General features: G+C 39.1%; 1 protein-coding gene across 1 annotated transcript; it reads left to right on the top strand.

Annotated features, from left to right (window-relative positions):
* Positions 1–25,356: 25,356 nt before the first annotated feature.
* Positions 25,357–115,228, top strand: LOC149149544 (arginyl-tRNA--protein transferase 2-like). The gene is made up of 6 exons (XM_089441087.1): positions 25,357–25,571; positions 29,245–29,283; positions 71,527–71,677; positions 71,883–73,091; positions 114,323–114,635; positions 114,783–115,228. The coding sequence occupies exons 1-6, from the start codon at positions 25,433–25,435 to the stop codon at positions 114,888–114,890; spliced, it is 1,959 nt and encodes a 652-aa protein (XP_089297213.1). The 5' UTR covers positions 25,357–25,432; the 3' UTR covers positions 114,891–115,228.
* The last annotated feature ends 28,951 nt before the right edge of the window (positions 115,229–144,179 follow it).

The following is a 144,179-nucleotide window of genomic DNA, read 5'->3' as shown; positions in this document are numbered from 1 at the left end:
TCTTTTGGAAATAAATTTCAAACGTGAAACATTGTTTACATTTTTCAAACATAAGTCATCAGGTCAAAAAAACTCATCCTATGAAATATAGGACCCTAGCATATTATAAAATGAAAGAAAAATTATTATTATTATTTTTTGGAGTATGGCTTTCATGCTCAAGGTCTTTTATTTTAGAGGTCAAGTGCCCATTGAGTGCTTCTCGGGTTTTTCCTAGGTCAAGAAGTCAAAAGAGTCATTGTCATAAGTTGAAGATCCCATCAGGCACATTGTAACTTGTAAATAGAATTATTTTTGTCATTAAAAGTGTCAAAATACCCTTCAAGACCAAGTTGGCTTGGCAGCTGGAAAGTCAACATAATTTGAGGAGCCATGTCCACCTTAAGAAGCCTATATAAAGGAGGGAACTCGACCTCCTTGGGACACATTCATCACTCACTCATTCAAGCGAGGGAGAAAGATGAAGATGATATCAAAGAAGAAAGAGGACGAAGAAGACTTGTTTCTGGGTTATTTCTCTCTCACATGTGTGAAGGAGGGCTAGGCTTTCTGCTGCTAGTCTAGGGTTTTTTTTGTTGTTGCAGGTTCAATCGTGAAGAAGGAAGAGAAATACGGTCAACAAAGATCCCTTTAGGTCATCCTCAATCACCAGAAGAAGGATGAAGTCAAGTGAAGTTCTGAAAAAGTCTTGGGAGGCCAAAATAAGCTCACACGTGTGGCAACAACCGCTGCTGGGAGGGCCGAAAATTTCAAACCTGTAGTGAAGGTTGAAATTCTAAAGCTAAGGGTTGAAGTTGTGTTGTTGGAAGAGATTTTACTGGGTTTGACTCGGACAAAGGAAGCACATCATCTGGAAAGGTTGGACTTGGTCTTGAAGGGTATTGGTCTTGGTCAAGAGGTCTTGAAATTCGGCAATTGAAGAATCTATAAGAAGAGAAGAAATTTGCAAGTTTTCCTCTCAAGTGGAGAGGTTTTGGCCCTGGCTTGAATTCTACATTATGTGTTCTTGTTTCTTCTTGTTTTATTAGTTGTTTAATGATATACCAACATAATAATAAGTAAGAAAAAGTAAAAAGAGATTAAAGGCAGTTATCAAGAAAAGAGAAATCACTCTAATCATTGCCCTATAGATTTCTCAACATGGTATCAAAGCTAAGAACAACATAAACTTTGAAACGGGAACTGACACTGTTACTCGTTTCGTACAGATAGCAAAAAATTGACCCGATTTTGAAAAGGGGCGATGCAGAACACACATATTTTTTTTAGAGCATAGTTTTTGGCACTTTAAATAACTGATATGATTAACCATTTCATAGGGGTAGTAAAAACGTGACCCGATTTTGAAAAGTGGTGATGCAGAATACACTTCTTTTTTTCGAAGCGTATTTTTTACACTTTAAATTTTCTTATGTATCAAATATAAATATTTGTTTTTAAATGTTATTGATTTTCATACTGATTTTTAAACGTATAGATGCAACGTGTTGATGTAGCATACCTTTTTTTAGAGGACTTATTTTTCACACTTTAAAATTTATTATGTCCATTTTTTTTTAAATTATGATTACTTAACAAATTTTCAAGTTGTTTTATTTTTCCTTTTTTTTTAATGTTGATTAATTAAAAAAACAAATATAAAAATATACATAAAAAAAGACAAATAAACAAAAATAAAATATGTTAAAAAAAATTATCTCATAAAGTATAAAAGAATTTGGAAAACAAAAAAACAAAAAACAAAACAAAATTAAAATATATATATAAGCAAGTAAAAATAGAAAGATTAAAAAATAAACATTAACAAAAACTAGGAAAAATAAAATAAAAACAAATTAGATTAAACAAAAATAGAAAATTATCCAAAAATAAAAAACTAGTGAACTTAATATTAAAAACATTTAGAAAAAACAAAAAAAACTCTTAAAAAAAAGAAAAAAGAAAGAAATTAAATTTTAAAAATATATAATTTTTCTAATTAAAAAAATTAAAAAACATTTTAAACTTATAAAAAGAAGTGTTTTTTATTTAAAATAAATAAATTTATTAAATTTTCATTATTTATTTAAAAACAAACCAATAAACAAATTATATATATATATATATATAAACAAAATTTTGTTTTTTTATTTAAAAATAAAAAATAAAAAATTATTAAACATATTTAATAAACAAAATATTTTTAATAAACATATTTAAATAAATTTTTAATAAACATATTTAAAAAATAAAAAATTATTAAACAATTTTTTTTTTTACCCAAAAGAAAAATAAAAATTAATGCCCACGGCCGCACCACCGCCGGGCGGCATGCAGGCCATTGGGCGATTCACGTAGCCCCTTCCCCCATGGCTGTGCCACCACCGGGCGGCGGGGAAGCCGCAGCGGGCCCACGGCCACGCCACCACCGGGCGGCGGGTAGGCCGTTGGGGCATTAAATTAAAAAAATAATAATAATAATAAATAAATAAATTGTTTAATATATATTTTTTTAAATTATTAGATATTCAATTATAAATATGTTTATTAAAAATGTGTTTGTTAAAAATCTATTTAAATATGTTTATTAAAAATATTTTGTTTATTAAATATGTTTAATAGTTTTTATTAAAATTGTTTAATAATTTAAAAAAAAAAAACACTTATTAATTGTTAAAAAAAAAATTATATTTAAAATTTGTTTATTGGTTTCTTTTTAAATAAATAATGAAAATTTAATAATAATAATAATATATATATAATCAAAACCACAATTCTTTTTATAAGTTTAAAATGTTTTTTAATTTATTTTTTTTTAATTGGAAAATACATATATTTTGAAAATTTTCATATATATATAGACCTTATTTTTGTGTTTTTAGTTTTTTTTTAAATGTTTTTAATATTAATTTTACTAGTTTTTAATTTTATTTTTCTTTGGTTAATTTTCTATTTTTGTTTAATCTAGTTTGTTTTTAATAAATATATATATATATATATATAAATATATATATATATATATATATATATATATTTTACTTAGTTTTTGTTAATGGTTTTTTTAATCTTTCTATTTTTACTTACTTAATTTTATATATATATATATTACAAGTAATCAACATTTTAATCTTAATTTCACTAGTTTTTAATTTCTTTTTGTTAATTTTCCATTTTTTTAAATCTAGTTTGTTTCTAATTTTCAAATTTCTTTTTAGTTTTTTTTAATGTTTTTATTTTTACCTACTTAATTTTATAATTTTTTTAATGTGTGTGTGTGTTTTTTTTTTTTCTTTTTTTTGTCCATTTTTTTTATGGTTAACAATTTTATTTATTTATTTAAAATATGTTTTTTTTACTGTTTATTTGTTTATAATTTGTAATTTTTTTCTAGTTTTTTAATTCTTATCTTTTATAGGTTAATTTTTTTTTTTTTTTTTTTTTTCCATTTTTATGATTGATTTTTTTTTTTATGTTTGATTTTTTTTTTTTTGTTTTTTATTTTTATTTTATGTTTTATTTTTAATATATATTTTTATTTGTGTTTTGTTATTTTTTTTACATTTTTTTGTTTTGTGTTTTTACATTGTTTTAATTTTTTTTATTTTTCATTTTTATTTTATGTTTTCATTATTTTTTTTGAAATTTTAATATTTTTACGCTATTATTTCGAAATGTTGAAATTTTATCCTTGAAAAAAAAAATTGTTATCCCAGCATCAACACTTTTCGTTTTGAGGGTGTTTTTTGCACAAAATTTACCATTTAAAAAAAAAAAAAAAAAAAAAAGTAAAAAAGTTATTCAAACATCAACACTTAGTTTTGAGGGTGTTTTTTGGACCATTTTTGCACAAAAAATTGATTTTCACCACCATTTTTAAAATATGTTGAAAATTTACCCTAGAAAAAAGAAGGTGTTATTCCAGCATCAACACTTTTCGTTTTTAGCGATGTTTTTGATGTTTTTTCGGGGTTTTTTGGCCAGAGTTCCCGTTTTGAGTTTATAATTCCCATTTCAAAGTTTACATTGTTTAAGGTTGGCTAAGGGAATTATGAAGATATATACCACACTAAAGAAGGTTCTAAAGAAGTGTTCAAAGGTAGCAAGCCATCTCCAGAAGAACTTCAAAGAAGTATGGAATCCTCTATTTACTCCAAAGAAGGAATTGATGAAGACCAAGGATGAAGGAATCTTCTCAGCACTCCCTGGCACATTCAAAGATGAGAGAATTTGGGTGATTGATAGTGGAGCATAAATACATATTACCAACCATCACAAACAACTAAAAACATTGTCAAAAGAAAAGTCCTCTTACTCCATAGAACTTGGTGATAATAAGAGCTATCCTCTAAGAGGAATTGGATCAACCTCACTAGAGTTGGTGATCCAGATTTAAACAGGAACGCAACAAATTACAGAGATAACCATAAACACAGAGATGCAGCGGAAATAATACTTCATTACATTAATGTAAAATACTGAAATATGCTTACAAACAGCAATGGAAATAAACCAGCTAGGGCGATGGTAGCTTATCTCTGAGAAGAGATGTGGCGGCTACATGCCTCTAAATTGTCTTACAATGAGGCTCAAGGGCCTTTTTATTATTGAACAATAATAGCAAACCCTAAACAACCAAAACCCTAACCTGAGGAGATGTAACACTAAGAGTTTATGGGCCCCGTTAGGGTGAGTTGGACAGCCAACTTCTTGGGGTCGCGACTTGGTCATATTATCTCCGTTTGATGCGCATGATAGCCCGTTGGAAAGATCTCTCCGAGGAATACAACAAAAAGAGAGATTTTAGACAAAAAATTGTTGATTGGTAGATTTCCAAAAAAACGTTGTTTAGGGCCTCAAAACGGCTCTGGAAGTTTAGGACCTGAAAAACTACTAAAAATAGTACATTGTGCTACAATTAAGGAAACTGAAAAATTGAAAGAATCAATGGTGGGGGTCCAAGTGGAATTGGCAAGTGGCCACCAATATCCACCTGGATCATTCCTCCCCCCTTAGGAAGCAATGGTCCCCATTGCGTTGAATTCCCCCATGAGATGAGGGAACTTCTGCTGAACTTGGTCCCTGGTGAGCCACTTGCCTTGGTGAAGGAGTTGGCCTGCTTTGACAACTCGATACAGTTGGATATTCTGTTGGCGAGTGTGCTTGATCTGTGTGTCCATGATCCGATCAGTTGTAGCTTGTTCCATGCAATCTGGATTTAGCTCTGTGGGTGTGAGCTGTTCTGTAATGTCGGATGTGTCTAGTAATGGTGGAAAGTATGGCCGAAGGCGGTCCACATTAAACATTGGGTGCAGGCCAAGGAATGGGGTAATGCTGAGCTCAAATGCATTGTCTCCCACAACCTTGGTAATGGTGTAAGGACCACATCGGAGTGGTCTGAGTTTCCAATAGGCTCCAGTAAGGCGTTCCTTTTGCAAATGCAACCAAACTTTGTCGCCCACCTAAAACTTGTGTGGCACCTGATGTTGATCATGTCGCTACTTGTACTTGGCATTTTATTTCTCCAGAATGTCATGAACCTAATGGTGAATATGTTGGATGTGCTCAATGAAGATGTTTGCCTTATATGTTTCAAACTGGACATCAGCCGAATCTGCGTGAGTAGCTACAAATGGCATGGCCACACCAATGGGACATAGTGGTTAGAATCCCAAGCCCACATGAAAAGGGTTGTGGCCAGTCGAGTTGTGTAGAGCCCGGTTAAAGTTGTGCTGAACATAGGGGAGGCTCTTGTCCCATGTGCGTGGATGCTTTGAGTTGTACATGCGCAGAATGCATACGATCATCCTGTTGACAACCTTTGTCTGGCCATCAGTTTGAGGATGGAAGGTTGTGGACTTAGTGAGTTTGGTGTCCAGCATCGACCAGAGACTGGACCAAAATGTACTGAGGAACCTATTGTCCCGATCTGAGATGATAGACAGTGGGATCCCAAAGTGTACCCACATTCGTTCAAAGAAGAGTTTAACAGTGGCTTCTACTGTGATATTCTTCTTCCAGGCCGCCATAATGGCCATATTCGAGAACCTGTCGACGACCACAAAAACACAGTCATTTCCATGCTTAGTGGAAGGAAGGCTTGACATGTAATCCATGGAGATGGATTCCCAAGGTCGACTAGGGGTAGGCAGCAGGGTATAGAGGCCTTGCTTCTTGATGGTCAGTTTGGCAATGGCGCAGGCAGTGCATGATCTGATGTACTTCTTGAAATCCTGTCGAAGATTCGGCCAACAGAAATACTTCTACAGTACTGCCACCATTTTCTTAACCCCGAAATGCCCAGCAGCCTGACTGTAGTGTGTTTCCAAATCATCTTGGCATGCTCACTTGAAGGAACACAAAGGTGACCTAGGTGGCATAAAAGGGCATCCTGGAGGTGAAAATCTGGAACATGTTGACCCTCCAAGAGTGTCTGGTATGTGTGGCCAAATTCCGGATCGCTTTTGTAGAGAAGTGGCCAATCAGAAGTCTCGTGCCCATAAGAGTTGAGCACGATGGTTAACGCCATGATCGGTGGTCGACTGAGGCAATCTGCAACATTATTGGTGTTGCCCTTCTTATACTTGATATTCAAATGGAATTGTTGTAGGTATGTGGACCACTTCTGATGGCGATCATTCTGCAATTTCCCTTGGATCTGTATGAACTGCAAGGGTCGGTGGTCTGTGTGGATGACCATTTCCTTCCCCAAAATGTAATGCTTCCATTGTCGGCAAGCTTGCACAATGGAATACATCTCTTTGTCATAAGTGGGATACTTCCATACTGTGTCTGAAAGTGTCTCACTGTGATATGCCATTGGATGCCCGTATTGAGTAAGGACTGCTCCAATAGCATAGTCAGAGGCATCTGTCTCGACCTCAAATGGTTGTTGCAAGTCTGGTAATGCAAGCACTGGTGCCGAGCAGAGGCGATCTTTCAACTCTGTGAATGCCTTCTGTTGAGATTCAAACCAAAAGAATTTTTCTTTCGCTCCTCCCTTGGTGACTTGACTCAAGGGCCAAGTGATATGAGAAAATCCCAACACAAACCTAGAATAGAAGTTAGCAAGACCTAGAAAGTTGCGAAGCTCTGTCAAAGTGGTTGGAGATGGCCAATCCCAAATGACTTGGATCTTGGCTGGATCCACATGCACCCCCTGTTCATCAATAATGTATCCCAGATACTGAACCTGGGTCATGCCAAAAGTGCATTTCTCCAAATTGGCACACAACTTGTGTTGCTGCAGTGTTTGGAGAACCTGTCGGATGTGGTGGAGGTGCTCTTCCCAACTCTGGTTGAAGATCAGGATGTCATCCAAGTATACCACTACAAATGAGTTGGTGAATGGCCGCAAGATGTCATCCATTAGCCTCATGAAGGTTGCATGAGCATTCGTCAATTCGAAAGGCATAACCAACCATTTGAAAAGGCCCTCCTTGGCTTTCAAGGTAGTCTTCCACACATCGAAGGGTTCGATTGGTACCTGGTGATATCCTGACTTCAAATCGATCTTGTTGAAATATTTTCCCCCCTTAAGTTAGTCCAGGAGGTCATCAATCCATGGGATCGGGTACATATTATGGACAGTGATCTTGTTCAGCACCCGATAGTCAATATAGAGTCTCCAAGTCCCATTCTCTTTTATACCAACACGAGCGGGCTCCCACAGGGCGATGAACTCAGACGGATGTGACCTTTTTGCTCAGCTCCTGAATCTGCCTCTTGATTTCATCATTCTCCAGAAGAGAGCGTCGATAGATTGGTCCATTGGGCAGCGGTGCACCTGGGGTCAGATCGATGGAGTGCTTGACCTGACAGTGCAGAGGAACCCCCGCGGAGGAGGTGAAGATGTCCTTGTACTCCTCCATGACCTTGTCCATCTGTAGTTGTCGTGCGGAGGGGCCTTGTCTGGAAGTCGTGGCCACAATCTTCTTCTTTCCTTGAGAGCGTATCATCAGGAAAACAAATTTCTCAGTTTTGGAAATGAGCTTACTGCATTGTTTTGCAGTAACAAAAGAGATGGTTGTATGTGGTGCTACCTCCGGTATCCTGTACAACTTATTTCCAAAAGTAACAATAACAACACAGGGCCTTGATTCATAAACAACATGTCGCTTCCACAAGTATGATTGTCCTAATAATACATCACAAACTTCAAGGGGAGAAATATCACACAATACCTCATCCGTGAAGGGCTTGATGTTGTATGGAAGGCGACACTGTTGGCTCACGTGAAGATCTCGTCCTTGGTGAAGCCACCCAATGATGTACAGTTGTGGATGTGCTGTGGTTGATAAGCCCAACCGCTTCACGACCTTTGCCGAAATGAGGTTCTTTTGGCTCCCGCTATCGACAATGAACTGTAGCGGGGAGCTTTTTACCCACATCTAGGAGTGGAAGAGACGCTCCTCATCCTCTGGATCTTCGGGTTCCTCCTTCTATATCTTCGTGGTGGCAACGATGGCATTGGGCTCCACATCGATAATCTGCTTCCCTTTGTCATTCCCCTTGTCGGGTTTTGACTTAGAGTCGGAACATGCATCTGATTCTGAAACCTTTAGCTCGACCACCAGTGACTGCTTGGCCCGACACTCACTTGTGTTGTGAGTGGAGCTCTTATGGAACTCACACCACTTTCCCGTGTCCTTTTTCGGCTTCACGACGTTGTTCTTTGCTTGTAGCTTTGGCGGGTTGTCTTGGGCCGCCCCGCCTTGGCTTTGTCCTTTGTTCTGCAATTTGGGAGCACCTTTCCCTTGCTTCAGATTCGCAGATCCAAAGTCTCGCTTCTTCTGTTTAAACTTTTGCTCGACCTTGATGGCATATCGGTATGCCGTGCCGAGCGAGGGGATGTTCAGGAATTCTATTTCTTCCTGGATGTACTTGTGTAGACAGCCACAATATTTGAGTACCAAATGCTGCTTCGAGTCCTTGATACCCAACTTTGTGCGAAGGGTATGAAAATATTGGTAAACTCCGGCACGTCTTGGTCCCTCCCCTGTCGCAGCATGGTCCACTTTATGTATTGATCCTCATAGCTTCCGACAGGGTAGTACTGCTCCTTGATGGCATCCCGGAATGAATCCCAAGTGGGTGTGGCTGAAAATAGTGAGCCTGTACTTTCATCCTTCTGTTCGCAGTAGGTTTCCCACCAATCCTTGACGTGGGGGGTTGCTTTGAGAAGAGCGAAAATAATCTTTTCCTGACTGCAAAAATCATGAACAGAAAAATAACCCTCTAACAGATTTAACCATTTATCGATGGCATCTGCGTCTATTTGACCCTCGAATATGGGGATTCCAAAATTAACTTGTACCTTAAACGGTGTGGTGTTTCTAGAGTAGATGTTGGAAGCCGATGCATCGCCCCTGGTTAGCTACTGAAGGATCTGGGAAAAGTTGTCCATCATCGCGTTCCTTTGTCACTCGAGGGCTTCTTGGAGCAAGATTTTGATAGGATCTCTTGCCCCCTCGTCTTTCTTTTCATCTGCCGTGGGAGGTCGTCAGGATTTGCGAGGCTGGCCTTGCAAAGGTTCGATCAGTTCAAGCCCTAACTCCTTATATCCCAACCTCGTTGGGGACATGCAAAGAAAAACAGAGAAAAAGTAGACCACTCTAATACCACTGATCCAGATTTAAACAGGAATGCAACAAATTATAGAGATAACCATAAACAAAGAGATGCAATGGAAATAATACTTCATTTCATTAATGTAAAATACGGAAATATGCTTACAAACAGCAATGGAAATAAACCAGCTAGGACGATAGTAGCTTATCTCTGAGAAGAGATGTGGCGGCTACATGCCTCTGAACTGTCTTACAATGAGGCTCAAATGCCTTTTTATTATTGAACAATAAGATCAAACCCTAAACAACCAAAACCCTAACCCGAGGAGATGTAACACCAAGAGTTTATGGGCCCCGTTAGGGTGAGTTGGACAACCAACTTCCCGGGGTCGCGACTTGGTCATATTATCTTCGTTTGATGCGCATGATAGCCCATTGGAAATATCTCTCCAAGGACTACGACGTAAAAGACAATTTTAGACAAAAAATTGCTGGTGGTAGATTTTCGAAAAAAACATCCTTTAGGGCCTCAAAACGGCTCCGGAAGTTTAAGACCCAAAAAACTGCTAAAAATAGTAAACTGTGCTACAATTAAGGAAACTGAATAGAAGCAATGGTGGGGGTCCAAGTGGAATTGGCGGGTTGCCACCAATATCCACCTGGATCAGTTGGAGAATGGAGGAAATATTCATCTCAACAACAACCTATTTGTTCCAGGTTTTCATAAAAAAATTACTTTCCATTTCAATTCTAGAAGATAAAGGTGATAGAGTGGCTTTCATTGATGGAAAAACATAGTATGGGGTAAAAACTCAAGCATAGAAAATGCAAGAATGATTGGGATTCGTGAAGGAAAACTTTACAGGGTGCTAACTCCCCCTGCTCAAGAATTAATTCACATTGAAATCATCCCATGTGAACTTTTGCATAGAATATTCAACCATCTCCACTTCAAAATCCTTCCAACCCTAAATTCAATAGTAGATGGAATCCCTGAACTGAAAGAAGATCACGAAGGAGTATGCAAAGGATCTGCATTGGGTAAGAACACCAAGAGGCCATTTGGAAGAAGTGCTTCGAGTTCAAAATAAATCTTGGATCTTATTCATTCTAATGTTTATGGTCTTATGACTCCAAAGTCACTTGGAGGTCATCTATACTATGTCATATTCATAGATGACCATTCAAGGAAAACTTGGGTTTACTTAATGAAATCTTTACCAAATTTCAAGAATTCAAAGTGGAAGTAGAGAACCTTACAGAAAGGAGAATCAAGATATTGAGATCTAATAATGGAGGAGAATATAATTCAAAAGAACTTATAGCCTTTTGTAAGGAGTTTTAGATTAAGAAGGAGTTGATTGTCCCATATAATCCCAAACAAAATGGAGTTGTAGAACGAAAGAATTGGTCCATTGAAGAAAGTGTAAAATTTATGCTACATGATCAAGATTTACATAAATTTCTGTGGGGTGAAGCTACGAAGACAGTTTTATACATACAATATCGAAGTCCCCACAAGTTACTAGATATGAGGACTCCCGAAGAAGTATTCACTGGAAAGAAACCAACCGTGGATCATCTCTAGAGTTTTGGTTGTCCTGTCTATATTCATATACGTAAGGGCAAAAGAAAGAAGTTGGATCCATTGGGCATGAAGGGAACACTTGTTTGCTATAGTAACTCTTCTAAGGCCTATAGAATCTACATAATGGAAGGGCACCGAATATAAGTTAGCCAAGATGTAATATTTGACGAAAGTATTGCATTCAAGAAATCAAAGAATCTCCCTATGGACTATGTTGATGAAGAACTTCCAATATTTGAAGAGGAAGTTACTAGGGAGGAAGAAGAAACAAATCATGAAGATGAAGGGTGAACCTATACAACTTGTGGTAATCCCCAAAACTAGAAAGAGACCTAACTGGTTGAAGTCTACACTACTTGATGTAGAAAGTCATGGATAAGTTCAAGGCACATTCAAGGAAAGCAAGAAGCCCAATCGATATTTTGGGTATGCAATATATATGACGAAACTGATAGAAGAAAATCTATCCACCTTTGAAGAAGTTTTCACACACCAAGAATGGAAGGATGTCGTGGATGAAGATTATCAATCAATAATGAAAAATGGAGTTTAGAAGATTATACCTAGGCCTGTTGATAAATTTGTGGTAACTTCCAAATGGATATACAAGATTAAACATGCAACAAATGGAAGTATTGATAAATATAAGGCAAGTTTTGTGGCTAGGGGCTTCTCTCAACACGAAGGCATCGATTATGAAGAGAAATTTGCCCCGACAACAAGGTATACAACTATACGTTCATTGGTCTCTTTGGCAACATCGATGGGATGGAACATCCACCAAATGGATGTCAAGACTGCATTCCTAAATTGCACAATTAATGAGGAATTCTATATAGAGAAACCCTTGGGATTTGAAGTTAAAGATAGAGAGGCATATGTTTGTAGATTGAAGAAGGAATTATATGGCCTCAAGCAAGCACCAAGGGCATGATATGCTAGAATGGATGCATACCTACAAAGATTAGGCTTCACAAAGGGTTTTTTTGATATGAACCTTTATATTAAGGTTGTGAAGGGAGAATTAGTAATCATTCTTCTATATGTGGATGATATTCTCTTGATAGGCGTGGAAGGTCAAATTGAAGAATGTAAGAAGCATCTAACAACAGAATTTGACATGAAGGATCTAGGGCCGATGCACTACTATTTGGGACTGGAAGTCTGGCAAGGATCGAATGAAATCTATCTAGGTCAAGGGAAGTATGTGATCAAGATGTTGAAGAGGTTTGAATTGATGGATTACAAACCAATGTCAACCCTAATGATCACAAACTTGAAAATACTAAGGATTTTTGTATCGATCCCCGTGGATCCTCCCAAATATAGACAATTGATTGGCTCACTGATGTACTTGGTGAAAACATGACCAGACATATGTTTTATCGTAAATGTTTGCAGTTAATTCCAAGTGGAGTTGAAGCATGATCATTGGATATCAACAAAACATATACTAGCATATCTGCAAGAAACCATCCACTATTGCCTAAAATATGATAGGAGGAATGATGTCCATTTGATTGGATATACGGATTCCGACTAGGGACTCAGTGAGCAGGATGGAAGGAGCACTACAGGAGGATGTTTTAGTTTTGGATCCTCCATGATCTCATGGATGAGCATAAATCAAGATACAATTGCTTTGAGTAGCGCTGAGGCTGAGTATATTGTAGCCTTTCAAGTAAGCAGAGAATTTGTTTGCTTGAGGAAGTTAATGTTTGACTTGTTTGAAGGTAAATGGACCCTATAGTGATACATTGTGATAACTCTAGTCATATAAGATTGTCTGAAGACCCAATCTTTCATGAAAAGACAAAGAATATAAACAACAAGTATCACTACATTCGGAAGCTAGTACAAGATGATGTATTGCAACTACAATATATCTCCATTGATGAATAGGTAGCTGATATTTTGAAAAAATATCTTCCTAACAAGAAGCATGTGTATTTGAGAGACAAGTTTAGTTTGGTTGATATATCCTCCCTGGTTGAGAGGGAGAGATAGGCACATCATTCTTGTCTTCACTTGGGAAGAAAGAATGGAGGATTTGGTAAGTATCTAACATCCAATACTCTTTGAGGATGAGGTAGGGCATGCAAGATAAGAGTAGTCATAGGGGATTGATATTCTTTGAGGATTGGCTATCCAAGATAAAAGTAGTCCTGATGGAACATACTCTGAGAGTACCCGGGTGGGGTATGTTCCGAGAGATACAATGATGATGGTGTCTATCAATCATTGGTCTCGCCAACATTGCACTATGATCTTGTGGAGAGATAGAGTTGCTAGTCAAAGCCTTGCTATATGGAAATGCTTGTTGGTATGATGATAAACAAATGGGTTACCAATCTAACTCCTCTCATAAGATCTCTTCAAATTGAGAATGTCCATGTACCATTTATGAATACCTCCCTATACCAGGGAAAGTTGAAAAACGTGTAACTAGGTTCGGTCTTCATAAACATGAAATGTACTTTTGATTATTGTATATTGTAAAATGAAAGAAAAAATATTATTATTATTATTTGGAGCACGGATTTCAAGCTCAAGGTCTTTTATTTTAAAGGTCAAGCACCCATTGAGTGCTTCTAGGGTTTGTCCTAAGTCAAGAAGTCAAAATACTCATTGTCATAAGTTGAAGACCCCATCGGGCATATTGTAACTTGTAAAGAAAAATATTTTTTCATTAAAAGTGTCAAAATACCCTTCAAGACCAAGTTTGTTTGGCAACTGGAAAGTCGGCTTAAATTTAGGAGCCACGTCCACCTTAATAAGCCTATATAAAGGAGGGAACTCGACCTCCTTGGGACACATTCATTACTAACTCATTCAAGAGAATGAGAAAGAGGAAGAAGGCAACAAAGAAGGAAGAGGATGAAGAAGACTAGTTTCTGGGCTATTTCTCTCTAACATGTGCGATGGAAGGCTAGGGTTTATGTTGCTGGTCTAGGGTTTTTCTTTTGTAGGTTCGATCTTGAAGAAGGAAGAGAAAGAAGGCCAACGAAGGTCACTTTAGGTCATCCTCAAGCACCAAAAAAGGAAAAATTCAAGTGAAGGTTTGAAGAAGTGTTGGGAGGCTAAAATAAGCACACGTGTGGCAATAGTTGTATCTAGGAGGGCTGAAAATTTCAGACCTGTAGTAGAGGCTGAAATTTTGAACCTAGGGGTCAACGTTGTACTGCTAGAAGAGATTTGATTGAGTTTGAATTGGATAAGGGAAGAATATCATCTAGAAAGGTTGGACTTGGTCTTGAAGGGTATGGGTCTTGGTTAAGAGGTCTTGGAATTCATCGATTGAAGAATATAAAAGAAGAGAAGAGATTTGTGGGTTTTCCTCTCAAGTGGAGAGGTTTTTGCCTTGGCTTGCAGCCTACATTTTGTGTTCTTGTTTCTTCTTGTTTTGGTAGTTTTTTGATGATATACAAACATAATAATAAGTAATAAAAAGTGAGAAGAGATCACAAGCAATTATCAAGGAAATAGAAATCACTCTAATCATTTCCCTATAGATTTCTCATCACTGCATTCATATTCTTCATGTTAATAAAATAAATAAATAGCATGCAATAATATAATATTGCATTTATATTAAAATATCCCCGCATCACAATATTTGTCCATGTCTTTGCCTTTGTCTTGCCTTTGTTGTCATGGAGTCTTGCCTTTGCCTTGCAACATAACAATTCAACTCATGCCTTTGCCTTTGTCTGGCATCACAACAATCTCTTTACACAATTGTGCATACACCAACTATTGTTGCTCCTTTGCCTTGCTGGTACTATTGCATACCTTGCTGCTCCTATTGCTCCTTTTCCATCAATGACAATAATGCCATCACATAATACAATTGAACATAAAAACAAAATTCTTATAGCTAAAACATTTTATTAGTATGTTGATAAAAACCAACATAGATGCATTTTAATCCCAAATTTACCAAGAGCCAAGAAGAATCAAATCTATCTAGGTGCAAAAATTTCCTCTAACGTTGCATTCAGAATCAGGTTTGCATCTTGAGAGATTTGATCTGTCTCGACACTTGGTAGATCCAGAGTTGAGATGGATCTCTGCAGGTGTATACAACATATAAACAAAAAGAATTATAAATCTTGTCATCAATGTAAACAACAAATAGATAAAAACATATCCAATTGGCAACAATTAAGGTTATTGTTTGATCAAAATCACCTTTGTCATTTGGTGCAAGTAGTTGCTTCGAGGACCAAAGTTGTATTAATAAGTTTGGTGGGGGGTTGACAAGCCAACTATAGCAATATCACGCTTGTATTTTTTTGTATTATTTAGTTTACTATGTGATGTGTTCATTTGTCATAGTTTGAAAATAGTGTAGGGTGAGAAAAAAGAATTAGGAAGTCAAGAGGTGGCTTTCTTGACGATGGTATGGATAGTGTTGCAATTGTGTAAATATGTTATGTTAAATAATAGAAAAGTTTTTTAGTATGTAGATTTTCACACTTGATAATATGATGACGAGAATTTATGGAACGTTGAATGATCTCGTTGAGGTGTCCAACGTTTCAGGTGAACGCTTCACCCATCTTTAGGGACAAAAATCTCTTATTGATGAAGGTGGATGAAGTGTTCACCCAAAACACTCGACAGATCAACGAAATCACACAGTGCTTAAGAAGTTCTCATTGTCATTTAAGAAAAGTTTTATATATTATATATATATATATATATATATATATATATAAGTTATTATTATTATTATTATTAATTATGCTAATAGACGTATCTATTTCAGAATAGGCATTACATAATTTTAATTTAATTATTAATAATTGTTAGGTGGTTGGTAGAGATTTAATATTCATAGAATATGTCTGAATATTCATAGTAGTGCTCACAGATTAAGGGTTAAGATTTATATTCAAGTTAGTTATGTCATTTTAATTAATTTATCCCAAATTAATTAATTAAAGAAAATGTCATGTCGACGCATGTCATATTGTACATGAGGTATTGATAAGCCATGGTATTGTAACAAAAGCTATTTACAAGTTAATAATTTTCATGGTAAAATAGGGGTGAATCTCCCTAGTTAAGAATATTGTTACATGTATTTTAAAATGTATATATGTTTAACTCATATACCGGTCTAGATCCATCTTAACTCTAGATCTATCAAGCGTCAAGATGGATCGGATCTCTCAAGGTGCAAACCTCTTTTCTGAGTGCAAAACTTAAGGAAAGGTTTGCACCTTGAGAGATTTGATCACTCTCTGCGCTTAATAGATATGGAGTTAATATGGATCTTTTATCCTAATTGTCTATATACTAATTAGATACATAGGAAAAGATCTACTGACTAAGACTTCATTATGCAATATGCTATGCCACAATACTAGTAAATTCCAAGTGAAGTAGAAAAACCATAAGTTAACTAAGCCATCAAGAGGAGTTGGAAATATCAATAGTTTTTGGAATGGTTGGATTGACTGGAGTGGAATATTTGGTTTGTAGCAAATATTCTCCATGTTTTCCATCCCCAGTAGGGTGTGAATATTTTCACACTTAGTTATCATATTGTTTGAGTTTACGGAAAAAACTATGTAAAAAGTTTAGAATTGCCCAATGTTTTTAAGTGGACACTCCACCTATCATCATAATAAATCGATACAACAATGTTTGAAAAGAGTCTCAGGTTCAAACTTCATGGGGAGAGATGGAGGATGGAAGTCACTTTAGGGAATTAAACTATCCCAAGGAGCATCCAGGCTTGACGGAGCCTCATACAATCCTGGTGATAACATCCCACTATGGGTCGAACATTTTTATTCCATGCAATAATGGAGCGGCCTTGGCCTAGGCTCAACCTAGCCACGACATAAAAGAAAAAAGAAGTGTATGGGGGTAGTGCATAAATAGGGGAAAATATTTTGGAAAACAAAAAAGATATTGTTGGTGGAGAAATATTACCATTAGAGAAAGGAAACAAAAGTCATATAATAAATGATTTAGTAGCTACAAAATTAGAAATATATATTAAATTAATAATTATAAAATTAGATTAGCAATTAAGTAAATGATTATGAATCCCTGTATTGGGTGTTAGGGAGGGGATAGGTGGGGCAGGGCATGGCCACTACCCCACCAAGTATAAAACATGGGAGATTTTTCATATCCCTCCCCCCATGCTAACCAATCAAGCATCATATTATATACCTGATGCATGTTTACACAATACTCCATGCAAAATGACAAATGATATGCACAGTCGGGTTTTAATGCCTGAGGATTTGACATTCATTTCAAAGTGTATAAATGCAAGTATAAACCTACAAATCCTGCTCCAGTTATCATTATCAATTTGGTGCACCATGAGAATTTGTAATTCTATGAGGTGGAGCACATTCGGTTTCTAAGCTCTGATCCAGGTTCAATTATAGTAGTAAATCAATGACATTTATGGACTCAGGTTCTCACGTAGGAATTTAATTATAGGGCGGCAAGGAATTCTAGTTTAAATTATCATCTTAGAGGTGTAATTTATCATTGGTCCATTGTTTCTATTTGGATCCAAGCTTCACTATGGATTTTCACTTAACTTTGAGTCCCTTCCCTTTGGTTTAGGAACATGTTGGCTCCTTATATGTTTCCTCTCAATGTTCAAGTCCCACCACCTTCTTCTCATTCCTTGCCTTCCTTTTGGGACATGCATATGGTTGGTTGTGAAGGCAAGTCTTGTTTCACCTCTATTTGATGTGCCCCTAGGTTGGATCTAACCTGGTCTAACCTCTCATGCCTCACTAGTCTAGCCTTGCATCCATTCCTCACCTCCCAGGGTTACATTTCAAGCCCCCCCTTCCCTTGCCTCCCTCATGGATTTGCCCCTCCACACTTGAATTTTGATCTGGTATCCACTTGTCGATAGTCATGCTTAGACAACAATCTAGGTCCAGAAGAGAAGTTGACTTATGACCGTGAGATGGGTTCTTGTGTGAAAAGCCCTCAACAACGCATTTTAGACACCACACTCCACCTCAAATTCAAGAGGAAATAACCAAGGTGGAAAGGGGAATAATAGTGGAATGTGAATGTTTGTTGGATGTGGAAATTGCAAGTGACTTTTTCGACTGGATCCTGGTTGTTGGGCATACAGGGGTAATACTTAATTAGTATATGTACATTATAGATATTTACTGGCACATGAAAATGTTGCTTGGGGGCATTCTTCTGGATAGAAACAAAGCTTGGGAAAAAATATTGTTGACATTAGATGAGTTATAACGCATAAATAGAAGACTAGATCAACATCTGCAACATATTAAATAACACCTGAGACTCCCTCTAGATATATATTACTTGCCAAGGAGTAGCAAAAAGCCCATTGTTGTCAAGGAATTAAACTCTCCCAAGATAGATTGATGAAATTTGTCCAGTCTCCCGTTGTTCATTTTTATTGTTTGTTTTCTAGTTTTACGGGTATGATAGCTCAAGAAGGCTATAGGCCTCAAAGTATCTATGTTGTAATTTTGAACTCTCAAACCAGTGTCAATTTTTTGATGCTCAAAAACCTCTAGTTCTGCCACTAGTCTAGTTTCCCTAGTGGTGAACCAGGGCAAACCAAACTATATGTCTTATTTTGTCTCTCATGAAATGAACTAGTTTTACATGCAAGAAAAAAAAAGGAAATTACTATGAAAATAAAGAGCGGGAACAAAAAAATGAGATAGGATGCAATAAAAAATAGATTAAGCCATGATAGTGAAAAGGGAATTAGAAAAGGAGGGAAAAAATAAGACAGAAAAATGTAAGAGTAAATCAATCGAAATTATTAAAATCTAGTGGAGGCCAAGGCTTAGGAAGAAGATAAATTGAAATGAATAAATTAAATATTAAAGAGGGTCAACGATTGAGGCAATGAATAATGAGTTTCAAAGACTGCCTTAGTTTATTGTCATCTTTTCCATTAAACTTATCAAGGTGGTTTTGAGTTTCAAGAGCCTCCCTTGTGATACATGAGGTGTAAAAGGGGTTGGATGCAAGGATTTGGCTTCGTCCAAGAAAATAAGGTGTTTAGATTTGAAGGAAAGCTTGGCAATCATTGATTTGGAGATGATGTTGTTATGTTCAGTAAGATAAGCGTTGAATGATTTGCGAGTTTGAACAATGTATGATTTTCCCTAAAGCTAGAAATTTCACAATTATTGATTTAATATATATTTATTATTTCCTAATCATTCTCTAACACTTAAATCATTAAGTATATTACTCTACCTACTTAACTTTTGTCTCATTTCTTTGAAATTAATCTTTCTCCCTTAATGGTAATCTTCAAATTTTCTTTTCCCTTATTTATGGAAATTTCCCTTACTTTTAATTTAATTATATCTTATGATAGATAAAATGTCAACTTGAAACATTAAACATTTTTGGACTTCTTACATAGTTTCTCTAAAAAAGCTTTAACAACAACAAATTATAAGTTATATATATTTATCTCATAATAATTAAAAAAGAAGTATTGTATTATTTTTGGTTTCACTCAAGCGTGGAAGTTGACATTTCATAGAATTTTTTTCCTTAGACTCGTTGTATTTAACAAATTCTTATGAATAATCTTTCATAATTTTTTATTGGAATTTAGTACAAATAATTCTTCGAGACTATAATGGATTTGATATTCATTTAATTTTTACCACTTAAATAGAAATCTAAAGTTTCAACTTAATTTCATTAATAAATTATTGATAAAATAAGTGTAACACATTGGTTAATTATATTATTAGAAAATTTAAAATTTGAAATATATAATTATATCATTTTTTCATTTTTATAGAGATGAGATTTGAAATTCCAACCCCACGTATACTTTTTAATCATATAATAACTATCCCCGTTCGAGGTGGAGAACGATGGGAGGCAAGTTATTGGGGGGCTAGCCTACCACCACACCACCTCATGCAACATTTAAGAGGGGGGTGGCATGGCCTACCCCTGGCATGTAGAAGCATGCAAATACCTCTATGCAATTATGAATATGGAAAGCTTCTCTTTCGAACCACATTCTTTTTTCAAACCACTGCTACAACGAGTTAAATGGTGTGAATCACTTCCCTCCCCAACATAGGTGGGATTTCGCCTGAAATCTTACAACTTCAAGGGACCTTTGAATGAAAACTCTCTTGTTTTATTAGATATTCTTCCTCAGATTTTTTTGGACCTTGACCAATTCACCCCATTCCATTGCATTGCAGGGTTATTGCTCTATGCACTCTTTGATTTTGGAATTGTCTATCCCATGGCCATGCAATTACGATGAGAGTGGAGTCGAGATTTCAGGAGTGCTAGTGGTTGTGTTGTTGGACCTTTGTGTGTGATGTCAAGGATTCCTATGGAGCTATCTTTTCCCCCAAATGTAGTAGTTACGTCGTCAACTGTTCACCACCTCTTGAACCTTGGGCCTTTGCGCGTTGCATTATTGGTGGTACTCCTTATGACTATTGGCTTTGTTCCTTTTTCATTTGATAGCATAATTGTTGACTTAAGTTTGGATGGGTGGTCTATAGATGTTGAATGGTGACTCCAAGATTTGTGGCATGTTGAATATGGTTTGAAGTCTTGCATTGTTAGTCTTCTCTTGCCTCCCCTCTTGACCTGTTGCCTTCACCTTATTCTACACCTCTCACTAGTTCTCCCCTTTGTAGTTTGCAAGATAAACTATGTCTCCACTTCCCCCCTTGGTATTCTAGTTCTTGACCTCTACTCCCTACATCATTTTATTCCGAGCTCCATGCCTTGGTAACACATGCGCAGCCGATGAAGAGGGGGGCGACCGTGGGCATCGGGGTAGATCTCGTGCCCAAGCACACACACGATAGGTCGTAAACATTTACGAATCTATTGTACCCTCTGATATATGTGCTAAGATCTGTCACCTTAAGTCTCTTTTTGTTGATGATCATAAACTTTTCTCTGATTTATACATCCGTGAAGACGTTTTCCATTAGGTTCCTAACCCTGACTATACTAGGGGAAGATGAAAACAATATCTTAGTTCAATTACCATTCACTGGAAGCTAAAAAACCTCCTTGTTGAGTTCTGAAGGAGAGGCAAGAGGATTATTATGACATCTTTTCTACCCTGAATGATATCAAGTGAGCCCAAATGTTCCAATGTTCGTGCTTGGAGAGTCTAAATGCCCAACTAGCTCATTTGGAGTGCCACCTCTAGTGCATGATTAAACCTACAACTCCTTTAAGTTATGATGCTAGAGATCCTGCTATAATTACTCCTTTAGATTCTTGATTTTCTACTATGTACCTTAGTGACACCTTTCTTTGTAGTTCTATAGCTGATAACCTGGTATACTTTTAACAATTGTTTTGATATTGGTATGTTTATCTCCTCAAAAGGTGGTCGATACATTTGGTTTCCCTTGTGACAGAGTGAGACCACCTATGGTGAATTAAAAAAAAAAACATGAATAGTTGGTGAATGTAATTTGATGTTTTGATATTATGAGGCAATGCAACCTTAAATTCGGACAAAAAAAATCATATAATAACTTAATTTCATTAATAAATTATGAATAAAATATACTCATGAGCCTATAAAATAATCTATTTATAATTTTATTGATAATTAGAATTAATTGCATACTTTTTTAATGATTTTATAGGCTCATGATTTTATTTATCCACTTTTTAGCCTATGTCAATTTTTTAACCTATAATGATTTTTTTTTTCATAGAGATATTCACTTAATTTTATTAGAAAGTGCACGAACTACATTCGTTATTTATAGTTAAGTTTATTTAATTTATGGATACTTTATTAATGAAATTAAGTTCATTTATTTTATTGATAATTTATGAATGAAATTATCAATAAAATAAATAATAATTATGTTATGGAAGAGAATATCACTTCATAAAATCATATATTGTGACCTATTTATTTTATTGATAATCTTATTATAGGCCACAATATATCATTTTATGAAAATGATATTCTTTTCCATAACCGTTATTGGTTTTTATTGATAATTTCTTTGATAAATTATCAATAAAATAAATGAACTTAATTTCATTAATAAACTATCTATAAAATAAACAAACTTAACTATAAATAATGAATGCAACGAAAACTTTGTTCACTTTTTAGCCTATCTCAATTTTTTAATATATACTATTTTTTTTCATAGAGATATTCACTTAATTTTATTAATAATAAGTAAAATGGAGTGTTTTACGTTTTAGTTTTGGTTGTTGGGAGTATGGTGATTTTTTAGTTTTTTTTTTTTTTTTGAAGTAGGTTGAGGCTAGGCCAGTGCCAACCTTAATGTTGCATGGAAGAATGATCTGCCCACCAATGGGATGTTATCACCAGGATTGTGTGAAGCTCAATCGAGCTTGGATGCTTCTTGGGATAGTTTAATTCCCTAGAGGTGGCTTCCATCCTCAACCCCACCCCATTTGCTATGAACCTATGACCTGGTGGGGACTAAACCCCACTCAAGTCAATTGGTCTACACTTCAATTCTCTTTTTCAGCTGGTTCAAATCTTGCAAAGGGACATGTTGACTTCTTGTGATAAGACTATAAGGGTAAGCACCCCCACTACGAAGGATGTTTGGGCCCTTACTAAGTTGTAAGTTACTTGTTAGGCATTGGCTCTTGTGGACTATTGGCACTAGCCTAGGGGTTAGCCACTGGCACTAATATAGGGATTATAGCGCCAATCGTTGAATTTGAACATAAGCCTCTCTTTTTTCAACAATAATGTGAATTTATATTAATAAAAAACCGCTCCCAAAACACACAACAAGTACATTGGAGTGACTATTAGAAATAAAATTTCTTCGATGAATCTAAAAAGAGAGGGGTTGAAAACCATCCTCCACCTAAAAAAAGAAGGGCGGTGGTAGAGATCCAATACTAGAATTTCTAAATCTTGCACCTATTGCTTCTTGATAAAATGAGTAGAGGATGATGCAAAAACTAAAGTTTCTAAGATTTGGGAGAAACCGACCCATCCCTAAACCCATGGGAGCTAAGAGAATTTTTGGTACTAGAATTCATGGTTTTCTTGCTTCGATATTTCCTACTTCTTGTTCAATGAGGGGAAGAGTGAAAATTCTTTTTAGAACATTTGCATATGAATGAGAAGAAGAGGGTGGTTTGATCTCCTCCTCCTCCTATGTTCTAACGTCTTCTTCTTACTTTTCTGTAAGAGGGATTTTGTTAGTATCCTTGGACAAAGACTTTTCCTCAATGGACGAATTAATATTCTTTGGAGACGTTGATCAGGGACTGATTGATCAACTTGGCCTCATCACCCATAACTTCTGCCTCTAGGGATTTCAAAACTTCATATCTATTACTAGAGGGAGGATGTTGATGAGATTCAGGCTTGCTAGCATGCAACCTCTTAGTCAAATGCTTCTTGTGTTTCTTTGTAATTCGTTTGAATTCTCCTTGCTTATCATTACTATGAGAAGATGATGGAGGATTAAAAGAAAGATGAGAAGTTGGAGCCTTAAGACAACATTTTGCAAAGTGCCCATACTCATGACAAAATATCATTTAAAGGGAACTTGTTCATAATCCAAGGCCTGAAGATGGGACCAACCATCCAAGTTAAGCTAAATCACCTCGAGAAGGCCTTTTGAAAAATCCATTTCAACGCAAATTCTGGCATAAGAAAAGTTATTCTCCTTATCCATATCATTATAAATAAATTGGCTCAATTTATCTCCTATGGCCTTGAAAATACCTTCAACAGAGATAAGAAGGGGAATATATGATAATTTGATCCACACTCGTGTAGAATAATTTTTTCATCATGGAATTGAAATCCAAAGACCAATGGGTGAGACACATTCCTTTAGTTACCATGAAATAAGGTCCAAATGTGTAGATTTGATCCCTACCCTCGTTTAAAAAAAAGAACATAATAACTGTTTCTATAATAAAAAATACCAACAAATTGATTATTTACCCAACAGAGCCCCATGCTAAAACATAATTATAGTTGAGCCAAAGGTCAATGAACTTGTCAATCAACCTTCTTTTCTTCAATGTAGTCACATTTTTCTTTGGAGAGGAGGAAAACTCCAAATCAAGAAAGGGATTTGACTCCACCTTTTTAACAAATTTGCATGAGAGTCCAGTGTAGTCACATTTTTCTTTGGAGAGGAGGAAAACTCCAAATCAAGAAAGGGATTTGACTCCACCTTTTTAACAACTCTGCATGAGAGATCCATTGAACAAGAAATAATCACAATTGGCTTTGAACATAAGCCTCGCTCTATAATCCCAACAAGTTACCAAAAGAAAGAAATAAATTATTTTAACGTCCACAAGGCTAAAAATAACCTATAAAACAGATCAAACTTTAAATTAACATACATTTACTTCTTCACCCAAAGTAACTTAATTAGTTAATAAATTATTAATAAAATCCACCTTTTATCTCACATCTGCATCTGTTTTTTAAGATATAATGGCTTAATTTTATTAACAAATTATTCATAAAATGAGTGAAGTATTAAATAATGAATGCACTGAAACTGAATAAAATTGTCTCTACTTTTTAGTACATAGTGACTTAATTTTATTAATAAATTATCAATAAAATAATTAAACCTAAGTATAATAACGAATAAAAAAGTAATCCAATCATTAGAAAATCTAAAACACAACCATTATCGGATTTTCGTTTTAAATAAAGCTGGGATTCGAAATTCCAGCCGCCTGGCACTCTTTAGCACAGAGTGGAATTGTGGTTAATCCACTCCTTTACTGAGACATATCTGGATACCATCCTGTAACGTGACGTAGTAGCGGACGTGGCAGCCAGTTGATCGAAAAGGACTGCACGTGGTTTTTGGCACAGAAGGGGAAGTGTGGACACTGGACATTCCACTCGAGTTCGGACATAGATCAATACCATCATTACAACGTGACGTGGCAGCAACGTGATGAAAAGGGCCGCACATGGTATTTGCAGTTGGTAAGAGTTAAAAAGGACTCTATGCAAACGATTTACTATTCTAGGCGCATTCGGGCGATGAATCTTTGTGAAAGGGAGAGGAGCAGCGTATATAATATGTGTGCTGGTGGCGTTTATCGGAAAGAATGGGATTCCTTACTTGCAATACATATAGTTCGCTTGCACTTTTAATTGCAATATATGCGATCAAGAAGATTGCTGTTGTGAGTTCTTCAGGAGGAATTACCATGGTAGAAATTTGAGCATACGGATCGGAGCGGCCCTTCTCAGATAAGTTATTTATTTTTCTATTGTTTTCATTTGCCTTTCAAAATGTCACGGCGGGCAGAATTGGTCGAAAGCAGCAGTAGGAATGGGAACAGCGGGGGACAGAGCTTGGTTGAAGACCATGGCGTTCAAAGGTCTATCTGTGGCTACTGCAAATCGACTTCCCGCCCTAGCATTGCACACGGTGAGCTACGCTTATAATTTAATTTTCTTTCCTGTTTTTTCTTTTCCCATTCAATCATAGCAGAGCAGAGCTTGCTGGATTAACGGGAGCGCAGTTTTTCATTTTTGAAAAACCAATTGTATTTGTTTTACTGGTAAACATGCCTCAAAGGGATTGATCGCCAAGAGCGGAGTTCCTTGGGGCCACGTCTAAGCACCTCAGACTTGCACCTGTCCTTATCCGTTTGAAGCTTATGCTATTTGGGTGGGGTAGATTTACAGTGAGAATGGAACCATGGTAGACGATCTAACACTTCATCCTGGTGGCATTGAAATGCTTATTTGAAGGTCCATCTGGTTATTAATTTTTCATTGAAGGTCTAGGGCTCTAGTGCAGTCACATGTGCAGATTTGGTTATTGTATTGCAGGGTTCAATCTTGCTGTATGACGTTTAATATCTATTTTTCCGTTTATGTGGGTGGCTTGGTAGGGTGGGTGTCTATATACATGTTTGTTATTTGTAATTGTTTTTCTCGCGGGGAGCTATGCTGCGTTAACATGGTACAGATTATATTTTACTGGCCCTATTGCCTAAACATGTTCTTCATGGGTTTTGAAGTCTGAACACGGTTTTCTCTCAAGAGAATCCATGACTTTCACCAATTTATCTTACCTGTCTTGACTATAAATTGCTGGCATTGAGAAGGACATGGGGTGGGCTTTTATTCACTTATATATGTGCAGGGAGTGCAATGAAGCTTCACACATTTGACCACTGCCTATCCTTAATGGGGTTTGAAGATGTGTTTCCACTGAGAGAACCCATCACTTTCACCAATTCATGTTACCCATATTAAATACAAATGGATGACCTTAAGGAGAACAAGAGGTGGGCTTTGATCCACTTATGTGGGTATGGGTAGTGGAACACAGGCTTCACACATTTGGCCATCACTTACAGGTGCTCCCATGGCTACTCTTAAGGGGCCAGTAAAGCCTTCACAGGAATTGAATCTTAACCACCAGTGAGAAACTCCTCATTCCTCACGACTGGATCCAACTGCTTTGGGCATACATACGCACACATTATTTTTTTAACAAAAACATTTTCAATTAGTTCCTACAAAATTTATATTTAGTGGGATGGGAGCTTGAGGATCACACTGGAGTTCAGGGCTCCACCTCATATTATCCAAAACTGGAGAGGCTGCCAAGAGAGCCTTTCTTCAACTTCCCAAAGGATTTACACACATGAGAACAGAGGCATTTTTGCCAGTCGATAACAGTTAGGCTTTGCAACAGACTTCCACCATGCACTTTTCTTAACACTACTTCTTATATAGATGCAACAGACCATGACAGCTAACATAATCAATAAACTAGATCAGAAGGGTAAGACCTAATCAACTGTTCTCGATAGAGTTCTAGTAATCCTTTCCCCTCCCTTTGAAATCCACATGGGTTATTTACATATTTTGAAATTGAAATGGACCAAGCCCAGGGCTTCTAAGAGCATCAGCTGAGTAGAATGGCCCAGCAGTTAGAGCTAGCCCTTGGAAGTGTGTTAACCTCCAAATCATAGTCAACATTAAAAAAGGATCCTGGGAGAGAGAACCTGTCCAGCATATTTGCCACTAGATTATCCCCACCCTTTCTGTTCGTCCAGGTAAATATACCATTTTCAGGTTCCAAGTTGACCAAGCTATGTTGTTTTGATAAGCCTACAAACTATTCACTAGCTACCTCTAGACCCCAAATGCACTCTTTCTTTTCCCTCAACTGTTGATAATATTAAATCCCCCCAAAGTATCCGGTGTCTCTGAGAAATTAGGTTCTTAATGAAGCTTGGGCTCTTGAGAAACTTCTGTCCTAAGACAGTGGGTCCATAAACATTTGCTAATATGCCTACCTCAGTTATCTACTAAGTTATGAGTGCCAGTTATCCCCTACCTAGTGGTTAGCAGCTCTCTTATCTGCACCTTAGGAGGGTTCGAGAAGATGGTCATACTGTCTGAGAAGTCATTAGAATCAACAGTGGTCATCTTCAGTCCTTCCAAATTAGCTATAAAATCCCCTTTAGCACCTCCTCACTGCATTTTGTCTCCTGCAAAAAGTCAATATCTGGCCTCTCCTTTTGGATTTTAGCTTTAAGGATTCTTTGCTTACTGTCAACATTCGATCCCCTTATATTCCAATAGATTATCTTTGTTTTAAACATCTTCAGGGGTGGGAAGAACCGTCTCTGACGTAAGGGATTGTGGGGCTGAGTTAATGAGGTGCTACCCAACCTCTTGCATTTTTTCAATAGCTTCATCCCATCCTGGCTGGATCTCATTTTGCTGGTTTCAGGATACTGGCCTTGATCCCCAGGCAATACGGTGGTCCTGAATGTTGAGAAATCCATAGGGCAATGATTATAGTGATTTCTCTTTACTTGATAACTGCTTGTGATGTCTTTTTAGTTATTAGATTTGTTACTTATTATTGTATGTGTGTATCATCAAACAGCTACCAAAAACAAGAAGAACAAGAACACAGAATATAGGCTGCAAGCCAGGGCCAAAACCTCTCCACTTGAGAGGAAAACCCGCAAATCTCTTCTCTTCCTTATAGATTCTTCAATTGACGAATTCCAAGACCTTAAGACTGACTTTAGTACCCTCCAAGACCAAGACCAACCTCTCCGGATGATGTGCTAACCTTGATCCAGTCAAACCCAGTCAAATCTCTTCCAGTAGCATTTCGACCTCCAGCTGCAGAATTTCGGCCTCCGCTGCAGATCTGAAATTTCGGTCCCCCCAGCAGTTGCTGCTTCCACACGTGTGAGCTTCAACCTTCCTTTTGAGCCTTCCTTTGAGCTTTTCTTGCTTTTCCCTCACTTCTGGAGCTTAAGGATGACACTTGGTAACCTTCACTTGACCTACTTGCCTTCTTTTCTCCAAGATCGAACTTTTAGATGGAAACCCTAGATCTATTGCAAAAACCCTAGTTCTCCTTAGCACGTGTGAGAGAGAAATAGCCCAAACAAAGATCTTCTTCTTCGTCCTCTTCCTTCTTCGCTGCCTTCTTCCTCCTTCTTCACTAGAATGAGAGATGAGTGATTGTGTCTCATGGAGGACGAGTTCCCTCCTATATATAGGTTCTTCAAGGTGGACGTGGCTCTTCCTTTTAGGCCGACTTGCCAATTGCGAGGCCGACTTGGCCTTGGAGGGTATCTGGACACTTTTTAGGACAAAAATAATTTTCTTTACAAGTTACAATGTGCCCGATGGGGTCTTCAACTTATGACAATGACTCTTTTGACTTCTTGACCTAGGAAAACCCTAGAAGCACTCAATGGGTGCTTGACCTATAAAATAAAAGACCTTGAGCATGAAACCCATGCTCCAAAAATAATAATAATAATTTTCTTTCATTTTACACTTTACAAGAATCAAAAGTACATTTCATCTTTATGAAGACTGAACCTAGTTACACATTTTTCAACACCGAAGGGTTCGGAGTTTAGGTTCTAGGATGATCTATAGGGAACACACCAAGTAATTATGTTCCTAAGATCACGTTTGCACTTTCTCCAGTGACTTTCCTTGTTTTTTTTTTTTTGTTATTTTTAATTTATGGTTATAGATTTGGGTACTTGTGCATATTATTAGAAAATCTAACTTTTTTCTGTTTCTCATTGAAAATGTGGCAGGCTTCTTGGCGTACAATCTTAGAGTTGACGACTATCAAGGTTTGTTTTATGCCTCTATCTGGACTAATTGTATAGCTTCCCTGCATTTCTAACGTCTCTCGCTCTATTATTAGTGTGGTCCTTATCGGCAGTGTCATCTTAGGTGTTTTTGGCAGCATTATAGTGGTATTTCTTGTACGATGCATTAAATATTTACGTGGCAGAATTGCATTATTTCATGGTAAATCCCAGCTAAACTGCTGAGTCACTTGGCTTATACATGCACGTCTTAATCACTTCAATTCTATTGTTATTGTAGTTCTTATGTAGGTAGCCTCGTTCTTGATCATGTTTTGGTACTCTCTTACTGATGTATATTCTGCAACATGCTATATAAATATGTATGACAAGAATGAAGCATTTCATATGAAACTGCAGCTAAACTTCTGGTTGATTTCGCTGAAGCTGTATAGCTTTCTTAATGCTAACTTTGTGTACTAAGATCTACTTAATATGTGCTATGGGGCATTGTTATTACACAAACCCTCACTTCTTGAGAGAAAGTCCTAAAGCTCAAGCAAGGCTTTGGTGTAACTAAGAGAGAGTCCATTGTCACCTCACCAATTCTCTTCTGCACTTTAGGTTGGCTCTTCTCTGACTCAAGGCTGGCTTCCCTAGTATAGGGTTACTAGAGCTTATGCAGTAAGGTCCAAGGTGAAGCGAAGAGAAGTTTTAGCAAAACAATTTTTATGGATTGAAGAAGGTAATTGGATGGAAGGATTGGAGGCTAAGTCGCAGGATACAGGGGAACATAAACACATATTTGAAATGGAAACTTGCTGGAAATGTGACTCTTAAAAAATTAGGAAACAGAGAAATGCGATGTATATATATATATAATGTGTTATTTCAGAAAGTGAAACTTTGAAAGAAAGCAATTAAATTTTAACTTTTAACGTTATGATTTAGAATAAGATTCATGAGCAAGTGCCAAGAACATTCAAATGAGAAACATAAAAGACATTGGACAAGTGATACATAATGCAAGTAGTAATATCAAAAAACAACCTTTATTATTTATAAATGAGGCTATATACATGACCCTTGAGGCTACAATTTTACATGTATGAACAATGAACAATGAACATAGAAACAAAACATGAATTTCAACTAAGCTAGTAAACTCTAAAGGCTAATAGTCATCATCCTCATCATCATATTCATCATGGAAAATAGAATAAGATGCATGTTCAACAGAGGAATGTGGATTGATAGAAGTATTTCCAATTCCACTTCTAGATTCCTCAAGATTCAGTGCAGCAAGAGAGATGTTTAAGTCCGGGCATTTCGGATCCACATCTTTGGATTTTTTTCTCTTTCCTTTTCTAATAATACAATTCTAGCTTTTTCATACCCATGGCTCTTGTATTCTTGCGAGGCTTTGTTGATTGCCACAACCATTTCATGCAAATAAGGAGAATGAAAAATATTGAATGGTACATCACATGCATAGAGAAATCATACTACTTTTGGATCCACCTCATCTCTTCCATTATCAAGGAAATCTGCTATTATTCTTCTAGTTGAGCGTCCTACATGTTGTGAACATTTCAAATTGAAATCCTATTGCAGCAACTGGAATTTATTTTCTAATTGTTAATTATTTTAACAATTTATCTGCTACGGCAAATATCGAATAAATCACACTGCAACCTTAAGAAATTAAATACTGCGGAAATAATAGCGTTGGAAACTAAGAAAATACTAGCACACACAAACAATAAAAATGACACTGTTATTTTTGGACAAATGTCCCCGAAAAAATCCAACTTGGGAAAACTGGTGCAGCAGCTGAGGGTTTTTATTATTATCCAACAGTGGAATCTGAGTACAATCTATGGATGCTCAACTGGCAATCCAAACAGAGAAAAATACTGGCAGAAATATTGTGAGAAATTTTTCTCACCCCCACAGGCAATCCTGGTTCAATCAAGCCAATCGAACTGGCTTCCCAACTGCTTCTGCATGGGCCTTGTGTCAACCTCTGCGCAGGCCTGAAATACACTGGTCTGGGAACTGCTTCTGATCTGCTTCTGATTGACTGCCGTTGGTCTAGAATCCTCTGGCTTGTCTCTCTAGAAATTCTTCCGGCCACTAACACCTGAAATGACCCTTCCTCCAGCTAAATCGAAATGCCCTCTACAGGCTTCTGGGGCAGCCTCACTGTGACTCTTTCTTCCTCTCTATAATGCACTCACTGGATCTAGAAAACTTTCTTCGTCCTCACTGTCTATGCCCATCACTCTCTGCTTCGATATCTGGCTTTTCGGCAACTGCTGCTGCACTCTGGAAAACGATCTGCCAAGGAAATTGAACTTCTGGTGTATCTTCTCCAAGTGCCCATCGACTTCCTCTTATAATCTACTGTTGGAGCACCAACGACCAAGATTAAATCTTAATCAATGGCTAGGATCATCTTAGAGTCAATCCATGTGAGTTTCTAGATGATTCACACTTTGAATTAATTAATTCTGATTAATTAACCATATTCCCTAAGTTTAAACCTAGGAAATATTTAAAAACTCGTTAATAATCTAATTAAGTCATCTCTAGGTGGAATTTCTAGAAACGATTTTTGGGTTTTGGAGATCTTATGTATTCTAGCATCTCCACCAAATTTCGTGGCTAGAACACATTCGATGCTACAAAAACTAAACACTCCCTCTTAGCGAAGACTGTGTTCTCTCTCTAGTGCTGCACATCTTGCCATAACAACCTGTCTCTGTATCACCTTTGTCACATTGTTGATGTCTGGCTACTGTGACTGCCTGCCATTGCCCACCAACCATTGCGCAACTTTGATGCTGCATCTGTGTTGCTGCTGACACTGCCATATTGCTGCCAACACTGCATTTGCACTGTAACTCCCTCTCATCTATTGCTGCTGCAATTGCAACTGAGAAGCATCCAAAATATTGAATCAACTGTGTTCAGTATGATGCATCTGTCTCCCGAGTCTCTAACTGCTACTAGCATTTGCACTGCCACTAAAGAATTTGTGCTGCTGTTGACTCTGCATTGCTGTCAACACTACACTACGCTCCTCAGCCTTTGATTGCTACTAGTGTGCAACTGTCACTCGGGAACTAATTGCATCAACTGCCACTGATCCATCCTGCTACTGAACACTGTGGGCCCCTGTAGCAAGGTAGTGATCCATGAGGTTGACTCCTCAAGGATCGTGCCCAAACTCTGTAGCTCTCTGGGGCTACAACTCCAAGTCACCCCACCTCATTCTTGGAGGTATCGCTACCATCATCGCGAAGTCTTCCTCCAACCTGGAGGACAACCTATCTATCTCAGCGTGTGCTGCTGCCTGGTCCTGCTTCTCCTGCTTGTCCTTTTTGAGAGGACATTGGGTACTGTAGTGGCCAAACTCGCCACACCTGAAGAATTTGACCTTAGATAGGTCCTTCTTCTTCTTTCTCTACTCCCCCTGCCCCTGATTGAGACCCTTTGATGCGAGGGCCACATTCTCTTCCTCCTTCACCACCTTTAGTCTGTTGCTACTGTTGCCACTGATGGAGCTCTTTAACAAAGCTCGCCTCAACTCCTCTTGCTGCAAATCGACACACATCATGTCCCAATGTGGTAGCTTGTCTCTGCCTAATATACTTTGGACAAAATTTTTTCACCCCTTAGAGACACTTTTCAGTGCCAATCTCACTAGCTTTGTTGGTTGAGGTGTTGCTCCAACAGCTGCAAGTTGGTCTTGGATCTCTTGAATCCTCGTGAGGGAGGGATCTATGTCTTCCCCCTTCTACATCCTGATGCATCTCAACTTTTTTTCCAGAAACATCTTCCGCTGCTCGGAAGTACCCTAATATAGCGTGGAGAGAGCATCCCACATCTCTTTGGTAGTATCCTTGCTAGCTATGTGTGAGACTATATGATCCCAGACTCCAGCCAGGATCAATGGCTTCGCTCGCGCCATCTCCTTTTTGTATTCCCTTAGTTGATTTGCATCCTGGGGAACTGCCACTACATTATCAATGTAGGCTTTCAGGCCATATTCATCTAGAAGGAAGGACATCTTGGCTTTCTTGATGACATAGTTGGATGATCCATTCAACCTATCCTGATCTCAAAGCCCCGCAGTAGCCATCTCGAAAACTGTTGAAATCCCCTCTTTCCTTTTGCTTTGTTGCTGCTCTACTACTCGCACTCCCTTTTGGAGTGAGAAGATCTGCGCACAACCACTAACAACTTGCAAGGAAAAATCGAATTTCTGAGACTTGAAGTTCCCTGAGAGAAATTTTCCCTCTTATGTGTGTGCTTTTCTCTTCCACCTGATGTTGGTTCTGCTGCTGCACAAACCCTCTGCGTCCAACCAGAAATCTGCTCAGTGAAAATTTGAGCTGCAACTGCTCCCACTGACTGCTGAAATCACTCTCCTGGGCAAATCGAATTTTTTGCACCCCTACAACTGAAAATCGAATTGTTGGCCCAACAATTCGGCCTGCCTGTCTAAGCACTGTGCTGCCTCAAGAATTTCGGCTTGCTGCTCCCTTTGAGCAGCGAAATTCTTCCTCTGCTTCTGAGCTTCTTGGCTGATCACTCATGCTTTGATACCATGTGAAAATTTTAAGACTGAAATCCTGTTGCAGCGACTGGAAATTATTTTTCTAATTGTTAATTATTTTAACAATTTATCTGCTACGACAAATATCAAATAAATCACACTGCAACCTTCACAAATAAAATACTGCGAAAATAATAGCGTTGGAAACTGAGAAAATACTATAGCACACACACAATAAAAATGACACTGTTATTTTTGGACAAATGTCCCTGGAAAAACCCAACTTGGGAAAACCGGTGCAACAACTGAGGGTTTTTATTATTATGCAACAGTGAAATTTGAGTACAATCTATGGATGCCCAACTGGCAATCCAAACAAAGAAAAATACCGGCATAAATATTGTGAGAATTTTTTCTCACCCCCATAGGCAATCCTGGCTCAATCAAGCCAATCGAACTAGCTTCCCAACTGCCTCTGCGTGGGCCCTGCGTCAACCTCTGCGCAGGCCTGAAATACACTGGTCTGGGAACTACCTCTCATCTGCTTCTGACTGACTGCCGTTGGTCTAGAATCCTCTAGCTTGGCTCTCTGGAAATTCTTCCGGCCACTAGCACCTGAAATGACCCTTCCTCTAGCTAAATCAAAATGCCCTCTAGAGGCTTTTGCGCAGCTCCTGTGTCAGCCTCACTGTGGCTCTTTCTGCCTCTTTGCAATGCACTTGCTGGATCTGGAAAACTTCCTTCGGCCTCACTGCCCCTACCCCCTCACTGTCTAGTTCAATCTCTGGCTTTCCGACAACTGCTGCTGCTCTTTAGAAATCAATTTTCCAAGGAAATCTAACTTCTGGTGTATCTTCTCCAAGTGCCCATCCACTTCCTCTTATAATCCACTGTTGGAGCACCAACGACCAAGATTAAATCTTAATCAATGGCTAGGATCATCTTGGAGTCGATCCGTGTGAGTTTCTAGATGATTCACACCTTGACTTAATTAATCATGATTAATTAACCATATTTCCTAAGTTTAGACAGGAAATATTTAAAAACCGGTTAATAATCTAATTAAGTCAACTCTAGGTGGAATTTTCAGAAATGATTTCCTCCGAATTTTGGAGATCTCATGTATTCTAGCCTCTCCACCAAATTTCGTGGCTAGAACACATTTGATGCTATAGAAACTAACATATGTGAGGTTCTAGTAGCATTAGCAATTCCATTTGTGGGCTTGTCAAATTTAAATTATGCTTCAGATTGAACCTTTTTTTACCATGCATTCTTTGTGCATCATTTTCTTGATTTATTTTCTGACCTATCCACCTTTGATATCATAGTGCAAATTGGAATTTCATTGAGCCCCTTGTTATCATCATTTGTCAATATCTATCAAAAATGCCTCCTCACATGGTTATATGGATCAAAATAAGGTCTCCCCTTGTGACAATCATGGCTACACATGAATTTAGTTGTTTCACCCCTTCCCACCCCCTCAAGTTTTGTTACATAGTTCCATAAGTGTGCTGAGAAAGTTTTTCATCTACCTTCATTGCCACCTTCATCTTTGTCCCCTTCATTGCTTTTCAGGCCTTCCTCATGTGCATAAAATGGGTCTATGAGCACTATCCTCTTCCTCTCCCTCATGTCTGTTTCACACTAGCATTGTGAGAATAAAAAATGGAAGATACACCACATGAACAACATTTGCTTCAAGTCTTATTTGAAAAACCTAAAATAGAATAAGGGATAAGTTAGAACATGACGTAGTAGGAGAAAAGGACAAATCCACGAACAAACAACACAAAGACATAGAAATAAACTACAAAGAATGGCCTTTCTGCCAACAACTATCTAACTGTTAGCAATAGTAGATTGTGACTATGGTGACCTTTGATCTCTTACAGGCTTGCCTTCCTAAAAACTAGCGAGAAGACTAGGTTTCCTACTCCAAACAAACAAAACCCTAATCAAAGATGCATGAAATGATGGAAGACACTTATAGAGAAGGGTTTATTATGAATGGGTGTGTTAAACCTAAGTTGTGGGCCCTACATTATTGGAAATGCCAAACCAAGGAATGACTTTCAAATGTGGATGCTATTGCATTAATGAGAACATAATTATATAACATAAAGAGCGACTTGTGGGATTCATCTTCCAAGGTCAATTCCTATTCTAACTGTTCATATTTCCCTTTATTTACATATTTACAAGTTATTGACCCAATCACCAAGGATTAGGTGTCTAACATTCCCCCCACCCCTTAATTTGAAGGGGTGTTTATGAGACCAAGCATCATTTTGAAATTCTCAAACTTTTCTTTTCCAGGGGCTTTGGTGAAGATGTCTACAATTTTCTCATTTGTGGAACAATGTCTTAGATGAATAGTCTTGGGCTCTACATGATATCGAATCATGTGAAAATTCTAGATCTAACTCTGATTTAGAACTTATTGTAGTTATCTCGTAATTATCCAACCTATCTTTACTTTAGAGACTATTTGTCACATCAAAAATATTTACTGTAAATTATGAATAAAAACCAATGTTTTACAACTCCGACTCCGACTCGGCCGAGGATCGACTCCGACTCCGACTCCGACTCGGTAATGACTCGGCCGGCTCGATTTCAATGACTCGGTCGTTGTAAAAAATACATTAAATATTTTTTTTTTTTTATAAAAAAACATAATTTTAAATATTTTAAACATAATTTTAAAGATTTTCATTCATGTTTCCAAACACACAGCATTATAATATAGATGGAAGACAACATATGATCAAAGTAGGCTCATGGAGCTTCAATTTCCAAGAGGTGAAATACCTTCCATCTCTTCCACGGAAGGTCACAAACTTGGTATCTAGAGATTTACCATTGATCCTCTATGCAATGATTAAAGTCATTCAAAAATTCAAACCACAGCTGGCACTCAGACACAAATGACCTAAAAACCAGGTCAAGTCAAGACATATGTGGTCTGACCCACAGACCACTGTCAACTGGACACTCTCCAGTAGAATGCCAAAGTTGTCCATTTCAGCTCTTTTTCTGTTTTTGTGAAGGGATTTTTGATTGGTGAGACCAAACTCCAACAAGCAGCTAGGACACAACTACAACATACCTCTACTATTTTTAGGGTAAACTAAATACTGCAGATTTTCAACAGCAATAGCATCTCAGACACATTTTGTGATTTTTGTTGAACTAATTTGGGGAGCTAGGGCACAAATTTGCACTTCTCAGGCTGTTTTCACCAGCTAGCTGTTAAGGCAAAACTTTATGATCTGATTTTAAAAGAATCAAGCTTCATCTTGTCACTTCTATGGCAGCTAGAGCACACTTTCAGACCTGATTTTTCACCAGAAAGCACAGCTATAGAACACTTTAAGCATATTTTCAGCGTTGGTTTCTTCACAACCAAGTTTTTCATTGCTAGGGCAGCATTTTTGTTAAGTTTCCGAGATCATTTTGAGTTGAAATAACTCATTTTCAGATCCGATATTCTGAGCAGGAGAAGGGCATTCAGCTGGCCCTCAATCCTGATATATTTCGAAAATATCAACTTCAGATTTGACATTTCTCAGACATGGCTCGTAAGATTTATAATTATCATTTTCCCATTATTGCTTCATACCATGGTTCATGGCATACTTTATGCATTGTGTACTTCATAATAAAATTACAGACATCCAAACAGATTAATTTCACACCACAAATCCAAAAAAAAGTGAATAAAATTTATTTTTTACGCTGCCCAGCCGTTTTCCAATGACTAGGCCTGGTCAATACGGACTCGGCCTGGTTGACCGAGTCATTGATGACTAGGCCGAGTCATTGGATGACTCGGCCTGGTCATCAATGACTCGGTCAACCGAGCCGGTTTGCTGGCCTGGTCACACATTTTTTTACCGGCTCGGTTTGACTCGGCCGTTTCCGAGTTGAGCCGGCCTGGTTGTAAAACAATGATAAAAACACAACTGAAATATTCGCCAATTAAAACTTCCTAGGAACTGAGAAAACCACACACATAAAATGGACACCAATATTTTTAGACAAATGTCCCTGGAAAAACCCCAATGTGGGGAAAACCAATTCTGCAGATGAGGGTTTTATTATTTCTTCAGCAATTCTGTAATTGATAGATATTACAGTTGCTTGCCGTAGGATGGTGAAGCTATGGTAAAATATTTTCCTCCAACTACCAGCAAATAAAAGCACCTGGAAGGTACTCAACCTCCTTCTACAAGATGATATGACCCTCTTTGAGAAATTTGGCCTATTGGAAAGCACCATGACCCCATAGAAAAATTCGTACGACCCCACACGTGAAGCTTGGTGATGGAAGATACGGCCTCATGGCCTCCTGGAAAACTCAGGCTCCTCCAACAATCTTCTCGGCCTTGCCTTTTGGCTCCTAGAAGTTTTCGGCCCTCCAAATCGCCTTTAAACCCCACACGTGCAACCTCTTTGAGTGAATACGACCCTTTAGAAAACCCTTACGACACTTTGAAAATCTCTGCCCTCCTGTAGCAAAAATATTTCGCAAATACTATTCCTTCGGATCTCAGACACAGGAAGAATAACTGATGAAGAAACCCTCTGGAAATGCATTTCTCTTAATCACTGCTGAAACCCTCATTGATGTAAAACCCCATGCTATCTCTACGCCTCAACTCATTGATTTCCAAAATTCCTATTGATTTCCTCTTATAATCTCCTGGTAAGAATTCAAAGACCAAGATATTTTCTCGATCGACGGCTAAGATAATCTTGACTCTATCAAGTACCTTTTCTAGAAGTCACTAGAGAGAAATCGACTTGTCTCAAATAATATTGATTAATTAACCTTTTCCCCTAAGTTATACTTAGGAAAGCCATTTAAAACTAGTTAATAATCTAATTAAGACATATTCCCTTAGAAAATTTTCCAAGGCTTGGAGATATTTTATTCTCATGTGCCCTTAGCCTCAATGGCACCTCCTAAGACTAGAAAGGTTTTCTGCATAACGCCCAACTTATCTCCGAAGAAGATGAATCTTGCCTTCCCTAAGGCCTTTATTAGCATGTTTGCAACCTGCTGATATATAGGCTCATATTGTAGCTGTACTGCCCTGCGCTATACACAATCCCTGATGAAATGATATCTAATGTCTATATTCTTCGACCTATCATGAAACACAAGATTCTCGGAGAGCCTGATGCAACTTTGATTGTCGTAGTGAATCATAGTCATCTCCACTGTTTGACCAAACAAGGCTACTAACAACTGTCGAAGTCAAATAACCTCGCATGTCTCCATGCTCGTTGCTATATACTTTGCTTTTGCAGAACTGAGTGCCACAAACTTCTGCTTCCTACTGTACCAAGAGACAACTCCTAATCCCATGCTAAAGCAACAACCTGAAGTGGTCTTTCTATCAATTGTACTACCTACCCAGTTTGCATTAGTATACTCCATCAACTCGACACCATCACCTCAAGTATATCTGATCCCATACTCGATTGTCCCTCGCAAATAACGTAACACATGCTTTGCTACTGTCCAATGCATCCTCTTCGATTCAACCATGAACTGACTCAGAGAGTTTATTGCAAAGGATATATTTGGCTTGGTGTTGACCAAATACACAAGAGATCTAATCAACTACTTGTGTAATGTGGGGTCCACATCCTTCCCAGATGTATTTACCTTCCTCCAATTGCTTATCATGGGTGTAGACATGGATTTGCAATCTTCCATCTTGAATCTCCTCAATCTCAATGCAGTATTATCCTTGTCCAAGGAAATCTCCCATCTGTTTGCCACACCATACCTAGAAAGTAGTGTAGTAATCCCAAGTCTTTCATCTCGAACTCCACTGCAAGGTCCCTCTTGCATTCTTCTATGAGCCCCAATGATCCTGTCAAGAACAAGTCGTCCACATATAGGACGAGAATGAGTACCTCACCCCCAACCATCAAATAGTAGAGGTTTGCATCTGCCTCACTCTTCACGAATCCCATCCCTTGCAAGTATCTGTCGATGCACTCATACCACACCTTGGGAACCTACTTGAGCCCGTACAAAGCTCTCTTTAATTTGCACACGTGGGTCTCACTGCTGTGTGCTACAAAGCCTTCTGGTTGTTCAATATACACTTCCTCTTCCAATTTACCATTAAGGAACATTGTCTTGACATCCATTTGATGGATTTGCCATCCCATCAATGCTCCAAGTGAGAACACGGTTCCGATGGAAGTATACTTGGCCATAATAGCAAATGTCTCCTTGTAATCTATTACCTCCTTTTGAGAGAACCCTTGGCCACAAACCTTGCCTTGTATTTCTCGATGCTACCATTTGCATCGTGCTTGTTCTTATAAATCTAGCGCGACCCAACCATCGCCTTGTCTATTGGTCTAGGCACCATCTCCCAAACATTGTTCTGCATGATCAAGGTGTACTCCTCAACCATGGCATCCCACCACACCTACTGCTGTGTGGCCTCCTGATCGCTGGAAGGCTCGCTATCCACAAACTAACTTATTAATGCCATGTAGCCAATGTACCTCTTTGGTTTACTCCACTCTCTCTTGCTCGTCCTAGGACTCCCCACAAACTCATGAGTGTCCTTGAGTGTCTGCTGAACCTCTCGATTCCTTTTGCCAACTGTAGAAGGTGGAATTTGGACTTCCACATCCTCCTGATGCATCTCTTGTATCTGTTACATCTGCTGTTCCATGTTTTGTGAACTCTCTAGAACACCGATACTTGAGCTTGTGCTCATACTAGCAACAATACTTGTACTATCTTGCCCCTGATTCTACTGTTCTACCCTTAGAGCTTCTGCTTATTGCTCATTATGTTCAACTGTTGCTGGCAAATCTTTGGACCTCCGATATGCCTTGCCCTTCATGAGTTAGACATCTCTTCTCACAATTATCCTTCAGGTGCTTGGAATAAATATCGATTATGCCTTTGAAGTCTCACTAAACCCAACAAAGTACCTCTTCTCTGCAGTTTGATCCAATTTGGAATGTGTTTCCCCTGGAATGTGACAATAAGCTGTGCTGCCAAATATTTTGAGATGGCTGACATTTGGCTTCTTTCTTGTAAACTCTTCATCGAGTGTCATCTTTCCCAACGCCTTATGTGGGACTCTGTTCTGAATATACATTGCAGTACTGCATGCTTTTGCCAGTAAATATCTTGGACTATCCGGGTCAATACAACATGGCCCTCATTGCCTCTGATATGGCACGATTCTCTCTCAACAACCCCATTCTGCTGCAGGTTATAAGGAACTGTCCATTCCCTCTTGATTCCCTCCCTGGTACAAAACTCCTGGAAGGCTTTTCCTATGTACTCGCCTCCATTACCTGACCGAAGAACCTTTATCTTCCTTATTGTTGAGTTCTCCACAAGAACTTTGAACTCGTGGAAGCGATTGAAGATCTCATCCTTGGTCTTCAAGAAGTAAATCCAGGTCTTCTTGGAGAAATCATCAATAAATGTAACGAATTATTCGTACCCTTTGAGAGATATGTCAACATTGGACCACATATATCACAATGAATCAAATCTAGAACAACTTTGGACCTGTTGTCACTCCTTGGAAAAGATGCCTTAACAAATTTCCCCGACACACCTCTTACACACATCGTCGTGCTTTGTGGTCACCTCTGGAACACCTATCACTGTCTCCCTAAGCAACTGAAGTGCCCCATGATGGATATGGCCCATCGTTCTATGCTAAAGCTCTCCCCGATCTCTCAGATCGCTGCTGCTTACCAATGCCTTTGGAGTATCCATCTGCAACCTATAAAGTCTGCCGCTCCTGACTCCAATTACTATGGGTGATTGTTAGGCCCCTATAATACTAGTGTAGCTCCCATATTGTTACTGTTGTGTCCCATGTAGCCCCCATATTATTATTGTTTTGCCCCATAGAAGCCCACTATTGTTATTATTGTGCCCTTACATTATTATGGTTATGTAGGCCCTAATTATATTGTGACCCTTTATATTCCTATATGTACAAAGGAGGTCTTGTCATTTGTATCATCCAAGAATTGTTTATTTATTTGTTGTAAAGGAGGTTGCTCCCTCGAAGAGGCTTATTTTCAAGTTGTTGATCTATCTTTTCTTCTGTTTTGTGAATTGGTTGCATAACAATGACTTCCACTCTTGGCGCTTAATCAACACCTTCTGCCTTACCCTTATCCTGAAGAACAAAAATGGAAATCAAGTTCATTCCCATTCTTGGCACATGCATCACATTATGGATTGAAATGGACTTGCCATACTCCCTTTGAAATAGGACTGTCCACCTCCCAACTAGAGCAAACTTGGACTTATTGCCCATCTCGATTTGGAATCTTATTTCCTTCTTGTAGCTGGAGAAGTACTCTCTAACTCCTGTTATATGGAATGATGCCCCACTATTTATGTACCAAACACCTTATGAGGTTGAGCTAGTCAGGCAAGTTATGAGTGCGAACTCCTATTTCATCCGGCTAAAAAGTTCATTTGCTTTTGCTGAAGCTGTCGTCTACTTTTTTCCCTTCTTGTCACCTTTCTTCCTCTGTGGGCAATTGCTGACATTGTGGCCAAATTTGTGACAACTATAGCACTTGACTTTTGATAGGTCCTTCTTGTCCCCCTTTGAGTTGGACCCTTTATTGGATCCCTTCTTTGCTTTGTTCTTCCCTGCAAGAGCCATGTTTTCCTATTCTCCCTCACCCTTATGGCTGCTGGTGCTGGTGCCGTTGACGAGACTCCTCCTAAGCTCTTCCTGGGTAAGATATGACCATAGTCTTTCCCAATATGGAAGATCCTTCCTTCCTGTAATAACTTGTACGAAGACATCCCACTGCTTAGTAAACCCATTGGGGGCTATCTTGACGAGATCATGGTCTTCAATTTTCTCACTAACACCTGCCAATTCTTCCTTAACATGTTTCACCCTGGTAAGATAAGACACAACCTTCTCAACCTTGTTTTCTTTTGTGGTTCGAAGTTTCTCACTTGTGATCAACTTCACGTTTACTATGAAATCTTGATAGAGTTGACAAATTGCATCCCACATTTTCTAATCTATGTGGATATTGGGGGCCACTCGCCTATTCGACTTGGACCCCCACCATTGTTTTTTTCAGTTTCCTTAATTGTAGCAAAATTTACTATTTTTGGTAGTTGTTCTGGTTTTGAACTTCCGGAGCTGTTTTGAGGTCCTAAACGATGTTTTTTTTTTTTGCAGTCGAAAATTGTAGGATTCAAATAGATCTTTTTAACGAGGTATCGTACACATCAAACGAAGATCGTATGCCAAAGTTACGACCCCGAGAAGTTGATGTACCAATTTACCCCAACGAGGCCCACAAACTTTTGGCACTTTATCTCCTAGGGTTAGGTTTTTGGATGTTTAGGGTTTTCCATTATTTCTCAATAATAAATAAGCCTTCGAGTCTCATTGTAACACAGTTCAAAAGGCATGTAGCTGCCAAATCTCTTCTCAGAGATAAGCTACCATTGTTTGAGCTAGTTTATTGCTATTCTGCATGTAGACAATTTTCAATACTTTATTATTAATGAATTGAACTTATGTTTTCGCTGTATCTCTGTGTTTCTGTTTATATCTGTATTTCATTTCGTTCCTTCATAAATCTGGATCATCGTCTTCCTCATATCTTCTTCTGCTATATGGGGCTTGATGTGATCCTTGACCCCATCCATAATAATGCGCCTGGTTTTGGCATCTTCCTTCTTGTAGGTAAGGAGTTGGGCTGCATTTGCGAATACGACTACAACATTGGTCGCATACTCCTTTAGCCCATTCTCCCCTAAGATTAATAGGATTATGGATTTTCATATGCCAAAGTTAGATGCTCCCTCTAATCTCCTGATCTTGTAACCAATTGAAGCCATTTCTTTGAAACCCTTGCAATAAAATAAGCAAGCCCTAAGTAAATCTAGAACAAATTGATTTAAGTTTTACAAACCCTCTATTTCCTTTCCTATATCCTATGTTGAACTTCTCAAATAAACCCTCTACGCTTAAGATCTAGTTTGATACCACGTGAAAATTCCATATATAACTCTGAGTTAGAACTTATTGCAGTTATCTGGTAATTATCTAACCTATCTTTTGTTTAAAGATTATTTGTCTCAGCAAACATATTTACTGTAAATACTGAATAAAAACACTACTGCAATATTCATCAATTAAAAATTCACAGGAATTGAGAAAACCACACACATAAAAATGGACATTAATATTTTTTGGACGAATGTCCTTGGAAAAACTCCAATGTGGGAAAAACCAGTTATGTAGATGGGGTTTTTATATTTCTTCAACAATTTTGTAATTGATAGATATTACCACTGCTTTCCGTAGAATGATGGTGAAGCTCTAGTAAAATATTTTTCTCCAACTACCAACAAATAAAAATACCTGGAAGGTATTTGACCTCCCTTTGGAAGATGATACAACCCTCTTTGAGAAATTATGCTTGCTAGAAAGCACCACAACACCACAGAAAAATCCATATGGTCCCACACGTGCCGCCTGGTGATCGAAGATACGGCCTCATGACCTCTTGGCAAACTCGACTGCCTCTAACAATCTCCTCGACCCTACCTCTCGGGTCCTTCTAGAAGTTTTTGACCCTCCAAACGTCTTGTAAACCCCACACATGCAGCCTCTTTGGGTGAATATGGCCGTTCGAGAAACCCTTATGACCCTTTGAAAATCTTGGCCCTCCTGCTGTAGAAATCTTTGGCAAATACTCTTCCTATGGATCTCGGACACTAGAAGAATAATTGATGAAGAAACCCTTTGGAAAATGCTTTTTGCTCAATCACTGCTAAAACCCTCATTGGTGTCAAATCCCACGCTATCTTTGCGCCTTAACTCATTGACTTCCAAAATGACCATCGATTTCCTTATATAATCTGTCGTTGAGAATTCAATGGCCAAGATATCATCCTGATCGATGTCTAAGATCATCTTGACTTTGTCAAGTACCTTTTCTAGAAGTCACTAGAGAGAAATTGAAATGTCTTAATTAATACTGCTTAATTAAACTTTTTCCTTAAGTTATTCGTAGGAAACCATTAAAAACTGGTTGATAATCTAATTAATACATTTTCCCTTAGAAAAATTTCCTGGGTTTGGATATATTTTATTCTTTTGCGCTCTTAGCCTCAATGACACTTCCTAAGCCTAGAACACCTGTCTGAGCTACAAAATCTAACAAATCAAATGATACTTTGTGTTGATATGTTTGGTTCCATCATGTAATTTGAAATTCTTGACCAACTCAATTGCAAAAATATTGTCAATCAGAAGGGGAGTAGAGTTCACTTGTTTGTCCTGTAAGTCTTCAATAATTTTCCCAAGCCACACAATCTCCTTGTTGCTTTTGCAACTGCCACATACTTTGCCTCTGTCGTGGAATCCTCTAAAACTGACTATAAGCATGACCTTTAGGAGACATCTCCTGATCTAAGAGTCATAATATAGCCTGAAGTAGACACTCCATGTTCCTTATCTCTGTCAAAGTTTGAATAAGAATATCCAATCAAACTGAAGTCATCCACTCATGAATATTTGACTCCAAAGCCTTGAGTTCCTTTCTAGTACTTTAGAACTATTTTGCAGTAGGGCAATGTCTTTCACAAGGCTTTCACATAAACCTGGAAAAGATTTCAACAACAAATGAAATATCTGGTCTGTAGTGGTGAGGTAGATAAGACTTCTTGTTGAAAATGTACCAAGGAGCTGTTTCCTAGGCTTTTCTCCTTTTGGCCTAGGGAGACACATAAATCACCTTTTGTCTAAGTGATATTACGAGTTTCTTAATATCAATTGGGGCTAATGTACTTTTTAGGTGGTGATGTGACTAGGTACTCTATTATTAAAGTAACATGTGATTTAAAAGTTACTTTATGTGAAAAAGTACTAAGTACACTTTATTTTATTATAGTGACTTTTATAATGTAAAGTGATTTTATATGGAAAAAATGGCGATGGTACTAAAACATTAAAAATTACTAGGGAGGCTCATTAATAGAAAAGGGGACCACATGAGGAGGGTTCAAGTAGGGGATTCATCTCCACCCTTGATCTAAAGGTTTGAGATTGAATCTCAACCATTAGATCTTAGGGATAGGGTTCCAATCTTTTCTATGAGACAAAAATGGAGAAAAGGAGTTTTGAGGCTCATTATTATTCTCATGAGAAGATTGAGAAGAGGAGGAGAGCAACTGGAGAAAGGAGGAAAGGTTTCCTTGTGAAGAAAATCGAACAACAAGAGAACTAGAGATACTTCAGTTCTGGTACGAATTTCAAGAGGTTGAGTTTAAGTCTTGAAAGAGGGTCAAATCTTAAGGAGCAACTTCATTAACCTTCAGCGTTCAGGACAAAACAATTTTCTGAGCAAGAGACAGTGTTCTGGCAGCATTTTTCTCACCCAATACTCAGTCAAAAGGAGGCTGAGAATCTTGCGCCAAACAGTGAAATTCTCAGGCCTCTCTGTGCTTGTATAGCGCAATTTTCAGGAGGCAGCTGTGGACTGATTTTGGTGTAAAAGCATGTTACCGGAGTTTGACTTATAGCTGAGGGATTCAAGCCACAAATCTGGAACTGTTGACTGCTCCAAACTTTAAATTCCCTGTGTACATTGAGCTCAAAGGAGGCCACATTTTTCGCTGGAGTAAAGGACTGTGAGAAGAATGATATCAGCCTAGAAAAGTCAGTGTGAAAAGAACCTCTGTGAAGAAGCTTAAAGCCTTAAAGGGATGAGATAAGTTTAACTTCTCTTGAAATTTTGTTGTAAAATTTTCCTTTCAAGAAGCAATTAATAACCTCCTTCCAACATTGGTTTTCCCCAAGCAATGGGGTTTTTCCAGGGTCAATTTGACCAAAAAATCTATGTGTCTAATTGTGTGTGTGTGCATATAACTTGTATTTTGTATTAGTTGTGCTAATTAAATGGTAGAATAGTCCTAATGTTTTATGTAAATGCAATTATCAGTCTCATGTTTCATGATGGGTTTTGGTATTAAACCATGCAAAACATAAAACTGGGTTGGGTTATAAGTTAAACACAACTTTCTACACTTCCCACAAGTTGTCTATACTTTGTTGCATCTTCAAATTCATTCCCTTCTTTAAATGTGAGCTTAAGATTTTATTCCATTGGAGTAGACAAATGATTGCATTCAGCCATGCCAAACTTTTTCGACAAATCTCCAATGTACTTCCTTTGAGAAAGGAATATATACCTTGGATGTTGTATCACTTCAATGCCCAAGTAGTAGTGAAAGTGTCCCAAATATGTCATCTCAAATCCTTTCTTCAACTCTTTCTTTATGGATGCAATATAGTTTTCATTGTTCCCTTATTATCCACAGATCATCTACATATACCACAAGATAGACAACAAATTTGCCCATTTTCTTCACAAACATAGTTGCATCAAGATTAAAGTGTTTGAAGTTTAATTTCAGAAGATGCTCAGTCAACTTTTCATTCCAGGCTTGCGGTGGGTGTTTTAGGCCATATAAGGTCTTGATGAGTTTGCATACTTTCTGTTCTTGCCCCTTGACAGCCAAACCTTCTAGCTAAGACAAACATTTTCTTTTAAGTTTCCACTGAAGAAAGTGGTCTTCACATCCATTTGGTGAACTTTCCATCCATTTTTATCTGCCAAGGATAAGAGAATTTAGATGGTGGCCCATTTTGCTGTGAGGGAAAAGGTCTCTTCATAATTGACACCTTGTTTCTGTGCAAATCCTTTTTCCACGAGCATTGCTTTGTGCTTGTCAAGTGAGCCATCTGACTTGTACTTGTTCTTGTAGACCCACTTGCAGCCAATTGGCTTGGTTCCAAATGGAGGGTTTGCCAAGTTCCATGTTCCATTCTTTATGAGAGTATCATGTTCCCTCTGCATTGCTTCTTTCCATTTATCATGAGAAGTTGCTTCTTTAAAGGAAGTTGGTTTAAAGTTGGTAGATAAATTCAATTCACAATCATATGGAACATCTATATCATCAACTTAATCAGAATCATTTACATCAACTCTATTTTTTTTGGTGGAAATTTTGGTTCTCTTCTTTTTGACCTCATCTGAATGAACACCTTCAAGTGTTTTGGTAAGACATTTTGGGGGACTTTTTTGAGATGGTCCAGGTTGCTTTTCTAATTGAGATGGTGCTGCATCAAGATTTAGCATTTATATCCTCTCAATCACATCACTCAAAGGGTCTTCATGATCTAAAGAAGTGGCTGGAACTTCATGAGGGGGAGACAATGCTTCAGAAGGAGATTCCATAGATTGATCCAAGATAGGAATCCCCCCTTCAAGATGTGGAATCTCATTGTCAAATTCATGATAAGTTTTTGCATGATTGATCTATCTAAACGATCAAACTAGTGCTCAACAATGTTGACAATCTTGGAAGATTCAATAGTATCTGAATACCCCAAGAAGATGCATTTTTGACTTCTTGCATCAAGCTTGCTTCTTTCTTACTTATGAATCAAGGCATAGTAGGTGGAACCAAAGATCTTGAGAGGCCCTACTGAAGGAATGTGGCCATACCACATTTCATAAGGAGTTTTATTTCTGAGAGCACAAGATAGACATCTGTTTTTGACATATACTGCACATATAAATGCATCCACCTAAAACATGAACTTCGCATTTTTGAAAAACATCATTGAGCGAACCAGATTTAAGATATTCTTGTTCATTCTTTCAGCTGCACCATTTTGTTAAGGATTGTATGGTACAATAGTTTGATGTTGAATACCATGTTGGTGAAGATAATTTCCAAATTCATTAGAAGTATATTTTTTTCCATTATTAATACAAAGGGAGCTAATATATGATTGTCCATCATTTTCAATCCATGCATGAAACATTTTGAAAGTTTCAAAAGCTTCTGATTTACTTTTCAACAATTATACCCAACACATCCTAGTGTAATCATCAATAAAGGTCATCATATATCTATTGCCATTTGTAGAAGGAACTAACATAGGCCCACACAAATCAAAATGAATTAGTGCAAGTTTCCTACATCCTCTAGAAGTAGAATCATGAAATGGTTGTGTTACCCACCAAAAATGGGTGACCTCATAGGATAATTTTTCTCCTAGATATCTCTTTAGCCAGTAGCTAGCAGCCCCTGACAACCACCAGTGGAGTTGATGCATCGTGCCATTTGATCTCCGCTCCCTGCATTAGTCATATGCCCCCTCTCTCATCTGTTGAGAGTATATGTTCAAAGGTGGGAAATCTAATCCAAAAGGTATGTATTTCATTGTGCAATTGGGTGCTTATGCTTGTTTTTCCTTGGGCATCTTGGGCATGGATTATTGGGTGACTTGGAAGATCTTCCCAGTTTTTTGTGGGCAGAGGCATGTAACACGACGATATACATTAAGAACTAGACTCCTCATAGAGCATTGGGGAAGAAAACACTAGAAGGGGTCTTCACAGGGAAGAAGCCAAAAGTTAGTCACTTCAGGATCTTTGGCAGTGTTTCTTATTACTGCGTACTAGATGAGAAGCGCACCAAATTGGATCAGATTGCAGAGAAGGGGTTTCTTGTTGGGTATAGTGAGACCTCCAACGCATACATGATCTACATCCCTAGCAATAGGAAGATTGTAGTAAGACGGGACGTAAAGTTCATGGAAGATCAAGATTTCAAGAGATCTCGTGGGATGTGTGCAAGTGATCAGAATCAAATAACTAAAGCTCCATTGGTCTAGCAACAGGGGTAGCCAGTGGGACCACTAGTGGGACAGTCACAGGGATCCAGTATAGTAACGAATAATAGTATTTCCTCAGGAGTAGGGAATCCAGTGAGATCTCAGGAGACGGAGCAACAGGAGTGGGATGAAGAGTTGACATAACCTCCCACTACTAGTGGTCAATCCAACAGAGAGGTTCGTCAGACATTGAGAGATGCAAAGGAATTTCTTGGAGCTCCTAGAACGAACAAAAGACAACGCAAGCAATTTGACATAATCAAGTATTGGTAGCTCAAGTTGCAGAACCTTCCAACTTTCAGGAAGCCACACAACATTAGGTGTGGGTAGATGCCATGGTAGAAGAGTACAATTCTATCATGACGAATGATGTTTGGGAGGTGCTGCTGAGACTTGAGGACAGGTAAGTTGTAGGTTCTTGATGGATCTACAAGATGAAGTACGTTGCAGATGGCAGCATAGAGAAGTACAAGGCTAGGTTCGTGGCAAAGGGGTATGCACAGAAAAAAGGGATAATTATGAGACCTTCGCCCCAGTTGCTAGATACACTTCTATTCGGTCAGTTATATCCACAACAACTCAGATGGGATGGTAGATTCACCAGATGGACGTCAAGACAACATTCTTGAACATGGTGATAGAGGAAGAGGTGTACATTGAACAACCAGAGGGCTTCGAGACTCATGAGAAATGCACTCATGTGTGCAGATTGAAGAAAACTTTATACGGGCTCAAACAGGCTCCCAGGGCATGGTATGGTTGGATTGAAAGCTACTTGCAGCAAATGGGATTCGTCAAGAGTGACGTAGATCCCAACCTTTACTATTTGGTGGTAGAGGGTGAGCTACTCATCCTAGTATTGTATGTGGATGATCTCTTCTTGACAGGATCATCAGGGCTCATAGAAGATTGCAAAAGGAACTTGGCAGTAGAATTTGATATGAAGGATTTGGGGTTAATGCACTACTTCCTAGGATTGGAAGTGTGGCAGAAGGACGGGGAGATCTTCCTTGGACAAGGAAGATACATTAAAAATATTCTCAAGAGGTTCAAAATGCAGGATTGTAGACCGATGTCTACGCCCATGATCACCAATTGGAAGAATATAGATGCATCAGATGACAAGGATGTCGACTCCACCTTGTATAGACAACTTATTGGGTCTCTCATGTATCTAGTCAACATTTAGGCCAGATATTTGCTTCGCAGTCAATACGCTCAGTCAGTTTATGGTAGAACCAAAGATGGTACATTGGACAGTAGCGGGGCATATTTTGAGGTATGTGTGTGGCACAATCGAGTACGGGTTGAGATATACCTAAGGGGATGATGTCAGACTATGTGGATTCACAGATGTAGATTGGGTAGGCAGTTTAGTGGACAGGAAAAGTACCTTTGGGTACTGTTTCAGTGTTGGATCAGGGATGGCCTCTTGGTGTAGCAGGACGCAGAAGTCAGTAGCACTGAGCTCTGCAAAAGCAGAGTATATGGCAACAAACACAACTACGTGCAAAGCTATATGGCTTCAGAAGCTGCTAGTAAGCTTGTTCAGGCAGAGGTTGGATGCGACTAGTGTCTACTGTGATAATCATGTTGCATAAATCTCTCTGAGAATCTAATGTTTCATGACAGGTTGAAACACATAGATATTCGATGTCATTTCATTAGAGATAGTGTACAACATGGAGCAGTCCAACTACAATACATTGCCACATAAGAGTAGGTTGCAGATATACTCATGAAAGCTCTAGGGAGAGCTAAGTTCATCTATTTCAAAGAACAAATGGGTATGGTGGAGAACTCGTTTCAGTAGCAGGGACAAAATTATTTAGGATGCGTCTTAGTTGTAGTAGCTGTAGTTGCAACAACAACAGATGAGAGGGAGTTGCAGTGCAAATGCAGAGTTGGCAGCATATGGTAGTGTCAACAACAACACAGATGTAACATCAGAGTTGTGCAGTAGTTGGTGGGCAGCAACAACCAAACATTAGCAGCGTGACAGACGTGATACAAAGACAAGGTGTTGTGGCAGGATGTACGACATTAGAGAGAGAACACAATCCTCACGAAGAGGGAGTGTTAGTTTGTAGCATTGTATGTGTTCTAGCCATGAAATTTGGTGGAGAGGCTAGAATACATGCGATCTCCAAAACCCAGAAATCGTTTCTGGAAATTTCACATAGAAGTGTCTCAATTAGATTATTGGTCGATTTTTAAAAATTTCCTAAGTCTAAACATAAGGAATATGGTTAATTAACTAGTATTAATTGAGATAAGGTGAGAATCATCTAGAAACTCACACGGATCGACAGAGAATTAATCTGGGCCATCGATTATCTTTTAATCTTGGCTGTTGATGCCCAAAAGAGTCGATGGGTAGATGGAAAATACACCAGTTGCAGATACTTAGTGATCTAGGCAGTTTGATTTCCCATTAGTAGATGATTCAGCAATGAGATCGAGTAGTAGGTGGCAGAGGGAGCATAGTGATTTTCCAGAGGAGTCAGAAGAGGAGGCTGTAATTATTCTCCAGGAGGCTACGAGGGGCTGCACAGTGCCTCAGGAAGGGCAGTTCGATTTAGTTGTGAAGTGGGTTGTTTAAGGTGCCGGAGGCCGGGAAAATTTCCAGAAGGCCTGGGAAGAGACTTCCAGCAGCAGAGACAGGCAAAACATTTGCTTCAGAGGGAGTTCCGGGCTGAGTGTACAAGGGATTGCACAAAGCCAGCGCAGAGGTTGATGCAGATCATTTCGGGGGTCAGTTTCTGATCCCAGACTGAGCTGAGATTGCTTGGAGATGAGGATAAAATTCCCTCGCATATTTTGGCCAATATTTCCTTCAGATAGAAATGCTAGTTTGGCATCATTTTATTGTACTCAAAATTTCTGCTGCATAATAATAATAAAACCCTCATTTATTGCACCAGTTTTTCCACATTGGCTTTTTCTGGGGACTATTGTCCAAAAACAACCATGTCAAAATTTTATGTGTGTGCTAAAATTTGTCAGTTTCTAGTTTGCTATTTTTCCGTAGTATTTTATTTGTGAAGGTTGTAGTGTGATTTATTTGATATTCGCCGTAGCAGATAAATTGTTAAAATAATTAACAATTAGAAAAATAAATTCTAGTTGCTGCAATAGGATTCCAGTTTTAGAATTTTCACAGGAAGGGTTTTGATGTGGTTTTGTTCCCTCACCTTAAATGGAGGGTTAATCCTCATTCCTAGTCCTGTTTTCAGATTCCACATCTTTCACTCCCTTCCATACATTACAAGCCCTATTTCATCATTTTCCTTCTCTGAGTCCACATGACCACTAGGTCCACAAAGCATTGACACACCCCCTCCCCTTGTCCACATGTCTGGGTTGAGCCTGGAAATGTTGCCTCAGAGGTTGATGTAGCAAAAAGAAAGTTAAAAACATATAATGGCCACAAGCATGAAACAAAAGAAAATGAACATTATAAAATGCAGAAGATGGACTTCTTCCTGTAAGTCACCATTCAGAAAAGCACTCTTTACATCCATTTGATGGACTTTCCAATTGAACTGAGCTTCTAAGGCAAGGACAAGCCGTATGGTACTCATCTTGGCTGTAGGAGCAAAGGTCTCCTCGTAGTCAATGCCTTCCTTCTGTGAGAACCCTCAAGCAACAAGGCGAGCTTTATACTTGTCTAGAGTTCTGTTTGCTTTGTATTTCACTTTATACACCCATTTGCAGCGAATGGGCTTTTTCCCTGCAGGAAGATCAGAAAGGGTCCAAGTGTGATTCTTCCGAAGACTCTGGAATTCAGCTTCCATAGCCTGTTCCCACTCAGGTGTACCCATAGCCTTTGAATAGGTTTGAGGCTCAAAAATACTGTGCAAGTTAGCCATAAGAGCAAAATTTACTGTAGACTGCTGTTTGCTATTATGTCTAGAAGTTCTACCTTCAAGGAGCTCATTATCTCGGAGATCACCAATGGTTTTAGCCCACCATTTAGGTCGGAGAGTAGAGGAACCAATATTTGGAGGAGATGGAGAAGGCTCAGGAACAATAGGAGCAGCAAGATGAGGGTTATTTTCCGGAGGAAGCTCAGGTAGTGCATCATCCCTCCCATCAGGTGGACCTACCAGAAGAAGAACACTGTGAGGCTGATCCTCAAAACACTGCTCAGAAGGAGGAGATTGAAAGAATCCTCTGTCTTCATCAAATACTACATCAAGACTGAAGCTAAGATGACCAGTGGCTATATCTATTAACCTATAGGCCTTGTGATGATCACTGTACCCTATCATCATGAGTTTCTGGCTTTTGGAATCCAACTTAGAGTGCTTAGCAGCTGGAATCCAAACATATGCAACTGAGCCAAATACTTTGAGGTGACTGATCTTAGGCTTACAGCCAGACCAAACCTCTTCGGGAGTCTTCCCCTTAACAGCCTAAGTAGGTGATCGGTTAAGAAGATAGACAACAATAAATACTGCTTCAGCCTAGAATTTGTTCGGAACATTCTTGTGTTGTAACATGGAACGAGCCATTTCAACAACCGTACGATTGCGGCGTTCGACAACACTGTTCTGCTGAGGAGTGTAGGGTGTAGTTAACTGACGTTTGATGCCATGAGTATTATAGAAGTTGGAGAAAGTAGAAGAACAATATTCCCCCCCGTTATCTGTCCTAAGAGTTATGATATTACAGCCAGACTCTTTTTCAACTAAGGAATTAAACTTTTGAAAGATACTAAATACATCAGATTTATATTTTAGAAAATACACCCACATCTTTCTATTGAAATCATCTACAATAAGCAAAAAATATTTGCAACCAGTAATAGAAGATGTATGCATAGGACCACAAATATCAGCATGAATTAACTGGTGTACCTTAGATGCGCGCCAAGATTCTCCATCCTTGAATGAAGACCGATGTTGCTTGCCAGCTTGACAGGCGCCACATACTCCCAACTGTTGAGTTTGAATATCAGGTAACCCTGACACAAGTCCCTCCCGAGAGAGCTGAGAGAGATACTGCATGTTTAGATGCCCATATAGCTGATGCCATAGAGTGCTGATGGGAGAAACACGAGCTGCTAGAGCTACTTCTGGAGAATCTCCAGTGTCAAGAAGCCTATATGGACCATGATCCTCTAGGCCAACAACAATCGTAAGATTAGTGCCCCTATCGATAATTGAGCACTTGTGTGCACTCAAGCTGAGGAGAGTTCCTCATAATCTGGCTGACATACAACAGATTAATTTCCATACCAGGGACATAGTACACATTCAGGAAGATGAGGTGTGCGCCCACCAGACTGGATCTGAACTGTACCTTTGCCAACCACTGTGTACTCTTCACCTCCGCCAAATACTACTAAATCACTGAAAGGTGAGAAGTCAATAAACTAGTCACACCTGTGAGAGAAATGGCGTGATGCACTAGAGTCAATGTACCAGGTCGAAGATGGGGCATGATTTGAAAACTTTTTAGCCATAAAGGCGTAAAAGGCAGATTCTGTCTGCTCGGATTGTTCTGCAACATTCGCTGCCTGATGGGGCCCTCCCTGTTTCTTCTGTTCAGAAGCAATCCTCTGTCGGCAATCTTTCTTCATGTGGCTGAATTTGTGACAATAATTACACTGCACATTCTTCTTCATAGCAGGATCAAAAAAATGCGAAGAACCTTTCTGCTGAAAGGACTGATATTTGGCAGCAAAAGCATTTTCTAAGGAGGCTGATGAAGCACCACTACCAAACTGTTGTTTCCAACGATCCTGCTGCATGAGTTTGGTGCATAACTCCGGAAACGTCAGATCAACATTAGTGGAGGTAATGTTGAGTGTTTCTATGAAGTGCTCATAAGATTTTGGTAGACTTTTCAGAGTGATGACTACCATATCTTTTTCCTCCATGGTCCGACCAATGGCTTCGAGCTGATCTCGAATGTCTTTAATCCTGTTAAGATGTTCCTGTAAAGACATATGTTCGTCCATCATGATGGAGAACAACTGATTCTTGAGAAAGAAAGCTTTGCTCTTGTCGGATGTCTTGTGTAATTCCTTCAAATGTTGTCAGATTTCAGTAGCTGTCTTGCCGGAAGGAATCTGCGGTAACTGATCATCAGTCACAAAGAGTTTGAGAAGCGTAACAACCTCTCGATTTTGATCATCAAACTTATCTTGATCAGTACCAGTTGTACCAGGACAGAGCTCTTTGTTCAGAATGAGCTGGTCAAGACGCCTATATTCAACAATGGTCAACATTCTCTGTTTCCAGATGTTATAATTTGTGCCATTAAAGAACTGATTGGCTTCCAACATTAGATTGGTTAGCGAGGCCATCTGCATGTTTCCCAAGACACGGAAAACAACAAAGGAGTCTGGCACAGATTTCAACGCAGATGCCGGCTGATCTGGAAATCCACGGCCCCTCCTTGGTTTGCTCAATGGTTGCTGTTAAATAATGCGTATTGCTTTGCATTGTGCTGATTGGTATATAGGTGGGGACATATGCTGCTACAGGAATGCCAAGTTCCAGCTAACTCTTGCTCAGGTACAGAAAAGAACAGCGCAAAACTTTACTCCAACAATAGGACTGAACACGTCCCTCTAGTAATTGGCGGAAATGTGCAAACGCTGTTACGACTGATAATAATGGCGATGACCCTCGTGCTGATAACGTCACACACAGCCGCCGCGCGATCCTAGCTGTCAATCCGTCAATCACACGCAACCAATGCTCGATCTAGCCGTCACTCTGTCCCGTTGTCGCCGTTGCTTCCGCAGGCCACACAGAGAGATTTCACGAGCGGCAAGAAAAAATTTCTCCAGCTCAGGTAGAGACAGAGGGGATCAAGAAATAGTGCCGTTTGAACGACAATAGTGACCAACTAGAAGATTAGTTGGCGCTGTTCGTTCTAATGAAATTTTCGAAGGGTTCTGTTTCTTCTCGGCTAACACGAAATGGCTACTGTAGCTTCTGCAAAGAGTAATGTCTTGAAATCAGTAGTTCCAGCCGTCAAGAAATCCCTGTTGCCTTTGGCCCGTCCAGGGGATTCCATTGCCTCTGTAATGTGTCGGGGCTTGTCAACGACGGCAGTGAAATACAGGCCTGAGGACGATTCGTCGATTCAAGATGACAGAGAAAGGTGTCAGGCTCCGAAAATCCGCCGCGGGGGTTGGGATTTGGCCTCAATCAGCTGTTCGATAACCCTTTCCTCGCGGCTTCTTGCGGGACAGAGGGAAAGTCTGCCTGCGTCGGGATCAGATGATTGGCTTACCCTCAAACAATCACCCAAAGTTTTGAGATATTGCCTTCAATTAACGGAGCGTCGACCTTTGAACTTCGGAGGAGCAGCACCATGAACAACACGAGGAGGAAGAACAACATCATTCATCAGAGAGAACTTAGCGTGGGTCATCACTGGCCAGTAACCACTATTTATCGAGAACGCTGATACACCGAACTCTTGTGTCTTTGGCTTCACTGAGGGGTTTCCATATGATTTGAGAATTGAGAAAATGTTAGATCAAAACCCTTATATAACCAAATCCAAAAAACTCAAAGATCATCGCTGAAAAAAATAAAAAAACTGCGGCTCAGAAATTGTGACACCCAGTAAAAGAAAAATTAAGATTCCTAGAGAGCAATTTCGAAATGAAACACCAAATTTTTCAAACAATGAAAAATTATTTCGAAAGAAATACCAAAGCTCTGATACCATAATCAATGAATTAATTGAATTGATTTACATGAGCAAATGAAGCTCAATAGGTAATACAGAGATATTTATAGAAATAGAAACATCAAGTTTCTATTAGGAAATAGAAACACCCAGTTTCTTCTGAGAAACTGCTAAAAAGATAAAAATAGAAACAGCTAATAAGAATGAGCATTAAACACTAAATAGCATTATTCTAATAGACATTAATATAGCACGTGGGCAAAAGCCAAGCATGAGCTCTACCCCTTACTATCGCCATCACCCTGGTTATTTGGGCCCCATGAGTGCCCCTACTTTATTAAGGAAGCCATGCACATCGCAAACGTTGGTGGGCGATGAACTGCCCCACCTTAAGGGGGTAATAACTGCGTACGTCATACACAACATGCTCTCATCTCCTACAGCCCGAGTAGTAATACAAAGAAAAATCAAGGAAAGGCAAAAGGCAAGTAAAGGGGTGGAAAAACAAAGGCTGGGGTAACTCATGCATCCACGATTGTTGCCTCCTATCTCTATACACCTGATATGTGGACATCCCTCATCATTGCCACCCTTGAACCCACGACATTTGGCCTTCAGACCTTCGTGTCCCCATCCATTCATCATCAACCATATGACCTATCAAATGAAGGATATACCAAGGAACTATCATTCCCCTTAGGGGTTGGGAACACCTAATAGGGTCGTTTATTAGCCACTCCTACTTAGGAAGGTAACACTATTGTGAGCTTGAAGCTCTAAATTTGGAAGGGAAACCCATTATGAAGTCTCAATCATGCCCTTGATAAACAAGTTTGGTTCACTTAGATGCATTAATGAATTATTGTACCTGATGGTGAGGATGCACATTGGACATTATATGTAATTGGCAAGTGGTTCATCATGGGTTGGGCAACTTAATTGGGGCCCAAGTCTAACAAAGGGTCATATTGACACCCCCAGGGGAAGTGTTGAGAGCCATAAGACTCCCATCATGTGTAGAGCATCATTTCACACCATGGGCAGCCTCAACACCTTCAACAATTTGTTTATTGCCCCACATTATTCACGAGATGATGCACTTATACTAGTGTGCCCAACTGACGTACCATATGGAGGGGTAGCTGATCCAAGGCCCAAAGGAGGTTTGTCTCACCCTTGAGACATGGGAGGGAAAGCACCATCATCAAAGCCCTTATTTGGAGCATCATATAGGCTATTCTAGCATCAAGAGACCCATGAGATCAACATTTGTGCCCCAAACCTACTTTGGGGCCCCACATGATGACTTGCATGAAAAATTAGGGGCCATCCCCTAGTTTGTGATTTATGGAGCCCTCTCTCACATCCTGGCACCTAGAGGACTCAACATGGCCCTCCAACGACCTTGCATCAGCATGACATCATCAACTCGGCTTGGGTGGCTTGTGACCAAGGCATATATCTTGTTCATTATTATAATATTTTGGGGGCTACTAGGCTAAATTCGATTTAGGAGGAATCATATAAATATAACTTAGGTTCATTTTGTGAGAGATCATGATCACACTTGGATTCGTTCTCTTGTAAATAACTCACACTTTTTCTTTGGGGCTATTGGAGACTCTTTTATTGCATTTTGATGCATGGAGATGATTCACACTTTTTCTTTGGAGCTTCTCCTTGAATAGCGGATGGATATATTGCATGCCTCTTTGTAAGTGTCTAATGTTGATGAAGTTTTCTTTGAACTTGTTTAATGTATGGAATTGCTATTCTAGAATATGCTAAATTTGTGCCCTAATTGTTGAAGATTAATTTTGGAAAGCTTTTCTAGTAGAGTATCTCATATGTTATCCAGTAAAAGGCATGTAATGAATGTTGCTAGTGAATGAATATCTTTGAATTCTTCATGAAACTCCATTATCTCTTGAAGAGGGTAAATGTTTGAAGTTGGTACCTAGGGCATCGATTTCGAGCCTCCTTGGAAGACGTTTTATCTCATCTTAAGCATATCAAGACTCCATTGCCCAAAGCACTACGCACTAGTCCAAGGTATTTGGTGATCAAACTTCTCTGTCTCCATAATTCCTCTTTCTAAATTTTTTGCCCCCTTTCTCTTGGACGGCTAGACTTGGGCGTCGAGTGAAATTGATTGGAGAGTACATTAATGAATCCCAAGGGCTTAAGCTTCAAGCCTAGGGTCTTGCCTACAAGACCTCAAGGTTTTGGTTGGCATCTCTTAAGTTTTCACCCATAAAATCTTGTGCTCTAGGTGTGCCCTAAGAGGGAAACCCTAGCTTGTATTTCCTTGGCTTAGGGGCTTCTTTGAGGGTTGTATGAGCATACTACTCGAAGAAGTAGATCATAAGAAACCGTTTCTGATACTTGTCTTGATCTTGGGAGTACCTTGACCAAGAAAATTCATGAAACCCTAGATCTAGCACAAGTCCTTTCTAGGTTTCTTGTAGGAAGCAAAGTTCCTTTAGAAGCAATATACCATAACCTAGGGCTTTCCTCAAGAGATCCTAATCCATCACCTTGCACCATAAACCATAAAACATTTATCAAAGGTGATTATCTACCTACTGGGACTCCTACCATCGGTGAAAGTTTGTAAAGAGCAAGGGACATTGACTCTGGTGACAATAGGTCATTGTCCTATTGTTATCACATAGTCTAGCTCTCCATCCTTTAGAATTTTCCTCTTTAGGCCTTGCTAGATTGTGTGGTAACATTTTTGGCGCCATTATCGGGGAGGAACGAGGTCTACCTCCTTGGTCAAATCTTTGAAGATGTGGCTCTTTCAACGACAATATAAATCCTCTTCTGGCGACTCCTAAATTGCTTGGTTTATGAAGATCACGAAGAAAAGATAGCTCCCTAATTAGAGCTGTTGCTAGGAAAGCTGGCGAGCTTGATAGATCTACTTCAAGAAATCCAACACCTGTTGCAAGGCAACTTTTCCTTGGCATCATGAATACTAACACCAACCAAAATCAAAACCAAACATCCCAACTTAGAAAATGGAACGTAGCACCTTTCCTTGATGCTCCCCATTCATTACTTGAGAGGCATCGTGAGTGGCTACCCAAGTTCCAAGGGAAGGGTAATATCACTACTAATAGACATGTGAATAATTTCCTTTGGGCCATCTTCCCTAAAATGATTGAGCATGAAGATACTGTAAGATGTTATTTGCTTTGACAATTGAGGGAGATGTGAGAGATTGGTACACTAGCCTACCTTCAGGGAGTGTCACAAGTATTGACCAACTTGAAGACCTCTTTAGGAAAAGATGGGTCATTGATGTTGATGGAGATATTGCCACTGAGAAGTTCTACCGTATGCAAAAGGGACCAAATGAAGATGTTAAAACTTTCATCCAAATACTCGATAGGGTTATTTGGGAAATTCTTGATAGTCTTAAGCCTACCGATGCCCAAATCCTAGACAAGTTCATCAAGGCAATCCAAGGCCATCTAACATACCAACTTAAAGATAAGAAGCCTAAAACTCTTGCTGAAGCAAAGGAGATGGTCATTGAAATTGAACAAAATCTAAATGTTGCCCATAGTGAGATGTTCAATTTCCCTAGAGCTAAAGTTGAAGTCAAGAAAGTCAGATCTAAAGATCAGATAAGATCATTGGTCACTTTGTGCAAAAATGTTGAAAAACTATCTGATGACATGAATACTGGGGATAAGGTGTATATGAATAAGTTCATTGTTCTAGAAAGAGGACAGAGAACCACTTTCCCCTCCAAGAACAAAAACAAGGTCTTTGTTAAAAAGAACAAGGAGGGCTGACCAACTCAACAAAGTGTCCCTAATACCTTGGCTCCAACCAATGTGGTGGAACAAGAAGACTCATCTTTCGAAGAATATCAAAGTGATAGTTCTAGTGAAGAGAGTGAAGATGAGGAGGGTAGTGAACAAATGAATGTGGTTGGTGAATCCCAAGCTTTCAACATCATATTAGGTGGTACATATACCCATTTGCAAATCAACGAAGTAAAACTTAAAGAAGAACCAAGTGATACTGTGTTGAATACAGAGAATAGCGAGAGATTCAAAGGGGTGCAATACTCAAGGAAGAATGACAAAGAAGCCTCTTCAAGCTCTAAGCCATCAAAGGTAATGGATCTTCCTCCAAAGGAACCCCCAAAGAAGGATCCTCCTAAGAAAGATAACATAAAAAAGTATCCTCCTAAAAGGGAGCCCAAACCCAAGATCAAAGAAGTTGAGTTAGACATTGATGCAGGCGCTACCATAAGTAAATTTAGTATGCAAGTTCCTATAAAGGAGATTGTAAAGATCCTATCCCAAAGAAGGCAAGTGAAGAAAACTGTAGGGGTTGATGACGATGACCCACCTATTATGTTGCAAAATATTCATTTCACTAGGACAAATCCTGGCCACGACCCATTCCTACTGACCCTAGCGATAAACTGTCTTCTTCTTCATAATTGTATGTTAGATTCTGGGGCTTCCGCAAATATTATGCCATTTAAGGTCATGAAGCAACTTAAATTGAACATCACTCAACCCTATAAGAATGCATATGGTTTTGATTCTAGGTCCATTCCCGTCTGTGGCCTTATTAAAGATCTCAAGGTAGCTTTGGCTGTTAGTGAGGATATTTTTGTGCTTATGGACATAGTTGTTATTGACATACTTGGCATGGGGGGAATGTTGTTATCTAGAAAATGGGTTGCTTCTGTGGGTGGACAACTTCAAATGGATTTATCTTATGCAACCATCCATCAACCCGACAGGACCTTGTTCATTCTCTATAAGGAGCTTCAATTTCCGAAGCATGTGAGGATCTTGGCCTTCTCCCATATCCGGGTAAGCCCCCTTATCTCAAGGATTGAAATGTCATTTCCCTTCATTCTTCCCAAGAAATATGTCTCCTTAAAAGGCCTAACCCTAAAGAGAATAAGCCTAAAAAGAAGTGGGTGCATAAACCAAAGAAGGAATTTAAGATTGGGGAAGTAGTGTTGGTTGATAAAAACCCCGTGCCTGTCAAAATCCATGGTAAGGTTGGTGAAGGGTACTATTACATAGCTAGACTTGATGGTGAGCTTTGGCCTAATCCCGTCAAGGCTAGTCACATCACCCCTTTCCTGGATACTTGACATTGTATATTATGCATGTTAGAGTAGGATGCATTGCATATTGATTTTGCATAGCTACTATCATCATATCATGTTCTCATGCTAGAATATATGTATTTAGACTAGGCTTTGCATCTTAGAATAAATTTTCTTTTCTGTATGGTTTTATTATTTGATGAAAACATGGGCGATAAAAGTACGCCCAGGACACATGCTTCCAACATTGCTTGTGATGTGTAGGATATAGGTCTGTGGTCCCGGAGGATTGTTGGTGTTCTCATGAATTCACCGTTCGAGTACATTGATGGTGCACTCTACAGAGAGCTTATGTCCCAGTTGGATCCGACTATTACCCACCAAAAGTAGGTGACCCCGTAGGAGAATTTTTCTCTTAGATATCTCTTCAGCATGCTGCTAGCAACCCCTGACAACCACTGGTGTAGTCGATACACTGTGCCATTTGATCCTCGCTCCTTTCATCAATCATATGTTCCCTCACTCATCTGTTGAGAGCATAAGTTTGAAGGTGGGAAATCTAATCCAAAAGGTGTGTCTTTCATTGTGCAATTGGGTGCTTATGCTTGTTTTTCCTTGGGCATCTTGGGAATGGATTATTGGGTGACTTGGAAGAAGGATGGGTTTTGATCGTGGTTTTGTTCCCTCACCTTAAATGGGGGGTTAATCCTCATTCTTAGTCCCATGGGATCCCACATATTGACCAATGGTTTCATGAAGGGCACTACTTGGGAAAACCCAATTTTGGTTGCGTGGTCCCAATTTCCCATTCCACATGTTTCATTCTCTTTTGTACATGACAAGCCCTATTTCATCATTATCCTTCTCTGGGTCCACAAGGCACTGGCACATCTCCTCCCCTTGTCCACATGTCTGGATCGAGCCTGGAAACGTTGCCCTTGAGGTTGATGCAGCTAAAAGAAAGTTAAAAGCATATCATGGCCACAAGCACGAACAAAAGAAAAAGAACATCATAAAATGCAAAAGATACCCCATACATTAATATAGCACGTGGGCAAAAGCCAAGCATAAGCTCTACCCATTACAATGGCCATTACCCTGGTTCCTAGGAGCTAGGGCCCCATGAGTGCCCCTACATCATTAAGGAACCCATGCATGTCCCAATCCCTAGTGGGCGATAAACTGCCCCACCTTAAGGGGGTAATAACTGCTTACATCATACACAACATGCTCTCATCTCTTGGATCCCCAAGCATTAATACAAAGAAAAATCAAGGAAACGCAAAAGACAAGTAAAGAGGGGTGGAAAAGCAAAGGTTGGGGTAACTCATGCATCCACAATTTCTCCCTCCTACCTCTATACAACCCTAGGTCGTACCGATCGGTTCTGCTGGTTTCGGTACAGTTCCGATAAAATTGGTCAAAGCTATGCTTCCAGAAGATGCTAACAACGTTACAGTAAAAAGAAAGAGGATCATCCATAGTTCAACTATGGGGAATAGGGGAGGTGAAGAAGAACCAAATGCTAAATATCTCTTGCAAGTGATGATTCAAGGACAATAACAAATACCCAATTTGCTAGCCCAAGCACAACAACAGATGACACAACTCATTACCCAAGCTTTGGGAAATCTAAACAACATCCACAACAATACTGCTAATGTGTGTAATAGGGCTATGTTGAGGGAAGTAGTAGCCACAATCCTGGATTTTTTGCACAATCCAACACAAGGCCAACCGATGGAAGTAATCATAGACCCTTACTTAGTTTTTGGACAATTAAGCAACAACCAACCAAGAAACAACAAGAAAAAATGACTTTACAAAGTATTTACGAGAATATGGGACTTTGGGAGAAGATGTTCGAGCGCACATGACGTTCAACAAATACAACAACATTAAGTACATGAGCAAGCCCAAGGCACAACAAAATCATGATCTAATGCGCAAGATGGGGAAGTTGTACATTCCCTCCTTCGATGGATCAACCAAAAGTTTAGCTAGGGCTTGGGTACAAAAGTTTGATACCTATTTCAGTGTTAATCCCTTGTAGGAACCAAACACTATCCAATTTACCACACTACATTTGGAAGGGGAGGCACATGGATGGTGGTATCTGTTGAAAATGTAACTAGTATCAGTCTTGTTAAATTTGACAACTAGGGCCAAAATCCACCTTGGACAACTCATGATGAAGCTGATACTTTTATTGGATTCCTCTTTCTGAGAGGTGTAGGATTGATCTAAAGATCATCTCATTCTGACATGTACAAATGGAATTATGAATTTATTTTGTTTATGGACAAATTGTCAAGGTCGACCAACAAACTAAAGTAGGCTAAAAAGCCCAAAAGACATGTCTTTTCATCCTCAAAGTTGCATATAACTAAAAGGTCCATCTACCTCATTTGAACATCATTCATTCTCACACATATCTCTCTCTCCTCATCTGATTAGGTCGTACAACTTGAGGACAACCTTCTTCTCCTCCACACATGCGAAGAGTTGACTGCGATTTTCTTTTTCCTGCATTGACCAAGTTGCAGGAAGTTTTACCAACGTTGACCTTGTTTGACTGCGAATTTTTTGGAATTATTTTTGTTTGGGCAGGTCACATTTTTGGGCACAGAAATAGAGGCATTTTGTGCTGTTTGACTAGCATTTACCGTAGGTTTGACTCTGCATTGTCTGAGTTTGACTTATATTTTCGGGACTGTTTTGGGCTGATTCAGACTATCCCTGGAGGCTGAGTTGACTGGGTTTGACCGAGCTGATTTGGGGGAAGATTTCTGACTTATATTTTCGGGACTGTTTTGGGCTGATTCAGACTATCCCTGGAGGCTGAGTTGACTGGGTTTGACCGAGCTGATTTGGGGGAAGATTTCTGCTAAGTTGACCAACATTGACTTTCTTGTTAGGGCATCCTGTTGATTGCAATTGGACTGGACAGATTTGATTGTAGTTGGGAAAGTGAATTTTGTATATTATACTCACTCTCTCTGCTGAACTTTTGAAGAATAATAAGAAGACTTGATCAAGGGTTTCCCCACATTGGGGTTTTTCCCTAGCATCTGCCAAATATTGTATCCTCGTGTTGGCTTGTCTTCAGCTTTTTATTTATGTTCTATCTGCATCTACTGTCGTGTTAATGTGATTGCTAATCTGAAATTGACATTGGGCTAATAAGGAAAATTGAAGTAAATTTCTCTTAAGCATAGAACATACCATTGCTATCTTGAATTAACAAGTCTTCATGATTGTTGTCTAGCTTATGACATGGCATAATTCCTATGTATTTGTTAAAAGAAGAAAATAAAATTTATTGTAAAGAAAAAATAAAATTATTACTTTATAAGCATGGGTTTCATGCTCAATTTATTATATTTCTAGGTCAAAGCACCCATTGTGTGCTTCTAGGGTTTGTGTGATGAGTCACTGTCCTTGTCATCTTGTATTAGACCCTTCTTGGGCTTATTGTATCAAAGAAGAAATTTATTTTTTTGTCAAAAATGTAATTTGTGCCTCCACCAAGTCGGCCTCAAGAATTGTCAAGTTAGCCTCATGAAGGGAACTTGACCTCACAGAACCACTATATATAAGTTATGACTTCGACCTATTTGTGGCATCCAAGCAAGGAAGTTCGATCTGCAATCAAAAGAGTTGTGAAGAAGTGAAGAAGGCTTGAAGAAGAGGGAAAAACCCTAGCAAAGAAAGGAGGAACCCTAGCAAAGGAGATAAGCTCATTTTTTGCTTGTTTTCACTCACACTTGGGAGATTCTAAGTTGCAGGAAGGGTTGAAAATTGTAGGTTTGTAGGAGAGGCTGAAATTTTGATGCAGGAGGGCCGAAATATGTGATTGAAGCAGTTTTTGAAGAAGGTTGACTTTTGTTGATTAGAAGCAAACTTTGTCATCTTGAAAGGAATTTGTTGGGAGGCTACGTGGTGGATTGGAGGAGGTCTTATTGTTGGTCAAAGGGTCTTGGTGGTCTCACTTGATTTGGTTCTAAAGGAAGAGGAGAAATTTGGGTTTTCCCTAGAAGAGGGGTTTTGCCATGGTGCAGAGCCTACATCTTGTGTCCTTTTTGTTTTTGATCTTCATGCATTTGGTAGTTGCTTGATGATAAGAAGATAAAAGAAGACATAAAAGAAGATAATAAGAATACAAAGAAATCACAAGTAATTATCAAGATAAGAAATTTTTTCTACCTTTCTGATTTTCTAATAGTACCATGGATTGGTCACCTTAGGGCACTCCAACATGACATCTTATGTGTACTTCACAAAAAGATTGATACAACATTTTGATCAAAATGATCTTGAGATACATTTTAAGGAGTTGGCACAAATCAAACGGACTAGAGCACCAGAGGCTTTTCTCGCAGAATTTGAACGAATAATAGACATGGTCATAGATATCTCGGAGCAGAGGTTGGTCATGCTCTTTCTAGAAGGTCTAGCTAAACCATTGCATGGGTGTGTCAAGGCTTTCAAACTGTCCACATTGCAAGAGGTCATCACTAAGACTTGAGATATGGGAGATGCAACACCAAAAGTGAAGACTCCACCCATACCACAAATCCCTATGAAAGACAAGGCTAGGGAAAGGGAGAGATTCATTACATAGAAGTAGTTTTCGATAGCGACAATGAAAATGATACAATAGAGGCACCAAGCAAGGAGCCTAGCATTTATGAAGAAGCACCATCCCTAGAAGAGGCTAAGGGAGATAACAAGCCATGTCCGAGAATTGAAGCGGTACTATTGCCACTCTCTCAGGAGTCCCCTAAATATCACACCTTCAAAATCAAGGGTGTCATACGAGGACAACGAATCATAGCATTGATTGATGGTGGAGCAACATACAACTTCATTGATGCAACCATGGTGGTAAGGAGAGGCATCCCTACCTAGGAATTTGAAGGTTTCAAAGTGAGGGCAACTGATGGGTATAATATGACATGCACACAGGTAGTTCCACGTTTGAGCATCACATTAGGTAATTGTACATGCATTGATGATTTTTATGTGATAGAATTGGCTAATACTAATGTGGTGGTGTTGGGAGCACAATGGTTGTACTCACTAGGAAGATTTGTAATGAACTACAAAGTGATGGAAGTGGAATTCCGAGACCCAAATGGCAGCAAGGTACTAAGTCATATGAACAATGGTGGCCCCCAGATTGTATCGGCCAAGCAAATGGAGGTCATACCTAAGTGGGGGGAAGTAATTTGTGTGGCAACTTGTAGGAGTACAATCCCTAGATCATCAAGTAACAACTTGCAACCTTGAGATGGGATGTAAAGAGAACGTTGAACATGACATATTTACATTCTTGAGAGATTGGAGAGCCCACCTCTTAGTAGAGTACTCCAAAAATAAGTTTGCCTGTGAATTGTTGGACAGACTCATCCATGATGATAGGTACAAGTTAGAAGATGAGATCATCTTCTATGAAGATCAGCTATATTTTATCCCCGAATCTACACTCAGGGAAAAGCTCATTAGGCTTACACATGACAAGCCAGCTGAAGTCACATTGAAGCCTCACCCTCCAATCAGGAACTGCACAAATATGGAGCAGACATTTAACAAAGGCAGGCTAAAGACTGGTGAAAAGGAAGTCAATCAGATTGCAGCAACAAATTCTCCTGAGGTTCATGACAGTCTTATAAAAAGGGGAACACAAGACATGTTAATAGTAAGAAGCACTATAAAAAGCATGGAAAGAGGTATGTGGTAACAAAATATCATAAACGTGAAGTTTTATCTCTACATATTTTCTATCTTCAGCCACTGCTTACAAGGTTTGGTATATGAGTGTGAAGCTGACCCTCTTAATTTTCCAGGAGGACCTCATGCTTGAGCTAAGAGCCAAATTCTGTTATGCCATCTTTGCTGCTCTTAATACTTACAGTGTTACTACAGTCCCTTCGCTGCAAAATATATTGGGATAACACAAGTTACAAAAAGGGGAGAGCTGGAAGTGTTTTTCAGTTTACTTCAAATTGGGAAAAATGTCATGACTGCACTACACACTGCCAAATCACTCTTACCATGGTCAAGTGATTGCAAAGTTGCATGGAGCTGTATTGTCATTGATCCCTCACAGGTTGATGGGCCTTGCACTTGCACAAAGAAGAGGTTATTAAAAGGCCAACCATGCATAGAAGACAACACATTAAAAGATGGAAAGGGGTCCCCTCCAAATGAAGTGAAGACAGCACAAAAATATGGACAGCCTCTGTAGTTTATTGTAAGATTATTACCACTAAAAGGGGGATCAATTTCGTTCATGCTTTTTCTAAAGTTATTGGAGTCTGCTACTATGGTGAGAGGAGAAACTTCAGCTGACATAGAACTTACGTCAGTAGAAACACACACCTATACTTTTCGCCCAGAACTCACCTATGATTTGGAAGGTATAAGCAACAATTATTGCATGATGACATCGTCAATCAGCAATATGATTATTGGGGTGCAGGAAGAAAGAGGGTGTGCCGATATGGCAGCAATAAGGACTGAAGGAAATTCTTAAAAATTGAAGAAACAATCATGCAACACCTAGACTTGCAATTGCCTGAGGACAAGCAATGTTGAGAGGGGGGGACCATAATGTCCCCTATTGACTAATTTTCCATGGAAAGACGAAGCAGCCTATCCAACCCCATAGGCTATACTTATTGATAAAGGGGAAAACCCAAGTATCCAATGTTTGCGGAAACATTGGGTAAATTTTGCGGTAGATGGGGCAAAAAGTCCAAATTTGGGGTTGCATTTGCAACCCCTCATATTTGAGAAAACCCCATGAGGAAACCTACAAATAAAGGAGTTAGAATCACTTTTCATCATTGATTTGGATTGGATATCTTTGTTTTCTTGAGCTGATGCTCGAAGTGTTTTAAGACCCCTTCTTCTTGAATAGTTTCGGTGGAACTGGAAGTGATCCCACCCTAGCTAATCCTTTCTCTAGTTTCAGTGGAGCTGATCCAACCCTACCTAGACACGTATTTTCCTTGTTCGAGTACAACATTTTCTTGGAGCAGTTCTGGTTTGATTTTGGCACATTGAGATGTCCTCTGTTCAACTTGGAAGATTCGGTCTGAGGCTTGCTAGGGACAGTAGTATCTGCGGCTTGCTTGGAGGACAATCTGAGAACAGCAAAAGCAAATTGAGGATAGCGAGGTCCTAATTTCGGGAACACAACTTTCCCCTGTTAATTGCCTGTTCTTCCATTGAATAAGGGTTCAGTCTGTGGTCAGTTGAAGGCCAGAAGAGATTCATTCTGTGGCTTAAGTAGGAGGCTGTCTGAATTTTGTGAAAAGACAGCAGAGGCTTAGTCGAGACTCATTCCAGGCATCACTACAATAAGCAGAATAGCCGAGTCAACTAAGGCCTGTTCTCAAGATAATGAAGTATACTCGGCCCTTCTAGGGCTGAGGTCAGCCACGGTAAGGTAACCCTACCCAAGGACGAATGTGGAATTCTGGAATCTGGTGGTTACGATCCCAAGGATATCATTGCAACGATATTCAGGAGTTGAGTGTCCAACGATCTAAGCCAGAAATCAGCCTTTTGGGCTGCATCTACTGCAGTTTCGGCCACCAGTCCGTGGGGCATTCCTGAGGCCAGCCATTATATCTTCAGGTCTGTGGGCATCTCCAGGACAAACTGGACCTTGATGCAGTAATGTACAGTAGATAGTAAAGTAGTAAGTAGCACTTAGATTGGACAATATAGCAAAGTACAGTTGCATATTGATTTGTTAGCTTGTGACATTGCAAACAGTACTGGTGGAATTCCTGGTTGGATACAATCTCTGTTTTGTTGGGCAGTCAGCCCGAAGTCAATTTGTTTCCATTGAAGAACTATATTGCTGTTGAAGATATTACTCGCTGTTGGAAATATTGATGTTATTCAACGATGCCTACTGTTAAATAAATAAACGTGAAGTTTTATCATATAATATTCTGTTTGATTGGAACCCTAGGAACCCTAAGGGCTAAAATTACACTAGGACATTACATTCTCCGCATATGTAGACAGCTAGAAACTTCTTATCAGAATATCAGAAGAAGGTAGCAAGTGATCATCCACTTCCAGACTCCTGGTATAAACAATGATATATCACATGGCTCTCTTTATATATGGCAGATCAGAGGGAAAACATTAGACACTAATGCAGGAGCATCGAGGAAGTTAATATTTGTTTATAACGTATAATCAAAATGCAAATACATAAATCAATTAGATTCCACCCCTGGATTTACCCTTCTCTCGATACTCTCTTTCAATTAGATCAGTGGGTTGTACCTATCAGACTTATCAACCAGATCTGGTTATGTGCCTTTAAGGGTGAGCAGAGAGGGTTAACAAGCAGATCTTGATCATCTATGATTTACAGTCTATGAACTATATATTTTGAAAAGTTTTTATTACTATTTAGTTTTGATTGTTACATATGAGCAAATTAAATGGTTTCATAATAAATTAAATCTCAAGCATAAGTACTTAGCATTCAGTCTTGATGGACTTCATTAATGCTTTTATAATAGTTTGTTGAACATATCAGGCTTTTTGGAACTTGGAGGTGAATTGTTTACTGTGTCTATAGAGTTTAAGGGAGATGCATACATTGTGATTCACCATGGTTGATGGTTGGTGATTGAATAACATTATGGATAATTGTTATATGACTGAATTAATCTACTCTGCTGTCCAAACTATTCTATACATATAAATATCAAAGGTACATTGTCCTGAATGTGGCACTTTGCTTGCTGCTGTTATACTTGTAATTTTTGAAGTTTCTTATTCCCAGAACCATTATTGAATCCAGAAATTGCATTATCAAACAATCTGTGAGGCTTCATACCTTAAATTACAAGGAACAATTTATAGGCGTGGTTTTGTTTCTAGTAGAAAATGTCTCCTAAACATGGACTGTCAAGTGTTTTTGAGTTCCTAGCTGTTCAGGCATGAAGGCATTGAAGCTTAAATATTATGGTGAGGTCAAAATTTGTGCTTCTTGAAATGGAGCTCTGGCACTATTTTTCCTTTTGATTTACATTATGATATGTGAAAAATATTCAATATGAAATTGCATGATACAGAAACAATTAAAATTTTATGGTTTGTTTGATTGCCACCATCTTTATGAAATTTAAAATGCATTTTCATATCACATTGTTCAATCAAACCTGTCTATATAGACCTTCTTGACCGTGGCTGGAGAAGATCTGGAAAGCTTCTTTACAAACCTGAAATGGAAAGAACATGCTGCCCCTCTTACACTATTCGTCTCAAGGTAGATGCGTTTGTTCCAACAAAAGAGCAAAAACGTGTCCAGCGGCGGATTCAGAGGTATATTTGAAGTTTACAAGGTTACATGCAAGATTCATTTTAAAGTAAATCCACAGTTATAATGTTCCTGAGACTAGTTTAGTGAGATACTACTGCTTTGTATAGCATTCTTTTTCCTTTCCAACCATGTTGATATTGTTGACTATCATAGAACTTGTCCTGTTTACTGCCAAATAAAGTAATCTGTGATAACTAAATCTTGCAGGTATTTGGATGGCACTTATGATGGATCCAGGACTGTAGGAAATATACAAAAGGAAGATAACGTTAACTCTAGAAGGTCATCTAGCTCTATGGAAAATATGTTTGCAACTATAGAAGTGCCAGAGATTTCTGCATCTAGTAAGGCATCATGTAATACTGGAAATTCAAAGACAGCTGAAGTGGATGGTACTGCAAAAATAATATCAAGCAAAATTGATGATGCTGTCAAGGTTTGTGTTGAAATTGGAGAATTACCTGCTGACATTATCTTTCCCCGAGCAGCTGTGAAAATAGTGGCAGCTGATATGAAGAAAAAATTGAAGGGAGTTTGTAGAGACTTAGAATACACAAGCAGTGTTTCATTTCAAATTGCAGCTATTGTGAAGCGCAAGCTGGTGATAGGAAACACAAAGAGTGCATGTGACATTTCACTAGAAGTCAAAGGTCACAAAGAAACATCACTTGGCGTTTCTCCCATAGTAATAGCAGAGAAATTAGCTTCCAAGCTAGAAATGTCTGAAGGACTTTTAGGTTTACATGTAAAAGCCTGTAATGGCCATCTCAATTTCATGTCCCTCAATGGACCAGAAAATTCAGTGCAGAACTCTCATGGTGAAGCTTTTCCAGTGAAGGAATGTGATATATTATCTACAAGGAAAACTGGAGGTGATTGTAAAAGAGACAAAGCTCTTGATAATAATAAAAATCATCAGCATCATGAAAAACACAAGCTGGAAATCCGTATGAAAAGATCAGTATTTGATCGTGAAGAGTTTGCCTTGTACAAGAAGTATCAAATGAGGGTGCATAATGATAAACCAGAGGAAGTCCATAGAAGTTCTTACATAAGATTCCTTGTAGAAACCCCTCTCATTTTTGTTCCACCAGGGAATGACAACCTCACTCCTCCCTGTGGCTTTGGCTCATTTCACCAGCAGTATTTGATTGATGGCAAATTGGTTGCTGTTGGTGTGGTTGATATATTACCAAGATGCCTTTCAAGTAAGTACATGTTTTGGGATCCAGATTTGGCTTTTTTATCACTTGGGAAATATTCGGCGCTAGAGGAAATAAAATGGGTGCAAGACGCACAAAAGCACTGCCCCACTCTTCAGTACTATTATCTTGGTTACTACATTCATTCTTGTCCAAAAATGAGATACAAGGCAGCATATCATCCTTCAGAACTTCTATGTCCTGTGCGCTACCAGTAAGTTCACTCAATTTGGTGCTAACAATTTATACTTTATCTGTTATTGTTCTTTCCCATCTCATGCTTTTGAAGTGCACTATTATCTGTGATCTTGGATATACACACATATATAATTATAAACATCTTTTTCCAGAATAAATCATTTGCATTTCATGCAGGATGGAACAATCCAGTTATGCCTTGTGTAAGTATTTCATACTTAAAGGTAGCTTTCCACTAAAAAGGGAGATTGAGTCTGAATATTTTTATCAGTAGCTAAAATCGCACAAAAGATATCTTTTGATAAACATCAACTTCTGCTTTGAGTGAACATTTTCATGCTTCTATTATAAAACTTTAAATAAGAGAGAATGCGTTTGGATCTATGCTTTTGGGAGTGCAAAGCACCAATTTTCAAAAGCTTCCAGGAGCATTATATATATATATAGTGTGTGTGTGTGTGCCATTGTGAAATGCATATCTCAAAGAGACCCATTAGTTTTCTGTCATTTAAAGGATGGTACCCAGGATAAACTAGATTCTTCATGGCTCAAGGCCTATAAGATAGATAAGATAAGATAATTATATTAATGTCCAAAAAATGACTACAAAAGTAGGTCAATGGGTCTGAAGAGTGCAACCAGTGTTAATACAAAGTAGGAGTGCAAGCAACTCGTAGAAATGTCAAAAGTAATATAAAGAAAAAAACCTACAAAGATATAACGTCTAAACATATGTATAAATGTATAAAACTGTGACAAAACCACGGTGTTATAAAATACCAAGTGAGTGGGCAACTTAAGAACCTGTCAGGAGAGAGAGTGTGAGAGATCAGATGATGAAGCTGATGATGTCAAGATCTCCCAAGTCTAATGGCCCAAGTTGAAGGGGGAGAATAAGGCACTAGCTTGTTGTCTGAGTCCTCTAGAAACATTGGGGGGTGTGGTTGTATGATCTGGGGGGTGTACGAGTGAGGGATACTCCTAACATCTGAGGTTGGAAGAAGGAAACTCCGAATGGATCTTTGGTAGCTTGTTTGGGGTTGGGAGACAGTTTGACGGGCGGGAGGTACTCTACTCTGTGACTGCTTGGTGCTGATTTCTCTGGCACTTTGAGAATGTGTGGCTTGCTATATGGACCAATATAGATGAGCTACCCTCGATAAGAACAATTGGCCTCCCTAAGGTGGAGGGGGAGGAGAAACTTGGGGTCTCAACATTATGTTGTGTGGTGCAAAGTGGAAGTCCGACTACCATTTGTTGCTTTGATCTGATAGGTCAATAGGGAAGTATCAGGTGATCTTTCTGGTCATCTCAAGGCAAGGCATGGTTTGCAGGAGCTAAGATTTGTGGCAAAATATTTCTCTATTTAAGAGGGCTAAGCATCTCTAGTCTTGATACAAAGAGATAGTAGAGAGGGAGCTCCCTGAGTCCCTATAAAGGCAATGATAGTGTCCTTAGGATTGGGGACACTATAAACTAAGGTGCATCTCTGTCTTCGGCTCCTAAAGGTGGCACACATGTTAGATCCTATCAAATTGAGGTATATGGTGGTTTGTCTCTATCTAGAGTCAACGAGAATTGATCCGAAGCTGTCCCAAAGGGATACTGAGGGAGTGCATTCATGTACAAGGGGGGTGAACGATGATGTCATCACGCAATTCTAAAAATTGCTCTAGGGTGGTCCCTCGACACTGATCCATCTGCTACTGAAAACTGTGGGCCCCTATAGCAAGGGTGATGTTCCAACTGATGTTGCTCCTCTTCCATGGATCTTGCCCGATTCTTTGTAACTCTAGTGACTAATGTTCAAGGTCTCCCCACTTCTTTCCTAGAGGTATAGCTGCAGACAATGAGAATTAGTCCTCCAACCTATTGGACAAATTATTGATCTCCGTCGAAGCTGTTGCCTGCTCCTGCTTCTCCTACTTGTCCTTCTTCTTCAGACACTGGGCATTGTAGTGACCAAATTGACCACATCTGAAACACTTGATCCTCGACAAATCTTTTTCTTTTCTTCAGCTTTTGAGCCTTGTCCTTGACTGGGATGTTTTTTGCCTTCCCCTTTAATGCAAGGGATACATTCTCTGCATCTTTCACACTCTTCGTTCCTTTCCTGCTGCTACTTGTAATATTCCTAATTGAAATTTACAGTAAAATACCAAAGACATGCACTAGCTACAACATAAGAACAACCATATAATTCTAAAAACACATGCAGTAACAAATTAAAACTCCATTGGGCAACAACAATGATTCTGAGCCATTTTATTGATAAACCATGGAATTTGATTACAATGGGAATGGAAAGTGTGCACCTGAGCTTGATATGGAAGAAAACAAATACCCAGGTGAGAATAGCGGGAAATATCCTCCCAAAATGGCTCCTCAAGGTTATACGTTTTACCCGAAAATTCTGCAAAATTAGGAGTGTACTCCTTGAGATCAGCCCAACAAAACCCATAAAGGATTTGGGCTAATTCCGATCTCTCGGAATTACCCAAATTTGGTGCTATGCCCTCCCTGGCAGGTTTCTGCGTCCCCGACAACCAAAAGTGCTGAATATGCCACTTATTCCTCCTGAAAAAGCTGTAGGAATGCCCTGAAAATTCCCTCCGGAATAGTGAATTCCCTTCCAAAATCTGACACAAGTGGGATGAATCCAGCCCCACAAATTTTGCCCAAAAACACTACCACCTAGGCCCTAAAATGGTGAGTTCAACTATCAAAAGAAACAACTCCATGCCTTAAAATTCCCCACAATTGTTGGTCCAACCTGAGTGAAATTTTTGCTAATTGTTGGCCCTTGAATCTCCCTCAACTCAGTGGTACAACTTTGCTCCTGCATCCTCTTGGAAGTTCGAACTGGCTGAATCAATTGACTTGGCTATCAACACAAGCAAACTCTCAAGTTAGATGAATGAACAAGGAACCACAAAAATGAGCTTGCCTTTGCCTTTTGTAGCTGCTCTCCTCTTCCTCATCTGGTCCCCAACAAATCAAGCCCCCTCCATGTAGGTCGAATTCCTCCTAAAGGTTCGATTTCCCCTTTGGTGTGGCCCCCATAACTCACCCTTTTAATTTTTGACCCACTTTGCCTAAGTTGCCTTCTTTTCCTTTGCAAAATTTAATTCCCAAGCCTTCTAACCCAAACACCTAAGTCCAAATGCCAAAATAATTGAGTAGGAAACAAAACTGCAAAATTGGGGATACTCCTTAGATAAATTTAATTAGTGGGGACATGACAGTCCTCCCCTCCCTAATGTTGCTTGCCCTCAAGCAACTGAAGTGCCGGATGCTGCAAAATTTGTTCTCCTTCCCATGTGGCATCCTCTTCCGGTAAATCCTTCCATCTCACTAGGTAGTCTTTGATAATTCTACTCCTGAGCCTCCTTTCCCTCTCTTGCAAGATGGTGTCCAGAGTCAAAACCAAATGCTCCTCATCATCTAGAGGTGGTAGTTGTCACATGCTGTCGTGGAGCCTTCTTCAGGCAAGAAACATGGAAGACGTTGTGCATGTTGCTCCCGGTGGGAAGCTCCAACTCATACACTACCTCACCTACCCTCCTGGTCACCTTGTATAGCTCGTAAAAATGAGGCTTGAGATTTTCCGCTCCCTTCTGCTTGATTGTAGGCTTGTTATAAGGATGCAACCTCAAAAATACCAAGTCACCCACCTCAAACTGCCTCTCCACTCGACCCCTGTCTGCATACAATTTTTGCTGGTTTTGGGCAGTCTGTAAATTATCCTTAAGAGCTCTAAGGATATCTTGGCTTTCCTACATCCAATCCTTTGCCCCTGGGGCCCTGCTGTCTCCAAAGATCACATCAACAAATGTTAGTGCATCATAACCGTAAAGAGCATAGAAGGGCATCATACCTATGGACATATGGTACATGGTGTTGTAGCAGTACTCCCCGAGGTACAACCACTTCACCCATGCTCTTTGCTGCCCAGTCACATAGTTGCGTAGGTAGCCCTCCAGCCATTTCTTCATGACCTCTGTCTGGTTGTCTTTCTGAGGATGGTAACTTGTACTAGGTGTGAGCTCAGTACCCACTAAGCAAAGAAGCTCCTGCCAGTCTCCAGAATCCACTCGTGTTGATTTGTGGTAGCATTGGATGTGCTCTGGCTATGAAAATTGGTGGAGAGGCTAAGGCACATAAGATCTCCAAGACCCAGAAATCGTTTGGGGAAATTCCACCCGGTTGGAGAGAGATTAAAATAATTAATATTTTTAATGGGGTTCCTAAGTCTAAACTTAGGAAAATTAAAATATTAATGGGTATTAATATAAAACTGGGTGAGAATGTTCTAAATGACATGGATCAAGCCAAATATAATCTTTAGCCATTGATTAGGGACTTAATCTCGGCCGTTGTAGACTCAACAGGAAAAGTATAAGAGGAGGCTTGAGGGTCAGTTGGAGACACGCCAAATTGATCAGTCAGTTCGTTTTTCTGGAGCGGGGTTTTGCGATCTGTTGCAGCGAGGGGCAGTTCGGCACAAGGCGAAGAATACATAACAAAGAGGCAGAGATAGTGCCAGAGAGATAACACAGAGCTTGGTGAGGCTGACACAGAGGCATCAGTAGCTGCGCAGAGGCTAGCAGAGTTGACGCAGGGTCAAGAGGTAGCACTAAGTGATTTTAATGGGGCAGATCGAGTGTTGGTGAGCTGAGAGGGTGACGTAGTCCCTAGCAGAGTGACACAGAGCAGTGGAGAAGCTTGGAGCATCTTTCGCTATCCAGCTAAGGAGCTGCCATAGTTGCTGTGGGATCGATCATCTGGTGATTGATCAGTTAGAATATCTGTCTCTGAGGAGAGGTACTCTTGCCAAGGAAATTCTCTGTTGGGTGAGCCATTTCTGGCACCCTAGTTGTATTCAGAAATACTGCATAATAATAAAACTCTCAGAACTGTTGCACTAATTTTCCTGCATTGGGTTTTTCCGAGGACGATTGTCCAAAAAGAAATGTGTCCCTTGTGTGTTTGTCTTAGTTATTTCAGTTGCTGATTTGTATATGAGTTAAGGTTGCATTTGTGTTTATTTTAGTATTTATATTTATAAATAACTTGTTAATGGAATAAACAAGTAGGAGAAATTAAACTAGATAATGCAGTAGGGATTTCTAACGTGTCAGACTTAGAAATTTCAACATGGTATCAGAGCATTGCAGATCATAGGAGAACTGAAGGCACCAACAATAATCTGAAGAATTTGCAGCAGTAGCAGCTGTCCCGAGAGATAACGCTGTTCTAGAGCAGAAGCAACAGAGAAGAAGTGACGCAGAGGGCCTGCGTCATCATTTCGAGCTAGGAGGAGGGTCAACGCAGAAGCAGAGAAGGGCAGATCATACCTACGCAGTGCCCGATCATCTTTCTCAGCCAGGAAGGATCGACGCTGTGGCCAAGAGGTGCAGATTGAACCGTTGCCACGTTTGCGCAGAGCTTGATAGGATTAGTTTCTTCAGTTGTCGGGGCTTGGAGAGCTGTGTGCAGAGTGTGATTCGAAGCGCTGGTGGGGTGTTGTTTCTGTCAGTGTAGAACAATACCTAAGGAGACAGAACCAAGGTAGAGGGAGTTGCTACCTTGATGGATTTCTAGCCAAGAAATCTAGATCTGAGTTGCAGTTGCAAGGAGGATTGGAGAGGAGCGGTTTGACAGTTGGCCAGAGGATTTCCAGGAGGGAAATCATGACTTAGAGGGAGATTTCCAGGAGGGAAGTCGAATCTCAGAGGGAGTCCAGAAGAGGAGCTGAAATGGCAGTGAATGGACAGAGGGATCAGGACAGGTTGGACGAGGCTTCCAACTTTGTCATCTGGAAGGCCAAGATCCTGGCACTCTTGGATCAACTTTGCATCAAAGACTTTGCCTTGCCGGGAATTACCACTCCTCAAACCATCAAGATAGAAGGACAAATCAAGAAGAAAAAGGTAATAGTGTTGATTGATTCAGGAAGCACCCACAATTTTATTCATTGTAGGGTAGCAAAAGAATTGAATTGCTTCCTATATCCAGCACCAGAGTGTCAAGTGATGATTGCAAATGGAGGAACAATAAATTGCTCTGGAAAGTGCCATAATATCAAGCTATCCATGGGAGAATATGTATTGACTAGCCCAATGCTTTCCATTCCAATGGGAGGTGCGGATGTTGTACTAGGAGTCCAATGGCTACAATCCTTGGGTACAATAGCTTTTAATTTTCAAGAACTTTTCATCAAATTTTCTACGGAAGGAAAGGAAGTTGAATTAAGGGGTATTGCAGGGAAACCAGGAAAGATAATCAGCTCTCATGGTATGACAAAGCTTCTAAAAAAGGAGCAAAGAGGTGTAATTGCACAATTATGTTCGCTAGATGTTTCCACATTGGAATCATCTATTTCTCCAGATCTCCAAAAAGTCCTGGACAATCATTCCAAGGTATTTGAGACTCCCAAGGGTCTCCCACCTATGCGTGATCATGATCATGCTATTCATCTGATTCCAGGAAGTGTTCCTCCAAACATCAGGCCGTACAGATATCCCTATGTCCAAAAAAGTGAAATTGAACGTATGGTTGCAGAAATGCTAGAGGCTGGTATAATTCAACCGAGTCAAAGTTCTTTCTCAGCTCCAGTAGTATTGGTGCACAAGAAGGATGGATCATGGCGCATGTGTCCGGATTATAGGGAGCTCAACAAGCTCACTATTAAAGATAAGTTCCCCATTCCTGTTATTGATGAATTACTGGATGAATTGCATGGATCAATTTACTTCACCAAGTTGGATCTTCGTTCGGGATATCATCAAATCAGAATGAAGATTGAAGACATTCCGAAAACGACATTTAGAACTCATGAGGGTCATTATGAATTTTTGGTCATGCCTTTTGGCCTTACCAATGCACCTTCAACATTTCAAGGTTTGATGAATTCAATTTTCAAACCATTCCTTAGAAAATTTGTGTTAGTATTTTTTGATGATATACTAATCTACAGCAAGTCTTGGAAGGATCATGTTGAACATGTTGACAGGGTGCTACAACTATTGGAGGAGAAACAATTATATGCAAAAAGATCCAAATGTTTCTTTGGAGTCCAGGAGGTGGAATATTTGGGTCATATTGTATCTCATGAAGGAGTTAAGGTAGACCCTAGCAAAATTAAAGCCATTAAGGAATGGAAAATCCCCACATCCATAAAGCATCTGCGAGGATTTCTTGGGTTGACAGGGTATTATCGCAAGTTTGTTAAGAATTATGGGAGAATAGCAGCACCTCTAACAACATTATTGAAGAAAGATTCATTTTCATGGACTCCGGAAGCAACAAAGGCCTTTGAACATCTTAAAGAGGCAATGTGCCAAGCACCGGTCTTAGCTACACCGGACTTCACAAAAACCTTTATTGTGGAATGTGATGCTTCAGGAAATGGAATTGGTGCTGTTCTAATGCAAGATGAAAGACCCATTGCTTTTGAAAGTCGTCCAATCAAGGGAAAGTTTTTAAGCAAAGCTATTTATGAGAAGGAAATGTTGGCAATACTCCATGCACTTAAGAAATGGCGACCCTACCTAATGGGAAGACACTTCAAGGTAAAAACGGATCATGATAGCCTTAAATACTTTTTAGAACAAAGATTATCCTCTGAAGAGCAACAAAAGTGGGTCACAAAGATGTTGGGTTATGACTTTGAAATCATCTACAAAAAAGGGAAGCAAAATGTGGTGGCAGATGCACTCTCAAGAAAGGATGAGGATGTGGAAGCATTGTTGTGTGCCATTTCTATTATCCAACCAGATTGGATAAACGAAGCAAGGGAGGAATGGAAGAATGACGAAGAAGTGTGGGCACTTATTCGAAAGCTACAACAAGATTCCAGTACTTCTGATACATTTAGCTGGCAAAATGATTCGTTATGGTACAAAGATCGCTTATACCTCTGTAAGAATTCCCAGCTAAAACAAAAGATTCTTATGGAATTGCACACTTCTCCCTTAGGAGGGCACTCAGGATTTTTAAAAACTTACCACAGGGTTAAGAAGGAATTTTTTTGGGATGGCCTTAAATCAGATATTCAAAAGTTTGTGGCGGAATGTTTGGTTTGCCAGCAAAATAAAGTTGAAACAATTAAGACACCGGGTCTATTACAACCTTTATCCATTCCAAGCCAACGTTGGGAGGAGGTTTCAATGGATTTTATCACAGGTTTACCCAAGTCTGAGGGAAAGAGTGTCATCATGGTGGTAGTTGACAGACTTACCAAGTATGCACACTTTTGTGCATTATCACATCCATTTAAAGCCAGTACAGTTTCTACTGCATTTATGGAAACAGTTCAAAAGCTACATGGAAACCCAAAGATTATTGTAAGTGACAGAGATCCCATTTTCACTGGAAATTTTTGGACAGAATTATTTTCTTGTCTTGGTACTCAGTTAGCTCATAGCTCATCTTATCATCCTCAATCTGATGGGCAAACTGAGATAGTAAACAAATGTTTGGAAGGATATCTTCGTTGCTTTGTATCTGATAAACAGACACAATGGGTCAAATGGTTGCCTCTGGCTGAATGGTGGTATAACACTTCCTTCCATACAACAACAAAAATGACCCCATTTATGGCACTTTATGGGTATCAACCACCATCCATCACATCATATTTAAGAGAAAATTCTAAGGTTCAGGCAGTGGAACATCACATCGAACATCAACAACAAGTCCTCCAACTCTTAAAGGATAACCTCGTGTTGGCACAAAATAGAATGAAACAACAGGCAGATCAACATCGCAGTGAAAGAAGTTTTGATGTAGGTGATTGGGTATTCCTACGGCTACAACCATATAAGCAAATGTCCCTAAAGCAAGCTAAGAAGGATAATAAATTATCACCAAAGTATTATGGTCCGTACAAGGTGTTGCAAAAGATTGGTACTATGGCATACAAATTGGAGCTTCCTGCAGCTTCTCGATTGCACCCAGTTTTCCATGTTTCATGTTTAAAGAAGGTTATAGGTGACAAGCTCCCAATTCAAACAATATTGCCAGAACTTGACGAGGAAGGAAAAATTATATTGGAACCGGAAGCAGTCACAGAAACAAGAACTCGACAGCTACGAAATCGATCAATTTCAGAGTATCTTATCAAGTGGAAGAACTTATCCGCTGAAGATTCCACATGGGAGGATGAGAATTTTATGCAGAAGTATCCAGAACTACTCAAGCGTTGAGGACAACACTTTTTTGAAGGAGAGGGGCATGTTGGGTCCCTATAATACTAGTGATTACCCCATTACTATTGTAGTTATACCCCTTATTTATATTGTTGTGCCCCTATTACCCCCATATTGTTATTTCTGTGCCCCATAGAATCCCTCTATTGTTATTTTTGTGGCTTTATATTATTATTGTTAGGTCGGCTGGATTATATTGTGACTCCTTAGACTCCTATATATAGAAAGGAGGTTTTGTCATTTGTATCATCGAAGAATTGTTCATTTATGTAATGTAAAGGAGGTTGCCCCCTCGAAGACGCTGAATTCTAAGGCGTTGATCTATCTTTTCTATCTTTTCTTGAGCTGGTTTCATAACAGATATGTTTGTTACAACCATATCAAATAAAATAATAGTGGCATAATAGTTGAATTGCAAACATATTTCATCATTGAGAAATCATTGACATTGGTTGGGCTTGCATTTGTTTGCATATCTTGTCACTTCTTGAGCGCTGTCATAAAAATCAGAGGTCTGACATATGCTTCATAAGGTCTGATATAAACATTGCAGTGGTGTAAAAAATTGTTGACGGTCATCTAAATTCACTTGGCATTTGTTCCTTACGTCCTCGCTACTCAAGTCAGTTGATAATCATAATCGCGATAAGAAATATTCATGTGGTAATTTGGAAGAATTGCTAATTGTGTTTACGCTCTCTATCTTGTGTATCTAATTGACACATTGACACTCTATTATTATTGGTTATTATCTAATTGGCATTATTATTTCATGAGCAATTGTCTTGATCTTAACAACATCTTGGCGTTTTCTATCTTGTTTCATTGAGCATTCTCTCCTTTAGTGAAGATAGTCATTACATATTGATTAAGTACTTCATTGTTTCAAATTGAATATTGTTGTGATTTATTGCTAAGTACTTAAGACATTTAACAATATCACTAAAATTAATTGTACATCTTGCATTGACATTCTCGGATTAAATTGCACTAATTTACCTCCAAGCATAAGCTTGGTTGATAGAGAGATGAGAATCACTTTTCTCATCTAGCTTGAGGAGTCTAGAAACTCTTTAGTGGTTAACACATTCACCTTGCAGTCGTCTGAGCCACAATCTTTGCAGAGCCGGAGGCACCAAGTGGTTAAAACACAGGGTGAGGTGTCGTTAATCAAGCCTCTGTTTGCTTCCCGTTGGCTTCCATCCCATAACCTACTCTAGAGACTAGTTCCAAAACAGTTGAGAGGAAGGTTACATTAGATTAGATTGCACTAATTTACCTCCAAGCATAAGCTTGGTTGATGGAGAGATAGGGCCACCTTTCTCATCTAGCTTGAGGACTCTAGAAACTCTTTAGTGGTTAACACGGTGACCTTGCAGTTGTCAAAGTCATAGTCTCTGCAGCGCTGGAGGCACCAGGTGGTTGGAACACATGGGGAGGTATCGTTAATCAAGCCTCTGGTTGCTTCCCATTGGCTTCCATCCCACAACCCACTCTAGAGACTAGTTCCAAAATTGTTAAGAGGAAGGTTACATTTAGAATAGGCATTTAACTTAAAATCAGCCAAGATTTTGCATTTCACCTACAAGCATTAGGTTAGTGAAGCATCCAAGCAGTGATTGTTCATCCGGTTACTTGGCTTTTAATTGGCAATAAGCAAGAAGTTGACTCCATAAAGCACTGGTCTCACATTCATATATAACCTAATCTTTAAGTCTTGCTAAACTTAACGAAGTAGCTAGACCATTCAATCGTGTCTCCTGGACTTGTTGGTTGCCTACTTGTCCTTCATCTTCACATTTCCATAGGGACTACTCCCCATAGGGATCAGAGTGATAGTCCCCGACCTGAGTCATCGCAGTACCTGTACAATCTGAGCGACAATAGGACACGTGTTCCAAATTTGTGAGATGCTGCTTGGGAGAATCAGACACTAGGTTCACAAATCCCTCGTGTTTGGAAACGCTTGACCCACAAATCTGACATGTCCCTCGAGAATTGTGTTTGACACGCAGGACTTGGGACACGTGGGGAGGGGGAGGACAGATCCAGTTAGAGATCTTGTATTTCTTAGCTTCTCTGAAAAAAGTCGATATTAGAACACCTGTCTGATGCTACAAAAACTAACAAGGGCTTCATTGACGCAAATTGGGCAAGGAGATCTGTAGACATGAAGAGCACATCGGGTTGACATTCAGTGTTGGATCAACAATTGTTTCTTGGTTCAATAGCAAGCATAGATCAATCGCATTGAGCTCAGCCGAGGCTGAGTACATCGCTGCTTGTTTGGCAGGGTGGAAATCTATTTGGTTGAGGAAGCTTCTCGTGGGATTGTTCAGGATGGAGTTGGAGCCTACAGTGATACACCGTGACAATAAGAGCTGCATTAAGCTATTGGTTCCTTTGTTTTTTTTGGAAGAATTTTGAAGAATATGATTGAAGAGTAGTTGTGGAGAAAGAATGGCTAGACTTGCTGGAAGTGGCCACCAGAAATCGAGAAGCAATGGAGAAGTTAAAAGTCAGTTATGTTGGGATTTGTGACGTTGTGAAAGAAGGAAGTGCCGACCATATTTTGAAAGAATCCAAGCTGATAAGGACAAAAGCACCAGAACCTGTCAAAGTAGACTTGATCGAGATTGGGTCTAGGAAGCTGCATGATGATTAGATTGGACCAGATCAAGCGAGCACGATCTATAAAAAGGGCCAAAGATGAACAAATCAGGTTGTTTTTAGCTGTGGAATTGGGTTGTAGTTATTTGAAGAATCAAAGTTCTGATTGGCTCCTTGTTGTGTAATGGATCGATAGAGTCTGAGTCTTTTCTCTTTGAAGCTCTGTATCATTCCTGTAATCTAATGTAGTCCATAGCATAAAGATTTTGCAAGCATGTTCAAATTTCTAGTGTAATGTTCTTGGTTAATGAATGAAGGAGTTGTTGCGGGAATGAGTTGTGAATTGATGGTTGACGATTGTGTGGCCCCATTAAAATTTTATTTATCTTCACATGATCTTTCATTGTTTTAGTTATGGATGTTTATACTGCATGTCAGCGTTGTTGCACTGGTTAATAGAATGTTCAAAATGCATGTAGAACATAATGAATCAATCTTCTTCACCATTGTTCTAGATCCCTTACCTCTTGTTGTTCTGACATGCCTAAGGTGCGACGCTCCTTTTTCCCCAAAGAGTAGTGAAAATGTTGGCGATAAGCTAGACTGCGACGACACTTTTTGTTGGCAACCTACGGTTGAACCCTGGGTATCTGATAATTAAATTTTACGCCAAGACAAGCTCTCAGAAAATCCAGTGTTTCATGATTGCTCTAAGCACATTGACATATGTTATCACCACATCACATATATTGTTTAGAGAGGTATAATTTCACTCTAGTACATACCAACATAAGAGCAAATAACAAACATTATGAACAAGGCGTTGCCATGAACTGGATCTGTATACCTCAAAGAGAAGTTGGGTGTATTTCAAAACACCTTCCTCTCTAAGAGGGAGTGTTGATTGGAGTAGAGAAGTAAGGGTTCTACTTGTCTAAGTGCTAAAACTAGCAGAAGAACGCATAACACTGCCACTCTAGCATAACCTTAATTTATTTAAATATTTCCATAAGGTAGACTCAGGAAAAATAAAAAATTCCTAAGTTAACTTTTGATTTAATTTCAGCCGTTGATCACGAGTTTATCCTCAGCCATTGAGAGGGAGATTAGGGTTGAGATCGAAATTATAAGAGGAAATGGAGTGAGTTAGTGACAAGTTAGTTGATCACAAGTAGTGTGTCAAATCAATGAAGGAAGAGCCGAGGGTTTGAGCAGATCTCAATGATACAAGATAAGAGAAGAAATTGAGTGAGGGCTGAGCTCCTACAACCTCACCATAGTCATACCATTCACATGCACACAAGAGAGGATTTGCGCTCGCACATGTGCGCAGTTTCGCTGATCTGCAAAGGGATTTTACAGATCAGTGTGCAACAAGGGGTTGATTCATCTTGGAGGATTGATCAGTTGTTCTTGTGATGAAAGGGGAGTTTCTCCCTTGTTGTAATTCTCAGAAGGAAATCCTTTGGTGAAGAAAATAATAAAGATACACATCATTGCAGGTTTTCCTCGAAGTTGGGGTTTCCTAGGTATATCTTGTGTTCTGTGTTGATGTGTTTGTCTTCTGATTTATTTTTGGCTGTGCATGTTTGTTGAAGAATCTAGGGTTGTCATATTAAGGTGATTCTTCTTTGACATGATAACAATTTGTGAAGAATTTATGAAATTTATATTAGCTCAATGTTTCATTCATTATTAGTATGTGTGTATGTTAACTTCATCAAACTGCTATCAAAAACAAAAGAGACGAACAAAATGTTTGGCTTTCTACCAGGGCCAAAACCTCTCCCTCTTGGAGAGGAAAACCCATGCATAAATTCTTCTTATAGAAATTTCCTTGACGAATACCAAGATCATGACCCTTGCCATATCTTGCCTCTCCAAGACCAAGCCACCAGTCCTCTTCATGTCACTGCTGAGATCATTATCTTTGCTGCACTACCAAGGTCATCACTATTGCACCATCTTGATCTTTATTACTGCTGGAACATCCATTGCTACAACGTCATCGAGATCCTCATCATGACAATGAGATCTTCATATGCATGATTGAGAGCTATAGTTAGATCCACTGAAAGCATGACTATTTCTCTATAGATGCACTTTGTTGCACTGAGATCATAGTTCAAGTTGCTTCAGAGACGATTGAGATTGTGGTTCTCTCATGCACTATGATCTTTACTGAGACAATGAATGTGTTCTCCATGCACCGAGGCCTTTCATTCTAATCTCCAATGAAACAGTGATTGTGATGTTATCCCTCTACTGAGATCAACATCATCATGCTATCACAGAGGTTACAAGGTATCCGAGATCCCATACATATCTAAAGTTGCAAGGATGCTTGTCTTCTTGTAACGTGGATCTTAGACCCACTTCCATCTGAGAGTTGATTCATAGGTATGCCAAGATCATTGGTTCTGCTGTTGTGACATATCTACATAGATCCGTATACCAAAACGGAGATGCCGAGGTTGTAATCACAAAAGTATACATGTTGTGTCTCTATCCACAATATTACCCATCCGAGGGCTTCTCCTTCTAGTCATAGGTATGCCAAGGTTGTCCAAAACTCAGGCTAATCCTTACACGTGATTATTTTGCTTCATTTAGCTGAGGTTATGATTGCACCTAAACCTCAAATGAGGTGCAGTCAAACCCTAACTTCGACTCTGCTTCTCCACACGAAATTTCAGAGCAATCCGATATTTTTCTTATACAATTTTGCGCTGACCCTTCATGGGTATTTATAGTGGTGAACATTTATATGAGCTGACATGAACTCTTGAATTGACGTGACCCTTTTCTTCAAGCCGACATGCCATATATTTATTTATTTAATTCATTTTCTAGCCGACTTGAAGATCTCTTCTTGTTTTGCTTGCAGACTTCGGTAGGCTTGCTTTTGAGGCATTGATCTTGGTCTTGGAGGGCTGTTGAAGACTTGTACATATTTACATGAACTCATGAGGAATTTCTATATGCATGACATGACTCTTTGACATATAAATAAATCCTAAAGACATCAAGAAGAAGTGTTTTACCTAGAGACACTTCTTGCTCATGAAACCCATGTAGCAAGATTAATTTATTTCCTTTTATTACTTCAGATACAAAGATCATGTCGTTATGAAGACTGAACCTAGTTACACTTCCTTCAACACTCCCTCTTAACTAGGGAGGTATTCATAATGGTACTTGGTCATTCTCAATCTGAAGGATTTCTCATAAGAAGAATCAGATTTACATCCATCTGTTATAGCATCATTTCAACCAACATTCTTTCCATTTAGCAAGGCCTTGACTAACAACTCTATCTCTCACTTAGATCAGAGCACACAATGTTGGCGAGACCAATGATTGATAGACACGCATCATCATTGTCTCTCTTAGGGTCATACCCACCCGAGTGTTCTTCGAGTATGCCCTACTAGCTCTATTCTCATCTTGGGTTCCCAGCCCTCAAGAATATCGGTCCTCTTGCCCACTCTTGTCTTGGATGCCCTACCACATCCTCCAAGAGTGTCGAATGCCAGATGATTACACAATCCTCCATTGTTTCTTCCAAACTGAAGACAAGAATGTTGTGTCGAACTCTCCCTCTTAATCAGGGACGAGTTCCAATTTTCTCTTTTCTCATAAACTTGCTGGAGTTCCTTTGCTCATAGGAACTTCCCAGAGCTCCCTCTTACCCAGGGACTATCATCAGTGCTTTATAGGGTCTTCTAGTTGACTGACGATCCAAGACTTCGATGTCATCAATTTCTTCACATGTAGGGTTCAACCATCCATCACTTTCCTCCATCATGTCATTCCTTCTTTCCCTGAAAGTATCTTCCTTGGCTTTACATCTGGGGCTTCCTTCATAGGCTCATCTATCTCCACTTTTCTTCAACAGTGATTGCTTTGGATCACAAGGTACATAGTTGTGACATCCTTCACAACTATCCTTTCTTTGATCCTGCACACATACCCAGACTTTTCCAAGAGGCCAGACACCAAAAACAAGTCGCATATTACCTTTTGGTGATTGCCTTCTTCCAGTGACATCATCTTGTAGGTATCAATCATCTTGCATACATGTTGACACATCTCCCAATGATATCTATTGTCAAGGGTCCTCATCTTTTCAGACTTCCATCAGAGTCTTCACATCATTTCGGGAGGTTTCCTGGTCAAGTCTTCTTGATCCTCTGGATGTTGACTGCCTTCATCATGGTTGCATGTTTCACGATCTCTTTCATCCTCATGTCTTTCATTCCCAGGAGCTCTCAAAGTTCTTCAATTGTACTCAACTACCTCATACTTCATATGAGGACATATTATGTTGATTTCATCTAGTTGGACTTATGTCTTTCTGCATCCTTTCAGAGGAGGAGATCCTTTCCCTTTTGATCATGCTCGATCCATTTTATCTGCAACCATATATCATGACATTACAATATCAAATGCAAATACAAATACAATCATACATACCTCATTTTTCCCTTCAGGTATCTACAATAATCCCCTTTATTGAAAAGATCTTCAATCCCTTGGTCTGCTTCATGTTTAATATCATTGAATCATCATTTCATGAGTTCCAAAGGTTGGAATTCCTAACGAGACATTTGCTGCCTTCCCAGACTAGGAGATCCTCCGCTGAGATCTCTATCAAAGATCCTTCAGGATCTAGTATATACCCATCTGGGAAATGTTTCCTTTGACCTGGATGACTTCTTCCTTTCCTTCAATGTACAACGAGATTCTCTTCATGATTCAATATGAGCTCTTGCTTTCATGATGCCACGATGCATCTTCTTACTATGTTCATATTTGCAGGGACTTCTGATAGAATTCTTTTGAGAGGGACACCATCTCATTCATAATGGAGATCCATTATTCCCTCTTTCTCTGATCTTTCTTTAGCTACTTCCGGCAATATGAGTTCCATAGTACTATTTTGTCTTGTTAACCTTCCTTTACTTATCTGCACTTATTTGAGTCCTATCAGCTTGTCTTTCTCTATCTGACTTAGAGACCACAAAACTGTTGATCGAGGTGACCTTCTTGTTCACAGACATTTGCCGCTTTGCTTATCGATGATGATTGTCTATTCATCATTTTCCCAGATCTCCCAATTGAAATCTTATGAAGATATTTCTTCATTCTTTGGCACCTTTTTGTACTTCATTTCAAGGAATATATCCTCTAGCGTTTCGTGTGCCCTTCTTGTGTCTCCTTTCTTACTTCATAGAACCATAAGAGTTCTTATGACTTTAAAGGAGACCTTGATGTGCTGACTTCATTTATTCATACGGATTCTGTTAATCCTACTGCAAGACCTTTTGATGACCTGTCTAACCTATAGATCTTCTTGCAATGATGAAGTCATTAAACCGAACTTGATTATAAAATAAAAGATACTTACTTGATATGTGAAGATGAGATCTTCACCTTGATCATGTTGGCAATTGATGAGGTAGATGCATTGATGCTACCTCCGGATAGGATCCTTGCTGAAGCTTATCTTCAAGCCTTCAAAATAATTGGCTTGAACATCTGATCCTTGCAGCATTGACTTGAGGTTGCTGGTCATGATGTATAGAGACTCATTAGATAGAGTTATTATGGATGTGTCAACGAACACTTTCATTCTTCATCGAGTTCTGTCCATACAACTTGTGACTGAAGTGTAGTGAGACCCATTACTATGTTGTATGTGATCTGATTCTGTATGCCCTTGAACATCAGGCTTTTGACAATCCGAGTTGTCAAGACTATAGAAGTAAGATTGAGATCATTGTGGCATAGATCAAAACTGTGGAAGTCACCAAAGTCATTGCCATGAATGCTTCATCCTTTGACTGTTGTCCTTCAAACCCTTTGCTGTAGATTTGATGATGTAGACTGCTTCTTGAATCTAGGTCTCATTCTTTGATTGTAGATCCTTCAGCTAGATTGATGCCTTGACCTCTGAATGTCTCTTTTCTACCCCTTTCCTTGACTACTGAACCAAACCCTCTCATACCATGTTGAAGAATCTAGGGCTGTCATATTCAGGAAATCCTTTGCCGAAGAAAATAATAAAGACACACAACATTGCAGGTTTTCCTCGAAGTTGGGGTTTCCTGGGTATATCTTGTGTTGTTGTGTTTGTCTTTTGATTTATTTTTTGTTGTGCATGTTTGTTGAAGAATCTAGGGCTGTCATATTAAGGTGATTCTTCTTTGACATGATAACAATTTGTGAAGCATTTATACAATTTATATTAGCTTAATGTTTCATTCATTATTTATTATGTGTGTATGTTAACTTCATCAAACTACTATCAAAACAAAAGTGACAAGAACACAAATGTTTGGCTTTCTGCCAGGGCCAAAACCTCTCCCTCTTGGAGAGGAAAACCCATGCATAAATTCTTCTTATAGAAATTTCCTTGACGAATACCAAGACCATGACCCTTGACATATCTTTCCTTTCCAAAACCAAGCCATCAGTCCTCTTCATGTCACCGCTGAGATCATTATCTTTGATGCACTACCAAGGTCATCACTGCTGCACCATCCTGATCTTTATTACTGCTGCAACATCCATTGCTGCAGCTTCACCAAGATCCTCATCATGACAATGAGATCTTCATATGCATGACTGAGAGCGATAGTTAGATCCACTGAAAGCATGGCTGTTTCTCTATAGATGCACTTCGTTGCACTGAGATCATAGTTCAAGTTGCTTCAGAGATCATTGAGACTGGTTCTCTCATGCACTATGATCTTTACTGAGACAGTGAATGTGTTCTCCATGCACTAATGCCTTTCATTCTAATCTCCAATGAAACAGTGACTGTGATGTTATCCGTCCACCGAGATGAGCATCATCAAGCTATCACCGAGGTTACAAGGTATCCGAGATCCCATACATATCCGAAGTTGCAAGGATGCTTGTCTTCTTGTAACGTGGACCTTAGACCCACCTCCATCTGAGAGTTGATTCATAGGTATTCCGAGATCATTGGTTTTGCTATTGTGACATATCTACACAGATCCGTATACCAAAACAGAGATGCCGAGGTTGTAATCACAGAAGTATACATGCTGTGTCTCTATCCACAGTATTACCCATCCGAGGGCTTCTCCTTCCAGTCACAGGTATGCCGAGATTGTCCAAAACCCAGGGTAGTCCTGACTCCTTACACAAGGTTATTCTGCTTCATTTAGCCGAGGTTATGATTGCACCTAAACCCCAAACGAGGTGCAGTCAAACCCTAACTGCGGCTCTGCTTCTCCACACGAAATTTCAGAGCAATCTGAAATTTTTCTTATATATTTTTGCGCTGAACCAAACCCTCTCATACCATGTTGAAGAATCTAGGGCTGTCATATTAAGGTGATTCTTCTTTGACATGATAACAATTTGTGAAGCATTTATACAATTTATATTAGCTTAATGTTTCATTCATGATTAGTATGTGTGTATGTTAACTTCATCAAACTACTATCAAAACAAAAGAGACAAGAACACAAATGTTTGGTTTTCTGCCAGGGCCAAAACCTCTCCCTCTTGGAGAGGAAAACCCATGCATAAATTCTTCTTATAGAAATTTCCTTGACGAATACCAAGACCATGACCCTTGACATATCTTTCCTTTCCAAAACCAGGCCATCAGTCCTCTTCATGTCACCGCTGAGATCATTATCTTTGCTGCACTACCAAGGTCATCACTGCTGCACCATCCTGATCTTTATTACTGCTGCAACATCCATTGCTGCAGCTTCACCAAGATCCTCATCATGACAATGAGATCTTCATATGCATGACTGAGAGCTATAGTTAGATCCACTGAAAGCATGGCTGTTTCTCTATAGATGCACTTCGTTGCACTGAGATCATAGTTCAAGTTGCTTCAGAGATCATTGAGACTGGTTCTCTCATGCACTATGATCTTTACTGAGACAGTGAATGTGTTCTCCATGCACTAATGCCTTTCATTCTAATCTCCAATGAAACAGTGACTGTGATGTTATCCGTCCACTGAGATGAGCATCATCAAGCTATCACCGAGGTTACAAGGTATCCGAGATCCCATACATATCCGAAGTTGCAAGGACGCTTGTCTTCTTGTAACGTGGATCTTAGACCCACCTCCATCTGAGAGTTGATTCATAGGTATTCCGAGATCATTGGTTTTGCTATTGTGACATATCTACACAGATCCGTATACCAAAACAGAGATGCCGAGGTTGTAATCACAGAAGTATACATGCTGTTTCTCTATCCACAGTATTACCCATCCGAGGGCTTCTCCTTCCAGTCACAGGTATGCCAAGATTGTCCAAAACCCAGGGTAGTCCTGACTCCTTACACAAGATTATTCTGCTTCATTTAGCCGAGGTTATGATTGCACCTAAACCCCAAACGAGGTGCAGTCAAACCCTAACTGCGGCTCTGCTTCTCCACACGAAATTTCAGAGCAATCTGAAATTTTTCTTATATATTTTTGCGCTGACCCTTCATGGGTATTTATAGTGGTGAATGTATATATGAGCTGACATGAACTCTTGAACCGACGTGACCCTTTTCTTCAAGCTGACATGACAGATATTTATTTATTTAATTCATTTTCTAGCAGACTTCGGTAGGCTTGCTTTTGAGGCATTGATCTTGGTCTTGGAGGGCTGTTGAAGACTTGTACATATTTACATGAATTCATGAGGAGTTTCTACATGCATGACATGACTCTTTGACATATAAATAAATCCTAAAGACTTCAAGAAGAAGTGTTTTACCTAGAGACACTTCTTGCTCATGAAACCTATGTAGCAAGATTAGAAAAAAAACTTGTTTCCTTTTATTACATCAAATACAAAGATCATGTCGTTATGAAGACCGAACCTAGTTACACTTTCTTCAACAATGTTAAGTTAGAAAACATAGCGTATTTGTAATTTAAGTTTCCAAAATATCAGTTCTTTGTGTTTCTAGGTTTTTACACTAAGAAAATTGCGAATCAGCTCACTGGATTTCAAGGAAACCTAACAAGAATGAAAGATTACTGCACAAATCAAGAGTAAATGATATTCTATAGTTACCTCTTGACTATGTGCTATAAAATGGACTAGCTTGTTGGTGTTTACATTGTTTAACTCTGATTTATGACATAAAAAACATAAAATTGCAGATTTTGGATAAGGAAAAGCCACCTAAGGGCATCTAAATACACTTAAAATGTTAGATCTTGGATGCCTTGGCTAGGACAATGAAATATATATATATATAAACAGCCCACAATGATAAAATACAAGTTCAAACGATGGTGAATCCACTCCTCTATGAGGTCAACCGTTGGTTGGGGAAATTTGTAGCAAACATGCAGGGCTGAGGGTTGAAACTTCCTCGAAAACATCCCTCGCTAATCTGTTTTTAGTATATTGTTGGCTGATTAGCCATGAAATGACTTCAGTGCAAGGGAGTATTTCATGCCTGATTGTGACCTTGTGTAACCCTGCTTTCTTAATTTGTTGATAGACCTAGAGTCTAGGTTTATCTCAGCAAACAGAAGAGGGAGTCCTTGGTAAGCTTCCTCCTTGAACATTGTTGATTTGGCGTAGCATCGGATGTGCTCTAGCCATGAAAATTGGTGGAGAGGCTAAAGAACATGAGATCTCCAAGACCCAGAAATGGTTTGGGCAGATTCTACCTGGTTAAGGAGATATTAAAATAATAAATATTTTTAATGGAGTTCCTAAGTCTAAACTTAGGAAAAATAAAATATTAATGGGTATTAATATAAAACTGGGTTAGAAGGTTCTAAATGACATGGATCAAGCCAAATCTAATCTTAGCCATTGATTAGAGATTTAATATCGGCCGTTGAAGGACCAACAGGAAAAGTATAAGAGGCTTGAGGGTCAGTTGGAGAATACACCAGAGTGATCAGTCATTCGATTTTCTAGAGTAGGGTTTGCGAAGTGAAATCGAATCAGTGATCAGTTTGTAGCGAGGGGCAGTGAGTACGAGGTAGAGAGGCAAAGACAGTGCCGGAAGGCCAGCGCAGAGGCAGAGAGGCAGACACAGAGCAAGAGGGAGCCACACAGAGGTAGCAGAGACTGCGTAGAGGCCAGAAGGGTCTGCGTCATCCATGCAGAGGCTGCATGAGTGACACAGAGAGCCACAGAGGCTGCGCAGAGCCTCAGAGGACTAACGCAAAGGGTTTCAGGCTGATGCAGAGGCTAGGAGGGCTGACGTTGAGCTTCAGATTGTACTGGAGAGGGATTTCGTGGAGCAGACTTTCCGAATATCTGTTTCCGAAGAGAGGTATTGCTGCCGGATTTTATATCTCTATCGGGTGACCCAGTTTGGCACCTAGTGTACTAAAAAAGCGCTACTTAATAATAAAACGCTCAGAACTGCTGCACCGGTTTTCCCAAGTTGTGTTTTCCCGGGGATGTTTGTCCAAAAATAACGGTGTCCCTTGTGTGTTTGTTCATTTCTTTCAGTTGCTGATCTGTAGATGGTTGAGATTGTATTGTGTTTATTTCAGTGTTTATATGGTTAAATAACTTGTTAGTAATTAAACAAGTAGGCGAAATAAACCAGAGAATACAGATAAAATTTCTAATGAGTAATACTTAGAAATTTCAACATCTGGTACAACTCAGCATTTGTAAGTGGTGCCCATGTCCATACTACATAGTGTGACTCCATACATAGGTCCAGGGACCCTCACCTCTGTGTCAAGTTCTATCACTTCATTCCTCTCAGGACTTAATTCAATCACTACTACTAGTTCCTTTTGTTACCTTTGTCTTTTTGATGCTATATGTAGATCATGTGACTCATCCATTTCAACAACAGAGCACATTAATGTAATTAGAAGCCAAAATCAAGATAAGTTCCTCATTTTGGTGGATTATTTTTCTTTTAATACAATGATAGAGGAAACATGACTTCTTCTAAGGCCATTGTCTTTTGGTGTTGAGCAATCTAGGGGCATAACAAATGCTTTTGCAATAAATTCTATTTTGTAGCCATCTGCTGATGTAGGGTTTGGTTCAAATGTAGGTAAGTGATGAGAAACCCTACATTGAGAAGAAAGGGAGAATTTAAAAGAAAGAAAAGAAAAGTAGGTCTCAATAAATTTTGGGTTACCTATAATGATTGTGAGCTAAGTTATTTTGAGGCCAAGTTCTAGCAGTTGATTTCTTAATTAATTCATTAGTCAAGTTTGCTTGCCATAGGGCAGCCTGAAATGCAGGGTATGATGAAGGAAGAATGATGTTTTTCCATTAAAATGTGTGAATTTACCATGAATTGTTGGTTAATGGCATCTTCAGGATCTATATATATATATATATTTTTATTTTTTATTATTTATTGTTTATATTGTTGAGAAGGTAAAAGTGGCGACTGTGAAACCTAGGAGACAAAAGTTTGGGGGTTTTCCTAAATTTACCCTTTTGTAGTGATTGAGGGTTCTTTGAGGATTTGCTAGAAGACCCTTCACCATACAACTTTATTTAGGGGACAGTTCTTGAAGAATTACAGTGCACAGTATAAGAGGAACCTGGGGTAGCTCCAGTGATACAAACTTTAGTTTCTCAGTCACTTGTTGAGTGGTTTTAGGATTGTCATCTTCAGGTATAATGGCTCCTAGATGGTTGTGAACTCAGCCCTTCTTCCACCGAGATACATGCCAATAAACAGGCTGTTTATACAGTCTTCTAATCAGCAACACGTCCTCTCAAAGGTTGGCTGTAGCTGGACCTCCAAAACTGATAAATCTAGCCCCTTTTTACTGCATATATCAGTTCCGCGAACAGGCACCAAACTCAGCCCAGGTCACAGCTCAGTATCTCACAAACACCCACAATAACTCAGTCTCCATGCAGGGTATGTACAGCAACTTGTGTAGGCTCAGAAATAGCAGCTCTGCCTCACCAATCAGAGATTCTCTTTGGCAAAGGACACGCCCAGTAACACTGATACTCAGCTATCCAGAGATCCCACTTAGCCAGCAAAGCACAAATGATAAACTTGCACCAGGGAAGAACGATAGCTCTGTCAATGGACTCGGCCAGCAAGAAAATATCGAACTTGGCCCCTTTGTTATCAGCGCTTGCCTGCTCCAAAAGGAAGTGACTTGACCTCTCATTTTATGTGGAAACTGGACCCTTTATCTCAGAACTCGGTCCTTTGAAACAGTTGCCCCAACTTGACCACTTCATCCAAGGAAACTTGGCCACTCCTTGAATATGTACTCAGTCTGTATAAGAAATATAGAGAACCAAAAGTTAGTCCATAAAATCAATTGATAACATGTAATATCCTAGGGCCTCCTCCCAGACCTACCCCTTGCTTCTATGGGCCTTACACGGTAGCCAAGCGCGTGGGAGAGGTGGCCCAACTCCAAACCATAGGGTTTGGGATTGTGGGGGAATTGTTACCCCAAAGTCACTTGTGGGCTAAGAACCCAAGGTTGAGGGTTTTGCACCCAAAGGAGCTGGGCCAAAACCATGATGACTTTTGTTGATTTGACCCTTGGATATGGAAGAGCACCCTTAGAAGAACAAGTAGCAGCTTCAAGCACCAAGAGAGGAGGTCTACAAATGGAGATACTAATTTTTATTTATGTGTGTGGGCAAAAGTGGCACAAAATGTAGGGTCGGCTTGACTTAAGGAAGGCCCAAGGATGGGCTAGACGTTGCCACTTGAAAACATATAAATAAGACACATGTGAGACCTCATTCAACATCATCCAAGTGCAATGATTCATGAGAAAGACATCTGAAATAGGTCGCAGATGAGGAGCAGCCCAAGTGAAGGTGAGGAGGACGAGTTTTGGTGCTTCTTGTGACTGTCTTGAGGGCCAAGTAGATCAGGATTGCAGGCCGAGGCTAGAAGAGCAGATCTGGGTGGTTTTGGTGAGGGTTTGTGGCATATTCTTCTCTGTTTCAGAGTCGCAGAAGTTCAGATTGAGTTGCAGGTAGGCCGAGCTTAAGTGGAGCAGCTTCAAGAGGGCCAAGTTCCCTGTTTTGGATGGCTGAAGGCAAAAAACTATAAAGGAGAGAAGGCTGCAGCTCTGGAAGAGTTTTGAGAGCATAAGGAGAGGGCTAACAAGCTCTGTTAGTAAGCTTAACCAGGCAGTAGATGCTACAGCAGTATATACCAGCCCAGATTTGAGGATAAGGTATGTACTTGATGTCTTTAAGTTGAGTTGTTGCTAGAGGATAGTTGTCCTAGTGTAGGACAAATTTGTGGAGCATCTTAAGGCTGTTAGGAGGGCAGCAAGTAGGTGTTCTGTTGCAGCCCTAGATCAGTTGACAAGGACTTTGACAGCTGTAAGAAGGGTGAAGTTTGAAGGCCTAGTGGTTGATCCCTTGAAGGAAGAAGTGGCAGCCTAAGTGGGCTAGTGAATCAGCCCTAAGTTGACAGTTGGAGAAGGACATTTGACAGTCATAGTGGGCAGCCCTCCATGCCCAAAGTTTGTCTTCATTGGAAAAAAACAGGAAGACAATAGAGGGAAGAAGTCCCAAAGGAGCTGAGGAGCTGCAGTGCGCAGTCTAGAGGTATTCACAAACAGGGTTGTGAACAATTCAACAAGAGTCCCTATGTGTTGAGTCATTGATGTGCTCAGAAATCTAGTGGCCAACAAGTGTAGGTGATTTCTCTTACTTTGATAATTGCTTGTGATGTATTTTTTCTCTACTTGATTAACTTCTTTTTTCCTTTATTATTATTAGTGTTCTCTATCATCAAACAACTACCAAATCATAAAGAACAATGAGACAATAGGACACAAGATATAGGCAATCAGCCAGGGCCAAAACTTCTCCAACGGTGAGAAAAACCCACTAGAATCCTTCTCTACTTGATTAACTTCTTTTTTCCTTTATTATTATTAGTGTTCTCTATCATCAAACAACTACCAAATCATAAAGAACAATGAGACAATAGGACACAAGATATAGGCAATCAGCCAGGGCCAAAACTTCTCCAACGGTGAGAAAAACCCTTGACCAAGACCCACCAAGACCAAGTCATCCTTCCTCTTTGATGAAATTCCCTTACATAGCTTCCAACAACAAACTTTGACCTTCCAGCAACTTCTCCAACAACTTCGACCTCAACAACAATTTCTGCAACTTCAACCTAGCAGCTTTAGCAACTTCGACCTAGCAACTTTAGTAACTTCGACCTAGCATCTTCAACAACTACGACCTAGTAGCTTCATGGCTTTGACCTTGATGCAACTTCAACAACTTCGACCTAGCAGTTTCACAGCATCGATCTAGAGGCCACTTCACAGCTTCGACCTTGCAACTTCACAACTTCAATTTTGTAGCTTCACAACTTTGATGCAGCTTTAGAATTTTGTCTAGCCCAGAAACTGTAGAAACCCTAACAAAAGAGAGAGAGAGGCCCAAAAACTTCGATTTTGATCTTCTTCTTCTTGTTCGTCCTTTTCCAGCTTCTATCTTGAGGAGATCAAACTTGCTTGAGTGAGTGTGCAAATGAGGTCGAATTCCTTCTTATGTATAGGCTTGTGAGTGGTACGAATTGCTATCTTGAGGATGATTTGTCCCTTCATGTAGGCCAACTTGATCTTTGTGCCATGACAGGGTCTTGGAGGGTCTTTTGACTTTATTTTGACTCTATAAAATCTTCTTTACAATATGTAACATGCCCAAGTGGGTCTTCAATACATGACAATGACTCAATTGACTTTATGACAAACCTAGAAGTACTTAGTGGGTGTCTGACCTAAAAATAAATTTCCCTTGAGCATGAAATCCATGCATCAAGAACACAAATAATAAATTTGTTTTTCTCTCTTCATTAAATACATAAAATCACGATTACATATGCCATTATGAAGATCAAACCTAGTTACATATTTCAATACTCCCTATTAACAAGGGAGGTATTCATAATCCATACAAGGTACTTGGACATTCTCAATCTGAAGAATTCTTGTAAGAAGAGTCAGATTGACCCATCTGTATAGCATCATATCATCCAACATTGTCACATAGTAAGGCCTTGACTAACAACTCTATCTCTCCACAAGATCAGAGCACAATGCTGGCAAGACCAACGATCTATAAACACCCTCATCATTCTCTCTCAGAACATACCCCACCCAGGTTCTCTCAGAGTATGTTCCACCAGGACTATTCTTATCTTGGATTCCCAGCCCTCAAAGTATATTCGTCCTTTACGACTGATATTGTCACCAACTGAAAACTCCTCCATCCTGCTACTAATGATCATGGGCTCCCGTAGCAAGGTGATGATCCGAGAGGTGGGCTTCTCAAGGATTCTGCCCATTTGTAGCTCTATCGAACTACAGTTCTATATCAGCCCACCTCCCTCCTGGAGGTAATTTCGCTGTCATGGCAAAGTCCTTTTCCTGTTCAATCTTTGCGGTTGCAACCTTAGGATCATGCTTCTCATCCTTGTCCTTTTTCTTCAAAGGACACTGGGATGCATAGTGGCCCATGTTGCCACATCTGAAGAATTTCACCTTGGAGACGTCCTTCTTTCGTCTCTGTTGCCCCTGCTGTCCCTTTGATGCAAGCACTGTGTTATCCCCCTCCTCTACTTTGGACTTCGACCCACTGTTGCTGTTGCTCCTGTTAAGCTTGACCTTGAGCATGTCTCTCCTCAGCTCTTCTTGTTTCAGAGCTACACAAATCTCGTCCCGATTTGGCAATGCTGCTCTGCCCAGGATACTCTGGACAAAGACTTGCCATTCATCCAAGACAAAATTTAGAGCCAATCTCACTAACTCCGAATCCTGAGGTGTATGCCCTGCAGTCGACAACTCATCACAGGTCTCCTTTAGCTTTGTGAGGAATGGATCCACACATTCTCCCTTCTGCATCTGAGCAGATCTCAACTTCTTTTCCAAGTACAGCTTCCGCTGCTCGGAAGATCCTTGATACAATGTGGCCAAGGTATCCCACATCTCCTTAGCAATTGCTTTGCTAGCAACATGGCATACCACGTGATCCTTGACTCCATCCAGGATCATTCTCTTGGCCTTTGACATCTCAGCCTTGTACTTGTTTAGCAGATCTGCATCCACAGGTTCAACTACCACATTATCAACATACGTCTTTAGGGCATACTCATCTAGAAGGAAAGACATTCTAGCCTTCGAGATGACGTAGTTGGAAGCCATGTCCAACCTGTCCTAGTCCCTCAAGCCACTGGTTTCCATATCCTCCGAAAAATGTCTAACTCCTCCTTTCTCCTTACTGCATAGCTCCTAGGCTGACTCACGCACTCCCTGATGGAGCTGGTAAGTTGCTGCTCCTTTGCTGCTCAACAAATGAGAAATATTGGTTTCATCGGCAAGAAATCACTGAGGAAGTATTCCCTCACTATGCGATCTGCTTTCTCCTTCTGACAACTTTTTTGCCCAGCACTCAACTTGCAGAAAACTGTGTCCCTCTAGCTCTGCGTAGCTCCCTTTGCCTTGGAAAGATTTCGATCGGTCAGTCTTACCTCTTTGTCGGCTCACTCAGAGAGAGACACCCACGAAAATATAGCCCTCCTGGCTAGAACTGCGCAATCCCTCAGGGGATTCGAACTGCTGCTTGCTGCAACAAGTTGGCCCTTGCTTCAGAGCTAGATCCGCTCTTCCCTGTTTCACATCAACAACTCTGATACCATGTGAAAATTCCTAGATCTAACAATCTCAGGAATCCTACTGCAACCAACTGAATGTACTTCACCTAGATTGTAAATTACATTACAAGCTTATTTCAAATTTCTTCTTGAAACATTGAAGTAAATTACTGAAGCAGCCTACACCAAATTAATTATGATTCTGAAACATGGAAACTAAGCAAGGAAAATAGAAACACATAGGACATTGTTATTTTTGGACAAATGCCCTCGGAAAAACCCAATGCGGGAAAACCAATGCAACAACTCTGAGGGTTTTATTATTATGTAGGAGAAATTATGAGTACAATTCTAGGATGCTCAACTAGCAATCCGATATAGAGAGAATACTGAACAAAGGATTGGTGAAATGATCTCAAGCTGTCACTGGGAGAATCAGTGACTGATCTTGCTGAACTGGAGGCACTGTATCACCCTTTGCGTTGCCTCTGTGCAAAACTGTGTCATTCCCGACAGTTTTTGCGTCACCACTGCTGGGTATTAAGTTACCCCTCTTCCGGATCCTCTGTTGGCTGAGAAAATCTACTTTCTGCCTCCCAGACTCACCCCGGCTTCTGACAACTGAATTTTGACTTCCCTTAGCAAGAAACTCGACTTCCCCTCAAGGACTGCATTGCCTCTTTGTCAGCACTGCGTGGGCCAACATCAACCTTCCCCTGGATGTCTTTCTGTTCTCCCTCTGCCTCGTACTCTCCAGAAATTCCTTCTTCCGGATTCACTGCCCCTCTGCTGCAAGAAATCTCCTCAATGAATTTTTCCTCTTGAGAACTTCTCACTTCAGAAAAATTGATTTCCTTGATCTCTCGATGTGATTTCCAAATGATCCTCAAGCCTCTTCTTATATCTTGTTGTTGGACAACCAACAGCCTAGATTAAATCATAATCAAAGGCTCAGATCGTTTTGGCTTGATCCGTGGATTTTTCTAGAAGTTTCACCCTTGATTAGATTAACACCCATTAATATTTTAATTTTCCTAAGTTTAGACTTAGGAACCCCATTAAAAATATTAATTATTTCGATAAAATCACTTTTGGGTGGAATTTCCCTTAAACACTTTCTAGGTTCTTTGGAATACATGTGCCCAAGCCTCCCTGCATAATTTGAGGCTTAGAGCACATCTGATGCTACCCCAAATCAACACTCCCTCTTAGCGAGGAATGTGCTCTAGCAATACACTACTACTGCATACTACTCTGACACTGATGCATTGTCCTGTGCGCTGTTGATGTCTGACATGCTGTCCACCAACTACTGTGCTGCTGCTGCTACTCTACTGCTGCCTTTGACACTACCACAACCAATGCTACATCTGTAGTGCAACTCTCTCTCAAATGCTACATCTGCTATGCTGCTAGCACTGTCATTGCTAACACTGCATCCGTACTGCAACTCAGTTGCTGAGAAAAGCAACTGAAAACATCCAAGACCTTAGGATCATGCTTCTCATCCTTGTCCTTTTTCTTCAAAGGACACTGGGATGCATAGTGGCCCATCTTGCCATATCTGAAGCATTTCACCTTGGAGACGTCCTTCTTTCGTCTTTGTTGCCCCTGCTGTCCCTTTGATGCAAGCGCTGCGTTATCCTCCTCTACTTTGGGCTTCAACTTGTTGCTGTTGCTTTCGTCAAGCTTGACCTTTAGCAGGTCTCTCTTCAGCTCTTCCTGTTTCAGAGCTGCCCAAATCTCGTCCCAATTTGGCAATGCTACTCTGCCCAGGATACTCTAGACAAAGACTTACCATTCATCCGAGATAGAATTTAGAGCCAGCCTCACTAACTTCGAATCCTGAGGTGTATGCCTTGCAACCGACAACTCATGACGAGTCTCCTTTAGCTTCATGAGGAATGGATCCACACGTTCTCCATTCTGCGTCTGAGTAGATCTCAACTTATGTTCCAAGTACATCTTTCGCTGCTCAGAAGATCCCTGATACAATGTGGCCAAGGCATCCCACATCTCCTTAGCAGTTTCTCTACTAGCAGCGTGGTATACCACGTGATCCTTGGAGATGTCCTTCTTTCGTCTCTGTTTGCCCTGCTGTCCCTTTGATGCAAGCGCTGCATTATCCTCCTCTACTTTGGGCTTCAACCCATTGCTGCTGTTGCTTCCATCAAACTTGACCTTAAGCAGTTCTCTCCTCAGCTCTTCTTGTTTCAGAGTTGCCCAAATCTCGTCCCAATTTGGCAATGCTGCTCTGCCCAGGATACTTTGGACAAAGACTTGCAATTCATCCAAGACATAATTTAGAGCCAGCCTCACTAACTCTGAATCTTGAGGTGTATGCCCCGCAGCCGACAACTCATGACGAGTCTCCTTTAGCTTCGTGAGGAATGGATCCACACATTCTCCGTTTTGCATCTTAGTAGATCTCAGCTTCTGTTCCAAGTACATCTTCCGCTGCTCGGAAGATCCTTGATACAATGTGGCCAAGGCATCCCACATCTCCTTAGCAGTTGCTCTGCTAGCAACGTGGCATACCACGTGATCCTTGACTCCATCCAAGATCATTTTCTTGGCCTTTGACATCTCAACCTTGTACTTCTTTAGCGGATCTGCATCCGCAGGTTCAACTACCACATTATCAACATACATCTTGAGGGCATGCTCATCTAGAAGGAAAGACATTCTAGCCTTCGAGATGATGTAGTTGGAAGCCCCGTCCAACCTATTCTGATACCTCAAGCCACTAGTTGCCATATCCTCCGAAAAATGTCGAATAACTCCCTCTTTCTCCCTACTGCGTAGCTCCTAGGCTGACTTACGCACTCCCTGATGGAGCTGGTAAGCTGCTGCTCCTATGCTGCTCAGCGAATGAGAAACACTGATTTCCTTGGCAAGAAATCACTGAGGAAGTATTCCTTCACTATGTGATCTGCTTTCTCCTTCTGATGACTTTTATTTCCAACACTCAGCTTGCAGAAAACTGCGTCCCTCTAGCTCTGTGTAGCTCCCTTTGCCTTTTCAAGATTTCAATCCGACAGTCTTACCTCTCTGTTGGCTCACTCAGAGAGAGACACCCACGAAAATATAGCCCTCCTGGCTAGAATTGCGCAATCCCTTAGGGGATTCAAACTGCTGCTTGCTGCAGCAAGTTGGCCCTTACTTCAGAGCTAGATCTGCTCTTCCCTGTTTCACATCAACAACTCTGATACCATGTGAAAATTCCTAGATCTACCAATCTTAGGAATCCTACTGCAACCAACTGAATGTACCTCATTTAGATTGTAAATTACATTACAAGCTTATTTCAGGTTTCTTCTTGAAACATTGAAGTAAATTACTGAAGCAACCTACACCAAATTAATTATGATTCTTAAACATAGAAACTGAGCAAGCAAAATAGAAACACATAGGACACTGTTATTTTTGGAAAATGTCCCCGGAAAAACCCAATGGAAAATTGGTGCAGCAACTCTGAGGGTTTTATTATTATGCAAGAGAAATTGTGAGTACAATTCTAGGATGCTCAACTAGCGATCCGATACAGAGAGAATACTGAACAAAATATTGGTGAAATGATCTCAGGCTGTGACTGGGAGAAGCAGTGATTGATCCTGTTGAGTTGGAGGCTCTGTGTCACCCTCTGCGTTGCCTTTGCGTAGAACTGCGTCACTCCCAACAGTGTCTGCGTCACCCCTGTTGGGTATTACGCTGCCCCTCTTTCGAATCCTTTGTTGGCTGAGTAAATCTACTTTCTGCGTCTCGGACTCACACCCGGGATTTCGACAACTGAATTTCGACTTCCCTTAGCAGGAAACTCGACTTCCCCTCAAGGACTGCGTTGCCTTTGCGTCAGCACTACGTGGGCCAACGTCAGCCTTCCTTTGGACGTCTTTCTGTTCTCCCTCTGCCACGTACTCTCTGGAAATTCCTTCTTCCGAATTCTCATTGCCCCTCTGCTGCAAGAAATCGCCTCAATCAATTTTTCGTCTTGAGAACTTCTTGCTTTAGAAATATCGATTTCCTTGATCTCTTAGTGTGTTTTCCAAATGACCCTCAAGCCCATTCTTATGTCTTCCTGTTGGACAACCAACAACCTATATTAAATCATAATTAAAGGCTCAGATCGCTTTGGCTTGATCCGTGGCTTTTTCTAGAAGTTTCACCCCTGATTAGATTAATACCCATTAATATTTTAATTTTCCTAAGTTTAGACTTAGGAACCCCATTAAAAATATTAATTATTTTAATAAAATCACTTCTAGGTGGAATTTCCTAGAACGATTTATGGGTTCTTTGGAATACATGTGCCCAAGCCTCCCTGCAAAATTTGAGGCTTAGAGCACAGCTGATGCTACCCCAAATCAACATGGATATGTCAGATTTTGATTTCCTTTTCTATGTGACAATAGTTGCATCTTTCATGATCTTTCCTTACTTTCTTCACATATTGCTTCTCAGGAACTTCCATTCATAGTTCTTTCATTTTTATTGACCACCTCATATTCCATATGAGGAATTATTATGTTGATTTCATCTAGTCAATATGTGAACCATGCCTTTATGCATCCTTCCAAAGGAGGAGATCCCTTTCTCTTGATCATGCTCATGAGGTGGAGCATTTATCTGTGCTATCTGCAACTATATGACATGACTCAATTTTATCAAATACAAGCATACATACCTCATCTCTTCCTTTTGGTTAGCTAGACTTCCTTCAACAACATCCTTGATTGAAAGAACTTCAATCACCTTGCCCTGCTTCACTTCTTTTGACATCATACCATCATTCCATGAATCCCATACAAGGTGGAATTCTCAGCAAGACGCTTCTTCCAATAGGTGAACCTTCCGATGAAGGTTCCAATGGAGGATCTTGATCATCCTCATCCTGCAAATGCTCGTTTTTGAATGATGTATGATGAGCTCTATACTATATGAATTTCTTTTTCCCATAAGTACCACTTATGCTTCTAATGAGGTTAGCAAGAGCTACATCCTTCTATAGGCTACAACAATAGACTTCTATTTTAGCTATCTTTCATGCTTCTTTATGATGATGTCATGATCTCTTGCTTTCAATCATATGCTTCTATGATGTCATCTCCTAACATGATGTATCCTATCATGCTTCTAATGATTCCTATCATGATTGTTTACTTCCTCCTTCTTGGATTTCTTCTTGCCAGCTTCTTCCACTTCTTCAGTGATATGGGCTTCTTCCCTTCCTCTTTTATTGTTGTCCTTATTGAGCTTTGGACATTTGATGAAAGCCATAGCATTGAACCTTTGACATGTTCTTCTTCTTTTTCTGAGGATTGAGCTTCCCAAACTTCCCTTTTCTTCTAGCCATGGCAGTAAATGCTTGAGCTTGCTTGCTTGCTTGATCCTACATTGATTTTTGTCTTCAGCATGGTTTCTTCAATTTTGCACAATGACCATAGTTTGTTGAATGGAGTAGCTTCCTTCTTCCCATAGATGCTTGATGAAGTTGCCCCATTCCTCTGGTAGTGCATTGAGCATTATGGTAGTCATTTCCTTGTCAGACATTATTTCTCCCAACTCTTGGAGTTGGTCTCTTATTTCTGACACCCTTGTAAAGTATGAGGCTATTGCTTTTTCTTTTGATATCTTCACCTTGTAGAGCTTGAGCTTCTTCTTTTGGCGGTTCGACAATTAAACCCTTAACATGACCAACGACTTCATTTTCTATGAGGATCAAATCTATCCTCTTCTTCCATCCAAGAAAGTTTTGACAACCCAACCAATTTGTTGTTGTCCTTCCAATATGAAGCCATTTTGACATATTCAAATATAGATATAAAAATACTTACTTGTTAAGTGAGGATACTCCTATATGATGAAATCTTCAACTTGATGCCTTCTTGATTTTGATGATGATGTAGATAATAGAAGATGTATTTGTTCAAAAGTCATCCTTGTCTCAAAGGGAGATCACATTGATTCCTTGATGATGATGACAACGCTTTTTCTTGCTTTTCTTCCTTCAAGACAATGCTAGTTAATCTTGTTTCACAACCTCAAGTTTCGGTCCTCCTTCAAAATTTCGGCTTGTTGTAGCAGTTCTACAATTTCGGCCTTTTCTGCATAACCCTAGTTCGCACGTGTGGCTAGAAGCTGGACAAATTTGCCTTCTTTCAATTTCGCTTTACTTGACTTCTTTTTCTTGTTATTTCGGCTTGCAAAGGATACCTTTCTTAGCATAAAACTTGATCCTTGATGGGGGCTGCAATTTGATACTTGCTGCCGCAAAAGGATGTTTTAATACTTCACACGTCTGGAGAATATAACCTAAAAAACAAACCCAAAAGTGCTTAACTCTTCCTTCCTCGTGATAATGATTGTAGAATGTGTGAGTTTCCCAAGAACACTTCATGTGTAGAACCCTTCTTTGGATGAGCTAGGGTTTTGAGGTCTTCTTTGATGCTCTTAATTATTCCCTTTCAATATGATGAGAGGGTTAGTCCTTCTTGATGATTGATGCTCTTGACGTTTCCAAGAGGATCTCTTTATACTTCGGCCCTAGAGTATCCTTCTTCGTGTTGCCCTTCAGTGATGTATTCACTTTAGCTCCGATACCATGTCGAGAAATCTAGGGGGCAGCAAGTGTAGGTGATTTCTCTTACTTTGATAATTGCTTGTGATGTATTTTTCTTGTACTTGATTAACTTCTTCTTTCCTTTATTATTATTAGTGTTTTCTATCATCAAACAACTACCAAATCATAAAGAACAATGAGACAATAGGACACAAGATATAGGCAATTAGCGGGGGCCAAAACCTCTCCAAATGAGAGGAAAACCCACCAGAATCCTTCTCTTCTTATAGAACTTCAATTGATGAATTCCAAGACCTATGCCCCTTAACCAAGATCCTCCAAGACCAAGTCATCCTTCCTTCTTGATGAGCTTTCCTTACACAACTTCCAACGACAAACTTCGACCTTCCAGCAACTTTGACCCCAACAACAATTTCTGCAACTTAGACCTAGCAGCTTCATAGCTTCGACCTTGATGCAACTTCAACAACTTCAACCTACTAGTTTCACAACTTCAATCTTCGACCTTGCAGCTTCACAACTTCGACCTTGCAACTTCACAACTTTGATGCAACTTCAAAATTTCGTCTAGCCCAGAAACTGTAGAAACCCTAATGAAAGAGAGAGAGAGGCCCAAAAACTTCTATCTTGATCTTCTCTTCTTCTTTGTCCTTTTCCAACTTCTACCTTGACGAGATCGAACTTGCTTGAGTAAGTGTGCAAATGAGGTCAAATTCCTTCTTATTTATAGGCTTGTGAGGGGTATTAATTGCTATATTGAGGCTGACTTGTCCCTTCATGTACGATGACTTGATCTTTGTGCCATGATGAGGTCTTGGAGGGTCTTTTGACTCAATAAATTTTTCTTTACAATATGTAACCTGCCCAAATGGGTCTTCAATACATGACAATGACTCAATTTACTTTATGACAAACCTAGAAGCACTCAATGGGTGCTTGACTTAAAAATAAATTTCCCTTGAGCATGAAACCCATGGCTCAAGAACACAAATAATAAATTTATTTTTCTCTTTTCATTAAATACATAAAATCACGATTACATATGACATTATGAAGAGCGAACCTAGTTACATATTTTAACATGATGGACGAATGATCAACTAGAGGGTAGATTGGAGAGTCGTGTTCAGTGACCTAAAGGAGCAAGACCTTTGATAGAGGCAGAGCTACAGATTAGGAGCAAAAGGACTAGCATATGTGTTCACGGTACGACCAAGGGAAGCTGTGAAGTCAACTACATCAGCTAGGAGGTTAGATTGTATCTTGTTTAGGCTAGATTGGTTGTCATAGTAGTTGACACCAAACCCTACTTTTTATTCTTGTATAAGTGGATGTATGAGGGCCATTATCCTTGGTACGGGAACCCTAGACAATTGTATTACAGTTTGTTAATATAATGAAGTTGGGTTATTGAAAATTGTAAAAATTTGTATATTTGTGCCCTAGCATTACAGTTGCTTGAGGACAAACAATTTTTGGTGGGGAGGACTGTGATATCCCCAATTTCATAAATTTCACTAAGTATAGCCCATTTTTGCAATTTTGGTGTCAAAGGCACACTTTGGCATTTTTGGACTTAGGAGAAAAGGGAAAATTGATTTCTTAGTGGAGGGTGGGGGCCACCCAAGAGAGAGAATTCGACCCTCAAGGAAAATGAGGCAAATTCGTGGATTGTAGGGGCCACCAAGGGGTGCGCATGGGGCTAGAGGGAGGCATTTTCGAGGCATCTTTTGACTATCTCACTTAGACAATTCAACCTCTCTCGGAGCTGTTTAGTGCAGGAGTTGGAGCGCTGTTGAACACAGGAGTTTCAGGCAAAATTTCACCCCTTCTTCGGAGAACTTCAAGTGTCTCCCTATTTGGTAACTTGGTGAGCTCATTCCTGGGCTTCTACAGAGCTTCATTGCAGCATGGATTCCCAATTTTGTGCACTTCCTGGGCACAGAGGCAGTTCGAGTGGCATATTTGTTGACCAACTACTGTGGGTTTGGAGTGTCGACAATTTACAAAAGGATTTTCCTATTTGGTGTCGGAGTTTTGGTAGTGAGTTTGCAAAACTAGAGAGCAGCAATTCTGTGGGTCGAATTTATCTATTTTTGGCACTGCACAGAGGTTTCTGGGCAGGGCTTCCACAGGTGTAGGCGGAGTGGAGATTTCAAGGAGCCAAGGGTTGGAAAGGTTGGGTATCCAGAGGACAATTTTTATTGGAGCTTGGAGGATTCCTTCAAGAGTGGATTTGGGGCTTTAGCAATAGGTTTCTTCTCATTAGTTCGTACAGCCAGCTCTTGGTGGGATTTTCTGGCACTCGGAACTAGCTCAAACCCTTTCTGAGTTCTTGTGGGTTTGGTGAGAGGAGCCTGAGGCTAATTTTCTAGAATCTTTTGAGTAGTATTTCAGGCATAAGTCCTTGTTCTATCAGGCAGCCAATAGCATAATTGCTGGGCAGTGCACATTTTCAGATTGGAGCCATTCCAACACTTGGGTCAGCGAGATACAACCTGGGTTTTGCATAGCTTGCTTAGCAAGCCCAGGTTCCATCATTCCTACCCATTTCTATGCACTCAGATTTCCAATAATTAATAAAATGGCTGAACTGTCTTGATTATTTCAATTAGTGTCTGTTTCTGTGTGTGTGGTTTAAAATTTATTTGCTATTCCTAGCTCATGTTTCTGTTATTTATTGTTATTTTCCACTTAGGAATATTACAAATTTTTTTCCTAGGGTTTGTTAGATAACTATGGTGTTCCAACAGATTCTTTTTTCCTTATTAATGATGCAGGGAATTCAAATAATATAGTATCCAGTAAACAATAGTATTTCCTTCAACAACACAATAAACAGTCAATACAATGCTCCAATAGTATTACTATCATCCAGGTTAAATTGCTCCAGTAGAATTCAAATAAATTCAGTATAACCCCAAATTCAAGAGATCTATACAACTGCATCTAACCAGAAATTCAAGTCATTCTAAAATTCCACAGAAAAAAAAACCCTTTTACAAATCTGTCCTAAAAAATACTAGAACAGTTTCAGATCTGGTAATTGGACTCATTCGGCCTTCGATTTCCTTCAGGGGTCCTTCAAAATATGTTGGGTTTCCTCAGAGAAATTCAGGCTTGTTTTAGACCTTCTCAATGCCTCAACTCACTACTCCAACACTGTACAAAAGCACAAAAAATACCTCAGAAATCCTCTGCATCTAACACAATGGTATTGCGAGTTCTCTAGGGACTTTGGGTTAGATGTAGACTGTAATTAGCCCTTTGAGTAGCTTCAAAAGGTGCTTAAGTGATGTCCAACCTTAGAAAATTGTTTTGCTCCAGCTCAGATGACTCATTCTCTGCTTAAGGATAACTCGCATAAGTTTGACCATAGAACACTTTTGATCTGCCTCATGAATTAGCCCTTGTTTGCCTCAGATCAACTTTTAAAAGGAATGCAAATGCCTTTCCTTAGCCCTTCCCACCAGAAACCTTGATATTCTCCAGATGTATGCCTTCCTGTGTCCCAGAACAGTAAATAAAAGACGAAATAGGTTGATTTGCCTTAGACTTCCTCACAAAGACTTCGTTGCTTCTTCAGATAGATGCTTCTTGTTGCCAGAACAAAGAAAGGTGACTAGGTAGGGTGGGATCACCTCCACCTAAACTAGTCAAGGAGAAATGGGCTCTTAAAACCCTTGGAGCCTCCAGCTCAAGAAAAAACTGAGACAAAATGATTCAATCCAATGATGACTCAAGTGATTCTAATCTTCTTGTATTTATAAATTTTCTTGAGGGGAATTTTCTCCTTAATGCAAATGCCTTTCCTTAGCCCTTCCCACCAGAAACCTTGATATTCTCCAGATGTATGCCTTCCTGTGTCCCAGAACAGTAAATAAAAGACGAAATAGGTTGATTTGCCTTAGACTTCCTCACAAAGACTTCGTTGCTTCTTCAGATAGATGCTTCTTGTTGCCAGAACAAAGAAAGGTGACTAGGTAGGGTGGGATCACCTCCACCTAAACTAGTCAAGGAGAAATGGGCTCTTAAAACCCTTGGAGCCTCCAGCTCAAGAAAAAACTGAGACAAAATGATTCAATCCAATGATGACTCAAGTGATTCTAATCTTCTTGTATTTATAAATTTTCTTGAGGGGAATTTTCTCCTTAATTAATCAAGAGGGGCTTATGGTAAACCCCAAATTTGGGCTTTTTTTCTCCAGCTGTCCCAAAACTCACCTGCTGTTGCCCAAACATTGGGATTTTTGAGGTTTTCCCCTTTATCCAAGACTATAGCCTACAGGAATTGATGGGATACTTCGTCCCTTGGGCCAATTAATCCCTTGGGGACATTACATAACACTGTGGACTTACTTCTTTGCCCAAAATCTCCTTCTCCGCTAAAGCACAATGTCGGAATCTAAGTGATCCCACTCCAAACCAGCTTGGGTGTATACTTTCAACACCTAAACCAACAACCAGCAATGAAGGTTTCCAAAAACCCTAGTCTCTTTATCAAGAGCTCTCCAGTTTTTTAATTTTCAAGTGAGCAAATGCAAGAATGAGAAAGACTGCTCATTTTCCTCTTTTTATAACTCATTTGCCACTTTTGCCGCATATTTACCTTTTTATTTTAATAAAGTCACTTTAGTGGATTTTCTCATTTATAATTTAAAAGTGATTTTTCATTAGCTTAAGACCCATGTCCCTCTTTTCACCACTTTAGCTTTTGTAATGTTTTCTCCTAGGCGAATTGTGTTCCTTTGATTAATTTTTACTGTCCTAACCTATGAGAACCTTATTAGGCTAGTGGATCCCCTTCCTTATGTCTCCTAAGTGGATGGGGACATTACATAAATATTTACCTGTTTTAATCAAATAACTTTAGAAAGCACAGCCACCGAAGACTTTGAATTGAAGCTGTATTTGGTGTGGTGACTACATTTTTTCCTCTAACTAGTCATTCCCCATCACTTTCAGCATCTTGCAATGCAGGAGTTCTCTCTCTGCTGCACCTTGAACCTGCAGTTTCTCTAAACCAAAGCTGTGATATGTTTTCTGACAAACTGCAGCTTCCAAACAGGGTAGGGCAATCTTCTCCTATGAACCAGCAGAAACCAGAATGCAGTACTGCCCTCTCCTCTGAATCAGCAGAAACCAGAATGCAGTATTGTCTCCGCTTTCTTTTTCTGAAAGGAAGGCCGGGCATAATGTGGTATCACTTTTGTGTGGTCTCCAAGGGCAGTCTGCACCCCGCTTAAGTGCAAATTCCTCACGATAGGCTCATGGTGACTTTCTGCTGTGATATATTAGAGTACACATGCATAAGTTGGAATGCGAGAATTCGTTTCATTTTGTATAATAACATGAATTTACAGTAGAAAATTTCCCTTAAATTTTGGTTGCTGAAAAAGATATGAAAGATCTTCAGCCTAAAAGAGAAGATTCCCAAATTGGTTATCTAATCCCAAGTTTGTTTGTTGTAATCTTTGTAATATGTATGCATAAGCACATTTTTTTATTTTTTCTTCTTTTAGTGGCTAGAGGAATTAGTAACTGGTCTGGTTTCATACTTGCGTGACACAGGGTCGATTCTGACCGCACCGCTACCACTATAACCCCTAGGTGCCTACATATGCCTCGTCCGCAGACACAGGTAGGTAAGGGGATTTGAACCTCGAATATCTTGATACATACACTTCCTTTTCACGGCGCTTGCCAATTGAGCTGCCCCCGGTGCCTACATATGCCTCGTCTGCCTTCATGGGTAGGTAAGGGGATTTGAACCTCGAATATCTTGAAACATAACACTTCATTTTCATGGCGCTTGCGAAGTGAGCTGCCCCCAGGGGCTATGCATAATCAGTGAATCACAATTCAATTTTTAAGCTCTACACTTATTTTTAGCAAAATATGGTGCCCATCTAAATTTGTCATTGTTTATTCTAACTGATTTTCATTTCCTCAATGTTGTCCATCAAAGAGGCTAATTGTTGTTTCTTTCCTTTTACCGTGTCCTGATTATTATCTCACTTGTAATCTGGTGTGTAGAAGTCGGCATGCAATCTTCTAGCTTAACATTTGATGACAACATTTTACTGTTGGGCTTTCCCAGTCTGATCAATATGGAATTATGAATTCTTTTTGGGAAGAGACTTTTGTCTCAGAATGAAATTGCTGTTTTGCAGCTGATGTTGTGATTCTGACGCATTATTTTGTTTTGATAATTTCATCTCGACTTTTGCAGGTGGATTCCTTTCCAGGTTGCAAAGCCAGTGCTTGATAAGACGGCCTATGCTTGCCTCTCTGATTTTTGTGGCGATGCAAAACCTCTTTTAAACCCTGCCGATGAAATGCATGATTCCACTGGGCAAGATGATCAGGAAATGGAGAATGATCTGGAGTTCCGTGATGGCGAGTTCGTTGAATTCAAAAGTTCGGATAGCAGTGATGATTCGATGGACGTTGAGTATGGTACTGAAACACCTGCTGGTGATTTCGATACTGATGATATCAGTGGTGTTCTCATTCAATTCAACAACTTGCAGTTTCGATATAAGGTAACCATTTTACTTTCTTGTTTACTTGTATTAAATTTTACTGTGGAGACATGGGCGTTGTGAAATGCTTTTTCCATCTCAGTTATATCAGATTTCTCTTTGAATATGTTTTAGCTGATCCTTTTTCTGATTTATTTTGACTTGAAGGACCTAAAAACTTTTCGTTTTATGGATTCGTTTGCTGGAGACTTGCGGAAATATGTTAAAATAGTTGGTCCAGAACTTTCTGAACGCATTGCTTACCATCTGGGTTGAGTGCACAACGTGCTGCACTATAGCAGTGTTTATTGTAATATTATGTAATATATATTATTTGTCTGTTTTTAGTTTAGGATAGATATTCTGAAATGAAAGCAAAGTTTTATATATTTATCCTTTATTGTATTACAACCTATGGATAGTGCTTTCTTTAGTTCCTCCACTATATATAGAAAAATTGTAACATAACTTCGTGTGGAACTGACTACTCTTCTACATCTTGTCGATTTTATAGACTCAGATGTATTTTCCAATTTCAAATGTCCGTTGGAATAACAGGAATATCAAATATTGTCTGTAATGCTGAAATATAAATTGCAATGGAAGAATATTTTACTCATCACATACACCACTGGCATCATTTTATGGGAGATCTGGGGGACAGGTTATATGAGAAGGGAATTTTGCCTTAACGCAATAATTTGATGGAGAAGTATACCAATGGTCACTGTTAGGAACCAGCTGGGAATCAAATATCCAAAATAAATGGGACTGATGAAATCTATAAGGGATAAATATAAAATTGAATATTGAATGATCAATTTACCAGTGCCTCCACGCTGATATGTCATTCATTGGTCTAGAGGCTTGCAAGGCTAAGACGTTTGGGATGTTTAATTATTATTAATCATTATTATGTAGTGTTTTATCACTCAGTGATTTTATTTAAATACAGGACATGCCCTCCTTGAATGATGAATTGCTATCAAATCGTAGTTAGGAGAAGGGGAAAATCTTCATTCGAAGTTGTAATGCTTTTACTTTATTGATCAGTTGTTCTTGATGATGTCATGATTGAGTAAACGGGGCAATATGACCTTCAAAGTTTTGAACAACGTTTGGGCATTGTGAAGGGTCTTTTCACTTTTCACTCTAAATTGATTTTCTTCAAAACTATATGTTGATACATTTCATTAGGAGGTTTTTGTTGTTGTTGTGATTCTTAGTTTACCCTTGGAAACAAATGAACTTGGAGTCCTAATATTTAATATGTAAATTGATATTTGCTTCAGGTGGTATGAATATGTTGATTTTTCCAGCAATGGCTTTTGTGATAGTGTTTAATAGTTGTTTTTTGTTTTCAATAAAAAATGTTTGTTAGTATTTTGATTTCCATGGATATCACAATTTTGTGGGTGGCCCACAAAGGATCTTTCTGTTAGAAAATGTAAAGTGGCAGTAATTATAACTTCTTTTCTTCAACCTTGATACTTGCTTATGAAACTTAGTTTTCTTCAACCTTGATACTTGCTTGTGAAACTTAGTTATCTTCTTTATGTTCTTTAGTTAGATCTTTTCATCAAACAATATCAAGAAATAGTAACAACAAAAGAGGACACAAATATAGGCTCTCAGCCAGGGCAAAACCCCTCCAAGGGGAAAACCCGAAAATTGTTCTCATCTTAGAATCTGTTTCAAATGAGATACAATGACCCAATCCCTAGACCAAGTCATTCTCCCAGGACCAAGTCAACCCTTCCTTAAGACCTTCACTTCAACTGCTTCTTCCTTGCAACTTCGACCTGCTAGCAACTGCCCATCCACTTGACCTAACAACTTCATCCTCCAACAACTGCTGCAGAAACTCTAATCTATCTTCTTTTGAGACCTTCTTGGTTCAAAACAATTCTCCCCAAGGTCAATAAGGTCAAGAGAAGGATTTCGCTCTATCCAACAACTTGTTCCTGCAATTTTGCTCCCTAGCAACAACTTCGTTGCCCAACAATTCAGACTTGCAACTTCGACCTCTTTCTAGCTGTAGAAACCCTAGATTCTTCGCACATGTGAGAGAGATAGAGCCCAAAAACAACAAATTTCGTCCTCCTAGCTTCTTCTAGACTTTCACTCTCCTTTTCCCAGCGTCCTAGCTACAGATCGATCTCTTTCCTTGATAGATCAAACTTGCCAGTGAGTGTCTCCAAATGAGGTCGAACTGCTTCCTTTTATAACCTTCTCATGGGGTCGAATTCCCTCCTTTAGGCTGACTTGAAGATCTGAGGGCTGACTTGTACTTTTGAAGATTCCTGAACATTTTGGACTCAAAAGTAATTCTTTTTACAAATATGAAATATTTTATATACTAATAAGTTAATATGAAGTTTCGGTTTTGTCATAAACTGAGTAATATTTTTTTTGTATGCATGTAGTTAGTGAGGTTAATTAAGTATAGTTTAGATAGTTAAGAGAAGTTGTGCCTTTTTTATTGGATGTAAATGACATGTTTCTCTTTTATAAATTAATTGAGTCTAACAAGGTATTAGCAATCTCAATTTAACTTAAATGTTTGAAAGAAAACCAATTAAAATTGTTAGAGTACCAAGATTTTACTCTCTCTCTAGTTTAAGTGCTTAAAAATTTAGTCAATGTCACTGTCATTCAAAGTATTTATTTTTTATGTGTGCTTGTGTGTGCGTGTTTGGTGATGTTAACTAAGTATAGTTTGGATAGTTAAGAGAAGTTGTTCTCTTTCTTACTGAATTCAAATGACATGTTTCTCTTTTATGAATCAATTGAGTCTAATAAGGTATTAGCAATCTCATTGTACCTTAAATGTTTGAAAGTGAGCCAATTAAAATTGGCAATGCACCAACAACTTTACTCTCACTCTAGTTTAAGTGTTTAAAAATCAATTTGGTCAATCTCACTTTTATTCAAATACTTGAAAATAAAAAGAGATATCCTTGAAAGACTTAAAATTAACTCAATAAATTAGTACTATGGGCATCATTATACCTATGTATGTATGTATTCACAAAAAAATATTATCGTTTTCTCTCTCTCTCTCTCTCTCTCTCTCTCTCTCTCACTCACGCATCATCATCATACGATCATTGAATGAAATCAGGATTCTGATGGAGATTAAGGGTTTGTAGCTACAAGGACATGGGCCCTGATGCACTAGGTCCCTCCAGCACTACTTCACCATGTGCATATGAACATCCTCTAGTAGATCCACTCTCCTCTTTTGGCCATGGATGACGAGTTGGTTGGTTTCTCCTTAGATCTATTGGAAGGTACACAAATATGGGTGTACCCCACTTAGACCCCCTACGCAGTCTCCCTCCTCCCCTTCGTTAAACGTAATGCAATTGTCTCGTTAAGCTCCCCCAATACCCCTAATGACACCAAAGTTTGAGGCTAGAGTGTTGGGAAATCATTGTCTTGTCTAATTGACCTTCATTTCCCAGCAACCCATCCACCACTATCTCATCCACCTCCCCAACTGTGTCTTCCATCCTCCCTATTTTACACCTCCATCCTCCACAACTCTTCACTCAACCCATTCTTCGTTGAAGACTAGCTTTAATTTTAGCTTAATTTCCTCCTCAAAATTTCACCTAGTTTCCTCCCTTGTCGCTCACCATACTCTCCACAACCTAGTTTTCTTAGCAGTTTATTGGCACTGGAGATGTTTAGCGGTTGTGGTAACTCCCCTAGACCTACACCCCTTGGGACACTAGCTACCAGTGAGACTCAAAATCACAACCATAAATGCATGAAGTGAATGTGGAGGAGCCCAAATTAGTCTTAGGAAAAGGCATTTGGATAAATGGCATTCACAAAATGGAGTATTATGTGATCATTGGCAGGTTTGCAAGTAAACAGATGTCCATGGCTATGCTCCAAAAATGGATTGAGGAAAACTTCTCTCCTCTTTAAGGTTCTTCACCCAATTGTATGATATTTGTTGAAAATGCAACAAGATGATGGAGCTTAGTGGAAAGGAGTCGCCTTCACTAAGTGGGCCCGCAGGCTATTTTTGGCGCAAAGTCTATCTTTAGACATATGGATCATGGTCTATGAGTTGCATGATGCTATTTTTGGATGATTGGTCATGTTGGTAAAAATAGATGGACTTCTATTTTTAGACATATGGGCGGAGTCTATTTTTAGACTGCCAGGCTAAAAATAGAACAGTGGAATATTATTAGCTCTTAATAATATTTGGACTATAAACATTATCTTATCCTCTTGGAGCACTTCAGTTCGAGCTACGGATGTGGCACATGCAACTGCCAGAAGGAAATACGCTTTTCTTATGGGTCAGTTGAGCTATTGCATAATGGACTTCAGTTAGAACTCAAGTGATTGAGTTTGGTGGAGTTGATTGAGGAGTTGATGGAGTTGTGTTCAGTTTGACTTAGTTGAACTAGTTGTATTTAGTCTAACTGCAGAATACACTAGTGATGAGTGATGTGAATTAATTATTAACTCATAAAGCAACTAAAGAATACATCAGTTAACTTAGTTCATGGACAGTTCAGTGGAGACAAGTGTTAGAGGTGAGTGAAAGGGCAAGACAGCTGTCAGTTGTGACTATAGTTGTGCATGAGATTTTGGATCAGCCATTCTCATCTATTCTCATGCAGGATTGCGCAGTGGAGGCAGGCAGGCAGTGGAGGAGATTTGAGCCTGTGATTGATTCAGATCTGAGCTAGTTTGTGAGGAGTATTGTACTATGTATTGTTACATGTTTTCAATCATTATAATATACAGATAGTGTGGGGTTTTCAGCTGTATGCTTTCCCCGGATTACATATTGTGTTAATGTGTGCATGTGATTGATGTTTCATTGTTTTTAATTCCGCAAAATTGATGATCGACGTAGAGGAGGTTATGTATTATGCATGTATTCCTCAATAGTGTATAATCGGGATAATCTCTGTGAATAAGTGTCATATTATTCAAAATTTCTACATGGTATCAGAGCAAAGTTGATCATCAGATCTATTATTCATAAAGTGGTTACATTTTATTTCTTCAGGCAGAGTCTGTAATCGGTCCAAGTAGCCTCCGGATTCATCCTTCCTTTGGAAGGTGAGATATCTGGTAAAAGCCCATACAGTCAATTTCTGTACGAGAAATATTTTGTTCTCATGAATTTTAGATCAGAAGAGGTTGAGTTTTTTGAGCTGGTGGAATTCGAATTTGCAGCAGTTTTTTCTTGGTGTCAAAGTTGAAATGTCTTTCAACGGATTGCGATTGGAGTATGCCCTCGAAGGCAGCTCGAATTATATTGCATGGAAAGACAGGATGGAGGCCGTGTCAAATGACAATGGGTTGAAGGATTTCATAGAGGTTGAGGTCCCAAAGCCTACTGATACTGCTCAAGTTGAGGCTTGGCAAAAGAAGACAGCAAAGTGTCGAAGGATTCTGTTGGAGGGCGTGAAGGATCACATTATGTCCAACCTGCATGGAAAGGATTTTCCATACTTGATGTGGAAAGCGTTGACAGATCTATTCCAAAGCAAGAGCAACCAGAGGAAGTTGGCGCTCAAGGATAAACTCAGAAACATTAAGTGTGAGAATGGAGACAGTATGCCCATGTATCTCACGAAGTTCACCCAATGTCGGGATGAACTGGGAAGTGTGGGGGTGACTGTCGATGATGAGGATTTGGTGAGCTTGGCTCTACTTGGTCTTCCGAAGAGTTGGCATTCCTATCAGGACTCTGTCAATGGTCGAGAGAAATTGCCAGGATGGGATAGACTTTGGTCAGATCTTGTGCAAGAGGAGATCAGGCGGAATACCAGGGACAGATCTTCATCAAAGGCATCTGATGAAGAAGAATGCACTTTGGCTGCCAAAGAAAAGAAGAGGAAGGAGAAGGGTTCTCTTTCTGAATCCAGTTCTTCCAATGATGGGAAGAAGGTTGACAAGTCGAAGGTGAGATGCTTTCGTTGTCATGAGTTGGGCCATTATGCTACTAATTGCCCAAAGAAGAAATCCAAAAAGGGATCCGAGGAAGGATCCGAAAGTGAGGCACTTTCTTCACAATTTGAGTTGGATTTCACACTCTTCACATGCATGGTTTCATCCATGGTGGGAAGTGGTTGTTTTCTTGACAGTGGAGCTTCTTTCCACATGACAAGTGACAAGAGTTTGTTCAGTACTTTGGAGGAGAAAGATCTCCAGATACTCATAGCGATGGGTAATGATGAGAAGTATAGTGTCTCAGGTGTAGGCACAGTTATTTTTCAGAGGGAACATGGAGCTCGCCTTACCTTGACCCATGACAAGTATGTACCAGGATTGAAGAGAAACTTGGTGTCAATCACGATGCTGGAAGACAGAGGCTGTGATGTAGTCTTCAGTAAGGGAAAGGTTTTCCTTAGACACATCATCACTAGACAGGTGAAGCAGATTGGTTCACGGGTCAGGAACCTGTATGCTCTTGAGGTTCAAGATGCATGCAAAGCCTTGAGCAACGAGACAACTGATGGAGACTTGGTGGTTGAGAGGGAGCGTATATTACCTCTCAACATGCAGAGCCAGAAGAAGTCTCAGACGATTGTGGAGGAGCCACGATTGGTGCAGCAACTTCAGGAGGTTGTGGAGCAGCCACAACAAGGGAAGATGAGAGGAGATCGAGTAGAGACATCTACTCATGCAGAGACCTCCAGTAGGGGGAAACTTCGAGCCAGGTGGGCTGAGGGATCACATGCAGCCATACCTCCAGGTAGGAGGTGGGGCGATATAGAGTGATCGTCCCAAGGAGGAGGGGCAGGATCCTTGAGGTACCCAACCTCTTGGATGAGACCTTGCTACGGGAGCCCCAATGTGGAGTAGCAGGAATTGACTGATTGGGTAGAGACAGATGCGGATGGAGCAGCAGAGAGAGCGACAGTGCAGGGAATCCCAGGACAGTGCATAGCTAGCAGGCTGCAACAATGCGAGAGGCACAAGTGTTTTGCACAGTGCTAGGTGGCACAGAGAGGTGTGCAATGGTGCGAGATGCATGGAGATGTTGCAGTAGCGTAGATTTCAGAGAGGGAGCACTTGTCAGCAGCAGGTAGAGCTTCAGCATCAGAGTATGTTCCTAGCCCAACAGAGTGATCAGTTGGGATTGTTTTTGTTCCAAGTGTTGTTGGAGCAAGTGGACCGGGCAAATGTGTTGCATGCAGAACATTCCAGAGTTGCAGGATAGGGGTTGCAGATAATCCATATCTTGTTGAGAGGGAGTGTTGAAAATGCAACAAGATGATGGAGCTTAGTGGAAAGGAGTTGCCTTCACTAAGTGGGCCCACAGGCTATTTTTGGTGCAAAGTCTATTTTTAGAATATGTCTATTTTTAGACATATGGATCATGGTCTATGAGTTGCAGGATGTTATTTGTGGATGATTGGTCATGTTGGTAAAAACAGATGGACTTCTATTTTTAGACATATGGGCAAAGTCTATTTTTAGACTGCCAGGCTAAAAATAGAACAGTCGAATACTATTAGCTCTTAATAATATTTGGACTATAAACATTATCTTATCCTCTTGGAGCACTTCAGTTCGAGCTACAGATGTGGCACATGTAATTTCCAGAAGGAAATACGCTTTTCTTATGGGTCAGTTGAGCTATTGCATGATGGACTTCAGTTAGAACTCAAGTGATTGAGTTTGGTGGAGTTGAATGAGGAGTTGATGGAGTTGTGTTCAGTTTGACTTAGTTGAACTAGTTGTATTTATTCTAACTACAAAATACACTAGTGATGAGTGATGTGAATTAATTATTAATTAATTCACTAATTATTAACTCATAAAGCAACTAAAGAATACATCAGTTAACTCAGTGCATGGACAGTTCAGTGAAGACAAGTGTTAGAGGTGAGTGAAAGGGCAAGACAGTTGTCAGTTGTGACTATAGTTGTGCATGAGATTTGCACAATCAATGGATTGAGTATTGCCAATGAGGATTGTGTGGTTCAGCCAAGGGAAATACGAGTTTGGATCAGCCATTCTCATCTATTCTCATGCAGGATTTCACAGTGGAGGTAGGCAAACAATGGAGGAGATTTGAACCTGTGATTGATTCAGATCTGAGCTAGTTTTTGTGTAACAGGTGGAGATAGTACTGAGTACTTGTGAGGAGTATTGTACTATGTATTGTTACATGTTCTCAATCATTATAATATACAGATAGTGTGGGGTTTTCAGTTGTATGCTTTCCCCGGATTACATACTGTGTTAACGTGCGCATGTGATTGGTGTTTCATTGTTTTTCATTCCGCAAAATTGATGATTGACGTAGAGGAGGTTATGTATTATGCATGTATTCCGCAATAGTGTATAATCGGGATAATCTCTGTGAATAAGTGTCATATTATTCAAAATTTCTACAATATTGGCTAAAGGTTGGATGGGCTAGATTTCTAACTTGGCAGAGAATGGTCAGAATATTTACAAGGCCACTGGTCATGGGGTTCCCAAGCAATATATGAGTAATTGGACAGTAAATTTTGGTGCCCACTTGAAAAAATTGGCTATAGTTCTAATTTAGGTCAGCTACTAGGATTACCTTTGATATTATTGTATGAGGATGTATTTAAGGAAATATGGAACACTGAGGGTTTCTTTTACAAATATGACATCTCCTTTCAACAAACTAATCCATGGGAATGGCCCAAATTTTGGTAGGGCTAAATCTGACCCTAATCGTATCGAACTCAATATCTATCAAATCAAGGGAATCAGTTCATCATCATATATTGGACTATGAAGGCATTCCATTCAAATTTGACTGCTATCATGCTCATGGTCACTTGGGAAAGGATTTTCCTCTTGCGAAATCAAAGAAGATGTGGGTTCGAAAGGATCATCTATAGTTTGTTTATCCTATCCATCTCTCATAAATTACATTGTCTTTCATCCCCTCACTTCTATTCTTGCTAGTTGCAGAACACAACTCTCCTCCTATGGTTGATAAAGAGGTATTTCTATCAAAGGATATGTCACCTATTCTGACTACTCATCATAAAAAGGCTCCCACGTTGCTAACAGACTCATCAAGGACCTACCCCCCTCTAGGTATGCAAAACCCTCCCACCTCTATGCATTCCTTTCTGCTGATTATTTCAATAACTTCCTATTCTTCAACTACACATTTTCCATCCATTTCCTCCCATTCCCCTTCAAATCTAATGGAACCCTCCTTCACTAATATCTCTCTTCCCCTCTCTTGTCTACTCCTCTCCTTCAGTCCTCCTATACCCACTCTCCCCTCAAATTTCCCCATTGGGAATTTCACCCTCCTTCCTTGGTTGGTTGTCTCTTTTTCCCTTCCATCCATTCCCCCTCATTATTATTGGAAAATCAGGCTAATTGTAGATCAAGGTTGATTTCCTTAATTTATAATTACTTGTGATTTTTGTTGGATTTTCTATTACTTAGTTTCACTTCATCATCAAGCAATTACCAAAAACATGGAGATCACAAAAGCACAAAGAACACAAGATATAGGCTCCAAGCCAAGGAAAACCCCACAATTGGGAAAAACCCAAACCATCCTCTTCTTATAGAATCATATCAAAATGAAACCTTCAATACCCAAATACTAAACCTCCTCCAAGCACCAAGTTAGCCCTCCAAAAGTCTTATTCAATCAAGTTAATGTTTTTCCAAGTCAATGATGGTCAAAACTCAAATTCTACTTCAACTCAAAGTCTCAGCCCTGTACTTCAAGTCTACAATTCAAACATGCAATCCTCAACCCTGCAACTTGCACATAAACCCTAGCATACTCGCATGTGTGAGCGAAACAGGTCAAAATTCAAGTCTCCCTCTTCTTCCTTGTGTTTATCTTCTTTCCCAGGTCTTCGCTCTACTTTCCTTCTTATCTTATGCATAGATCGAACTAGCTTGTCATCTCTTCAAATGAAGACAAATTCTACCTCATATATAGTCATCCAAGAGAGTGAAAAGGTGCCTCAAAGGGTTCAAATTATCATGGTATGGACAACTTGGTGTTGGAGGACAAAATGACTTTTCATGACTCAAAAATTAATATTTTTCTTTTGTTACAAAGATTCAAAATGGGACTTTAATATATGACCTTAAATATTCTTCTTGCTTCAACAATCCCTAGAAGCATGAATATCATGCTTAACATAGACTTGACCACGAAATCCATGCTTCAACAAATAAAATTGTTTTTCTTCTTTTACAGAAAATAAAAATTAATACAAGTACAAAGGTAAATATGAAGATCAAACCTAGCTACTTTTTCAACACTCCCTCTTAACTAGGGAGGTATTCATAATGACTCAACAGGTCTATCTCAAATTGAAATATTCACATAATAAGGGATCTAGATCGATATGCATCAATGATAATAGTATCATCATAGCCAACATTGTTACATTACCAAGGCCTTGACAAGTACAATTATATATCCACAAGATCATAGCACAATGTTAGGAGGCATTCCATGAGACACCACATCACCTGATCCAAATTTTTTAACTTCAAGGATGCATATAGAATTGCATATAAAAGAGCATGTAACCAAGTAACTTAACACATGAAAAAGAAGCAAAAATCATAAAGCAACCATGAGATCAAAGGCACACAAAAATTTGATTACGGATTTCACCCAATGTGGGCTACGTATTGAGCCCTGCTCAAAGTGGGGAGGCCTTTTTCATTAAGTGGCAGCGAAGAAATGAATTACAAGAAACTTTACAACAAATGACCCTTATACCTCAAATCTTTGTCATGGACAAAAAATGGATACCTCCGCTAGAGAAACAAACTATAGGGTTAGATTCCTAGCACGACGACGTGCAAAATCAACTATAAACTTGTCAAATCCTGACATTGGCACCTATGGTCCTCTAAGGGAATCTTTTCAGCGTCTAAATAGATCCCTTGCTCATGGTTCTGGCCCTCCTAGTCTCTCAGGGTTCTGCTTCGCTCCTCCATTGATCTCTAGTCGAATGGGAAAATGAGGATTAAATATTGCTTGGCGGGGGGAGTCACCAATGGAAGAGTCGTTGCTTGTTGGTGGCGTAGTCATGTGTTAGGGGAAGGTCGGGTTCGAAACCCACCTACCCCAAATATGGTGTGATTGGTTTTAACAAACATGGCTTCATATATTTTTTTAACGGACGGTTAATATAATATGACAAACGGTTTGTTTCAAATGGGATTCGCGCTAGTGGTAAACGTGGCTCAAACAAGGTTGGGCAGGCCCGCCACCCCATATATTATTATTATTTTTTTGCTTTTTAAACAATATGGTTGAACTTTTTCCGCCTGTTTTTAAGGCTTACTGGACAAATTAAGGAGGTGAAAAATTATCACTTTCTGACCGTCGTTTTCCATGCGTTGGGACTCTACCAATTTGTTGCCTCGTTAGTGACTACCACTTGGCTGAGTTTTACCAGAACTTTGACCAACTATAACTTGAGAATAAGAACTCGGATTTGAGTGGCGTTCACACCGTTGGAATCAGGTTGAGGAGCACTACGATCTGGTCCTAGTTTCACTTCCAACTGAGGACTTTAATTTTTGAACTATTTTCAAGGCCACTTCTATTTTTGGATCCACTCAGATCATTCCTCCCCACTAATGAGCTTTCAGACCGAAAAAAACTTTATCAGTAAATTAGCAAGTGAGGGAATTGCTCCATCACTTTCTCCTTTTCCATCCATCGAGCCTTACTTGGATGCATTCCTTTGAAACCAATACGAAGGTACTCCATGTCTCCCCATCGTGAAGTCCTAGTCTTTCTATCAAGAATGATTTCCTCTTGTAGCTTGTCCAATTATTCAGGTGAAAAATTGTCCGTTGTAGGAACCTGTCCAACCTCTTCGTTGTCCATGATCAAAGGAGTATCATAAAGCTTCAAGTTTTCAACGTTCACCACTAAGTACATTTGCATGTATGCTGGAAAATCAAGACGAAAAGCATTGTCTCCAATCTTCTCTAATATGGTGAATGGGCCATATTGGATTGGTCTCAACTTATTTCCTTTCCCTTTCATTATGTATTTGTTGATGTGGAGCCACACTTTGTCTCCAACCTAGAACTGGTGATCAACTCGATGCTTATAATTTCAGGATTTGTATTGAGCTTGACTTTTCCCCAACTACTTCCGGATTGCCTTGTGAATCATCTGAATTTGCAGAATGAACTTTCGCACTTTGTCCATGTCATCTTGCCCACTAGAATCTTCATCTCTCCCAAAGACCATGTCTAAGGGATCCTTTGGAAAATATCCAAAGCATGTCTCGAATGGTGAGCTCTAAGTGGATGAATGCACTGCATGGTTGTATGCATGTTGTACATAAGGAATTGCTTGTCCCACAACTTGGGATGCTTGCCATAATAGCCTCAAAGTAAGTGTATCATTGTGCAGTTGACAACCTTTGTTTGTTTGTCGGTCTGCGAATGAAATGGTTTGCTCCTCTTCAACTTGGTATCCATAATTCTCCACAAACTCATCCAAAACTCTCCAAGAAAGCAAGAGTCTCAATCAAACAAAATGGATGTGGGCATCCCAAAGTGGACCCATACAAATTGGAAGAAGGTATGAGTAGTCTTCTTTGTAGTGACTTTCTTTTTACAAGGAATTAATACAAACATTTTTCTATCCACAATGACATACAAATAGTCATGACCTCTCCTAGACAAAGGCAAACCACCTTCAAAATCCATTGACACACTTTCCCATGGATGACTTGGAATAGGGAGTGGTGTGTAGAGCCCCAATTTTCTATTAATGGGCTTACTAACTGAGCACAACACACAACCCTTTACATATCGAGTCGCAACATTTTTTGTGTGAGGCCATTAGCTCAACCTCTACAAATGACACAAAGTTTTCCCTACACCAAAATGACCTGAAACAAGAGAGGTATGTGCCTCTCTGATTACATTGTATTCGTTCATTGGTGATTACAAATTTCCCTACAAATGGTAATTGTCCACCTGTGATCCATGAGTCAGCTTTGCATAAATCTCCTTAAAATCATCATCACCAACATATTATTCAGCATAACTTTCAAAAGATAAGGGGAATTTTGCAAAACTATAGATGTAGAAATAGGAGGGCGAGAAAGCATATCTACCACTTTTTTGTTGCTACCCTTCTTGTATTTTATTACCAAGTGAAACTGCTGGAGGAATCCCATTAGTGGGATAGGGTCCCCTGGGGTCAATTTTGTAAACTGTTTTTGTTATTATTGTAAAGTCTCCACATTTTAAGGAGCAGAGCACGAAGGACGATAGGAGTCAAAGGGGCTTAGGAAGGTCAAAGCCCCTTAGTTTGTTAGAATTTAAGTTGTTTTCTGACCCTCCCATGGTTTGTAGACCATGGTATTGTAATAGAAGATGATATAAAAAGGAGCCATAGAGAGTCATGAAAGATATCTAAGATTGTATGGGTATTTTATCTAAGCAAGAAGTATGTTTTCTATACCTAGGCAAAGGGGAAGGCTCATGTAGATGTGTGCATGAAGACCTTGGTAAGTCCGCAGCTAAGTGTGCGGGCCACTGCAGCTGTGTGTGTAGGCTAAAAAGAGTCTGTAACAGAATATCTTAGCATAATAAAGGTTATTTTGGAGCATAACTAGTGTATCTGTGTGTTACTCTTTACTTCTGCATTTACTGTGTATTTGCTTTGTTTACTGAATTTATCTTTACAAGTACTTAATAGATGCGCAAAAGTGGTAGATTTGTTAGTTTACTTGATGTTTTGAATGTTTAGAGCAATCAGCGCGGAGTTAGAATTTGTTATCTGTAAGCTATTGAATTTTTTGTGTTTTAATGGTTAGGGTTCGCGGAGGTCAGAATAAACCCCTAAAAGTAGCAGAAACACATCACATGGTCCTTTAGATGCAGAAACATGGTGGTGGCATCCCCCATACTACCTCGAGTGAGACTGCAGCCTGTGTTACGCATGTTGTTGCCGAAAGGGCCGGTACTGCAAGGTTTTCTTGGTTAGTGCAACTAACTTTGAACCTAGGTCCAAGCCCCCTCAAGCCAACACCCATCCATCTGAAATGATGTGTCTGTTGAAGCTTGGTTTGCGACTGGAGGTACTGCAAGGGCTAGTGATCTATGTGAATGATGGTCCCCTTGCCGATCAAATAGTGTTTCCACTTCTTCACACTTTGAACCAAGGCATACAACTCCTTGTCGTATGTGGGATTGTTCACAAAAGCTTGGGAGAATGTCTCTGAATGGTAACATATAGTTTTCCTTTGTTGCATCAATAATGCTCCCATGGCATATCCACTCACATCGATCTCGATCTAGAAAGTTTATTGGAGATCAGGTAAGGCCAAAATTGGTGCGGTGTTGATCTTATCTTTCAGTGCATCAAAGGCTTTCTGTTGCTTTCCTCCCCACTAAAAGTTTTTCTTCGCACTCGTCAACGCATGTAAGGGGGATGAAATGATGGAGAAGTTGACAATGAACCTTCTCCAGTATTGTACTACACCCAAAAAGCTATAAACCTCTATAAAATTGGTGGGTTTAGGCCACTTTACAATCACATCAATTTTATAAGGATCTATTTTCAATTGTCCACCTCCAACAATGTGACTTAAGTAAACCAAAGAGGTCTTACCAAGCTCACATTTAGACATTTTGACATACAATTTTTCTTTTTGAAAAACATCAAGCACTTTTTTAACATGACTCACATGATTATCCCATGTCCTACAGTAAACAAGAATGTCATCAAGATACACAAGTACAAAATCAGCAGGAAAAGGCTTGAAAATATTATTCATCACCCTTATGAATGTGGTTGGAGCATTGCATAATCTGAATGGCATCACCAGGAATTCAAACAACCCCTATTTCATCTTGAATGCAGCCTTACATAAATCCTATTCTGTGATCCTTACCTGATGATAACCATTGCGCAAGTCCAATTTTGTGAAATAGACAACATTTTTCAATTGATCTAACAAATCATTAATGTGAGGGAGAGGGTACAGATTCTTCATCATTATTTTGTTGAGTTCCTTGTAATCCACACACATCATCCATGTGCCATCCTTTTTTAGGCACCAATACGATAAGTGAACCACATGGAGAAGAACTTGATCTTATGACCCCTTGGTTCAGCAATTCATGTACTTGCTTCTTTATCTCCTCCATCTCAATGGATGACAACCTATACATACTAATTTTCGGTAAAGGAGAATCATGTTGCAAGTGAATCTCATGTTGGATCTCATGCTTTGGAGGCAACCCAATTGGTTCTTGAAAAATCCCATCATAGTTAGAAACAATTTCATACAATTCCTTTTTATGGTTGGGATCACAACCTTGGAAAGCTTCAGATGTACCGGTGTATTTTGCTCTCACAACCATGAGCATGCATCCTTTGCTGGAATTAATCAATCTCTTCATCTAACTTGCACTTACAAGACTACCATTGATTTTGGAACGATGATCTCTAACAATGTATTCCACCTCATCTTTTGTGAGATGATACTTGTTTTCATGGCGAAAGAAAACTGATTTCATATCATACAAATATGGACTCCCCAATAAAATACCATAGATATCCAAGGGTACAACATCAATATCAACCTCATCTACTAGTTTGGATGCAATCACAAATCTAGCTCTACATTGCTTGGTTACATGTAATTTTGCTTTATCACACACCCAACCAAGCGGGTATGGTTTTGGATGAGGCTTGGTCTCTAATCCTAACTTTTTAACCAAGGATTCTGAAATCAAATTTGCTTGTGAGCTCAGATCAAACAAGGTTTCCACTTTAGTATGTTTCATTACGACTCTAATGTGGAACAATTCAATTCTCTTTCGTTCATTAACAAGAGGTTAATATTAAGAACTTGTACTTGCATGTGATTCAGAATTCTCACTAGCATAAAGAGAAAGAGTACCTTGTGTGCCCACTGTTGTGATCAATGTCTCATCGCTGGAATCGGATCCAAGGTCTTGTTGCGCGGTTTCCACCATATTTTTCTTGTTCTTTCCACCAAATATCTTTGGCTTCAAATCCATATGCAACTTTCAACAGTGTTCATCATCACGACCTTCCTTCTTGCAATGTGTGCAAGATGGATTTTCTCCTTCCTCCTTCTTGGTTGTAGCTGCCTTATTATCCTCTCCCTTTCCTTTTCCTTTGAACTTGCTATTATGAGGTTTAAAAGATGGTTCCTTTAACTAATCTTCTTTTTCATTCTTGCCCCTACTTTTAAGGTGAATGACCTTCACACTGGCCACATCAATAGTAGTAGGCTCAAATAATAACAAACAATGTCTAATGTCACTATCTAAAGCACCAATATACTTTGTTATAGTTTTGAGTGAATTAAGAGAAATGCCCAAATTCAATGCTTGTTTTCTAAACTCTTTTGTGAAACTTTGTTCATTTTGACGCTTTCCTTGCCTTAAATATCTCCATTCCATTAAAGCCTTTTGTTGATAACCTAGAGGATAAAACTAATCTTTTAATGCAGAAATCAAATTGGACCAAGAAGAAAGGAGATTACCCAAGTTTTTGTTGCCTTTCTGCAACTTGCTCTCCCACCAGACAAGAGTGGTGCCACTCAGCCGAAGATATGTTAATTGGATATTTACCTCATCTTCCTCAATCTACTAAATCCGGCAATAAACCTCAATCTGTCTAATCCAATTGTTTAGTTTCTCTGCATTACATTCTCCATTATATGTGGGAAAATCAAACTTTACATCTAGCCTTAAAAAGGGCTTCTTATATGTATTCTTATGATGCCTATTAGAGTGATGAGAAGAAGAAGAAGAAGAATTGTCACTAGAGGATGGAGAGGGTGGTTCAAGAGGCTCTCCTCTTCCACCTTCATGATTTACCGATGCATGGTCATCTGGCTCTTTATTCTCAGGCTTGATTGTCTTCTCATATTTTGCAAATAGGTTGTCAACTTTCTTTTCCATGGTGAAGAATATCTTGTGATGATTCCGCTCTTCCTCCATTTGAGCTTCCTCATCTACCATGTTCCATCTTCGTGATGCATGCCCCGCTTCAGGATCAAAGGATTTAATTTTTCCTTCTCCTCTTTGGAGTTTGTTCCTGGTTATCATTCACTCATGCAACTCACATCAAGAAGACCTACTCTGATATCAAACTTGATCCAGATCTTTTAACTTCAAGGATGCATATGGAATTGCATATAAAAGAGCATGTAACTAAGTAACTTAACACATGAAAAAGAAGCGTAAATCATAAAGCAACCATGAGATCAAAAGCAGAAAAACGAGTTGATTATGGAGTTCACACAATGTGGGCTACATCTTTGGGCCCTGCTCAAAGTGGGGAGGCCTTCTTTCATTAAGTGGCAGCAAAGAAAAGAATTACAAGCAACTTTACAACAAATGATCGTTATACCTCCAATCTGTATCATGGATGACAAATGGAGACCTCGGTTGGAGAAAGGCACTGCACAGTTGGATTCCTGGCATGAAAACGTGCAAAACCAACTATAAACTTTTTAAATTTTGACACTAGAATCTCTGGCCCTCTAAGGGAATATTTTTAGCATCTAAATAGATTCCTCACTCATGGTTTTGTCCCTCCTAGCTGCTCAGGGTTCCGCTCCTCTCCTCCAATAGTCTCCATTCGAATGGGCAAATGAGGTTTAAATATCGCTTGGCGGGCAAAGCCACCAACGGATGGGTCGTGGCTCGTTGGTGGAAAAATTGTATGTGTCGGGGGCGGGTCGGGTTTCAAATCAACCTACCCCAAATATGGTGTGGATTGGTTTTAACAAATGCTGCTTGATACATTTTTTTCAACAGGCGGTTAATATAATATGGAAAACGGTTTGTTTCAAATGGGATCTGCACCAGTGGTAAATGTGGCTCCAACGGGCTTGGGCAAGTCTGTCGGGTGTGGCCTTCCCACCCAATTTGAATACATATTTATAATATCATTGAGGGGTGGTGACCCACCACCCCATATATTATTATTTTTTCTTGTTTTTTAAACAATATGGTTGAAATTTTTCCGCCCGTTTTAAGGGTTACTATACGAATTAAGGAGGCAAAAAATTTGTCCTTTCCAACTGTCGTTTTCCATGCGTCGGGACTCTGCCAGTTTGTTGCCTTGTTAATGACTGCCACTTGGCCAAGTTTGACCAGAACTTTAACTAGCTATAACTTGAGCATACAAACTCGTATTTAAGTTTCATTCACATCGTTGGAATCAGGGCGACAAGCACCACGATCTAGTCATGGTTTTACTTCCATCTGAGGACTTTGATTTTTGAGTTATTTTCAAGGCCACTTCTATTTCTGGATCCACCCGGATCATCACCTCTCCGAGGTACATACTCCACCTAGGATACCTGGAATATTTACTCCACAGGACCATTTCCTTCAAGGAAATGTATGTCCACCGAATCATTATTTATCCATGTCCATGCACTTGACTTAGTATCTCCATCCTAATCCATCACAATACATGACTCAAGAATTTTATCCAAGATTCTTATCCAATCCACCATTTTTCTTATCCATGTCAATGTACTCTACTTAGGAGATCAATCCTAATCTATCATAGTACCTGTCACAAGGAGAACAAGTGTCCAACCTTACTCCCTCTCAACCTAAGAGGATAAATCCATGCTCATACTCTCTTAAAACAAGGATAGTGCATCAAAAAGCCTCAACTTGTGCTGGAAGTACTCATACTTCCCTTACATCAACTACATTTTTTTGTAGCTTCCTCAACCAACCCTCTTATCACTGAGTTTTCTCATGTTGCAACTTTTGAACTAGTGCTCCAAATCTGCCTCCTAATAGTCTATGATCATGCACTTGAGATCTTTACCTTTTTCATATTGTACTTTGTCCAACACTACTTCCTACAAAACATTGTTTCATGCATTGCTTCTTGCCTTGAAGATACTCCATCACACAGTTCCTTCAAATTATTGATTATAGTACAAGGTTATCCAATCTATTTTTCATTCAACCTTAAGCACAACTTGGTTGACCTTCCAGTCAGACTCTATCAGTCAACACAGGTACATAGACTCAAATAATTCTTCCCTCTAGTGATTATTCTCATCTTTCCAAAGTAGCCAACTCTTAGGGTCCTCAAATAAACCTTCTTGCTAGTCCTCTAGCTGCCTCTTAGATGAATATCCTTAGGGTTTCTATACATGCCATCTAGTTTTCCTATTGTTGTTTCAAATTGGCAGTCTTTAGGGAACCAATAAAATTACCTTTCAATAGTGACTTGGATGCTCCAAGATTACTACCATAAGGTCTTCAACCATAACCCACTTGATAGTGAATGTCCACTAGTTCACTTTCCCTAGGGTTTTCGCAAATCTGCACATACAATAGTGAACCAACTCTTGTGCTCATTGTACAAAAATTTTCTTCAATTCTACCCTCTAAACAATCTCATATCTGAGCCTGTACCATTCGTCCTTGTCTAAGGCTTCCTTGAACATAAAACCCTCACCAAAGGACCCTCTTCCTATGCAGTTACCACAAAAAGATGTGACCTTGTTTTGGAAGGCCTACTAGAAAATTTGGTCTCCAAAACAAACCCTCCTTTCACCTGCAATTACACAGAAGTCTCATTCCTTCTTGATTGTGAGAATCCTCCTTCTTCTGCTCAAAACCAGCCTTCTAGACTTTGGCCAAATTTCCTTCATCTCATGCCCATATCCGACTCGTATTCGCTTCCCATTTGCTCTAGCTACAGTTCATTCTTAGAGACTGAATATGGCCCATTTGAATATCAGAATATCCTCAAAACAATGTGTTAATGCCTTACTTTACTTAGAGTCTTAGCCTCCCATTCTTTACACTATTCTTGAACTATTTAACATAGGGTTTAGGACTACTCTTTTTCACATCCAAGAGACCCTTCCTTTCCTCACTATTCCCTAAGGTTACTCAGAACTTTAGTCTGCAGATATTACAGGCTTCTCAGCTTATTTATCTAGCAATCAAGTGCCTCAGCCTTTCTTTTGTAATTACAAACTTTCGTCCTCCTTTCCTTCTTCATAATAGAGATAAATCAAGCCTATTATAAGACTATATTTTTCTTAGCCTCACGAAAATGTCGTCATTGTTAAATATGGATGTTTCAAAGAGGGTTTGGATACCTCTTATCACAATCTCATTCTTTATTTCCTTCCTGGTAAGGAGATCGATCCTATTCTACATGTCTACTTTATTGATGTTGGTTAGACATTCTTCTTTAACTGCTTCATTTATGCCTAAGATAAGTTCTCTTAAGACTTTAGATTATGTGGCATGATCATGTTGAATTAGCATCGCATCATTGTTGTATTGTCAAGGAGATGAATTTGCACCACTTTGAATTTGTCATGGTAACTTCGTATCTCAGTCCAGATTGCTCAAATCATAATTTAAATCACAGTCTAAATAAATTATATAGGAGAATATTCATAATAATTTGAAGAAGCATAATAGTACTTCCACTTTGCTTTGCAATCATTATATTGAATCATATCTATGTCTTGTAAGAGAACTCGCATCATGATTATGTCACCCTTACAATACAAACCAGGAAGAGTATCTTGTATCTATTATTAGAGTATCAAGGAGATCATTTCATCATACAGAAGGGGACTTATATCTTTAGAAATGTGTTTATGTATAAGACCTGATCCAAACAATTCTAGAACTCTATAACCATTATAGCAGAACTTGGATTGCTTGAGAATATTGTCTAGTTAGTTTCGGATCACTGTGGTAAATAACTCCAAAGCAGCTCAGATCTTTGCATTTGTGAGATTACAGTCATGAGAAATTCACATTCCTCCGCAGGAATGTAACCTTATAAACTCAACCAGATTCTTCCTTAAAAACCATTCAGCCTTTGTCTTAGGAATAACTTCACATATGTGTATCAATATCACTTTGTGTGCATCAAATCATAGATATGTAGACTCAAACTATAGGAATTTCAAAGAGGAATTCAAATATAGCTGCAAACAAGAAGTGATATTCACCCTTCTTCTTCACCTTAGCTCTAATACCATGTTGGAAAATCAGGGTAATTGTAGATCAAGGTTGATTTTCCTTGATAATTACTTGTGATTTTTGTTGGTTTTTTTATTACTTTGTTTTACTTCTTCATCAATCAATTACCAAAAGCATGAATATCACAAAGACACAAAGAATACAAGATATATGCTCCAAACCAGGGGAAAACCTGACCAATCCTCTTCTTATAGAATCATATCAAAATGAAACCTCCAAGACCCAAAGACTAAACCTCCTCCAAACACCGAGTTAGCACTCCAAAGGTCTTCTTCAATAAAGTCAACGTTTCTCCAAGTAAATGATGGTCAAAACTCACAAATTTTGCTTCAAATCAAATCTTGACCCTCTACTTCAAGTATGAAATTCAGATCTACAATCCTTGACCATACAACTTGCAAAGAAACCCTAGAATACTCACATGTGTGAGTGGAACACGTCAAAATTCAAGTCTCCTTCTTCTTCCTAGAGTTTCTCTTCTTTCCTAGGTTGTTGCTCTGCTTTCCTTCTTGTCTTATGCACAGATCGAACTTGCTTGTCATCTCTTCAAATGAGGATAAAGTCTACCTCATATTTAGTCATCTAGGAGAGTGAAAAGGTGCCTCAGCGGGGTTGACTTGTCATGGCAGGGCCGACTTGGTGTTGTAGGACAAAATAACTTTTCATGATTCAAAAATTAATATTTTTCTTATACTACAAGAGTCTAAATTGGAATTTAATATATGACAAATATTATTCTTGACTCATCAATCCTTAGAAGCATGAAGAACATGCTTAACCTATACTTAAGCATGAAATCCATGTTTTAACAAATAAAATTATTTTTCTTCTTTTACATAAAATACAAATTGATACAAGTACAAAGATAAATATGAATATCAAACCTAGTTACTTTTCCACCAATTAAAACCTTCACTCCCTCTTGAAACCCTTGCATCACTTGGAAATTGAGGACTTTCAACCAGAATCATGTGTTGGGCTTGGCTTCTTTGATGCACGGGATTAAAAACTACTCTACAAAGGAATAAAATCCTTCCTCTCCATGGATCAAAGATAGTAAACATAGAGATCTAATTGGGGAAACAAATGTCCATTCTCAGGGCCCTTAGAGCTTCAACACCCCATATGGCTCCCAATTGATTTTGCAATCCTTGAACTGCAGGGGATTGGCCAATCCTTCTAAAAAATGGCGATAAAAAGGTTGATAATGGTACATAACCGACACGTGATATTTCTAGAAGAAACAATGATGGAGGGTAAGAAGGTAGAAGCTCTATTATGAAATATTTTCCCCTACTAGGGCTTTGTCTCATTGAATGCTTTACGGCATTCATGGGGACTTATCTTGGATTGGAATACTCTCAGTTTATGACTAAATTCAATTTTTTTCATTCATTTAAGCCTGGTTGTAGACATTTTCTCATCTTATCTTAATATAGCCTTCATATGCTACAATATCTATGGACCTTAATCTGATAGGAAATCCTACTAGAAAAACTTCTTCAAGGTACACCCTATTGTTCCTCAATACACCATTGTGGGTGGTGACCTCAATTTCACCCTTGGGGAGTCTTAGATCTAGGGATTCTCAACCACTCTTGACCCCCTCCTGAAATTTCTCATTGAACACCTGGACAACAGTGATCTCATTGACATCATCCCCCTTAAACTATATCCTACCTGGAAAGTAATCGAGTTGGGATGCTTAAAGTATCAAAACGATTGGTATGTTTCCTAATTTTGAAGCTCTCATTGATATCAATCTCAAAATGCGCCAATGGGTCACTATTGTTTGTGAACTTGATCACAATTCCATACTCCTTGAATTTGACTCCTCTCCATTGAAGCCACCCAATCTATTTAAGTTAAACCCTCATTGGTTTCAATATCCCTCCCCACATGACACTATCAAGCAATCATGGTGCCCTTCTCCCCTACCTCCCTCACATCCCCATCGATCCAGTTCCAAAGGAACTTAAAATTTTCCAAAGTAGTTATTTCAAAGTGTGAAAAACAATAAAGGGCTTGAAATGCAAAAGCCTTGGCTGAGATAAAAAATAAACTAAAATTTTCACTTCATCATAGCACTTCCAAAAATGGGTTATATGAACATCAAGAATATATCAAAGATATAGAATCAAAAAGAAGGACAATCATTTTAGATAAAGAAAAGAAGTGGCAAAAGAAGAGTAGTGCCCTCTGGTTTTATGGTGGGGATGAAAATACAAAATATTTTCACATGATTGAAAATCACCATATGATTATAATTACCATTTGGGAGATAAAAGGACAATATAGAGCCATAATTGCATCTTTTATAGACATATATAAAGAAGGTTGTAGCCACTTCAAATATATTTTCCATTAGAAAACGAGAGCATCGATTGACCAAATAAATATTAAAGGTGGTTGGACTCTTCCCTAGGTTAGTAAATCAAGAGGAAAATGACAACCTTATGGCTAAGATTACAAAACATAAACTTGAAAGGGTGCTTCATAGTTTTCAAAAAGGGAAGAGGCCATGGTCGAACAATCTCCCTATTGAATTATATTTGCAATGTTTCAATTTCTTGGGAGATGATATACTAAGGGTAGATAAGTTCTCCCGCACATCTAGGAAATTTTTGGCACCTTTCAACACTAGTTTCATTTCCCTAATCCCAAAAGCTTACCACCCTGACTCCTTTGATCTCTTCTATTCCATATCCTTGTGTAACAACATTTACAAAATCATCTCCAAAATCATTGCCATCCTTTTGAAAGACATCCTTTCAAAACATATATCCCTTGAGTAATTCAGTTTTCTAGCTGGATGTCAAATGCATCAAGCTATTGATGTCACCTAGGTAGTCCTCCACTCAATCCATATAAAGTGCCAAAAAACAATCTTATACAAAGTGTATCCATTTAAAGCATTTGATAGGGTCAATTGGATTTATATCATACTTCTTATTATTCATTTGGGGTTTTGTCACTCCATCTCTTGCGTTCTAAACTGTGTCAAAACCTCTTCTTTTTCTCTTCTAAAAAATGGAACAGCATTTCACTTCTTTAATGTGGAGCATGGATTTCTTCAGAGTTTCCCTTTGTCCCCCTAATCATTATGTTGGTCGTTGAGGGCCTTCATAGACTCATTATGGATTCCAATCATAGGGAAAGTTACAAAGGAATCTTCATAACTAGCCATTTCTACTTGACATGCCTGCTCTTTATGGATGATATTCTTATTTTATTGGATGGCAACTTGGAACACCTTGGGGACTTAAATCTCCTCCTAAATACTTTCACAAAGGCCACCTGAATGTTCATAAATCTCTCAAAATCCTTACTCCACTACTGGGGCATGATGGTTGAAACAAAACATCAAGTTGAGACAGTTTTTTTCTACTTATGTGGTGGTGAACAATCATGGCCTAAAATATCTTTTTTTTTCTAAAGCCAAACAACTATAGAAAAATTGACTAGCGTTGGTTACTTAAAAACATAGAAAAGATTATTTGAATTTGGTGCAACATGTGGCTATCTAGGGCTAGAAAATTAGTTCTATGTAAGTCAGTCATAGAAGCCATGTCAGTCTATTGGGCGTCTTTGGCATGGATTCCTATTGGGATTCTTCATCAAATTTGGCAATTATCTTCTCAATTTTTATGGACAGTGCATGAAAGCAAAAGAATATGTGTTGTCATGGCTTGTCATCAAATTTCCATCCCAAAAGCACTAGGGGGGTGCAGACTAAAACATCTCCACTAGTTTCAAAGGCCCTTTCTACAAAAGGGGCCTACACATTTATTCAACGGACAAGACTATGGACCCAAGTCATGTACCAAAAATATATAAGCCCTGCTCCAATTCTAGATTGGACCGTATCTCCTCGGAAACTAGTCAACCATGGATTTGTCATCTAGAAGGAAATAATTAAATCTTCCCCCTTATTAGGCATTACCTTAGCTAGAAAGTTGGAAATGGATCCTAGATTCAAATTGGGTTGGATCATTGGATTGGGTGTTAACAAGGCCAGATTATTCCTCCTTCTCTGATCTAAAATTTAAAAAGTGACAGGTTTGGCATACTAAATCATATTTCAAGTTATAGCTATAAGAGGGTCCATCAAGATTGGCTATCGTACACTACCCTTGGTTTGGACATGGATTTTACAGACATCCGGAACCAATACATCAGTGCTCTTAAACAATCATATGTCACCCTCTACAATAATGCAAACTCTCTAAGCTGGGTCCCCAACCCACATGGGGAATATATCCAAAACTCAGTTACCTGAGTATGGCTTCAAAGGTAAGAAACAATGAGCCACCATGGGGGAGTAAAAAAATTTGGGAATTGAAATGTCCTCCTAAGAAAAAATTATTCATGTGGTTTTGTGGCTTCCCATCATGAAACGAAGCCCCTACTTGGGAAAATCTTCGAAAATGATCTTTCCATGGCTCATGCATATGTCTCATGCACTCAAAGGATTCTAAATATGTAAATCACATGTTATAACTTTCCCTTTCACTCAAGTTGTTTGGAAAGATATTCATCAGATTGAAGGAAATTCATATGTAATATTTGGTTTTCCCCAGAGATATGAATTTCCTTCAATGTGATTAATATATTTCCAAATAGTGTAAATGACACCACAAAGCACTCCCTTTAATAGTGGCTTAGGGTATATGGCTGGAGAGAAACCGAACCATTTTTTAATACAAAGACATTTCATCAACTAAAATAGCCATACACAATTTGGCTATTGCAAACAACTTTATCACAAAGGACCGCTCCCCCACCCATATCTTCTATCCTGGAAACCAATTTAGATGTACACCCCCTAGGCCTTTTTTGATGGGGTGACACAAGGATCCCTCTCCTTGGGAGGGCTTGGGGGCAAACATTGCATCTTTATCATTTTCTGCAAATATTGAGACAACAACAAAAAACTATGTTGAATTATTTGCTTTAAAATTACTCCTACAACTAGCCATCTCACAAGGAATAACCTCAAGCCACATATATGGGGACTCATAAATTTTCATAAATTAGATTAAAGGAACAACAAGAATACTGAATTACACTCTTCTTTTTATTTATGAAAAAATTCAACAACGAATCTCTCAATTCAGCCAAATTTATGTTGATCATATTTACAAACATAAAATCTCCATGATTAATACCCAATTAAAAATTAAACTTCATTTAAACAAAAAGTACATTAGAAATAACAAAACTAAAAACCACCAACAACCATATTTTCTTAACCCTAAAATCTAACTTGATGCACCCTAAGATCTAACTTGATCCACCAAAAATATTTAGTGAAAATATATGTTGTTTCTATTTTAATATTTTTTATTTTAAATATGATATATAAGAAGTAAGAAAAGTTTGTTCGTCAAAGAGGTTTTAGTGCTTCCTCGTTAAGGTTAGGAGACTTTTTCATATCATGATGAGGTAGGTATACCTCTTTGAATATTTTCTGAGGGTGGGAATATAATATGTTATATTTTTATGTTTGTTTTTCTGAATATTTTGTGATGGTGAGAACATAATATATTTTATCTGGATAGATTACATATGGAGATATTTTAATCCATAATGTCTGTTTATTATTTTTATTATTTTTGTGATCATGGATATTATATAGTAATAGCGTATACCCTGACTATATGGAAATGTGACAATTATTTGTGAAACTTGGCCATAGTAATGAATATGGGAATATAATGACACATATACTATATGTAAGCATTTTTTCATTTAATAAAAAGTATACTGAAAATATATACCAGGAAGAAGGTGATGTGATCAGCTCCCCCATATCTATTTTATGATACGAGGTTCTTCATCCTACATTTACCATATATGGATAAGTACCATATATATAATTTTGTTTTATATATATAATTAATTATAAAAAAATAAAAATAAAATAAAATTATCAAATATATATATATATATATATATATAATATTTTAATTTTTAAAAGGTGGAAAAACTTATCATAACTCAGTTATCAAACAGGTAGTGAAGACAGTCATCTATGTCTATTATCCACCAATACACAATACAGGCTGACTCATCACCCTTATTCAAGGACCACCTGGTGGTCCATAAAGGGGCAGGCTTTCACTCCTGCCAGATGCCTCTGGGCCTTGGGCTCTTAATTTGTGTTTCCTTACGTCAAAAAAACAAACTCTTAACCAAACAAATTTTTTTTTTAAAACATACTCCAAATATACCATTAAAAATACAGAATAATAATCCCTGCCACATAAATTGAAAATGAAAATGAAAGTAAACATCCCAACAACTACCTTTGAGATGTAACACAGGTGATCTGTACAGCCTGGAATATAAATCCATGGGCATAACAACTATATTGGAGCTTCAGGCTGCCTTGGAAAGCATTTATCTTCACGCAAAAGCCTCGAAGGTTGGCTTGTGAGGAGTGGCTCTGCATTCGTTTGTCCGACATAAAGGAGATTCCACGACAGGCACGTTGTGTTTAATAAAATATTTCATATATGAAAATGAGTGCAGATTAAAGTACTCTGCATCTGAACCCATAGGTCTCCTCGCTGGCTGATACTCACATGGACCAGAAGCTTCAATCTCTATCCTGCCCCTGTTGGTTTATTATGAATCAAACCCTAGGATCGTGCATGCGGTATATTTTATGTATATATTCCTTGAAGGTTTTATATAGGAAACTCTCGTATCGTGCATGACATATATTTTATGTATATCCTCCTTGAAGGAGGCAACTTTGTGGCAGATATCCTGCCCGCTGACGTTTATTTGGCGTCACAGTACAGTTGGAATCCAGGTGAAAAGCACCTTGGGTGTCAATTTAAAGGAGAGTGGAGATCGTACAAATTTCGATGCTAAGGAATTGGAATACAGAGACTGGTGGCTGGAGCAAAGGGTGAATGACTGATGCAAATCTCTGAACAATTTGAATGACCAGTACTCCATTAATGGCTTCTTCAAAGGATTCTTCCTCATACAGTGGGGCAGAGTGTGAACCAGCAAATGTTGGAAAGCAAGGGCTTGCGAGAAAGCGACTGCAAGAGCGGGCACCCCCACCACTTCAAGTGAAGTCCAGTAAGAGCATTCCAATTCCCTTGTTGTCTCCTCTGGCTACTCCATTGCATGCAGTCTCACATGTGGGGGAGGAAGAAATTAATATTGAAACAGCAGGAGGATCCAGTTTGACTATTAATGGAGGTACAAATGCTAGTACAAATGGATGGCAACACCCAGCATTAGGGCCCTTTTCCACTGATACAGCCTGTTCATTTGGTGCTGCTTTCCCCATCATATTCTAATGCCCTGGTGTACTGGAGTGATGAAATTGATCTGTGTGTCTATTAATCTTCTTTCTGGTTTCTTTCCCTACAATATTGGAACAAGATATCTATTTTGTTGATATAGATTTCTGGATATATGATAGGTGTAAGTTTATTAATTACTATATTTCAAATAATCTCAGACCCACCCATCATCAAAGACTCAAAGTAACATTGTTAGAACTGTTTAAATATCAGGCAAATAATATGTATATACGTTTTACTTCATTATGCAATTATTGTTATATGAACAAAAGTTTCACTGGATCAAGGTACCATTGTTGTAACTGTTCAAATATTGAGTTATTTTGTTCACTGGATCAAGGTACCATTGTTGTAACTGTTCAAATATTGAGTTATTTTGTTCACTGGATCAAGGTACCATTGTTGTAACTGTTCAAATATTGAGTTATTTTGTTCACTGGATCAAGGTACCATTGTTGTAACTGTTCAAATATTGAGTTAATAATAGTGCAAATGCAATTTGTTTATTATGCAAATTTTTTGTTTGCATCTCTAAAGTTTTGTTAGAGTGGAGCAGCATCTTCCTCACCTAATCTTTGATATAATATAGGTATAGATGGTAGTGGAATATATTCTGGAGATATACATGTTTTAAAAAGATTTTGTGTTCACTTGCCAGATTTTTGGCCCTGGTCAAAGTTAAGAATTGAAATTCTTTAAAAATGTATGTGAGAGTGCTTTAGTTGGCAGCCAAAGTTGACCGGATATTCAAAATTGTGGAGGTGCATTTTAATATATATGAGTGTGTATGGGAAGGTGCATTTTAATATATATGGGGGAGGTGCATATAATTTTTTGTTTGGTTATTATTAGAATTTATTAATATTATATTATTTTATTTTGAAATATATGGAATAATGGTATTAAATATCTATATATATATACATATATATTTTAATATAGTGATTCTAATTTTTATATTATTTTATTTTGAAATATATGCAATAATGGTATAAAAAAATAAAATATATTTTATATTTTAATATAGTGATTCTAATTTATATATGTAATTTTGATTTTCGTATATAATATATGGATAGAAGATATTAAAATTTATAATAACAATACAAATTTTAATATATATTAAATAATAATTATATTTTTTCTGTTTTTATTATTTATAGGTTTATAATTAATTTATATTTATTTTAATTTC

Source organism: Pinus tabuliformis, chromosome 9, assembly GCF_031772625.1.
Source record: "Pinus tabuliformis cultivar Carrire ecotype Pingquan chromosome 9, CPIR1, whole genome shotgun sequence".
NCBI classification, from domain to species: domain Eukaryota; kingdom Viridiplantae; phylum Streptophyta; class Pinopsida; order Pinales; family Pinaceae; genus Pinus; species Pinus tabuliformis.
This window is presented reverse-complemented; position numbering and strand designations above follow the sequence as displayed.

Bases quoted from the DNA above. Each gene is read 5' to 3' on its own strand.
- LOC149149544 (XM_089441087.1), top strand. From the start codon at position 25,433: ATGTCACGGCGGGCAGAATTGGTCGAAAGCAGCAGTAGGAATGGGAAC. The intron at 25,572-29,244 runs GTGAGCTACGCT...AAAATGTGGCAG, and splicing joins CCGCCCTAGCATTGCACACG to GCTTCTTGGCGTACAATCTT. The intron at 73,092-114,322 runs GTAAGTTCACTC...CGACTTTTGCAG, and splicing joins CTATGTCCTGTGCGCTACCA to GTGGATTCCTTTCCAGGTTG.